The sequence below is a fragment of the Heteronotia binoei genome, chromosome 21 (genome assembly GCF_032191835.1).
Source record: "Heteronotia binoei isolate CCM8104 ecotype False Entrance Well chromosome 21, APGP_CSIRO_Hbin_v1, whole genome shotgun sequence".
Taxonomy (NCBI): Eukaryota; Metazoa; Chordata; class Lepidosauria; order Squamata; family Gekkonidae; genus Heteronotia; species Heteronotia binoei.
Window position 1 is genome coordinate 39,145,730 of NC_083243.1, and position 121,896 is coordinate 39,267,625.

General features: G+C 43.2%; 2 protein-coding genes across 3 annotated transcripts; both read left to right on the forward strand.

Annotated features, from left to right (window-relative positions):
* The first annotated feature begins 28,562 nt into the window (after positions 1–28,562).
* On the forward strand, positions 28,563–63,071 carry LOC132589567 (cation channel sperm-associated auxiliary subunit beta-like). Its single transcript, XM_060262332.1, has 11 exons — positions 28,563–28,702; positions 30,292–30,488; positions 33,893–34,219; positions 39,788–39,927; positions 40,372–40,560; positions 43,492–43,602; positions 50,962–51,072; positions 52,180–52,318; positions 53,264–53,364; positions 59,156–59,230; positions 62,856–63,071. Exons 1-11 carry the CDS (start codon positions 28,563–28,565, stop codon positions 63,069–63,071), a joined length of 1,746 nt encoding a protein of 581 aa, XP_060118315.1.
* Positions 63,072–78,343: 15,272 nt separating this feature from the next.
* PPP4R3A (protein phosphatase 4 regulatory subunit 3A) lies at positions 78,344–118,517 on the forward strand. Of its 2 annotated transcripts, XM_060261178.1 has the most exons (16): positions 78,344–79,666; positions 82,629–82,684; positions 90,239–90,337; positions 93,528–94,145; positions 99,339–99,416; positions 100,747–100,863; positions 101,259–101,375; positions 103,693–103,824; positions 103,946–104,048; positions 107,009–107,167; positions 109,333–109,502; positions 110,963–111,105; positions 111,740–111,930; positions 113,198–113,424; positions 117,137–117,202; positions 117,457–117,638. In XM_060261178.1, exons 1-15 carry the CDS (start codon positions 79,525–79,527, stop codon positions 117,155–117,157), a joined length of 2,373 nt encoding a protein of 790 aa, XP_060117161.1. In that variant the 5' UTR covers positions 78,344–79,524; the 3' UTR covers positions 117,158–117,202; positions 117,457–117,638. The 2 variants fall into 2 exon arrangements, with proteins under 2 accessions (XP_060117161.1, XP_060117160.1); XM_060261177.1 differs by lacking the exon at positions 117,137–117,202 and having other exon boundaries at positions 117,457–118,517.
* The last annotated feature ends 3,379 nt before the right edge of the window (positions 118,518–121,896 follow it).

A 121,896-nucleotide genomic window follows, 5' to 3' on the forward strand; every position in this document is an offset into this window, starting at 1 on the left:
TTTAAAGCCTTGTATGGCCGAGGACCGGCCTACCTGAGGGACTGTCTCTCCCCATATGAACCCCAGAGGGCACTGAGGTCAGCCGGGAAAAATAAAATGACTATCCCTGGGCCAAAAGAGATCAAGCTTCAGAATACCCGAGCACAGGCCTTTTCAAGCGCGGCCCCTGCCCTATGGAATCAGCTTCCTGAGGAGGTGCGGGCCCTGCGGGATCTTGATCAGTTCCGCAGGGCCTGCAAGGCTACCCTCTTTAAACGAGCATATATCGACTGCTGAATTGTTGTTAATCAACAATGGAACTATTCAAACTGGCAGAAATTAGCTTCAGAACGCCACCATTGCTGCCAGATCAAATCAAATTATATGAATTTAAGTACAGTAACTGGTTTTTAAATGATGTTAAATTTAAAGTTTATGGTTAAATTTTAAAATTTTATATTTATTATTGTATGTATGAAATGCTGTTAGCCGCCCTGAGCCTGCCTAGGCGGGGAGGGCGGGATACAAATAAAATTTTACTTACTTACTTACTTACTCTCTATCTAGATAGCCACCCAGTGTAGTGCCCATGCCTGAGACAATGGGACATTCTGAGTTGTGGGTTTGTGTATTTTGGGTAAAATATTAAAGGTATCTGGTCAAGGTTCCTGTGGTGTGTCTGAAAGGATTTGATCCTGAATGTTCAGGGGTAATTTCTTTATAATTTTATTTAGTTCTTCTTTTTATTATTATTTGTGTGTGAGATCTGAGTCCAGTTGTTTGTAAAAAGCATTATCTGAGAGTTTTCTTTAAGTCTCTTGGATATAGTCTGATCTATTCTTGATAACAGCTCCACCTTTGTTTACCTCTGTTTACCATGTGGATTGTTCCTGAACAATCCAGGGTGAGATTGTTCCTGAACAATCTGGATTGTTCCTGAACAATCCAGGGTGAGATTCTGTTGTACATGGTGGTGTTTGTTGATCACGTTGGTTTGGACTCTACAGTGAAAGCATTCAGTATGGAGGTCCACTGTGGCATTGCAGTTGGGGGAAGGTATTTGTGAATTTCCTGCATTGTGCAGGGGGTTGGACTAGATTATTCTGGAGGTCCCTTCCAACTCTTTGATTCTATGATTCTAACCATCAGGAGGAGTCCATGTGGAGTCTCTTTTTTGTAGCATTGTTTTGATGGTATATGGTGGTAAATATATTGCTGGGAATTATTAGGAAGGGAATTGAAAACAAATCAGCCAGTATCATAATGCCCCTGAATAAATCAATGGTGCAGCCTCATTTGGAGAACTGTGTACAATTCTGATCACCACACCTCAAAAAAGATATTATAGCATTGGGAAAAATCCAGAAAGGACAACCAGAATGATTAAAGGGTTGGAACACTTTCCCTATGAAGAAAGGTTAAAACACCTGGGGCTCTTTAGCTTGGAGAAATGCCAACTAAGGGGTGACATGATAGAGGTTTACAGGATTATGCATGGGATAGAGAATGTAGAGAAAAAAGGACTTTTCTCCCTTTCTCACAATATGAGAACTCATGCACACTCAATGGAATTGCTGAGCAGTCAGGTTAGAATGGATAGAAGGACTTCTTTACCCAAAAGGCGATTAACACATGGAATTCACTGCCACAGGAGGTGGTGGCAGCTACAAGCATAGACAGCTTCAAGAAGGGGTTGTTCTTTCTTGTTCTATTCTTGTGTGTGTTGAAAGTACTCCTTTCAGGAATAGATGGTGGAAAAAGACTTCCAGGTCCTGCAGAATCATCTGTGTGGATTTGGTGGGGCGGAATGAAAGTCCATGTGAAAGAACTGATTCCTGTGCAGGGCTGAGTCTGTGCTTTGAAAGGCTGGCTATATTGTTGGAGGAGTTCTCGTTGTTAAGATTAGCAGCCTGCAGGTTAGAAAACATTTTGCTTGCTTGCTTGCTTATTTTTTGTTGCTTCAGCAACTCCAATTAAGAGTGGTAAATGGCTTGCCTTTTCTTGTGGAAATTTTGCTAGATAGGTTGATTCCTTGTAAAAATGTCCAATTCAGAGAGTTTCCCTTTGATCAGCTTCTCTTTGTAGTACAGGATACTGATAAGATGTTTGAGCAGCTTCTTGGAAAGTGTGAAGCATAGTTTTATTTTTTTCTGCAGAGATGATAAGCTGATTCTTATAGAGGATTCTTAATTTTCAGTCCCTTAGGTAAAATGTCCAGGTGTTTGCATTTTGTAAGAAAAGAAATACCAGTTTGTATCTATGCAGATTTCTTTGTAAGGTTGATGGAAATCAGGTGGGTAGCCATGTTGGTCTGAAGCAATGGAACAAAGTTTGATTCCAGTGCCACCTTTAAGGCCAACAAAGATTCCTCATGTCTTACATATAGGTAGAAGAGGGGTAGTTGCCAGGAAGAGCTAGTTGTTCAAGTAATGATAAGTAAAGCTAAAACTGGATTAAAGCAATTGGTCAAATTGTGAATAGCAGCAAATCAGCATACAACTAAAGAGTTATAAGACAGATGTGAAACTAAGACCGGTTTTGCACTAGGCTTGTTCTGGATGGAGAGCCCTTTTTTTCCTGGCGCAGCAAGTGAGATCCTCTTACAAGCGGTTTCTGATTGCTGCGGAAAAACGGCATGTCAGCTCACAGCTCTGGGGCAGCTTGAGCGAAAACAGAGAGAAGCGCTGGGGGCAAAAGGGCTCTCCATGCAGAACAAGCCCTAGTGTGAAATCAGTCTAAGTTTCAGTGGCACCTGTATGCTAATTTGCTGCTCTCCACAATCTGACCAACTGCATTAATCCAATCTTAGCTAGTTTGGTGTAGTGGTTAAGTGTGTTTGGTGTAGTGGTTAAGTGTGCTTGGTGTAGTGGTTAAGTGTGCGGACTCTTATCTGGGAGAACCAGGTTTGATTCCCCACTCCTCCACTTGCACCTGCTAGCATGGCCTTGGGTCAGCCATAGCTCTGGCAGAGGTTGTCCTTGAAAGGGCAGCTGCTGTGAGAGCCCTCTCCAGCCCCACCCACCTCACAGGGTGTCTGTTGTGGGGGAGGAAGGTAAAGGAGATTGTGAGCCGCTCTGAGACTCTTTGGAGTGGAGGGCGGGATATAAATCCAATATCTTCTTCTTCATCTTCTTCTTCTATTGCTCAGTTATTTATGCATCTTACCTCTAAGGAGCCCTTCCTGGCAACTAACCCCCTACCTATATGTAATGCTTGAGGAAGTCTATTTTATTATATCAAAGTGTGCATCTACACATGCTAAATCACTCGGTTTTTGCTTATACCCAGAATTATGCTTTGTTGGTCTTAAAGACCTCCAAATGCAAACAGAACTAAGAAGTCCAACAAAACCAACATAAAACCAGAAAATTCCACCAGACCCACAGGCTAATATGACAAGCTTAAATCTCCTTGCTTCCTAAACATTAAGAAGAACTATGGCCAGCACGCGGGAGTAGGCCAAAGAGGCAGCTGCCTTAGGTGCCACCTGGTCTAAGGGGCACTGCCAGGCACCCTCTCTCCCCACACGTGGTGTGTGTGCTCCTTGGAACCTGCCTTCCCCGATGGAAAGGGTCTTAGAGAATGCAAAGGCCACCCTTCACCCAGTCTTCCTTGGCCCTGGGAAGGCTGAGCAGGGTTGGTGGGAAGCCTCAGGAGTGAGCATGCTTGGAGCTTGGCTCCCAGCATGCTCACTTTTGCTCTGACCCGGTGAAGCTTTCCCGAGACATGAGAAGGCTGAGCAGGATCAGGGTGGCAGCAAGTGTGCTCGAAGCCTGGGTCCTAATGTTTCACAGCTGCCTTGACCCTGTCCAGGCTTCTCAGGTCTCGAGAAGTTGGACAGGGTCAGGGGCAGTGTGGCATTGGGCATGCTCAGAGCAAGGCTCCAAGCACACCCACTGCAGCCATGGCCGTGTGCAACCTTCCTGGGACCCATGAAGGTTTAGCGAGGTCGGGGGAGCAGCAGTGGCAGCAAGCACACTTGGAGCCAAGCTCCAGGCAGCCCGTTCCTGCGCCTCCCCCCTTACTGGAAGTTGGGACGGGGGAGGGGGCTCTGTCTGTGGCAGTAGAACCCTCAGCACTGGCACTGGAAGGAACTTCCAGACAAAGTGGTTCCTCGGTGGAACAGGCTTCCTTGGGAAGTGTTGGGCTCTCTTTCTATGGAGGTTTTTAAACAGAAGCTAGATGGCCATCTGACAGCAATGCCGATTCTATTAACTTAAAATAACAAAAGGGGGGAGCACAATAAAAATATCTCAAATACAACAAACCCAAACACTGTGTTCAGTGACGCTAATATATATATATATATATATATATATATATATATATATATATATATTGTACAAAGAAAGATATTCAACAAATACTGACACAATCCTTTTTATACAAATTCTGTATGCAATAAAGTCCTTCCAACCAAGCAGTCTCTTAACTCAAGCAGTCTCTTAATGTTGTTCACTGTTGTCTTCAGATGAATATATATTCTTGGAAAGTAGCCTCAAAAAATAATTCCAGACAAGTAGCCTCAAATTACAATCCCCCACGACGCGATTTCCGGATTTTGAAGTGCATTTCAGTCCGTGGCCCTTTGAGACAAGTAGCCTCAAATTATAATCCCCCACTACACGATTTCCAGATTTTGAAGCGCATTTTAGTCAGTGGCCCTTCATCAGGTAAGGTATATTTCCTTCCATAAAAACTCTATTACATGTACTCATTCCAAACACTTTCAAATAATTTTTTCAGTATAGCTTCCTTTTGGGGTCCCAATTAACAATGTTAACAAAGCTTAACAGCTTCACATGATTCAGAATTTGGGTTTTATATGTAATAGAGTTTTTCTGGAAGGAAATATATCTTTCCTGATGAAGGGTCACTGACTGAAACACGCTTCAAAATCCGGAAATCGTGTAGTAAAGGATTATAATTTGAGGCTACTTGTCTGGAATTATATATTGAGGCTATTTTCCAAGCATATATATTTATCTGAAGACAACAGTGAACAACATTAAGAGACTGCTTGGTTGGAAGGACTTTATTGCATACAGAATTTGTATTAAAAGAATTGTGTCATTATTTGTTGAATATATTTCTTTGTACATTGTAGAGTCATTGAACACAGTGTTTGGGTTTGTTGTATTTGAGATCCATGAGACAGAGGGCAGGAAGGATTGCATCAGTGCTTAGTTCTCATGCCCCTTTCTTACAAGCCCATGGAAATGCTGATTGCCACTTTGGGGTCAGTCAGCCATTTTTCTCCATGTCAGTTTTGCCAGGAATTCTGGAGGGTTCTCTTTTTTTCTTTCTCCATTCTCTGGGTGTGGAGCAGGTATCAAGTGGGAGTGTGTAGGGAGGCATATTTGTAAATTTCCTGCATTGTGCAGGGGGTTGGACTAGATGGCCCTGGAAGTCCCTTCCAACTCTGTGATTCCTGGTGATGCAGAAGAGGTCCTGAATTGCTGTCTGGCCCCGGTGGTTAACTGACTGAAAGTGAACAAATTGAAACAAAACCCTGAGAAGACAAAGGTAATGCTAGTGGAGAAGGAGGAGATCTTAAAGAACACTTTGATGGAGTGTAGCTGGCCCTTGCTGACTCAGTTAAAAGACTTGGGCTCATGCTGGATCCAACTTTATTACGGAGAAGCAAGTCAATGCAGTTGCAAAAAAAGCTTTCTGCCTATTCAGGCTAGATTGTAAGATGGCCCCTTAGTTTTCCAGATAGCATTTTCTCTGGAAAGAATGTTTCCTTTTTAGGGGGGCACCACTCTGATGTGTGTGTATATTATAGGATTCACAAAAATGGGCAGAGACTGCTATTGTAGAATCTTAGCAGTTGGATAATGGGCTCCATTTCACTCTGCAACAAATTGGCACACAAACCTCTCCTGGTGATGGTTATAGCCCACACTCTGCAAGCTTTGCCCATCAGTGTGGTGCACAGAGACCATACACACCAAGCAGGTTACTTACCTGTAACTGGCATTGTTTGAGTAGTTCTCTGTGCCATCACACAATACACACCCTATAATATAGTGGGTTCTACACATGGCAGAGTCTCAGAGTAAGTGATGACAAGCTCTTTAATAGACATGATATAGGATAGGGCTACATTAGAAGACTGGGGATGGGGCCTACCGGCCCAACTTATATACATCTCTGGATTCCCGCTCCAGCACATCATTGGGTCATTCAAATCGGTGGGGGCTTGTGATTAGTCTAGGGCTGCAGGGATTGAATCCTGCAGCCCTTTGTTCCCAAGTCCCCAAGCTCAGTCTGCATGGCTCAATGAGCCAGGCGGGAACATCCAAAGTCTTCCCGTGAGTCCACATACATAACATTCCTCCCCCTCCCCCCCCCCCCGCGTCTTTAAGGTACGCAGGCTTGCGGTGCTTTCACGTTGACTGCTTGAGCACTGGAGTTGGCGGCGATATGGTTTCTGTGTCAGGCATTCCTGGCAGAGGTCCTGGTGTTGAGGGGAAATCTGCCGGCTGGACTGGGTCCTCCGAGGTCTCTGGCACTGATGGTGGTCCCGTCTGTTCCACTGGTGCTGGCACAGGTGTAGCTGTGGGCTCTTCTGCTTCCTCCAACTCAGGGGTTGTTTTGCCTAGAGCAGGTGCTGGGGTGGTTGCGTTCTCATCCTCATCTTCCCCCCCTGGGCACCTCTTGCGTGCGTAATTGGTCAATGTGCTGCTTTATTGTGAATCCCCCCCTCTGAGATGGCTTTGTACATGATGGCCCCTAGTACACGGGATACTCGTGCTGGTATCTATGCTGGCCCTCCCCCAAAGTTTTTGACAAACACCAAGTCCCCTGTGTCGAACCCCCGGGGGCCTGGACTGCCTCTGGTACCTCTTGCAGGTCGGGTGCGTGGTCCCGAGTGCATGTGATCCAGTAGGATTGTCAGCCGCTGGCCCATGAAAAGCTCTTCTGGGCTGTGGCCGGTGACTGTACTGGGGGTGGAATGTTGCGCCAGGAGATACTCAGCGAGACGCGCTTCTCACTCCCCATATATGATGCGGCAGAGCATTTCCTTCATAGCCCGCACCATTCTTTCTGCTTGGCTGTTTGTGACTGTGCGAAAGGGGGCCGACCTTAGGTGTTTTATTAAATTCTGGCCACAGAAATCCTGAAACTCAGCCGAGGTGAAGGCCATTCCATTATCGGATACCAACGTGTCTGGGAGGCCATGTGTGGCAAAAACCCTGCAGAGCGCCCCTAACGCCGTCCAAGAAGAGGTGGAGGCTACTGGCACTACCTCTAACCATTTGGAGTAGGAGTCCACAATGAGGAAGAATATATGCCCCTGGAAGGGCCCTGTGAAGTTGAGGTGCAGGCGGAACCAGGGGTTGCGAGTGGACTCCCACTGTTGGGCCGGGGCATTAGGAGGCACTGGACGTATCTCCTGGCATGGCTGACATCGGGCCACCCAGAATTCAATGGCGTCGTCAATTCCTGGCCACCATACATAGCTGCGGGCCAGCGCTTTCATGCATACATTCCCCGGATGGGTTTCATGCAGTGCTGTTAGGGCTCGCTGCTGCAGTACTGGGGGCACCACCACCCTACTTCCCCACAACAGGCACCCCCTTATGCACAGATAGTTCGCACCCCTTATGCACAAACAGTTCATCCCGGTGGAATGCAAACACCGAAAATTCTGAGCCCACTCCCTCCACACCCAGTACAGAACTCGGGAGAGGGTTTTGTCCTTGGAAAAGCAGCAGGCAATGTCCTTTGCATGCACCGGGCGGTCCAGGAGGGCTTCCAGTGACATGATCTGGAACACCGGAGCTGGGTCTGGGTCCATGGAGTGCAGCGGCAGGTGGCTCAGAGCATCAGTGTGACTCATCGCTTTCCCTGGGCGGTACTTAATGTCATACTGATAACCCACCAGGAAGATGGACCACCTCAACACATGTGGTGAAAGCATTTTGGGAGTTTGTCGGTGGGGGGTGAACAGGCCCAGCAAGGGCTTGTGGTCCATTAAGATAGTAAAGGGCCAGCTGTACAGGTAATCATGGAATTTTTTACCCGAGTCGTGATAGCCAGGCCCTCTTTTTCTATCTGAGCGTTGTTTCGCTCTGGTTTCTGTAATGTCCTGGAATAATATGCTACTGAAACCTCGCGACCATCTGGCTGCCTGTGGGCCAACATGGCACCGACCCCATAAGGTGAGGTGCCGCATGTGAGCACAATGGGTAGCCGCTCATCAAAGTGCGCCAGCAAGCTGTTTGAAGTTTGAACGGGGTGTAATGAATCCCCGTCACTTGGATGCCCAGGGCCTGAAACCATGACCAACCTAGAAGGCTGCACAGATCACCCTCCACCACAATGAGGGGGAGCTTGCCCTTGAACTTTCCATACCTAATGTGGACCAGGCCCACTCCCCAGGCTGCAACCTCCTGCTTTTGAAAGTCCCGGACAATGAATGAGGTTGGTTGTAACTGAGCTTCCCCCCCCCCCCCGGGCACATCTCCCTGAATGTGTGGGCCAAAATGACCGTCTGGCCCACCCCGGAATCTACCTCCATTTTGCAGGGTTTGCCTTCCATGAACACAATCACATAATATTTATCTGGGGAGGGAATGGGCAACTGGCATACCTGGGTCCCTGAAGTGGTGAGTGTCGGTGTATATGGAGTCCTCCTTTACACAGCCTGACAGGAGCAACGTGCCAGCAGGAGATCTATCTGACAGGTCAGGTCAGAGTGGCCTTGTCAGCAAGCCAGTTCTGGCTGGATAAGGACAAGGGGAAAGTACCTGCTGGAGTCAGCAAGTTTATGGACTGCCTTGATTGGCTGATGTACATATATAAGGACTGCATTGACTGGGTATAGTTCTCTCACTTGAGAGGTGGATGCTGGCGGAGCACTTTGTCACTGAGATCTATGTTTGTCACTGCACTAGTTACTTTGTATATAGCTTGCAAATACACTGTTTTAATACTAGTTGCAGGTGTGTGGCTCACTTCCTTACTATTGTACATGTTATGTAAATGTTTTTAAACTGAATTTATGCGAATTATAATGTTGTAAGCCGCCCTGAGCCACTTTGGTGGGAAGGGCGGGATATAAGTCAAAATATAAATAATAAATATATATATATATATATATATATATATATATATATATATATATATATATATATATATATATATATATATATATATATATATATATATATATATATATATCCATTTCTCACTCTGCACACACACGCACCGATAGGGTTATGGGCCCAGCGTGGTTCCGCTGCGCAGAGGAGTGTTAAGAGTGATGAGCTGTCCAAACGTTGTGGAGGGGCCAGAGGTGAGAAATGCCATGGAGGACAAAGACTAAGACGTCCAGCTATCTCTGTCTGAGAGCGAGGGGGAGGACAGCAGCCGGCTGTCTGGAGGAGTCGGTGAGATGGCTCAGCAACAGCTTGCCGTGGCCGTGGAGAAACTTACGTCTGCCAACTACGCAGTATGGAGCCTCAGAATGGAGCACTACCTGAAGCGTGAGGGTCAGTGGCTGTACGTGAGTAACCCCCCTGCTGCATTATCTCCAGCCTAGACTGTGTTGGCTGAAAAAGCACTTGCTAATATAGTGCTGGCTGTTGGAGATGACCAACTTATCTATATGCGTGGCAAGGACACTGCGAAGGCTGCGTGGGATGCACACAGTAGTGTGTACGTTAGAACCATTGCAGGATCCCTAATGGCCTTGACGCGCAAAATGTTCCGTACGCTGATGCTGGCTGGAGGGTGTGTGAGGCAGCACATCAAAAACTTAACAGACTGCTTTGTTGAACTTGAGACCCGGGGTAAGATTATTGCTGATGATGATAGAGTGTACATCCTGTTATCATCTCTGCCGCCGGAGTTCTCGCCGCTCATTACCTCCTTGGAGACGGTGGACGTGGCTACACTAACCATGGAGTATGTGTGTGCGCACCTTTATGACTTTCAAGAGCGAATTGCAGCTGTAACCCATCCGGGAGGATCGGCTGGTGAGCGTGTGTCTGTGGGAGCGTCTGGGAAAGTGTCCAGGCAGGAGCCGGTTTGTGCTGCTGGCAAGCAACCAAAGCCTGAGCTGAAGCCAAAGGCGTTGGCAGTGAGATGTTGTTTTAGATGTGGCTCTGTATCACACCTTTTGCGTGCCTGTCCCGAGGCAGGGAGGCGTCGTCGTCAGGGGCAGCGGAGACAGATGACCACAAGCAGCCATGAGGAGGAAGCCCAGCTGGTCACTTCATCAGCAGCGAGTGCCGGGTCGCAGTGGATTTTAGACTCCGGTGCTACAAGCCATCTCTGTTATGAGAAGAGCCTGCTGAGAGATATTAAAAGCTCCAACCTCTCCCACGTGCGATTAGCCGATGGGTCGTCTGCTGCTGTGGAATGTGTTGGGAGTGTAAATTTTCCTTTGTTAAAATGCACGTTCCAAAATGTACTATGTGCCCCAACTCTAAGATCAAACTTGCTGAGCGTCAGAACTTTAATTGATGATGGCTTTGAAGTGCTGTTTAAAAAGGATTGCTGTAAGATTCTTGGAGGTGGGGGGAATTTGCTGGCTACTGGCACCAGGGATGAAAATGTGTATGTAATTAGAAGTGAATGTGTCCATGCAGCACAGGTTTCCAACGTGCCAGTGCATGACAGATGTATCCACCTAATACATCGTAGGCTGGGGCATTGTGGGTTTCATGCCCTAAAGAAAACCCTGCAAATGATGCCTGATATGAATGTCAAGCTGTGTAAATGCTTTCTAGACTGTCAAGTCTGTAAAAAGACAAAAAGCAAGGCTTGTGCTGTGGCCAAGAAAAGCAATAGGGAGAGTAAACAGGCTCTAGAGCTGCTTCATCTAGATGTCTTGGGGCCTTTTCCCAAAAGCCATTCAGGGAAATGGTACTGTTTGGTGGCAACCAACGACCACTCAAGGTTTTCATGGGTGTTTGCAATGGAGCATAAGTCGGATGTGTATAAATGTTTCACACAGTGGGCTAAAACGGTGGAGAGGCAGCTAGACCTAAAAATAAAAGCCATTCAATCTGACTGTGGGGGGGGGGGGGGGAGTTTACCTCCAACAACTTCAAGCGTTGGCTAGAGAGCAAAGGGATTGCTCAGAGGCTGGCAAACCCAGCGACCCCCCAGGAGAATGGGCTAGCAGAGAGGCATGGGGCCATCCTCCAAGGATTCATGTATTCAATGTTGGAGGATGCCAGTTTACCTTTTGTGTATTGGGCAGAAGCCATGAGCTCTGCAGTGTATACTTACAACAGAGTTTGGACTAGGGCTATACGTGATATACCTTATAGAAGGTTGTATGGAGAGCTGCCTAATTTAAAGTACCTGAAAACATTTGGTACCCAGGCATGGGTTAATATTCCCTTAAAGAACAGGAGGAAGGGAGGTGACCGGGCAGTTTGCCTGACTTTTCTGGGCTATGAGCCAGGAACTAAATCTTATCGGTTCTGTGATAAGAGAGCCAAGATCACTTACAGCTGTTCAGCTAATTTCAATGAACAGCGCAGCTGGCCTAAACTGCATGGCTCTGAGAGTGCAACTGTTTTGCTGCCGTGTGCAGATAGCAGTTCTGGGGCAGAGCCAAGGGAGATAAAGCAAGAGCCGAGATCTCCCAGTCAGGAGGTGGAAGAGCCGGGACCTCCAGGTCAGGAGGTGGCAACAAGTGAGCCTGGAGAGAGTGAACCAAATGTAAGTGAGCCCAGTACAAGTGAAGGGCCACGGGTGTCTTCCAGAGCAACGAAAGGCATTCCTCCTGTAAGATATAGAGTTCCAGAAATAACGCTGGTTACTGTGCCTGAGCCTGAAGGGTTTAAAGAAATGTTTAAAAAGAAAGCTGTAGTATGGAAGGTTTGGTGTGCAGAGCATGAGGCACGACAAAAGGAGGCTGAGGCAAAGCGTCAGAGCTCAATGTCAGACCAGGACTATGATGATAATGAGTACTTGGGTTGAAAGGGAAAACTGACAAAGTGCAAAAGTATGATGTTAATACCGCTGACTGGTGAACAATGTAGGTGCATGTAAATGAACATTGCAATCATTGTAAAGTTGTGATATGCCTGAATACGCTGTGTACGTCGAACTAGGAGGTGTGTCGGTGTATATGGAGTCCTCCTTTACACAGCCTGACAGGAGCAAAGTGCCAGCAGGAGATCTATCTGACAGGTCAGGTCAGAGTGGCCTTGTCAGCAAGCCGGTTCTGGCTGGATAAGGACAAGGGGAAAGTACCTGCTGGAGTCAGCAAATTTATGGACTGCCTTGATTGGCTGATGTACATATATAAAGACTGCATTGACTGTGTATAGTTCTCTCACTTGAGAGGTGGATGCTGGCGGAGCACTTTGTCACTGAGATCTATGTTTGTCACTGCACTAGTTACTTTGTATATAGCTTGTAAATACACTGTTTTAATACTAGTTGCAGGTGTGTGGCTCACTTCCTTACCGGAGCTCACTATTGTACATATCTCCATTTCTCACTCTGCACACACACACACCGATAATGAGTGCCTGGATGTCATCCACTAGTGCGGCCATTCTGTTGGCGAGGAAGTTTTCCTTGGTGCAGCACCACTGACCGGCACACCCGAGCTATGTGTCCAGCCATCCCGCATATATGGCAGGTTGTGCTTTTGAACTTGCACGTGCGCTGCTCGTGTGTCTCCTCACAGCTGGTGCAAGTCTTGTGGGGGGGTCGATTCCGTCGCTCATGGCCTTGGCTTTTGTGGGCCTGCCTGTTGCAGCTTGAGGACATCGTTGTCCGATTCCACAGCCGGTCACAGCTGGTGAGTGCTGGTTCTTCTCCTTTTGCGCATCCTTGACTGCAATGGCTATTTGTAGGGCCTTCTCCAAGGTCGGCTTTGATTCCGTCGCGATTTTCCGTGCCTTCACATCCTTGAGGTCGTGAGTGAACTTCACGAGCAGGGCCTCTTCCAGTTGTGTACCGTACTCTGCTTTCCTGCCCAGGTCTCGCAGGTGGGCTAGGAAGGTCGCAACGGTCTCATTCGGCTCCTGGAAGCTGTCGAGAAACTAGCTTCCGGGTGAGGAGAGTAGGCTTTGGGATGAAATGGCCGGTCAGCACCTCAATGATCTTGTCGAAGGAAGACGCCTCAAGCGTCTCCGGCGCGACCAGGCCCTCTGCTAGCTGTAGTGTGGCGATACCGCAGTTCCTCAGCAGGATGGCCTTCTTGATTTCGGGTTCATCATCCTTGATTCGCTGCGCCATGGGGTGGTACTTGAGTCTTTTGACCCAGGCTTCTCAAGCCTCAGGCTGTGCCGTGTCAAACTCCGGAATGGAGTTTTGTGATCCGGACGCGGCGGCCATTATCGGGCTGGGCGGCGGTGCCTCTTGTGTGGCAGCGCTGGAGCTCGATGCACTTGGTGGTGCTGGGGTGCCCTGGACCTCGCTCATCCTGATCTCATTCTCGTTGCCATTATAATATAGTGGGTTCTATGCATGGCAGTCTCAGAGTAAGTGATGACAAGCTCTTTAATAGGCATGATATAGGATAGGGCTACATTCCAAGACTGGGGATGGGGCCTACCGGCCCAACTTATATACATCTCTGGATTCCTGCGCTAGCACATCATTGGGTAATTCAAACTGGTGGGGGCTTGTGATTAGTCTAGGGCTGCATGGATTTGAATCCTGCAGCCCTTTGTTCCCAAGTCCCCAAGCTCAGTCCACATGGCTCTAATGAGCCAGGCAGGAACATCCAAAGTCTTCCCTTGAGTCCACATACATAACACACCCCCTTCCTCTCAAAAATGGAAGGAGGGTGCATTGGTTTGGGGGGGAGCTAATTGGGTAGGTATTGTTCACCCCCTTGGGCTATGCACATTATAGCTTATAACTCTGGATGGGCGGGCAAACAGCAAATGTCTGTTTCAGCCCTCATAGTTCTGAAACAACTTCGTGCATCATATGGGTTTCCATTAATGTGACTGCACAGAGGGCCATTCAAAGAACACCAGTTACTGGTGAGCAACCTGTTCTGTCCTTACACAGACCCTAATATATTGATGTGGCTTTTAGAATTGCTTCTTGCTAATTTTGCTATAGTTTTTAAATCTATGAACACAAGGAAATGAGACATTTCTTTTTCTTTGGACTTTGTTCCAGGAGGATGATTTGGCTTTCAATGGTGCTTTATCTCCACAGTACATCACTGAAGAGCAGATCATGTTTTTTAGTCATTTTCCAGTGGTTCCAAGTGCGAATGCCACAGAGCCAAGATTCTATAATCTGTACATAGGAAAAGCATTAGAATATCAGTAAGTACCAATCATGCTAAATGTCCTAAGAATTATTTAATATCCCATTGTTCCATGTGTCCTACAGGTATAAAGAACATTCAGGGCAAGACAAACATGACCCCAAATCATATAGACCTATCATCACAATTTCAAAATCTTTTCCACAGTACTGGCAAGAAGGCTATTGGAAACCACATTCACACAGGTCAAGCAGGGTTTATAACTGGATGAACAATAACTGATAATATCAGAAGAACACTCAACCTGATTCATTTTGGGGGGGGGGGAATGCATACTGCATCCTTCATCCTTTCCCTAGATGCTGAAAAAGCATTTGATTTAGTGTAAACCAACTATCTCAAAGAAGTACTCAAATTTATGGGTTTGGGTCCTCACTTCTTCAACTCAATAGAAGCCATTTATAAAGTCCCAAAAATTCAACTGCACATTAATAACCTCAGATGATGACCTAACTTTATCAAGGGGCATGCGCCACTATCTTCAATTCTCTTTGCCCTTTCACTGGAACTTTAAGCACATGTGGTCTGCTCTGACCCAGAGACTGAAGGAATGGAGGTCAATGGCAAAGTACAAAAAGTATGCCTTTTTGCAGATTATACAGTTTTTTACTTAACTAACCCTTTACAATCTCTGCATAAATTAATGCACACAATACCCCTTTTTAGTAAATACTCTGGATTTACAATAAACATGACCAAGTTGGAAATTTATCCCAGAGGTCCTCCAACAAATCCAATACACATTCCCCTTTAAGTGGGTCATCAAATCATGGTGCCATTTGGGTGTCCACATACATCTGGATCTGAAAAAACTGTTCTTAAATAACTACACCCCAATGTTCAACTCAATCAAAGTCAATACAGCAGGTTGGTCTAAGTTAAATTTCAATCTGTTGGAAAAGATTGACCTTTAAAAAAAATTGTTTTGCCCAAGTTGCTTTTTTTGTTCCTTCCCATTCCTATTCGTCCAAGGGAAATAAAAATGTGGCAAAAACACCTAAATCCTTTTCTATGGCAAAACAAAAAGCCAAGGATTTGATTTCACTTACTTTCAAAACCCACATCAAAGGGTGGCCTGGGAGCTCCAATACTAGATAAGTACTACATTGCAGCACAGCTCCGAAACATTCTTTTATACACCATGCCTGAATGTAATAAACTGTGGGTACTATGGATACTAATAGAATCAGTGAGCATACTTCCCATCTTCTTATATGAATTCCTGTGGAACACTAAACTTGATAGGAAAAAAATTTATTTATTTGAACAACCCTTTTTTACATCTTACTTTAGAATTATGGGACAAACAAAGAGCATCCTTAGTGCAACCTTCAACCCCAGTAATGGCCTTTTTAGGCCAAACATGATTTCCTCCAGGATACCCAAGCTTAGATTTTAAGATCTGGAGAAAACAGAAAATTTCAGACTCACTGATGTCAGTGTAAATGATCACCTGTGCGCTCATGCACAAATAGAAGCAAAATTCAAAACCTGTATCCCCTGGTTTGAATATCATCAACTTAATAATGCACTATGTAAGGTGATTTCAGTAATACCAATAGATGGTCAGCTTAATAACTTTGAAAACCTTATAAAAATGAAAATTCAAGTATGAAAGGAACTGCTTCCAAAATATATTTATTATTAAACCAGAAAAGTTGGACTCAGACTATATCACAACAAAACTCATGGCACAAAGATTGTGCTTTACAATTATCAGAACAAAGGTTCAAAATATGGATGCCACCGTTATTTAAATCTAAATCAACAGCTTTTAAATTGCAACACTATAAATTGTTTTCGAGGTGGTACTTGACACCATCATCTCTAAATCGTGCTAAGATGCTTCCTAACTGTTGGAAAGGCTGTGAAGAAACAGAACATATCTATACTGCTGGTGGTCTTGCCAAAAAATCTAATCTTTCTGGACTGCTGTAATAGACAAAATAGATAAAATCAGGGCACTTTTTTGAGCAGGAATGCTCAGGAGCACAGTTCCGGCTGGCTTGGTGTCAGGGGGTGTGGCCTAATATGCAACTGAGCTCCTGCTGGGCTTTTTCTACAAAAAGCCCTGTGTAAAACAATGGTGCTGTCAAGAGGTGTGGCCTAATATGCAAATGAGTTCCTGCTGGGCGTTTTCTACCCAAAACCCCCCTGAATGACTTAATACCTCGCACTCCAGAATCCATTCTCCTAAACTACTGAAAACTAATTTCTCTTATCTCAAAAAAGAATTAATTTCCCTTTTGCTTCTAGCAGGGAAACTAGTACTAGCCAGGTTCTGGAAACTAGCCAAAATTCCATCTTTAACCCTCTGGTTTCAAAAGGTTTGGGACCAGGCCTGGTGCTAGGGGTTCCTGTTCCCCAGGCCTAACCCCACTCCTCCACCCCCACCAGTGGTATATTCACGTGCACCTCAATGACATCACCAATGACATTACTGTCACAACCCTTGACTTCGCTTAGGCCTCCTGAGCCTCGGGAGGCCTTGGTGAAGTCTGGAAGGCAGCAAGCACAGGGTGTGAGGAGAGGAGGCGCCTAATGCACACCTAGGCCAGGTGGTGACCTAGGCAGCCACCTACTTGGCCTACTCCCATGCGCCAGCCCTGTATGGGACATTGCTAGAGTTGCCAAGTCCAATTCAAGAAATATCTGGGGACTTTGGGGGTGGAGCCAGGAGACATTAGGGGTGGAGCCAAGATCAAGGCTGTGGCAAGCATAATTGAACACCAATAACAAACTAAGAGGAACGGATCCTCCATGACAATGCACAGACCAGCTTATGCAGGACCCTCAAACAATCAATTACCACCATGCTTGACATTGGGAGGTATGCCAAGTATGCCAAAGCGATCGCCATCACCTTCCGCTGCCTGAATACGGCCAGCTGTTTCTTGGGAGGGAGCCCCCTTCACTGCGCGAGGAGTCGCCAGGCCCACAGGCTCGAAGGTGCGGCCCCGCGCAAGGCGCCTCTTCCAAGCCCCTGCCGCCTCCCGGCCCAGCTGCCACCTGCTGCTCCTCCCCACCCCCCCAGGGCCCGGCGGAGCATCCCAGCAGTAGGCCCGGGCGGGCACCCCAGCGGCAGCAGGCCGCGCAAGGCCCTCCTCCTCCAGGCCGCCGGGCACCTTTGCGCGCCTGGTCGGGAATGCAGCAGCAGCAGCGACTGCATCGTCCCGTCACGCCCGCGGCCCTGCTCGGCCTCTCCCTGCCTGCCTGCAAGCGGTGAGTAGCGGGGCGGCACAGACAGAGCGGGTGACAAGGAGGGTGGAGGCAGGCCAGGAGCGTGGCGAGCCGAGAGTCTGGGTCCTAGAAGGACCCAGATTCGCGGCTCGCCACGCTCCTGGCCTGCCTGCAGCCTCCCCTTCTCTGATTTTAACATCAGAGGCGGAGCGGGCAACGCCGCTGCGCTGCCGCCTCTTCTCCGTAGCTGCTCCTCCGAGATGGGCTCAGGCTGAGCCCATCTCGGAGGAGCAGCTACGGAGAAGAGGCGGCAGCGCAGCGGCATCGCCCGCTCCGAGAAGGGGGGGCTTGCCACGCTCCTTGGCGCCGTTTCCCCCCCTCCCCCCGCTTCCATTTTTGGGGGGAGCGAGGGAAGAGGCTGGAAAACCTGGGGTCCCCCACCAGGGCGGGAGGGTTGGGACCCCTAGACATTGCAATCCAAGACAAAATAGCCTCTCAAATCTTACTTTTTGATAAACCTAATGCAGGTGAAAACTTCATAGAAAAATGGTTTACTTTTTTTGATTTTGTCAATAATAACTACTTAAAGAAGTGCAAAATGCCTAACAAATGCCTCAATTTTGTTTTGTACTGATATCTCTAAGCAAAAGTGGGTCTTTATACTATACAGCACTATTTATTAATTTAAGTTTAGTTATTTTTTAATATTTTGTTTGTACTTCCATTATGTTGTTTTGTAATAAAAAAAATTAAGTTTAAAAAAAGTTATAAAGGACATTTGTTTCAAAGTAGAAATGTGTATATTCCAGAATTTTAAAATTGTGCGTCCCTTGGCTTTACACTCTGTTATAAAGTACAGTAAAACAAATAAAAACGATAATTAAAATGAACATCAACAGCATTCTCCCTCTCACACCCACAAAATACCTAGTATGTAGGCCTGGGATATATCTGCATGTAGGTAAATCACTATATATTTGTCACCTGAGAGACCCAACAATAGGAAACAAATACTTTTCCTGATCATGAAGGTTAAATAGGTTGGTCTAAGTCGGTATAAACTTCTTTATTATATAAAGGTGTTGGTTCTGTTTTTTTCATTGTTTACTGGGAGCCATATTGCCTTTATGTCTGCTTCCTGAATTACTCCATATTACATTTTTAGCATACACCAGGGGTCTCCAACATGATACCCGTTGGTGCCATGGCACCTGCTGACACCTCTCCTAACACCCACCAAGTGTTTTTAAAAACTGGGGGGGAGGGGGCTGGGCATCGGGTTGTGGAATGGCAGATGCCTAAAGCTTCGGCTCCCAGCCCAATTCCTCCCTGCCTACCTAAAACAGTGACGAATCTCAAAAAGAATGTCCTAAAAATGCAAAGAAAAGACGGGGGAATCAAAACGCCACAGAACTCACCTAATAGACTTGATCCAAGGCAGCAGACAGTACAAGTAAGTCCTGTGGTAGGAGAGCCTAGCGGTGGCGTAAAATCCATGGCGCAAAAAAAAAAAAAATGGCAGCCAAAAATGCTGGGAAAAAGAAAGACTCATAGGACGAAGTCACTCCTAAGCTGCTCCAGAAAATACTGGAAGGCTTTCTACAGAGCATGGAGAGCTCTATCTTGCAGAAATTTGATTCCACCCTCAATGATAAATGCAACCGATAACAGACCAACTGAAAGACTTATCTATGAAAGCAAAAAAGACAGAGGCACAAGCTGAGAAAGCATTGACACTGGGAATGACTGTACAGACAGAAAACCAGTAGCTCCAAAAAAGAAACACATGATTTAAGAGAGAGTGTGATTATACTTGAAACACAAGCCCACTCTCACCAGTTGAATTTCAGAGATTTCCAAGAAAACCCAGAAGAAGAAGCAATTTTACTGTAGGATATGACTGTATGGCTGGCACAAATTCTTCAAATGGAAGAAGACACATATCCTATTTTGCTGCAGGTGCATCATATTGGTGCTCTTATACCACAGAGAAAGCTTCCCAAGGACATTTTGGTTGCTTTTGCAGATGTCAGACAAAGAATAGCAATCCTCTAAAAAGCAAGAGAGATGGGCTATCTATTATTTCAAAATATAAGAATACTGGTCTTCCTGAATCTACCTTGTAACAGCCTGCCCCACGTCTGTGACTGAGGTTGCGGACAGACAGTTAAAATGGTGGCCCAAACAATTACAAAAGCCAGGCCCTAAACAAGAGCCTGGGGTAGTACTGCCACCAGACTGAGTACTCCCGAGTCCTGAGGCCCCCAGTCAAGCCTTAGACTCACTGGGACTATACTAGGGAAGTCCAAGCCACTTCCAAGTAGCAAGGAGTTCCCTAGACAAAACAATATCTTTTTGGTACTCAGGCAATTTCCGAGGCCAATGGGTAAGATTTTGGCAAAAGGTGTTGTAACCCTCCAAACAAAAGGCAAAAGTCTCCTTTTTATTTTAAAACAAAAAATAATTAATTAAAGAATAAGCAAAATAATTAACATTAGGAGCTGTGAGCCAGAAAATAAAAACGTTGTGAAATATACTTATCTATAACAATTCAGCAGATTCCACATTACTCAGTCCAAGAAACAAAAGTCCAATAGAGATCCAAAAGTAAAGCCTTCAACAGGATACTGGTCCCAAAGATAGTTATCTGGTCCAAATGGCAAAAGGATAGTGGTTCCACACCAACACACCCGGCATGGTTCCCAACGCCCAGCAGCAAGACAAAGAAAGTTGAAATTTTTTTCCCTATAGGACCTCATGGGGTACTTCTAACAATCCAATGAAAAATCAATTAGGCCTTCTCTTTCCCTCTTGGACAGCCAATTAAAAGTCAGGTATAATACGTCAATTAGATCTAGATGATGTAGATCTAGATGATGACGATGTAGATCTAGATGATGACGATGGTGTCTACATCCGCTATCGCACTGATGGCACCCTGTTTAACCTGAGGCGACTAAAGGCTCACTCCAAGACAATGGAAAAACTTATCCGAGAGCTACTGTTTGCTGATGATGCTGCACTCGTCTCCCACTCGGTATCAGCTCTGCAGCATATGACGTCCTGCTTTGCAGAGGCTGCCAAGCTATTCGGCCTAGAAGTTAGTCTGAAGAAGACAGAAGTTCTCCACCAGCCTGCACCCCAGGAAGATTATCACCCTCCCTGCATCACTGTGGGTGAATCAGTTCTGAAGACAGTCCAGCAGTTCAGCTACCTGGGGTGCATCATCTCCTCAGATGCCAAGATCGACAAGGAGATTGACAACAGGCTGGCAAAGGCAAACCGTGCATTTGGCCGACTGCACAAAAGAGTGTGGAGCAACAAGCATCTGAAAAAAGGCACAAAGATCAATGTTTACAAAGCGGTTGTGATGACAACCCTCATCTACGGCTCCGAATCGTGGGTTTTATACCGTCATCACCTGCGACTCCTTGAGCGCTTTCATAAGCGCTGCCTTCGCACCATCCTCAACATCCACTGGAGTGACTTTGTGACCAACACTGAAGTCCTCAAGAGGGCGGAGGTTACAAGCATCGAGGCACTGCTGTTGAAGACGCAGCTGCGCTGGGCAGGGCATATTTCTAGGATGGAAAACCACCGCCTTCCCAAGATTGCTCTGTATGGTGAACTTTCCACCGGCCACCTTGGCTAAAAGGGAGTCCCGGGGGGGGGGGGCTCCTTTGAGGGGTCTCCAGAGACAAGTTGCATATTCATCATCTGCAGAAGTTTCCAGAGTCATTTATTTGACATAAGCTCGACAGGATCCTAACCTTCTTTGAGACTGCTAAACATCTAAAGCTATATAAGACCAGTGTTGGATCTGGATAACTGCAGAAAAAGGTACTGATGACTATCTTCATTCCGGGACTATTTAAAGTTAAACAAAATAAAATCAGAAGGTGGGAAATAGAGATTCAGAAAGCTTGGAAGAAGAAGTGGAGAGGGGTGAAATTTGAACTTTGTAAATTTAAAGGACAGTGCTAAAAAGTGGAAAGGAATTTACTGTTTTGTCTACTTGCAGTTTTGATGAAAAAGCCCCATCGTCACAGATTTGCAGCTCTCACAGTCAACACAGGAAATACATCAAACATCACGAGATCTTTTTACCAGTGAAAATGGGATTTGGTGGGAAGAAAAGCAGAAAGTGTCGGATGGAAGAGGGAAATCATTGAAGCAGCTAGCCTACTCTAGGACTATAATATCATAGAAAAACATCGGTGGCCATTGCTAGGTCAAAATTTAGACAAAGTTTTTAAAGTGTTCGGGACATTAAAAATTGGTGAAGCTGACAGAGTTGACATTTATAAGGTAAATACTATTGGACATTATCGCTGATAATTATTTTAGAAGCCTTTTGGAAGAAATAAAACTTTAAAAATTAATATCTGAGCCCAGGAGGCTCTGAGGATGGCAAAATTAGGCTTATTGAAAAGCACAAGCATATTCTATCAAACCTGAAAGTTTAAATTTAATTTGGAGAGGTCAAAATTTTCAGTATTTTTTTAAATGTCAGAGCATAAGTTAACCCGTGCAAGGACTGCCTCGATGGAGAAAATGCAAGAGCAATTAGAAGCAATGGAAGCCAGGATGATGAAAGGGGTGAGAGACATGATAACTGCTTCTAAAAAAAAAATTAGAAAAGACATTGAAGAGCTAAGGAAAGATATAGAAGATCTCAGAAATGAGACTGTGGTAACATCAAAGAAAGTGCAAGAGCTGGAAGAGAGAGTGAAAGTACATGATTCCACCTTGCTAAAAATGCAAGAAAAGGTGGCAGTTCATGACTGCAAATTGATGGAAACCCAGATACATCTGAGAGGAGTACCTGAGGATGAAGAGACTGATTTGAAAGGATATATAATAAGAATAATTGCAAAATTTTTGGAGGAAGATCCTGAAGGAACCAGAAGCATGTATGACTATATGTATAGATTGAACTCACTATATGCCAAGAAAAATAATCTACCAAGAGATGTGGTTATAAAATATATGACAAAAGAAATAGTGGGAAAAATCTTGAATAGAAATTTTATTTATTTATTACTTTGCATTTATATCCCGCCCTCTCCGCAAGACATTGATAGTGGGAGGCAGCAGAGTAAGAATCATGAAAGAATTGCCAAGACAAGTGATAAATGACAGGAAAGCATACAAATAATTGACAGAAAAACTACATGACAATAAAATGAGGTATAGATGGATAATACCTGAAGGTCTGAGCTTTGAGCTGCAAGGAAAAAGGATTACAATTACAAGCACACAGCAACTGCGTAAATTTTATGAAGAACATAAAGAATTTGCACCATGATGGATTACAAATTATTATCTTGGAATGTAATGGACTAAATTCACCACAAAAAAGAAAGGCATCGTTTCATTGGATTAAAAAGCAAAATTGTAATATAGTTTGTTTACAAGTGCATATCAAACAAAAGGATTACAATTTTTTTATGGAATAAACAACTGGGACTAGAATTTTATTCATTGGCTGAACAGAAGAAAAGGGGAGTGATTATCTATATTAAACAAGAATTGGAGCCGAAATTAGTGTTTAAAGATAAAGATGGAAGATTTGTAGCAGTAGAAATAATATTAAATGCAAAAAACCCGTTGTTATTGGGATTGCATGCACCAAATGGTGCAAAGGATGCTTTTTTAAAAGACATTATATAACAATTTGATGAACTGACTTATGACCAAGTTTTGATAATGGGGGACTTTAATGGAACAATTAAAAACACACTGGATAGGTCGGGGGGGGGGGGATAATAAGGAAGGAAAATTGCCAAAGTCTTTTTTTGAATTGGTCAAACAAGAAAATTTGGAGGATATATGGAGGAAATTTAATCCTGAAGTGCGGTACTATACCTTTTTTTCAGCAAGACATAAAACATTTTCCAGAATTGACATGTTGTGGGGCACTAAAGACTTAGGCCTTATAACAAAGAAAATAGAGATTTTACCTAAAATTTGGGCTGACCATAACCCAATAATGTGGATTACAAAATAGTCTAAGAAGTTGAGAAGATGGAGATTGAATGAAGATTTACTACAGAATAAAGAAATATTGACACCTCTAGAAAATGAAACTAAAGCTTTCTTCCAAATACACAATAAAGAGGATATAGAATTTTAGATGGTCTGGGATGCTTATAAAGCGGTAATGAGAGGAATATTGATTACATTGAATAACAAAGATAAGAGGGCAAAAGAAAAACAGAAGTTGGACATTTGAAATGAAATAAAGAAAAAAGAAGGGGAACTGAGAAAAAGGCCAGGGAAAAAGAAAATTATAAGGGAAATTACAATATTACAAATGCAAATAAGACATTTGTTAAATAAAGAACTGGAATGGAATCTGAAAAGATTGCAGCAGAAATCTTTTGAGGGAGCAGACAAACCCGGAAAATATTTGGCCTGGCAACTGAAGAAAACGAGAGAAAGTAAAATTATTAATATAATTGTGGTGGATGGAAAAGAGGTGGTAGATCAAGAAGGAATAAAAAGAGAATTCTTTAAGCATTATGCCAAGTTATTTAAAGGTGTTAAAATAAGTAAAGAAAGATGGATGAGTACTTACAAAAGATAAAAATAGCACCCTTAGCAGAAAATATGAGAAAAGTTTTGAACGACCCAATTGAAAAAATAGAAATTGAAGCAGCAATTAATGCAATGAAAAATGGGAAAGCACCTGGGCCAGATGGATATACAGCTAAATTTTTTAAAACCCTCAAAGAGGAGTTAATCCCGAAATTTCAGAAATTGATGACTATGATAAGAACAAAAGGGAAAATACCAAATACGTGGAAGGAAGCTGTTATTTTGTTGATTCCAAAGGAAGACAGAGATGTTACGAATGTAAACAATTATAGACCAATTTCATTATTAAGTAATGACTATAAAATATATACAAGAATCTTGATAGAACGGTTTAAACAATATTTGATAAACTTTATAAAGAAAGATCAAGCGGGGTTTCTTCCCAAAAGGCAAATAAGAGACAATATCAGAATTGTTGTAAATATTGTAGAATATTATGAAATACATCCAGAAAAGGAAGTAGCATTATTCTTTGTGGATGCAGAGAAAGCATTTGACAATTTAAATTGAGATTTTATGTTTGCAGTAATGGAGAAAATGGAGCTCGGAGAAAGCTTTATAAGAATGATAAAAGCAATATATATTGAACAACGTGCAAGGCTGTGTATAAATGCTGATCTTACAGAAGGCATGATAATTAGTAAAGGTACAAGACAAGGTTGTCCACTTTCCCACTGTTGTTCATAATGACTCTTGTAATATTACTGATGCAAATTCAAGAAGATAAAGAAATAGAAGGATTAAAAGTAAAAGGATTTACTTATAAATACAGAGCATTTGCAGATGATATAATGTTTATATATGAAAACCCCATACAAGTCACACCTTTGTTGTTAGCCAAAATACAAAAATATGGGGAGTTGGCGGGACCTTGTATTAATAAAGAAAAATCAAAACTTCTATGTAAAAATATGCAAATAAATAAGCAACAAGAATTGCAGAGACTAACGGGCTTTGAAGTTACCTCCGAGGTAAAATATTTGGGTGTGGAGATAACAATGAAGAATATTGATTTGTTCAAAAATAATTATGAGAAGCTATGGCGTAAAATGGATGAAGATATGTTAAAGTGGAATAAACTTAATTTGTCACTGTTGGGTAGAATAGCCGCAATTAAAATGAATATTCTACCAAGAATAATGTATTTGTTTCAAACTATTCCGATTGTGGAAAGACACTAAACAATTTAATAGATGGCAAAGAAAAATTTCAGAGTTTGTGTGGGTGGGGAATTAACCAAGAATTAAAATGAAAATTTTAACAGATGCAAAAGAGAGAGGTGGATTTCAGTTACCGGACTTAAAATTATATCATGAAGCAGTTTGCTTAGTATGGATAAAAGAATGAATAATGTTGTTAAACAAAAAACTCTTAGCGTTGGAAGGTCATGGAAATAAATTTGGCTGGCACGCTGATATGTATTATGGGGAAAAAAAGATAGACGACTTTTTCTCTCACCATTATATAAGAAACAGCTTGCTAAATACATGGATAAAATATAAGAAAAATGGATATCAGAGAAAACCGTTATGGATAGTGCCAGCCGAAGTGATAAAAATAACAGCTGAGACGGGTAAAGAAAAGTGGTTGTCATATAATCAACTATTAAAAATACAAAGTGGCAAAATAGAACTGAAAACTGCTGAAGAGCTGAATAATAAATATGATTGGTTTCAAATGCAACAAATAAAGAGCTTGGTGGAGAATGACATTAAAACTGAAGGAATAAGAAAAGAGCAAACAGAAATGGAAAAAGTTCTGCTTGGAGACAACGAAAAATTAATTTCAAAATTATATAAATTACTTTTAAAATGGTCTACGGAAGATGAAGTAGTGAAATCTCAAATGATTAAGTGGGCAATTAATGTAAATAAAGAAATACAGATGGAAACTTGGGAATATCTGTGGAAGAACTCTATGAAGCTTTCGACGTGTCATAGTATTAAAGAGAACTGTTTTAAAATGATGTATAGTTTATATATGACTCCTAAGAAATTGGCAAAGATGAATAATAAGATGCCAGACAGATGTTGGAAATGTAAAAAACATGAAGGTTCTTTCTACCATATGTGGTGGACTTGTGAAAGAGCAAAAAAGTATTGGCAGATGATTTAACAAGAAATTTCTAGGATCTTGGGATATGAATTTAAGAAAGTTGCAGAGACTTTTCTGTTGGGATTACAAATGGAAAAAATTCCAAAAGAAGATAGAACTATAATGTGGTACTTGCTTTCAGCTGCTAGGACATAATATGCGCAGTTGTGGAAGCAAGAAAAAATACCAGAGAAATGGGATTGGCTTGTAAAAGTTATGACATGGAATGAAATGGACAAATTAACAAGAATTTTAAGAGACTATGATTTAGAAGTTTTTAAGATGGAGTGGAAAAAGTTCAGAAGATATGTAGAAAAAGAGTGGAAAATAAAAGGACATTGGACAATTTTGGATAATGATTAAGTCTTAGAAAAAAGAAGAATATTAATTTTTGTTTTTATTAGTTAAGGGTACCTTTAAACATTAATACTTTAAGTAAATAACACCGGCGGGGGTCAAGTAACGGGGGGAGGGGTGGGTAGAAAGTAATATATGGGATAGATAAAAGAAGTTATTAATGATGCAAGAAATATAATTTGTTACTATATGTTACCAAATAAAATTGTTTTAACACCAATAAAAAGAAAAGAAAAGAAAGAACTGAATGAGAAAGAACCTTTGCATTATCAAAAACAATGGAACTCAGATCTCCCGAACTCTTTAACTGATTCAGACTGGGCAAACATATGGTCATCCCGCAGCTTCACATCAAAAATTGTGATAGTTAAAATGCAAGCTACAAAGTTAATAACTCGCTGGTATTTAACACCAGCCAGGCAATACCATTTTAGCTCATCCAGTTCCCCGTTATGCCCAAAACAGTGTGGACAACTTGCTACTTACCTACATGTCTGGTGGTCATGCCCAAGTACCAAACAATATTGGAAACAAATCATTAAAGAAATAAATTCTATACTGCAAGTGAAAATCCCGTTATATCACCATTTAGTTTTGTTAGACAAATGGAACTCAGGAGACATTCCTAAAAGCAAAAGAAATATGGTTTCAATACTCTTATCCATAGCAAAGTCAATGTTAGCTATGAGATGGAAGGACAAAAACTTACCTGTGTTACAATCCTGTAAGGAAAAAATCTGGGATTACTTTATTCTAACAAAATTAGCCTACGGTAACCTAAATTTATCACTGAAAACTTATGAGAATAAGGTAGTAGTACAATAGTACCCAGTGGTCTCTTATTTAACTGAAACAAATATTTTGTCAAAAAAATGCAGTATATGAAAGAAGAAGAAGATATTGGATTTATATCCCACCCTCCACTCCGAAGAGTCTCAGAGCGGCTCACAAACTCCTTTACCTTCCTCCCCCACAACAGACACCCTGTGAGGTGGGTGGGGCTGGAGAGGGCTCTCACAGCAGGTGTCCTTTCAAGGACAACCTCTGCCAGAGCTATGGCTGACCTAAGGCCATGCTAGCAGGTGCAAGTGGAGGAGTGGGGAATCAAACCCGGTTCTCCCAGATAAGAGTCCACACTCTTAACCACTACACCAAACTGGCTCTCCATAAAAGTATGATTTATTTCTAATGTTATGACTACTTAAATTTAAATCTGTAAGCGAAGTAATTACAGACAAAGGAGCAATATTTGATAAAAGAAAGATTATTTTATTTTATCTTAATTTTATTTTACTTTCAAAATAATTTTTATGAGTATATACATATATATGTTTATCTACATATTGTATGTTAGAATAACTGCAGATAATGGCATATGTATATGGTTGTTTTGTTTTCAAGTTTAATAAACAAAATAAAACAAAGAAATTGGGAGGGTCCAGATAGACTTCTGATTGGCCACTAGTGATTTGATTGGCTGTGCAGATTTTTTTTTACAATGTTGCTTGAACAGCAGCCACCACCATGACACAAGCATCTTCACTGTATGACTGAAGGTAAGCTAAAGCAGCCATTTTGTGACTGGCTTTGCCTCCTGTTATGTACTGAATGTATTGCTTCGCATGGTTTCACGTTTCCTCTGACCAACAGGAAATAGTGGGTCACCTGGATGGATTTGAACTCTGAACAGAAGCCAATGAGTGGTCTTGCCACGAAACTTGACCACTGTGATTTGGTAGGGGACTCTGGGGGGTGTTTCGTTTGCATGTTTATAAGTGGGGTCTTGACCCCACTATTTTGCTTTTTAGTATGTATCAATAAAGCATGACCTGTGTTGAATTCCACTGCATCAAACTCACTATTTAACATTGGTGATGAAGGTGGAATCCTGTTGGGTCAGCCTATCACTCAACTGCACCGCATGCACCACACATCAAGCTCCAGTGCTCTGCACTCATCTCACAACACATCGTGGCTGGGATCATGGCTGTTGCTCCGGGTCATCATCTGCCGGAGTTCAACCCCGCTTGCCTGGACCTGTGGGAAACATGGGTGGACCAGCTACATCCTCCTGCACTAGATGGAGGACGAGACCGATCAGAAGATGCTCCTACTCAGCTCATGTGGCATCGACACCCTGCAACTCAGCAGAAGGGCAATCCAAAGGGGGCCCACTTCCTCTGCTGCAGCCAAGGCCCCCAACTCCTCCGCCACAGCCGAGTGTGGCCGAATCTAACTCAGCTCCGGCAGCGACCACTCCCCCAGCCAAACCCTGGAGATCACAGAGGGAGTGTCGCTGACCGATGTACCTAGAGGACTATGTATGCTAGGACTATGGAACCTGGGGCGGGAGGGGTGTTATGTACTGAATTTATTGCTTCGCACGGCTTCACGCATTTCCTCTGACCTGCGGGAAACAGCAGGTCTTCTGGACGGATTTGAATTCTGAACAGAAGCCAATGAGCAGTCTTGGCGTGAAACTTGACCACTGTGATTTGGTAGGGGACTCTGGGGGGGGGTTCATTTGCATGTTTATAAGGGGGATCTCAGCCCCGCCATTTTGCTTTTTAGTATGTAGTATCATGGGGTCACAAAGAGTCGGACTCGACTGTGCGACTTAACAACAACAATCAATAAAGCATGACCGGTGTTGAACTCCACTGCATCGAACTTACTATTTAACAGCTCCTGTGGCAACCATTCTGATGTTGTGCCAACCACACTGTATCAGAATTCCAGTTGCCTGCAGCCTCAAGAAGGTTGGGAACCCATGTTTAAAACATAACTTCTAGGGTCTAAAATGCAAGTTTAAAATGCATGGTCTGATATGACTGATACTGTGTGCCACAGGAGATTTTCATTTGGAAATGGCTCTTTCAACATGCATCATTATATGAATCCAAGCCTGGAAAAAACTGGTGTTGGCAGTTGTGCTTTTTCTGGAGATAGGCAGGGCTTTTATTTTTTTTAAAGCAGGAATTCTTTGCATGTTAGGCCACTCACTCACCCCTGATGTAGCCAATCCTCCTGGAGCTTACAGTAGGCCCTGTACTAAGAGCCCTGTAAGCTCTTGGAAGATTGGCTACATCAGGGGTGTGTGGACTAATATGCAAAGGAGTTCCTACTACAAAAAAAGCAATGACTAAATCCATTCCAAAATAAGAGCAACAGAATCATTTATGCATAAATGTTATAGGCTTTTTTACAAAGAAGCACAGCAGTTTAAAATCCTGAGCCCTGAAAATAGGATTCTGTTTCTGTGGCAGAAGTAGCCTCCACTCTGTTTTATTTATCCTTAATGAAGGCTCTGAGGGGTTAATTTTGAGCAGAGTCCACTCCACAAGTGAAGTAAGGTATAATAGGCTCTTCTTTGGCTACCAAAGTTTCTATGGGAGCAGGCAATGTAACTGTATTCCAGGAAACAGGAAAGCATGTCCCAGAGAATTCTGTTCTTCAAGCTCTAATAAATGTCCTCCTGCAATAAAAGATGATAGACTTCCATGCTTAGGAAATGGCAATGATCAAGCACCATACTAGCTAGGTACATATAGGTGATACCCTTTCCTGATCTCACTTTCCTTGAACCATTAAAAGTCTACTTCAGAGGCCACTTGTCTGTTCACAGATCAATGAAATTTATGACTCTCTCTCTCTCTCTCTCTCTCTCTCTCTCTCTCTCTCTCTCTCTCTCTGATTTATGAGTACTAGATTGGAAAAAGCCAAAAGGGCAAGTTCTGAACATGCTGTAGTTAATTTTATTTAAAATGTAGGTTGACACTGTCATCCAGTTGTGCTTACTTTCCATTCAGGAAGGGAGGATCAGGCATAATCAACAATGTTTTCGAGGACAACAATTCTCCACAGTTTTTATCATCGGTTCTTGTTGATGTTCTGAATCGGTTCCCTGTCGAGACTAGCACTAGCAGCCCTTGTGTATTAAATACTTTAACCATTCTGAATCCTGATCCAGGCACTACAGAATTTAAGCTTCAGCTTAGTGCTTCAGGTGAGTTAAGAATGCATAGATCACACGGCAATGAGGGAATTTCAGAATTATTAAGCCAGGAGTCCCCAACATGGTCTCCATGGGCATCATGGCATCCACTACCACGTTGCCTAGTGTCTGCAAAGTATTAGGAAATGGGCAAGGCGAGGGGACTTTTGCCCAGTTGATTAACCATTGGGAATCCAGTTGACTGTGCAGATTGGCTATCCCTGGGTTCAGGGCTGGCCCTGCTGCTAGGCAAACTAGGCAATTGCCTAGGGTGCTGGCCTTTGGGAAGTGCCAAATTGGACATCCCCATGTGACTCGGTGATGTTATCAGTGCAAGGGGAGGGCATCTTGCGTAGGATGCCTGACAGTCTAGGGCTGGTCCTGCTTCGGTTAAGCAATCCTTGCCCAACCAGGCCTGCAGTCATATATATAAAAGGTGATCACTTTTATTTGTGGGGTCAGTTCAGATCAGTGGCGTAGGGAGGGGGGGCGTGGGGGGCGGGTCGCCCCAGGTCCGGGGGGTCCCCGCATTGCCAAGGGGGGTCCCGACAAGCGACAACGAAGCTCCCGAGGCGAAAAAAAATAGCACGAAAAATCCTCTCCGTGCTAGCGGGAGGCGTGAAGGAGCACGCTTGACTTAGGAGGCGGTGGCAGGAGAGAGAGGAGGGGCGCGTGCGCGTGTGAGAGAGAGAAGGGGGGATTAATTTGTGCGGTGATCTGCAGCCCTTAGCCCCGCCTACCTTTCCTCTCCTCCACGCGCACCCCTCTTCCCTCCCCCCCCCCCAGCCCGACTGTTGCACTTGGGCGGCTGCTGCGCTCGTCGAGCTGCAGTGCCAAAGGCGCCGGCGGCCCCTGTGAGCAACGAGCCCTTCAGCTGTTCGCACGCCCACTTTCCCTTGCTTCCCACCCTCGTTCCGAAATACAGCAACAACTGCTGTCGCCGAGGAGCCAGCTCCGGAGAGCCTCGTGGGGAGCTGAAGCATCGAATGGGTGCCCAGACAGGGGCATAAAGGAAAAGAAGCCATCTGAGGCAGGCAAAGCTGAGACGCCCAAGGGAGTCATTTGTGCAGGGGGGGGGGGAGGATGTCAACCCCCCGGGAGAACAAACTGGGATCCTGCCAAGTTTTTAACTTCCTTTCCTTTTCTTTTCTTTTCTTTTCTTTTCTTTTTGTTTAACTGTTGATGGCAAACATTGCACCAGAACCCACCTACTCCGATTCCACTAAAGGCGGCGGTCTTTTCACAGCCTAATGAACTGGGCTCACTCTAGATAAAACTGTCCCTTACACTTGTTGAATTGGGCTCAGCCTGAATCGTGTCATCTTCTTAGACCCAAGGGTGTGGGTAATAAATTACACCTTCTGGGGACAGTCACAGCACTGCAAATAGCTCAGAGTCCACATACGTTCACTTGAGTGTGCAACCCAGTTCACTACTTGTATTAGCTGTTATGCATAACCTGTAACCAAATAAGCAAAGTCACTCGCCCTCCTCCCCTTGTTTGCTCTCAGCGGGAATGCACCCTAGTGCTCAAGTATGAGGAGTGTTAGAGTCAGTTTCACACATGGCACTTAAATCAGCCTTTTTTAAAAATAATCTCTGGACACAAACGATGCATGTCATTTGGCATTTTCATACATTGCCTTTTCAGCTCCAAAAAAGGGTCCAGGCAAATAGGTGTGAAAAACCTCAGCTTGAGACCCTGGAGAGCCGCTGCCAGTCTGAGAAGACAATACTGACTTTGATGGACCCAGGGTCTGATTCAGTATAAGGCAGCTTCATATGTTCATATTAGGGGAGGGACGGTGGCTCAGTGGGAGAGCATCTGCTTGGGAAGCAGAAGGTCCCAGGTTCAATCCCCGGCATCTCCAACTAAAAAGGGTCCAGGCAAAAAGGTGTGAAAAACCTCAGCTTGAGACTCTGAAGAGCCGCTGCCAGTCTGAGTAGACAATACTGACTTTGATGGACCCAGGGTCTGATTCAGTATAAGGCAGCTTCATATGTTCATATTAGGGGAGGGACGGTGGCTTAGTGGTAGAGCATCTGACTTTGATGGACCCAGGGTCTGATTCAGTATAAGGCAGCTTCATATGTTCATATGTTCAAAGGAAAAGTATCACTCTAAGTCTGTAGGGCAAAACCCTTGCATTGTCTCCTATGCTTGTTCTATTTTTCTTCTACATTTTCTTCCTCGTCAAAAACATTCACAAGCACAACTGCCTTTCCCTGCTCCACTCCTCTTGAAACCACATCCCGAGGGAGGCAGCATCCCAAGTGACCTTGATGGTGTTCCCTATCCCCAGAGCATCCTTCACCAGCAGGTGAAGCATGTGGACCAGGCAGATGATGCGCTTGAGGCACATAGCCTTCACCATGGCCAGCATGTTGGTGCTGGTGTCCGTGACCATATAGCCATGGACGATGTTGCCACTGCCCACCCACTCCCTCAAGCTACTCTGTATCATGCCAATGATGTTTTGCTCCTTGTGGTCTGTATCCATCCCATGCACATGGAGCAGAACCAATTGTAGTCCAGTGGCAGGCTGTCCCCTCCTGGAGCCTTGGATGTGCCCTGATGGTCCTGCTGGCTTCTCCAAAGGTCTAACAAGAACTGCACCGTTCTGCCTTGCACTAGAGAGCTGAGCCCTGCCCATCACCACTGCAAGCTGGCAAAAGGCTACACCCTCCACCTCTGCAACAAGCAAGGCCTTAAATCTAGAGCAGGAGTGTCAAACATGCAGCCTGGGGGCCGAATCAGGCCCCCAAAGGGTTCTTTATCAGGCCCGGGAGCAACTGGCTCTTGTCTGCTTCCTCCTTGCCCTCTTGCTTCCTTCTGCATCTCAGCTTGCTTTGCAAGGCTTGCTCAATTGCACAGGAACTACAGATCAAAACCTCAATTATCTCCATTGGTTGAGGCTCCTCTCCCTCCTGGTCCCCTGAGGAGGGAGGGAAAGAGCCAGAGCTTCCTTTACCCAGTTCTCTGGATCCCATGGGAGAAATGCAATGAAAGCACCTTTAAGACCAACAATTGCTAATGTTTTAAGCATGATTTATTTAAAGGTTGTTTTTTTTTAAAAAAAATCTTTAGTCATGTTTGTGTCTTTTAAAAAGATGATATCTCTGCTATCTAATCTTAAGTAGGTACACACATGGCCCAGCCCAACATGGCATGACCCAGCAAGGTCTCATTTATGTCAGATCCGGCCCTCATAACAAATACAACAAACAACAAACAACAAATTTTATTTGTATCCCGCCCTCCCCGCCAGAGCAGGCTCAGGGCGGCATCTTAACATTTTGTCTTATCCGTTGCCCGAGAAGAATATGGCCACAGACAACTTATGCTTTGGAAACAGACATATTTGTATCAGTCTCAGTTTTTTATATGTTTAAATATGACTTTTGCTTTTTTATAGCTATTCACGTATTTCAAGCATCCGACGTTGAGAAAACGGTTGTGATTCCAGGATTCAGTAGTCTCTTCATTGTTGCTGTTCAGAATGACCTGACTGCTTTAGCTGATGCTACTATGCCTCAACGAGTACCTGTAAATACTGTGTTTCAAAGCAAACAGTGGTTCCTGTATGACTTTGGCACTACAAATGGAAGGAAATGGAGGGTTGTCGTTGACAGATGTAGATACACAATACAGCAGCTTGATGATCTACCGGTCCATGCCATTAAATATTTGGATCTTGGGTCACGACTGACTTTTTCATTCAGAGTATCACCAGTTAATGTAGGTAAGACATTTGAGATCTTGCATTTACTTAAAATGATTTTTAGCACTCAAACACCCTGAATAACATAAGGTATGAGAAAAGGCAGATAATGGTCATTTAAAAGAGAGTTTCCAGTACTTTATGATAAGAGTAGCCTCTTTTTAAATATAATTGAAAGATAAACAAAATCTACCCTTTGTTTGCTGTAATGATCAGTTATGTGCAGGGCATCCCATAGCCACAGGACACCCCATAGTAAGACTATATAGCAAAGAATAGTCTTCAGATTTTTTCCCTTATGCATACTTCCTTGGAATGAGTAGTGAAGTCAGGATTAGAGTATGTCCCATATACAGCCGCAGTTGGATACCTCTGAGAAGTTCATGACTGCCCAAATTAAGCACTAATTTGATACCCAAATACCATTCAAATCTGTTTTTTCACAAAGCTGAGACAGACTACATGCGGCTTCACTACAGTGGCTAATGGGCTGATCAAAAAGTTATCAGTTACTTCTGCCAAAAACTTGCTCTGACAAAAAAATTGCTAGAGGGCTGTAGTTCACTCAGTCTTGCAATATCGGGATAATAATGCTGAGGTTGTTTGCAGCAGATATTGTATGTCAAGAGCTTTGCTGGTTCAGACTAAGAATCCATTTAGTCCAACATCTCATTTAAGAAAGTGCACAAAGGCAATACATCTCCTCTGCAGCTCACCTCTCCCCCACAAATGGAGTTCAGAGGTAAATTGCCTCCAAGCATGGAAGTTCTGTTTTGCCAACATGATTCATTGTAGTTGATATAATTTAATGTACCATTAAAAACATACCTAGGACATAAATGTTGTTATTAATAGCGCACACACCCTGCTTTTGAAAGCTTTGCAGGGCTTTCTTTTGTAGCAGGAACTCCTTTGCATATTAGGCCACATACCACTGATGTAGTCAATCCTCCAAGAGCTTACAGTAGGCCCTGTACTAAGAGCCCTGTAAGCTCTTGGAGGATTGGCTACAGCAGGGGTGTGTGGCCTAATATGCAAAGAAGTTCCTGCTACAAAAAAAAGCCCTGTAAGGTATTCTACTTTTCAGTCTCTGGACAGAGAGCTTACTTTACTTTTAAGCAATAGCTTCTCTCCACCAGGAACTCCAGTTAATGGAGCTGTGCTTCTGTATTCCCTGTTCCACTATGTCCCTGATCACAGAGGGTGGGAGATGAGAGAGATCAGAAAATAAATAGGAATAAATTGACACAGATGGCTTCTGTGGTGAACCGTCCTGGTCCAGCCTGCAGGCCCTGTTCCACCCTACCCTCCAAGGTTTTTCCAACACCTGGAGAGGCTTTTCTCTCTCTTCAGTAACCAGGGCTTTTATTGTAGAAAAAGCCCAGCAGGAACTTATTTGCATATCAGGCCACACCCCCTGACAGCAAGCCAGCTGGAACAGCATTCCTGTGCGTTCCTGCTCAGAAAAAGCTCTGCCAGTAACCCATCACCAACCCCTGACCTCTGTAAGAATTGCCTGCTGGGAGGGTCAAGACTTCCAGCTTCCTTTCCAAGTTTTGGGGCCTTGCCTCTGTGTCTTTCACTGCCCAGGAACAGATTACTGCCTTGTATGCCCCTAGAAGAATAGCCATTTGTTAACTGATTGCCTTTCCCTGAAGCTCCTTTTAAAATAGTGCGTCCAAGATGGTGGAGGTTTATATGCTACAGAGAACCTTTCCCCCCCGCCCCAGGTTTAATTTTTTTTTCCCCAAGTTCGGTCGTTTTCGCACTCACCTCCAGCCGGCGTGACCCCCTCTTCACCGCGCAGGATCTGCACGGATTTCGCACTAAATGCCGCGGAGCAGCCTTTTGCGCCGGAAACTCCCGGCGCAAAAGCCGCTCAAACGTAAACCGCCAAAAAGCAGTTTCCGTTTGCGCGGCTTTTGCGACGGGAGTTTCCGGCACAAAAGGCTGCTCCGCGGCATTTAGTGCGAAATCCGCGCAGATCCTGCGTGGTGAAGAGGGGGGTCGCGCCGGCTGGAGGTGAGTGCGAAAACGACCTTCAAGTTTGGTGTAGTGGACTCTAATCTGGGAGAACCAAGTTTGATTCCTCACTCCTCCAGCTGCTGTCATGACCCTGGGTTAGCTATACATTATGCCAGAGTTGTTCTCTCAAGAGCAGTTTCTGTCAGAGCTCTCTCAGCCTCACCTACCTCACAGGGTGTCTGTTGTGGGGAAGAGAAGGAAAAAGAGATGTAAGCCACTCTGATACTCCGAGTGAAGGGTGGGGTATAAATCCAGTCTCTTCTCTTCTTCTTTTCTTCACTACTAGCATCAAAAGTTATAAAGTATTTATTAAAAAGAAAATGTTCATAAGCATACTCTTAGCACAGCACCAGATTGAGCAAGGAATTCAAAAGACAAGGGTAAAATGCAATTCCTCTATCCCTCCCTCTATACATGCCCTATCAGTTGTTAAACATAGGACAGGCTCCTTAGTTTAAAATGTTATAGATCTCTACAGAGATCTTCTTGCAGCTGTCACATGGCAATGACTGCCTTCTCCAGATCTCAGTTGGAAGTTCTGTCTGCTCTGATGGACACAGAAGAAAACATATCCTCCTCCTTGCACCCAGGAGTTTTATCATCTCTCCTTTCCCCACCCACTGACCAGATCAGGCTGGGTCTAGGAAGCTTTTCCAGAAGTCTTCCAGAAGTTCTTTTAGTACTTAATGACTCCAAATCTCTGTGGGGGGAGAGAACTGGACCATCCTATTGTCTCTAGCTGGACCTATTAGCATTTCCTGAGGTGAGGCTGGAAAGCCATTGAAGTGACACCTACCTCCCTGCCTGTTCTCTGCCTAAAGAGAAAAACTTTTAAAACCTCTGAGTAATGGTTTTACTCAGGTTGGACCTCTACCCAAAAAATGCATTTACTTGCCGTTTCCAATCACTGAAAGCAAACAGATCTTAAAACATAAGACACTTTTTCCATAGTAATGCTATCAAACATTGCTGGTTCAGTACCAAGGAGGCAACTCTGATGCTTGCACTTTAGAGGCTTCTTCATTCTGTTCTGCCATATTGGAATTCTTATCACATATTGGATCCCCTTATTCATCTCTATGAAATTAGGCACAGGTAATTCTTTGGGCAAGGAGAATAATGTTTATATAGCAGCAGACGTGGAGGCCTGGACCTATTAGAGGGTCTGCTAGGGGAGTTTTATTGGAGGTGCTGGTGTCTGAGTTTGGTAAGTTTCATTCAAATATAACTTGTCAACTGTTATAAGAGATGGTAGTTTGCTTGCCAGAGTGAGACACTTAGAATGTTTCTATGTTCAGTTTGATCCAGAGTTTTAGAGTCTTCAAATTGCCTGCCACTGTTCCACTTTAATTATTTTCCTTTTACATTTAAGCGTTTCAATTTGGGAGGGGAGTGTGTGTCTCTGATCAGAAGGCAGCCAGAATACCAGTGCTTAGTTAAATGTATACGATTGCTTGGAAATCGTTTCAACACTGCAAAAACAATACAAATTTAAATTACTAGGTGAGGCAAGCAATGATATGTAAAAATTTCAAGTGCTGTCAGTTCTCATGCAAATTACTGCACCTTGTGGTGGCTTTTGGAGGAGTCTTTTAAAACGCATAAAAACTTCTACAATACAAGTTTGAAACGCCTGTAGAGAAAAGACCAGATCAAAACTAGTGTGGAGCAAAACGTTGCAGAAGCAGCTCCAAAACTCATCTCACAGAAACAAATGTAGATGCTTCGGGCAGCAACGATGCAAAACAGTTGTGAGAACGTTAGGTAATGTAAAAGGTGAGTTTCCAATGTGGTGATAGAGAGTCACAAACTGTCAGTGTAAAAGCACCCTAAGTTGGGACAACTGAAAACTGCCACTGGTTGTCTAGGCTAGGTGAGAGTGAGCCTAGAGCAAAGACTGTGGAAAATTAAAAATGCTGATCCAGGGTGCAGCAGTAGTGAAAAAGACAAACTCCATGCTAGGAGTTATTAGGAAAGGGATTGAAAATATAATGACCAATATTGTAGCACCCTTGTCTAAAGCCTTCGGTTGAGGCAGCGGACATCCTTATTTCCATCTGCTTGGCCTCCCTTGCCTGCCATGGTGCTATATTATTTTATCTTAATTTATTATTTCATCTTTGGGCCTACTATTGTACTGATATATAGAATGCGCCCAACGGGAATCACCACCTTTGATATATGTGTTATCTGTTTTATTGTATTTTATGGTTTTAGCTTATAGTTTTTAATTGTTTTAACTCTTGTTGTGATCCACCCTGAGCCTGCTTGTGGGAAAGGGCAGAATACAAATTATCAAAAATAAATAAATTTAGCTTATAGTTTTTAATTGTTTTAACTCTTGTTGTGATCCACCCTGAGCCTGCTTGAGGGAAAGGGCGGAATACAAATTTAAAAAATAAATAAATAAATATGGTACAGTCATTACTGTATGCCATTCTGGTCACCGGCGCCACATTTTGGAAAGGGGCACTGCAGAACTGGAAGAAGTACAAAGAAGGGTAACTAAGATGAATAGAAGGTGGGAGCGCCTTCTCTATGAGGAAAGGCTGGAAGTCTGGGAGTTTTCAGTCTAGCAAAAAAACAGCTAGATATGATAAAGGTTTGTAAAATTATGTATGTTGCAGAGAAAATGAACAGAGGGAGCTTTTTCTCCCTCTTTTTCTCCCATAATACTAGAACTGTGAGGCACCCAATGAAGTTGTTGGGAAATAGATTCAGGACAGACAAAAGGAAAGACTTAAGGACATAACAAGAGCCCTGCTAGATCAGGCCAATGGTCCATCTAGTCCACCATCCTGTCTCACACAGTGGCCAACTAGTTCCTGTGGACAACCAACGCCAGGGCATAGAGGCCGAGACCTTCCCCTGATGTTGTATCCTGGCTCTGAGGTTCTTTACTCAATGGTAATTAAACTGTAGAATTTACTGCCATAGGAGGAAGAGATGGCCATGAGCACAGATAGCTTTTTTGGGGGGTGGTAGTGGTTACAAGACAGATTCAGAGGGGAGAAGTCCCTCAATTGCTGCTAGCCATGGTGACTAAAGGAAACTTCCCTATACAGAGGCAGCAAATCTCTGAATACCAATGCTGGGAGATAGCAATCAGGGATGGCCTCAGTATTTATACTTTGTTTGCCCTGCAAGGCAACTGGTTAGACACTGTGTGAAACAGGATGCTGGACTATACAGACCACTGGTCTCATCCAGCAGGCTGTTCATCTGACTAACCCTTTGGCAAGCATGCATGGGTGTGTTGCTTTGGTCTTTTTTTTTTTTTGTCTGATCATTTGTAACTGCTGAGGGGGGCAAGACCTCTAACTTGCATTATGACAAAAAGTTGGAAATTTTGCAATGGAAAAAGTGCATCCCAGATGAAGTGATGTAGAAGGGTGTCAGATACTTACAGTCTGTTTGTGCCAAAACATCCAGGAACTGTTGCTCTGACTGGAATCTCAGAGTTCTTGAAACATTTTCTTCTTTGTTGTCCTCATTTTCTTCTTCTTGGGTTTCCTACAGAAGGGGATTTTAAAGATTACATTTGGTGTTTTTCTCCCTCTACAGCGTATCCAGTATTTCAGGTGCCGCTAATGGAGGTAATAGTGGGAAAGCCCAATCTACTGGACATAGACACAGAAGACTACTGGGATGACACTGATAGTTATATAATGAAACTACATGTTAGGAGCATATTTTCTGAGCAGGTAACAGACTGAAAGCATTGCTTGGGATGTCTCATAAAGCACATATGGGCTTAATTCCATCCAAAATCGTATGAGGCTGTTCTCCCCAGTAAATCTATACTGTCTACAGTGTGCTACTTGAGGGTAACTCTCATTGAGTTGGCACTGTAGTGTCTCTTGAGTGCAACGTGGTGTTAGATTGGTCACAACCAGTGTTCCCTCTAAGCTGAGTTAGTGTGAGCTAGTTCACAGATTTTTAACCTTTAGCTCACATATTTTTGTCTTAGCTCAGGAAGGATCATCCCAGAGTACAGTAATTTATGCAGTAGCTCATAACTTTAATGCCAGTAGCTCACAACTTTAATACCAGTAGCTCACAAAGTAGAATTTTTCGTCACAAATTATGTTGTATTATGTTGATGAAGTATTATTTTTCTGTTTTTTTAAAAAAATAAATATCCCTAGGGTAAAACGTCCATTTCCGTGATCATCACAAAAGCATCTCTTGTTTGCGATGTCACAACCATTATATTAACACTGAAGAACTCCTGCTCGTATCTTAAAGTAATGCACTATATTCTGTCTGTTCAAATCCCTGCTTCAGACTGGCTATCACATCTGCCCAATGCCTCAAAACATTTGAAGGTTTTACCGGTAAGGATCCAAAACCCTACCTGTCTGCTTTTTCAGTTCTTTTATTCAAATCTCTTTCCTGGCCTTCTGTAAGACTTTGGGGTGGGACAGGGCGAGGCATGTCCTACAGTGTTGCAAGGCTACAGGACAGGTGGTTCCAAAGAGATGTTCACAAGGATGTTAGAGTGAGCCTAACTTTAATGTGGCCCAAGAGAAAGAATGGTGCTGGGGGCATCAGTGAACCTCTTGGCTTCTGTGTGGCATTTTTAATTAGCATAGTTATAAACTGCTCTGTTGCCTTTAAAGACATTCATAAGGGATACCAGTCCATTATATCACACAAATACAAGAACATGATCGCTAAACCCATTCCAAAATAAGAGCAATGGAATCATTCATGCATAAATGTTACAGCCCTTTTTTTTTTTACAAGGAAGTGCAGCAGTTTAAAATTCTGAGCCCCATTCCCCTCAAAAACTCTTTTGAAGAGAAACATTTAAACCCCTTTCCTAAAGCAGAGGGAGGAAGTTCCATTATTTAGGGTTAGAACAAAATAGGAGCCAATTGCACCTTTAAGACCAACTTATTTTATTCAGAACGTAAGCTTTCGTGTGCATGCACACTTCTTCAGACGAGGAATGAGTTACAGTAAAGTATTTAGGGTTATCACTGAAAAGACCCTGTTCTTCATGACTAGTAACCTCATTTGAGAATGAAGCTAAATATTTTGTTGATGCTACTCAGTCAGGTGCTTGGGTAGCAGTGGTGGGAGAAGGCCTACTGTAGAAGTAAATTCTAGGGGCAGCTGGGAGACAGGGGAGGGGTGTTCAGGCTCTGTCTATCTTCTCACCAATCTGCTCTGGGATTGGTTCTGAGCTGACATAGCAGGAAAGAGATGGAATTCCAGGGTGTTTCAAAAACAACTGCAGCTTTGCTGAAGACAGAATATGCCCTAACAATAATCATGCAGTCACACACTTGCACGCACATACTTGCCCACACTTCACACATAACACACAAAGCATGGTCAGACATTTTGATGCTGAATGATCAGGAGAGATTTTTAAGGGATACCTCTAAATAAAATGGCTTTGGTGCTGATTAGGGAGGATTGCTGTCCCACAGGTCCTTGTTCCACCTCAATTGTCTTAGCTCATATAGTCTATTCTTCTTCCTCCCTGCCTTTGCCAGTCCATGAAGGGACCTTGCTATGTATTCTAGGGCAACTAGAATGATTAAAGGGCTGGAACACTTTCCCTATGAAGAAAGGTTGAAACGCTTGGGGCTCTTTAGCTTGGAGAAACGTCGACTGCGGGGTGACATGATAGAGGTTTACAAGATAATGCATGGGATGGAGAAAGTAGAGAAAGAAGTATGTTTCTCCCTTTCTCACAATACAAGAACTCATGGGCATTTGATGAAATTGCTGAGCAGACAGGTTAAAACGGATAAAAGGAAGTACTTCTTCACCCAAAGGGTGATTAACATGTGGAATTCACTGCCACAGGAGGTAGTGGCGGCCACAAGCATAGCCACCTTCAAGAGGGGGTTAGATAAAAATATGGAGCAGAGGTCCATCAGTGGCTATTAGCCACAGTGTGTGTGTGTGTGTGTGTGTGTGTGTGTGTATATATATATTTTGGCCACTGTGTGACACAGAGTGTTGGACTGGATGGGCCATTGGCCTGATCTAACATGGCTTCTCTTATGTTCTTATGTATGGTCATTTTGACACCCACCAATTCAGGTCCTGTGATTCAGTGGAATGATCTTGACTCACAGGCATTCCAGAACTTTGCTGGCATGCACCTTTATTCATGGTCTTTTTCTCTGGTAGGGAGCTGACGATGGCTCTTTTCAGTCATCAGGGTAGAGGTCATCTGGCAGTCTCCTTGCTGGTGGTCTCTTTACTTCTATGGTCTTTGATCTTCTCCTGGCCTGCACTTATGCATTCATTCATTCAGTGGCTGTCCACACCTGGACAAGTCAGGTGCTTATAAATTGCACAGAGTTATTATATGGTTAAATGAGATTACATAGAAATTTCTCCTGGAGCCAGATTTCTTACACTGTTGGTATTGTGATTTACTGTTGTGAAGTTTTCTTCTCTGTTTCTTTGACAGGAAGTCAAAAGCAAACAGTCCGCTTTGTCCGTTATTTACACAGTACATGTATTTTCAGCTTTTATTTTTGTAGGCCCCGTAGCTTTTGGCCTGAAAGATGTTTAAAACTGAACACATACTTAGTTGAGGCCTGTTGGAACAATGGGGTCCTAATTTCATATCTCACACTACAGCTGTGAATGTTTCAGAAAAGCAGCACAGCTTTCTAAAGGACTCTGTAATTCATTTATCAGCAAGCAGAATTTGCTTTTCAGGAGTCTTTGGGTCTTAATTTAGCTCTGTCAATACAGGCTCCAGGGTGTTACAGCAAATTTATTCCATCGTGTGTGGAAGATTGCCTTTTTTACTAAATTAACATGTCATCAAAGAGCTCAAGTAAAAAAAAAAATCAATGTTCAGGTAAATTTATTGAGCATTGGACATTGTTAATAATATTTTGGAATAATAGAGTAAGAGAGAAAGTGTTTCCTTATGTGTTTTAGGAGTTGCTATAATGCCTCTTTGTTCTTCCTATAGTTGAGAGTATGAAATATTGTATTATATGATTTGCATTATATTTTGTTTTTGTATTATGCTATTGAAAATCTAATAAATTTAAAAGTCAGAATAGTAGAGTATCAGTTGAAATCTAAACTCTCCATTGCACCATTCCAATCATGTAATATGTAAAGTCTGTTCAATCACTAGAATATCATACACCATTTTTTAAATCTATGACACGTATTCAGATTTATTTCAAGTATCTCTGAAATCAGCAGGACTAGTGATGAGAAAAAGGGTAGGCCTGATGAGATGGTACTGAATTTCTATCTATTATCTTCCCAAACAGGTGAACTACAGGCCACCATCTAGACTGGGAATTGCTGTCCCACTTACAGAAAACTTTTACAATGCTGATCCTGGAAAGCCTAGAATGAGAGATTTTTTTCAGGGATCAAAAGTAAGTCTGGATAGTTGAAGCTTGCAGAATCTTTGATAACATGTATTCTAAAACTGCTTGTTGACCATTTTCTATCCCTTGTTGTCAATGTTTTGATTAATTTAAACAAAAATTCTATATAATCACAAAGGATGTTGAATAGTGAAAAAGTTTCTGTAGAACCCCCGGACCTGTGTACATTCTCCATCCATGGGATTTGCCTCAGGCATTATGCCCACACCTACTATAGATGCTATCTCCTACATGTAAATGAGTATGTTACCTGCCTGCCTTTCTGCATCCCATTATCTTATTGTTACTGCTTGGTTAATCATTGGTAATAATGCTGACTTCTGATACTAAATTTTAGATAGTAATGGGAAAGGTCATTTTTTTCAAACAGTTGATAATGTAGTAGATCAGGATCAGGTCATGTTTTCAAGTAACTACTCAACTACTTGAGGTGGAGCCAGGAGCAAGGGTGTGACAAGCAGGATTAAACTCTGAAGGGAGTTCTGGCCATCACAATTAAAGGGACCACATTTTAAATGCCTTCCCTCCATTCACATTTTAAACACCTTCCCTCCATTGGAAATAATGAAGGATAGGGGCACCTTCTTTTGGGGCTCATAGAATTGGACCCCGTGGTCCAATCTTTTTGAAACTTGGTGGTTATTTTGGGAAGAGGCACGGAATGATATGCTAAAATTTGGTGCCTCTACCTAAAAAAACAGCCCCCCCAGGGACCCACGGATCAATTCTCCATTATTTTCTATGGGAATAAATATCCATAGGGAATAATGGAGTGCCCAGCAGATATTTCCCTCCCCTCCCCCCATTTTCTGATGACCCTGAAGCGGGGGGAGGGCCTCCAAATCGGGGGATCCCCTGCCCCCACCTAGGGGTTGGCAACGCTAACTACTTCATCAGTATAGAGATAGGCATAACATTTTAAGAACTATGGGAACTGTTTGAAAATGCCCGTGTGTAGTTATTTAATTGTTTGGTTCAATTTCTATCCTGCCCTTCCTGTGAATGGGCACAGGGCGGGTTACAACATTGGATTAAAAGAATAGGTCAGACATAAAATTATAAAATTTTAACCCCTAACATGATGACATTGTGAGGAAAAGCTCCCTTATAGAACATCGTGATTACCAGCTTGGTTGCCAGAGCACCTGGAGAAGTGACTCGCACATGTCTGGCCAGAGAGTGTGGGTACACCTATCCAAGGGCAGCCTTATCACTACAAAGGCACTCTACACCGGTACAAGAATGCCCACAAGGAGAGTGGAAGGCTTCCCATCGTTCCGTATGACGTCCCTCCCAGCATTGGAGCGAAGGAAACTGCACCGCCAGGAGCTATCCAGGCGAATGGTTATGAAGTTCTGACCATGGTATCCACCGTGGAGGGCTAACACCACATGCAGCCATCTTCCTACCAGGCTTGAACTCCGTTCCAGTGAAGTGAACGGCTTACATACACACCAGAGGTCACCTTTGGCCTGCAAGCAACCTACCCACCCCAGGAGTGGTTAATCGTTCAACCGCCACTTTCTTTGTTTAACGGAACTCTAGACAAAGACTGGTGCCCAGAAGAAGAGGAAGACCATCTTCAGCCAGAGCCAAGTTCCTTTGTACAAACTGGGTATTACCTAGGCCATGATTTGACTCTCTATTGTCACCCTTTTGGATAAGTCCAATAGTCCTAAGCATCTCCCCACCCAAGTAATCTCTCTATTCTTCTCCCCAACTGTCACTTTGGAGCCTTCCCCTGGTCTGTTTCAACCTGAAAGTTCTCTCAGGTATCCAGGATCCAGGAAAATCCATTGGTCAAGAGCAAGCATCCAATTAGGTGCCACCAATGAACTTTCTATTGGTTATCGCAGTAGTCCAGCCCTTATGGTCACTGCAAAAGCTCCCCTTTTCGTGAGGTCACGCACCAGCTGACCACCTTCCTCCTCCCTTGTACCTCCCATTCCCTAAGGGCTCAAGAGAGTCCTTATAATCTGTGGACTAGCTACCCACAGGTGTGCTTCTATCAGTATCCCAACTTCCACTGCATAGATCCATCCCCGATTCCTGATCAGTTTCGGGTCCCTTCTCCCACTTCTTCGCTTGTCGCCATTGGAACTTTCCTCGAAGACTATGATAGGTAAATATCACCCTGTTTGTCTACCCATGTGTTCTCCTATCTCTCTATCTATGTTTCCTAGGACTGAATGTGGGTTTTGATGAGTATTTTATCTTGTATGGAAGCCTATATTTTTCTTAATAAATTTTAGTTGGTTTACTTAATATTAGAGTCCCTAATCTGTTAAGCATTACTTTTCTGGACATGTATACACAGGTAAAAAGATCCTGAGTGATCCAGGTGCCCACCTGACAATTCCCCAACCTCGTTTTGAGGGCATTTTGGCTTACAGCATTCAGACAACTGGTGTCTTGATAATATTAAAGTAAAAAGATGGTTAATGTCCTGTTCTCAGCCAGGCCAAGGTGAGTCTTCTCATCCAGAATTCTTGAAGTTGACCTTACAAATGAAAACAGATTATAGCAGGGGTGGCCAACGGTAGCTCTCCAGTTTTTTGCCTTCAACTTGCTGGCTGGGCTGATGGGAGTTGTAGGCAAAAAACATCTGGAGAGCCACCATTGGCCACCCCTGGATTATAGCAATTGATATCAGGAAAAGCCAGCATGGTATTTGACATCCATAGCCTCACCCAAAAGCCTGGCGGATTAGCTCCATCTTCCAGGCCCTGCAGAACTGTAAAAAGTCCCACAGAGCTCTGACCTCTAGAGGCAGTTCATTCCACCAGTTTGAGGCCAAGGCTGAGAATGCCCTGGCCCTGGTTAAGGCTAAATGGACATCTTTTGGGCCCAGGGATCACCAGTAAGTGATCAATGCGGTACATATGGGGAGAGGCAGTCCCACAGGTATGTTGATCCCTGGCCACTCAAGGCCTTAAAGGTTGATACCTTTACCTTGAAATGTTCTTGGAATTCTACTGGAAGCCAGTGCAGTTTACAGAGCACAAGTTGAATGTGCACCCGAAGGGCATCACCATCAGCACATACGTTGCCTCCTTCTGCACTAGTTGCAATTTCCAAGTCAGATACAAGGGTAGGCCACGTAGAGTGAGTTACAATAGTCCAATCTGGAAGTCCACTCAAGGCCTTAAAGGTTGATACCAATGCCTTGAAACGTCCTTGGAATTCTACTGGGAGCCAGTGCAGTTTACAGAGCACAGGATGAATGTGCGCCCGAAGGGCATCACCATCAGCACATACGTTGCCTCCTTCTGCACTAGTTGCAATTACAAAAGTAGGCTTGAAACTCAACATCAAAAAAACTAAGATCATGGCATCCTGCCCCATCACACCTTGGCAAATAGAAGGGGAAGATGTGGAAGTGGTGACAGACTTCACAGTTCTGGAATCCAAGATCACTGCAGATGGTGACTGTAGCCATGAAATTAAAAGACGTTTGCTCCTTGGGAGGACAACTATGGCGAACCTGTGCAGTAAAATAAAAAGTAGAGACATCACCCTGCCAACAAAAGTCCCTATAGTCCAAAGTGATGGTATTCCCAGTAGTAATGTATGGCTGTGAGAGTTGGACCATAAGGAAGGCTGAGCGCAGAAGAATACCTGGAAGACCCTGGAGAGTCGCTGACAGTCTGAGAAGACAATACTGACTTTGATGGACCAAGGGTCTGATTCAGTATAAGGCAGCTTCATATGTTCAATAGATGCTTTTGAGCTGTGGTGCTGGAGAAGAATCTTGAGAGTCCCTTGGACTGCAAGAAGATCAAATCAGTCAGTCCTAAGGGAAATCAACCCTGACTGGAGGGTCAGATGCTGACGCTGAACCTCAAATACCGTACTTTGGCCACCAAATGAGCACTCACTAGAAAAGATCCTGATGCTGGGAAAGACAGAAGGCAAAAGAAGAAGGGAATGACAAAAGATGAGATGGTTGGACAGCATTACTGATGTAACAAACACGAATTTGAGCAGACTTCGGAGGATGGTGGAAGACAGGAGGGCCGGGCATGACTTTGTCCATGGGGTTGGAAAGAGTCGGACTCGACTGTGCAACTGAACAACAACAACAACAACAAAAGCCTTATTGAGGGGTAAACTAGATTAAACCCAAAAGGTCTGTGATTAGGATTTTCTGCATTTTAAAAAAAAACAATTGTAATTAGCAATCCCTCTGAAGATGTGACTAGATCTGGATGGGAAGAAGTCAGTTCAAGCAGCTTCAGCTGCTCGATATAAAATTATCAAAGAGGCATAGGAGGAAATATTTCCATATCCTTTGTGATAACCCAAGAGAGGGGTCTGCCTTCAGGTAAGCTTTCAGAGAAGGTGCTGGCAACTCCCCAAACCAGGAAGGAAGTGTTGCTGTTGTTTTACTGCCACTAGCTACAAGTCTGCAAGAATACTGCTTAGATCAGCCAAGACCTTGGACAGCAGCCCATTTGAGCTATCACAAGAGAAGAATCCAAGAAGAAACATGAGATGGAAAATGGAAGGAATTTATCTGGATGTAAAAAGGCTGGTGGGGGCTTTGGGGCGAGGCTACAGATGTCAAATACCATCTGGCCCCTCCTGCTATCAATTACTATCATCTGTTTTCATTTGTAAGATCAACTTCAAGAATTCTGGACAACGAGCCTCACCTCAGCCTGGTTGAGAACAAGGCATTTGTCATTAACTGTGGAGTTAGAACTCAGAAAAACATACAAAGGCAAAAAGGACATTGAATAAACTTATCAGATAGCTGGATATGCCTAGCAATCTAGAGTACCTGTCATGGTCTCTGTCACATTGTGGGGCAAAAGTAGCCATTGTTTTGTGCCCCCCCCCCTTTACTATTGCTGCCACCACTTTGGGTGAAATCCTGCCCCCTCTCTCCAATATGGTTGCCTGAAGTCAGCCTTGCAGGGGCAATTGTGCAGTAACATGCCAAAAAGTCAGGCAGATGGATAAGGACTTGTGCAGAATCTCCCAACTTACACAAAACTTTATTTCTACAAGGCACAAATGCCAGGAATTACAAAGGACAGGAGCCAGGGACACTAAGAAAAATAAACAAAGAGACAGGCTAATACTAAAGCGTTATAATCTATGTTGCCTCTGATTTGGGTAGTTGCACAATGTCCCTACCTTGGTGCATCTGCAGCTCTCTTTAGCATCATTCCTTCTGCCGTCTTTCATGGCAAAACACGCACCCCAAAAAGTCACCTCAAGAGCTCAAACCAAGGAGGAGCCCCAAACAAAGGAACAATTCCTCTTTTCAGATCACATCCCACATGTGCTCTGTGTCTTCAGCCAATCAAGGTGCTGAGCTTTGGGACTCCAGCCTGCCAAACCTACACCTTTCAATCAAGAGGTGTTAACATATCAAAAGGCTGCCATATTATCCCTTCCAGTTGGAAAGGATGCTCTGTGTCCCCCAAAGAGCATTTTCCCTGTTCTTCCCAGCCACAAAGACTCCTGGACTACTTTTTACCACCAAAACTGTCAAGTTATCTCCTGCACTCCCCCCCACTGCCCCTCATCTCACCACAGTAACTTATGCTGATCGTGGTTATTGAGATCCAGGCTTCTTCCATTCTGTTACCCAAATCACTTGCATGTGTATACCCCTTGTCTCTAGGAGCCTCCCCCTTTTAGAGTACCAAGAGCCTACACATGCATATACTCAGGGCAATTATTATTGAGATCTTCTCCGAGGTGTATACCAGGATTTGGTCTAATTACTCATATGAGCATGCAGATTCTTAGAAAGGAAGAGGCATAGGTTCAGTTTAACAGTTTATTAATAAACTGTTAATTTATTAATAAATTTATTAACAAAACTAATAGAAAAGAAAATTAGCAAACAGAGTATAGGTGAAAGATGCACATGCACAAATACATATTCTAACAGTTCTATGAATCCTAACCTAAGCATGAGCTGGTTCACATGGACAAGGTTTCTTCAGATAGCTAATTCCACAGTGCGAAGGCGCCAGACTATAAATAGAAACTCAGGGAAAAAAAGAGAAAACTTCCTCCTATTTTGTGAATGCCATCTTGTCAGTTCCTTTTGCTCAGGGGTGTCAAACTCATTTGTAATGAGGGCCAGATCTGACATAAATGGGCTGGGCCATGTGTGTCATAAAATGTAATGCCAGATAGCAGAGATATAAACTTTATAAAAGACACAGACAAATACAATGATTTTTAAAAAGCTTAAAATAAAACATGCTTAAAACATTAACACACATTGGTCTTAAAGCTGCTTTCTTTCTATCTCTTCCGTGCGTTCCAGGGAACTGGGCAAAGGAAGCTCTGGCTCTTTCCTTCCTTCCCCAGGGGACCAGGAAGGGGAGGAGCCTCAGTTAATAGAAGGAAGAGAGGCTTGGCTCAGTAGCTCTGCTATGCCATTGAGAGAACCTGGCAAAGCAAGCTATTCCTCCCCCCTTCCTCTCCAAGGGAGGAGCCTCAGCCAATGAAGAAAATAGAGGCTTTGTTCTGTAGCTCCTGTGCGATTGAGCAAGTCTGGCAAAGCAAGCTGTGATACAGAAGGAAGTAAGAAAGAGAGAGAAGGAAGCAGAGGACAGCTAGTTGCTCAGGGGCCTGATAGGAGCCCTCCGGGGACCTGATTCAGACCCTGGGCCGCACGTTTGACACCCCTGTTTTCGCTTCTCATTCAACCTCACGCTTGTAGCACTTCTCTGCTCTATCCCAGAGCTCTCTGAGCAGTCGGGTTAGAACAGATAAAAGGAGGTACTTCTTCACCCAAAGGGTGATTAACATGTGGAATTCACTGCCACAGGAGGTGGTGGCGGCTACAAGCATAGCTAGCTTCAAGAGGGGGTTAGATAAAAATATGGAGCAGAGGTCCATCAGTGGCTATTAGCCACAGTGTGTGTGTATATATATGTGTGTGTGTGTGTGTGTGTATATATATATATGTGTGTGTGTGTGTGTGTGTAAAATTTTTGGCCACTGTGTGACATAGAGTGTTGGACTAGATGGGCCATTGGCCTGATCCAACATGGCTTCTCTTATGTTCTTAAGAGAGCACTTCTGTTACGCTTTCTCCTCAATGTAAAGTCAACGTGGTTCCATATTCTACCCTGTCCTCACCCCTTCAACTTCCATAGATCTATTATCTAAAACTGCTTTCTATCAAATTTGGATGCACAGGACTCTGCCACTTCACCCCACCCCTAAGATTCTCAGTGGTAAAATGGTAATGTCTGTTATCTGGACCACCCTTTTCAAAATTAAATTGATAGTTGCATTGTTTAGACATGTTAGTGTTCAAAATGTTGGAATGATAGAAACTGAGATTAATTTCATTTGCATGTTTTTCCACAGACTTCTGGAACTTATAAACAGTGTGCTAACAAGACAAGTCGAGCGAACTGTGATTGTACAGATGATAAGAAGCTGTCATTTTTTGTTGCCTTTTCAGACTGCAAGGAAAAGGTAAGAACCACTTACCACAGTATTAGAAGTTTTTTGTAATGGAATTAAGCCCAGTAGGATGTTCTCACCAGTGCTAAGAACTTTACAGTCTCACTTACATAGATAGCAGCTCATCATCTGCACTCCTCCAGTACATCCACTATGCTCTTTTCCCCTGTTCTCGGCCATCCTCTCTCTTCTCTGTCACAGTGTGCCTTTTGCCCCAGTGTAGACAGGTCCACATCAAGTACAGAAGTGGCTAAAGAGAGTATTCTGTAGTTATGATTCAGAGGGGAGCCATGTGGGTCTGCAGTAGAACAGTTAAATTCAAGTCCAGTATTACCTTATAGACCAACAAGATTCTGGGTGTATAAGCTTTTGAGAGTCAAAGCCCCCTTCATTGGATACCCTGCAGTAATCTGGCAACAGGATGATGTGTTACATTTTTTAGTTGGCCAGTATTACAGTCAGCTGATCTTTTATCTAAAGGGGCTAATAACAGATGGTCTCCTAATAGTTGGGGATATCTCAAATGCTTGGGCTGAGATACCTATCAGAGTGAGGGGAGGGTGCAGAAAAACAGTAAAAGTGGTTTGTGGTTTGAATTGAGAGACTCTCTTGGTAGAGCAGGGATGTCACCTTGTGGTGATTGTATAGATTGCTGTCTGGGGATCTATTTGCTATACTTCTACTGTGTTCTTTTTCATGTTTGTAAATGTGTTCTTGAACTCAAGGGGGAAAAAATTCGCAGCTATGACTGCCTGTTCTCAGTGCTTACAGAGGTGGCCCTAGAGAAGTGTGGAGGGCATAGAACATGCTGGTTTCTTCCAGCTGCTCAAATCCAGCCAGATGTGTGACTGAAGACAGTGGACAGAGACACAGAAGCCCACTTTGCATGGTGCTAAGACATGTTCACTGGACAGTTCACTGGATAGCACAGCCTTGGGACGAGTTATACCCTTGACAGATTTGCATCAGAGCAGATGAGAAACCTGTTCAGTGGAACCAACCTACATTATTCCATGACTGACACTGAAGAAGTCCCATTTAAATCCCTGCAATTTGAATAGTATGCCTGTGCTGTATTTTTTTTTCCATATCAGCCATTTGTATGTAACTTCTCTTCAGGCAATCCGGATGAAATATCCAATCTCAAAACTTCCGCTCAGTTTTACTATTGAGAGTGAGGATGGATCTGTAAATTTGTCATCTCCTTTCTTTGTCACAATAACAGAAGTCAACAACAGAACAAACTGGGAGATTTCAGGTAGGGGAGGCAGAAGACATGATTTGGATAAGAAAAACAAAATGAAATTCTGCAATTTCCTGTCAATTTAGTGCCCCTGCAGATCACCAGCATTTTGTGTGTTCATTTCTTAATTGGACATCTTGGTTCACTGGATGGCTATAATTGCAGGAATTATCACACAGGGTTACCTTCTCACAGCCTCATCCTAAGGCACACCCTCCCCACCCCCATCACCAGTTCAGTGCCACCAGCCACTACTCTGTACTTCATGCCTGCTCTGTAGAAGAGATGCAAGTGACCAGAAGACCTAACGTGGAACACAGCAATTGCACCAGACTTCCTAGTAACCCATCAGTCACAGCACAGCATGTCCCTGTGATAGGCAGACAGTGAGTCAGGCCAAGAGTTCATGCTGGCTGATGCAGCCACACACCCCTGACATCAAGCTACCACTGCCCACACACAAAACAGAAGAGAAGGAACAAAGGGAATACAGCAACCTCCACCCAAAAGTGGGCTGTGGCATGAGCACTAAGAGCTGTGGAAGGAACACATATCAGGAAGTTCCAAAGATGAGGATTCAAAGATGAGAGAGGCTAATGGAGGCATAATATAGCTGAAGGCTGGCGAAGGAAATGGAATGTAGAAAATCCTTCCACCACTAGTTTTAACCAGGATTAAGCTAGTATCTTGATCACCATTAACCACGGATTCCAGAGTAATGTTTGCATTTACTCTTTTTCGCTTTCATTGCACTTTATCAGCAAGGTCTCGAAAATTTCACCGTGTAGCTCTAGCTCATGATTCCATGTCTGTGATACTGCTCCAGTGTCACTGAATTATATCCTTTAAAGATATATTTGTGTGGTTAGTCCATTCCTACTTTATAAGAGTCAATCTTTATTGAATCACAAGCTTTGAAGAAACATGGAAGTGCCACTCAAACATTGTTCTATTTTCTAGCTACCAATCAAACATCAAGCTTGTTAAAAATGAGGGCATATTTGGCTCATCGACTCAGCACGACGCTGTACAATCCAGATGGTCTCACTCTAAGCATATATGTAAGTTTTAAATAAAAATATATATTTTGTACAAGGAAGCCAACCTTGAATACCTAAAGTCCTTCAAACTCTGTATCCACTGTTCTGAACATTGTTCCATGGTTAAAAGAATGTTATGTGGTTCCTTCTGTTTTGTTTGCAATGCTGCATATGTGTGTCACAATTTCTTACCGAGTCTAATATTTTATTAGCAATATTTGGCCACTATATCTCATAAAGAGTATCAAATGAGCAGAGTATCTCATACACATTTTGCCTGTCTCTGTGCAATTTCTGTGGCAAGGCAGCTCTGGACAAATAATCAACTCTGTGTGTGCATGTATGTATGTGCTATCTTTCCTTTTTTATACTGTACATCTGTAGAATACATTAAAGCCTAAGGAGCAAGTATATATAGATATTTTGAAGCTGACAATAATGGCTTCTTAAACATGATTTCCAGTGATTTGTGTTCTCTGTCAATATGGATACCTGATTACATATATGCTGCTCAAAATTTTCACAGCAAACGTTACTAAAACATTCTCTGCCAGTTTGGGCAAAGTACTGTGATAAAGACCTTGATGCAAGCGATAGGCAGCCTGTTTTATAAAAGTGGCACACCAAGTTTCACTGGCATTTAGTAGCATCTTCATTCATACTGTACTATTTGACAAATAGAGTTTTAGTCAAAAACAGCGCAGTCCTTTGCAGAGCTGCCCCTGTCCAAATCAGTTTGCTTCAGTGAGCTTAGAGTGGAGTAACTATTCACAAGGTTGCACAGGAAGTCTTTGATCTGGTTAGAAGGCTGCATTAAGGTGGGGAAAACCTCATCAAAACTTTTCCAATATCCACTGATAGTAGAAATTTGTTCAGGTAGCCAATAAATCTGCGCAAACGTTTGGCATTGGATTGTTTGGGTATTTGTTGCACTACTCTCAGAGTCCAGTTGAAAGTCTTGCAGTGTTGAGAGGTGAGTTTTATCAGGTAATGCTGTCAGTTCTATCTTCATTTTATTTTTGTTGAGTCTCAGATTGACTTTTCTGGCCCTTTCCAAGAGTCAAATGAGATTATAGTCATGTAGTAATACAGTATGCAATAGCTACTTCCATGGTATCCTTTAAACGAGACCATCCTGATTATTTTTTTTTATCCCAACAATTTTGTTCAAGATCCCTTACATATAAGATGGGTGATTTCCCCCCAATTTCTTCTTTAACAGAAAGTAATGGGAATAGAAATCTTGGCAACACTGTTCCCTGGGTACTAAATCTATTGCTGCTTTTGAGACTAGTGATTCTACTTCATGTTGAAGTTGTGGAGGTACATGCTGCAGAAGCCTCTTTGGTACAGAAGAAAATGCAGATTGCACCATGATTTTCATGATCAATCTAATGATATAATAGGGGTGGGGGTTGTATTTTGAGTGTGTGTGTGTGTTCACCTGGAAGTAATGACAACCTCTGGTGACTGATCTGCATTGGGGGCTTGGAGGATATTCTGGCCCAAAGGACGTCCAACTTGCCTCAATCAGGGCCAGGGCTTTTTCGGCCCTGGCCTCAACCTGGTGGAATCAGCTCCCTACGGAGATTCCTGCCCTTCCGGATCTGTTACCATGCTGGCGGGCCTGTAAAACATAGCTGTTCCGCCAGGCCTATGGTTGAGGCAATCAGGCATCCACATCGTATTATACCTTCTAACTGGCCTCCCAGCAATGATTGCCACCTTTAATGGGGCCAATATTGCTGACCTCTTTGGGCAATCTAAGTAATTATGCCTTATGTGCTCATACCATCCAGGCCATCTTAAATTAATTCTGATTTATTGTTTTAATTGTTTAACTGTACTGATTTTTTATTATGTTGGAATCCGCCCTGAGCCCATCACGGGAAATATTTATGGAAATTTACAGAAATAAATAAATATTCACAGAGGGGCTGAATAAAGTCTGCCCCCTGCCCTCCAGAGCCACCCCAACCCCGCCCCCCCCGCAACCCACCCCCAACAGAAAACCAACCAGATACCTACACCCAAAGCCAGAGGAAAACCCCAAGGTTTTCAAAAAGTTAAAAAGAAAAACCTGCTTCTAAAAATTCCCCAATCCCTACAATAAGCACAAAAAAGGAAGGCTCTCACCAGTCAGATGCAGTGAAGTTCAGGTCCAGGATTCAGGATTCAGCAACACTACCAACCAGGTCACAGATAGCAGAGCAGCAGAGCACTGCCAAAAGCAGAAGCTCACACTCACATTCTCTCTATGGCAACAGTAGCAGCAATGGACTCAAGGGGGCAAGAGATGGTTAATAAATACCCTCTCTCTGCCCATGGGCAGAACAGAACAGTTTGAAAATAAATTGTTCTGTTCTCTGATTGGATTGAGGGGGGAAATATGCAATTCCATTGGAGAATTGCAGTTTCTCCCTTCCCCCTACCTTGCACTACAAAAACAGCTTCAGGGTCCTGCAGAGCTATGCATTTTGCAATCTGCAAAATGCATGGCTCTGATTGGTCAGGGGCCGCCTTCCACCCTCACCCCAGCCAGAGGTGGGGAAAGCCAAGGGAAAAGCCTTTCCCCATTGCTTTCTATGGACAACAGGGCTTTACCGAATATTTCTGAACACCGCTGATACTATCCGAAATTCAACAATTCTGCCCTGAGCCTGCCTTGGTTGGGAGGGCGGGATATAAATCAAATAAAGTATAAGTATAACTATTCAGAATTCCAGAAATAGGCTCAGATGCCTATCTGGAATTCCCTAATTCCGAATTTTACCGAAAAGGCTGGTATTCGGTAAATATTAGATAAACCCTTTACTTAATTGATAGCCCTAATCATAGATCCAGGTCTTCATGCCACTTAGACTTTAAATATTCAGACTAACAGTTCGGAACAACTGTTAGGTGTGAGAGTTAGCTGTTAAGAATGGTTAAGACTAATATCTGAAAGACTCAGGTTCAAATCCCTACTAATGCCATGGAATCTTGCTAGGTGACCTTGGGCCAGTCATACCCACTCAGTCTAACTTGCATGACAGGGTTGTTGTGAGGATAAAATGGAGGCAAGAAGAATTATGTAAGCTGTTTTGAGTCCTTATTGGGCGGAGATACATTATTGGGAGATACATTAAATAAATATGGGAGATGTTACTGACTTCTTTTGTTTTACCTAATAAGGATATGAGACTTGATATGAAGCAGATGTCAAGAATGACCAAGTTCATGGACAGAGAAATGATTTGTTCAGTTCCCTGGCTTCCAATTTGGTGTTCTAAGTGTTCCACTAAGTCTGTGGGCCCAGATGCATACCATTTCATGCAAGGTTTTGCAGGCATAATGTAGGCAGACCAGTTTCCAAGGCCACTACTATCATGCAAGATGGGAAGGTTTTTCTTTCCTGTTCATCCGCCCAACAGCCAATTCTATAGTGGTTGAGGCACTATGAGGAAGAGGCTCTTATATGAATCCCCATCGCTCTGCCCTACTGAACAGGGAGAACAGAAAACTAAACTCTTCTGGCAGGAAGGTGGAATTCTCCTCAGACTTTACATTTAAAATATGTAAGTGATGAGAAGATACTAGCTCTTTCTGTTGGAGTGCATCTTCCCCAGCCTCCAAACACTCTTCAAGGATAGCCCTAAGTAGAGCACATTGCAGAAGTCCAATCTAGATGTAACTAAGGAATGGATCACTGTGCATGGGATGGAGAAAGTAGAGAAAGAAGTCCTTTTCACCCTTTCTCACAATACAAGAACTCATAGGCATTCGATGAAATTGCTGAGCAGTCAGGTTAAAATGGATAAAAGGAAGTACTTCTTCACCCAAAGGGTGATTAACATGTGGAATTCACTGCCACAGGAGGTGGTGGCGGCTACAAGCATAGACAGCTTCAAGAGGGGGTTAGATAAAAATATGGAGCAGAGGTCCATCAGTGGCTATTAACCACAGTGTGTATATGTGTGTGTGTGTATGTGTGTGTATATATTTGGCCACTGTGTGACACAGAGTGTTGGACTGGATGGGCCATTGGCCTGATCCAACATGGCTTCTCTTATTTTCTTATGACATCCAAGAATGGACACAGTTGACACACCAACCAAAGTTGAGCAAAAGCACTTCAAACCAACACAGCCACCTGGCTTTCGAAGCTGACTGCTATGTCAAGAGGATTCCCAAGCTGCAAACGTGGGTTTTCAAGGGGATTAAAGCCACATCCAAGGCAGGAAAGGTCAGCTCTGACCTGAATAGCCCAGGCAAGCCTGATCTCAGAAGCTAAGCAGAACTGACCCTGGCAAGTAGTTGGAAGGGAGGCCACCAAAAGAATACCAGGGCCGGGATGCAGAGGCAGGCATATCAAGGCACCTCTCTGAAAAAATGTTCAGGCCCCCTTAGGGGTCACCAGGGGTCACTATGACTTCCAAGCATGCAAGCACACACACACAAAAAAACCCCTAAAAAAAACAAAACAAGACAGGAAACATCTCAAGTCCCTGGCCTGCCATTCTGCTAACCCAGAGACCCTCTGTCTTTTGAGGATTAAGTTTCATCTAGTTCACCCTCATCCAGCCCATTGTTGACTCCAAGCACCAGTTCAGAACATCACCAGTTTTCTTGGAACTGGGCAGAAAAGAAAGGTAGAGCTGCTGTCATCTGCATATTGGTGACATTGCAGCCCTGTTCTCCTGATGGCCTCTCCCAGCAGCTTCATGTATACATTAAACAGCATGGGGTATTAGATCAAACTCTGCAGAACCCTACTAATCAATGGTCATAGGGCCATTGAACATGCACAGGTTTGTGATGCATAAAGAATTGCCATTCCATAGTGGTAACTATTAAACTGAAAAAATATATAGGAGCATGATGGGCCAGTTCTGGGGGATTTCAGCATCCATGAGAAGGTTTCCATATGCCAAAGCAGTTTAGGATTTCATGGCCACTAGATGACTATGAGACAGTACCAAAATATTTTGAGTCCAACACATAAAATGAAGCATACATTTAATCTGGTTTTCTATAGCAGGCAGACATCCAATAGTCTGGGGGAGAAAGAAACTCACTCACGGGAACCCAGAGCATCTCAGAGCTGATGCACCCAGATGATTTCCTGACAACCCACAGGGAGCTTCCTACAAACATGACTGCTGCTTCTGTCCAAGTTCCAGTGAATCTCCAAAGTGCACAGATGAATAGGTGGTTGACATAAACGCTCCATGCCCTTCTATACAGGAAAGATGGATAAGCCCTCTGAATTTCTGGAAGCTGGTCAATCGAAAGAGTGGCTCAACTATGGAGGAAAGCTCAGAATGAGCACATCCAAGCAGGGTTAGGAGGACATAGCTCTGAGCTTACTCTGCGACAGTGATAGTGACTGCCACCACTGCATCTGCACACAGCTGTCAAGTAGAGCTAATCCCAATGGTGTGAAATCTTCTTCATCTGAATTCCTGATTTGGTAATCCAGAACACTTGCAGACACACTATGATTTGGATCCAATCCCTTTTACAGATAAAAACTGCTTGCATCTGTTTTGATTTAGATGCCAGAAAATGTGGGGTACATGATGTAGCCATCTTGCTGAAGCTACATAAGGCTGGATATGGGAGGTATCTGAATAGGAGATGACCTGGGAATCCTGTGTACAGTGCTTTGAGTTTCACGAAGAAAAATAGGCAGGGCAGTTTAGTTACTGGCTGAATGAATTTTAGTAGTTGCAGCCTAAAGAATTTGACAAAGTGGTTAAAGGGATGCAGCTATATACCTGACACTTGCCTGTCTGCTTACATACTAACAGCTTTGTTTCCTTTTCTACAGGGATCTGAGCTTTTCCATTTTAGGGTAGCGACTATTTCTGGAGTCTCCTTTTGTAGCTTATTTGATGAATTTCAGGTATAGTGAACAGCCATTAACTTTATTTCACCATGCCAAGATAGAAACAATAAAATAGAATATGGGCTTATAAAAATATTCTTGGATGTTCAGCTATTTATTGCAACTGATATATTCGTTAACAGCTGTCATATTTCTGATAGTGAAGTTTGCACTGCCTAGGAACAAAAATCCAGGGAGAGGAATCTTTCAAAAAACTCTTGCTACTTCTGGGTCATTATATTAAAAATACTAAGAACAGAGATGACAGTGCTGACTTGGCATTTATGACTGAGATCTGGCTGGAAGATTCAGATGTGTCAAATATCAATGTGTCTCAATTAACCTCAGCTGGCTCTATGATTTTTAGACAGCCCTGAACTTGGGGTTGGGGGTATCTTCTTTCTGCCAGTTCCTGGTTCAGTCACGTGCCAATTTTGATTGTATGTACCTTATGTTGAGGGTTCCAAGGATATACTGAGGATACTGCTGATATACTGTCAGTCTAGACCTGAAAGAACTGCCAGTTGGACTTGGAGGTGGCATTTGAGACCCCAGTCTTCATGGTACTGTGAGACTTCAACATCAATGCTGAGGCCTTCTTGACTAGTCCACCTAAGGATCATAGCAAATATAAGACAGGTTGTAGTGGCCCATCATAAGAGTCGTATATAGGATCTTCTTTTCTGTGCCAAGAGTGATCTGGTAAAGGAGTTGATTTTAAAGCCTGTGCCATGATCAGATCGCCTCTTCTTTATGGCATGTTTACACAGCTAGGTTACTTCGTCGTGGTCTCTGTGCATCTCACACTCATGGCTTCTGTGCCTGTACAAGGCAATGATTAGGAAGCTTCTAGGGCTCCCCTCCAAAACACAAACTGTGCATACCTTGAGGAAAGAGTCACACCCTTGCCACTAACCATACCCAACTGTATATGGAAACCGCTCTAAGAGGTCTCTAGAGTTTATCCTCCATTATCTTCTACACTGAAAAAAAATGTTTCACTTAGTTGTTTTATTCTCCTGGGACAGCAACTGTAAATAGTTGGTTTCTTGCCTGCAGCAACCCCAACTACATTCAAGAACTGTAGGCCCTGCAGGGCAAGATACTGTCTGTAGACTTCTGCCTCTTCTGCTCAGGCAAATTTCATGAAAGTCCACTCTTGCCCAAACTCTTTACAATTTACTAAGCACCCAAGAAAGACCAGATCATCTTGTCTTGGCATTCTGCTATGGGAGAAAACTCTTTCAGTTTCAGCCAGCGTGGCTCAATCAGCAACTTCAGTTTTGGAAGTAAAATCTGCATTCTATTGCATCTATTTTGACTGAGGATCCCCCTCAGAAGAGCCAGACTTGTCATTCAGACAGTCACATTCTTCAGATCATCTGTCATTTTGTTCTCTTTTAAAAAAAAATAAAAATAAAATACTGAGCATTCCTGTATGCTGCTCCCATACCCATTTTCTGCACTCCCTCTTTTAAAAGAGGCAATATCACCTTGTTCCCAGATGGCCTATGTTTCTAATCTCAATATTTTCATAATTCCCAAGAAAAACAGATAGTCTTAGAGACATCCACTTCTACGTAAAGGTCAAGATGTTCTGGTTAATGAATTCCTTACTTCCATCCTGCCTTTCCTTCAACTGAGAACCTGGCTTGCATCTGCCGTAGAATCATAGAATTGGAAAGAACCTCCAGGGTCATTTAGTCCACCCCTCTGCACAATGCAGAAACTTCACAAATACCTCCTGTAAACACATACATCCCCAGTGACTACTGCTCCATGCCAAGAAGATGGCAAAAACCTCCAGGATTCCTCACAAAACTGGCCTGGAGAAAAACTGCTGACTGACCCCAAAGTGTCAATCAGCATTTCCCTGGGTGTGTAAGAAAGGGCCATAAGAACTAAGCATTGATGCAAACCTTCCCACCCTCCTTCTCATGATCTGCCTAATTCACAGAATCAATGAAAAAACAGGGACAGGGAGAAAGACACCAGATATCTCCCTTGTACAATGAAAACAATGTACTTAACATCACCAGCACATTAAAAATACACAGAACACTAGTAATACTTATGAGAAAAAAAATCAAAATGTTATAACACACACACACACTGTTGCCAATAAATACAATCGCCAGAATAACATAAACCAAACCACCAAGTTCCATTACAGTTCCAGGCTTCCAAGGAATATGTAAAGACTTGTTCAACACTCAAAAGTGATGTGAATATAAATTCTCCAAATATGCATGAAGTAGGTTCTCAACAGAATTGCGATTGTTATATTTCCTGTTTTGATAAATATATTTGTCAAGAGATGCACATATAAATAAGCCTTTACTCTGAGGCTCTCTAAACCACGTCAACTTCAAAAATATTTATTTTAATATTTATCTCTGGAGCCTTACAGCCTCTGTAATATTCATGACTCAGTGGTACATACTTCTTGCTTGGCTATCTTCAAGTACTTGAAGGGCTGTCATATGGTGTGGAATTGCTTTCTGTAGCTCCAGAAGGTAGGACCAGAACCAACGGGTTAAAATTAAATTGAAAGAGTTTCCAGCTCAACATTAGGAAGAACTTCCTGACAGTTAGAGTGGTTCCTTAGTGAAACAGGCTTCCTCAGGAGGTGGTGGGCTCTCCATCCTTGAAGATTTTAAACGGAGGCTACATGGCCATCTGACAGCAATGAGGATCCTGTGCATTTAGGGGGAGGTATTTGCGAGTTTCCTGCATTGTGCAGGGGGTTGGATTAGATGACCCTGGAGGTCCCTTCCAACTCTATGATTCTATAAGTGTATAATTCTACTTCCATCACATGCCAGTTTAGATGGGAGAGCACTCCTAGTGCTTAGAATCTTCTAGAAAGCTTTGGATTCTTCATCTCCTCAAGTGGCCTATGCCTACACAGTTCCTTGTGTGCCTGCAGAGAAGACTACTCAATGAACAGTTATGGTTAAGTGCATCCCTGTTTTCTAGGGGGGGGGGGTGTTATTGGCCCCTGCTTATTTGCTGTATGTGCATTCTGCTTCTCCCATAACCAACTAAGATTAGCATTTTAACATCCCAATTCCAAACAGCTTGTTAAATAAGACAGGCTGCTTTGCCCAAGACTACTCAGTGAACTTTAGGACTGAAGCGGGGAGTTGAATCATGGTCCGTTTTCCCACTGACCTTACTCTGGAGCGACGTCCCTCTTCACCACGCAGCGTCTGCGCGGATTTCCCACCAACTGCTGCGCATAACCAGGAAGTGCCGCGGCTTTTGCGTCGCAGATGTAAACCACTAAAAACCAGTTTACATCTGCGACGCAAAAGCCGCGGCTCTTCCTGGTTGTGCGCAGCAGTTGGTGGGAAATCCGCGCAGACGCTGCGTGGTGAAGAGGGACGTCGCTCAGGAGTAAGGTCAGTGGGAAACGGCCATGATGTATTATACCCAAACTGAGCAAATGGACAACAGTGCTGCTTTGGTGTTTCCAGAATAGACAAACTCGTATACCATACTACTATTACATTCCTTCAAGTCCCAAGTACTTCTGACACTGCTCCCACTATTCTGCCAGTAGTACTTGGCAATCATGAATTAGTTTTCAAGCTTTCAAAAAGAACAAGGTTTTTTGACATTGTTGTGTTTTCTATTGCAGATTTATGTTGACGATGCTCCATTGGCTTTCCCAGGACAGTATCTTATCAGTTCAATTACAGCTGTACTAATAGGTTTTATTAGCTTTTTGACATTTGTTCTGGAAGCATATGAAATTCCATTGTGGAGCACTTTGAAGAACAAAATACGAAAAGCAAGCAAAGTATCAATAGTTTCTCTCGTTACACCTTCAACAACTTCAACTGAAACTAATTAAAAGTGACTGCCAGCAGCAATAACTAAGTTCCTCATTCTACTATTTAGGACAGTAATTCTGTACACTAACTTAAGAGGAATTCTTCTGTCATTACTTAGCTACGAAACAGTCATAGCATATGTTAGGAAAAGAAGTTATTTTAAATTTTTATGGGTTATTATTTATTAAACTTTTTATCACTGTCACATTGAGCAGAATTTTATTGGGGAGGGCAATGTTAATAAATATTTAACCACTCACATCTTGGAGTGCCGTTCAGTTCTTGGCTACAGGTTCTGTAGCAAGTGCAGTAAAAGTTTCAGTCACTTATCACTAAAATGCAAAAGCCAGTGCTGTTGGAGAACGCAATAATGAAGCATCATAATTGGACTCACACCTAAACTTCCTATATCATCTTCTGCCTTTCTCCCTCACATTGAGATTTACACTTGAAAGCTTCATAGTGCAATTCATACTAAGCCTTGACTCTCCCCCCCTTATTCCCCCATAAGATTTCCCAGCACAGTCATATATATGATGAAGTACACTGTGATTCAAGCTCATATAATTGGAATAAATGTTGTTACTCTTTAAGGTACCTTCAAAGGTGAATGCAAATTACTTCTGTTCTCCCATGTCTGCAACCTTCATTGAGAGTTGGTTGAGTTTTTCACTTTCCATAGCCTGGGAAAACTTGATAGGACACAAGAAGGCATTGTTGTTTGTATAGGGCAGACCCCAACAGCAGTGGTGTACCCCCACCAGCATAGTATGAGCACTGCTATGTGGCATCCTATGGCCATTTTGCAGAGAGGAAAGAAATTACAAACACCCCCTCCACAAGGCCCAGACCACATAGTGAGCACATCAGAGTCCCTAGCAGGCTTAATTATGCCTACCAACAGAACAATGTGCTGTTGGTGCCTTTGTGAGAGGCAAACATGGCTGCAACCAACTTCTGCCCACTAATGCAGTCATGGCCTTCTTGTGTCGCACTACCTCTGCCCACAAATGGAGCACCAGAGAGAGGTCAGAAGAGAACAGCCAGCCTTGCGACACCAAAGGAGACTGGTGGCAAGCAAATAGAAGCCCAGAAGTTTAACATACTCCAGGGTTTGAGCCCCTGTCAGTAGCTGAATTTCCCTTTACCAGCCAGTGAGAATGGACAGTGAAACAAAACAAGGGAACTTTCAACTACATCTTCAGCAAAAGCTATCCTGTCTCTCATTCCCAGTCAACAGCTCACTAGAGAATAGCACCCATATGGCAACTGGAAGTCATGGGTTCCATTTCCAAGAAAACAGATGTTGGCCAGCAGAACTTTTTCCTAGTAACACACAGTGGCAGCAAAAACATGAGGAAGAGGCTGGACATGAACAGACCTCCCACACTCAGGAGTACCCAAATGGGCACACATGAATGATCTACAATCTACTGCACAAAGCATTATGCATTCCCTAGCAGCTGACTTCAAAATGAGCCATATGGTATTGGGAACAGAAGACTCCAAAGACAGGTTTGGCACAGCAGAAATGGAGGATTGTGTGGCCAAGGGAAAGTCAAGAGGCAGTCCAATGGACACAGCTGAAATTTTGCTACCTCAGCATCATGGGGGTGGTCTGCCCTTGCCGATTGCCCCACATGTCCATCATTTTGGCCAATGAACCCCTACAGATCATCTGTCTCCCATGTTCATGGGGCTCATTAGTGCCTGCTCCTATTTCCGTGTTGTGTCTTGCCCACCACGTGATGCTACTGGAGACTCTACCAGAGAGGCCCCTCCATGCCGCTGAGGTAGCTCAGGCCACGGGCAGAGACTGCATCCTCGCATGTGTTGTGGACTGGGTGGGGAGGGGATGGCCCACAGGCAAACTGGATGCTGATTTCAAACCATTTGCATCCCGCCGGGATGAACTGTTCATACACAAGGGGTGCATTCTCTGGGGTAGCAGGGTGGTGGTTCCCCGCCCCCCTTCGGAAACAAGTGCTCAAAGCCTTGCACAAGACGCATCCGGGGATAGTGCGTATGAAGGCGCTGGCACATAGTTATGTATGGTGGCCGGGGATGGACGAAGAGATAGAGGGGTGGGTTAGAAGGTGCCAACCCTGCCAAGAGTCCCGACCAGATCCACTCAGCACCCTTGTTTACCGCTGGGAGTCCAGTCGTGTGCCGTGGTCCTGGCACACCTAGACTTCACGGGCCATACCAGGACCAAATATTCTTTACCCTGGTGGACACCTACACTAAGTGGTTGGAGGTGATTTCTGTAGCTTCAACCTCCACTGCAGCTGCAGTCAGAGCTTTACAGAGGGTCTTTTGCACCCATGGGATCCTTGAGACCTTAGTCAAGGATAACGATACCGCTTTTATCCCGGGACTTCCAGGAGTTCCTGAATAGGTATCTAATCTGACACATACAGTCCGCTCCCTTTCATCCAGCCACCAATGGCCAAGCAGAGCACATTGTGCGCACCACTAAGGAGGCCCTGGGTCACGTAGTGCAGGAGGATTGGGACCACTGCCTGGCAGCCTTCCTTTTTGGGAACTGGATCACCCCCAACCCAGTCACCGGCCTAAGCCCTGCAGAGCTGTTCATGGGTAGAAGGTTAACCACTAGGCTAGATAGGTTGCATCCCGAGCAGGCCCCAGACCTCCACAGCTCCCCCAAGACAAGAAAAGTCACTAGGGGGTTCTTTCCAGGGTACCCGGTCTATGCGAAGAACTTTGCGAGTGGGCCAGAGTGGTTACCAGCCCGGGTGCTGCGGGTCATCGGTCCCCGCTCATACGAGGTCTCGTCAGAAGGGGGCCAGCTCCTCCGGAGACACATAGATCAGCTGCACCTTCGCACCCTGCCGGAAGAACCAGCAGAGCCTGGGGGAGTGGGGTGATAGCAGTAACACCACCTGAAGCCACCCAGCCTGTGCCGGCTTTGCTGGCCCTGCCGCGGAGGAGCCCCACAGCTGTTAGAGCAACCTCTTTCCAGTGGGGGTGCAAGGGGAGCCCCCAAAACAGCTGCAAGCACCGGACAGTGCTCTTCTGGCTTTGCCCCACAACGAGGAACCAGCAGCCCCTGCATCAACAGCAGCTGCTCCAGTTCCCCCAATCAAAGCTAGGAGGTCGAGCAGGGAACGAAGGCCACCAGCTTATTCGAAAGACTATGTTTCTTGAACTGGGGGGGAGGAGTGTTGTGTCTTGTAATTCGGTCCCTGAATTTACAACACAGCGTGAGTGCATGCGTGGAGGTGACCAGTGGGAAACCACAGGTCGCTGGACATAAGGACTAAATGCAATCCTTCTATGATGATCTCGGGTGGGAAGTTTAACAGGCCAGGATTGGACCTGGCCAGGGAAGGGGGTTGTTCTAGGAGATGTGTATAATCAGGGACCCAGCCCCACCATGTTGTCTTTGTGATGTGCTAGCCAATAAAGCATGTTGCCTTCTAAACGTCTCGGAACTCAGTACAATCTTTGCACTCTAAGCATCCCTACTCACCTACATCCCTTAGGCAAGCTGCATGGATAATTAGATGCCAGCTGTCAACCCATAAGACCTGCATGTTGAAGACTGCTGAAGTAAAGAATGAGCAGGGGGTTGGAACCAAGCCTCTTCTATCAAAACTCAGTTTCAACAGTGGCACAACTGTAGAGTAATCCAGACATTTATTGAACCACTTCAAGAAAACTGAACCAAATCAGATAAATAGGGGTGGCCAACTCAGTCATTTCAATAAGGCTCCCAGGCTATTGCAAGATATGGTGACAGGCTGTGGAGCAACAATTCCTGCACATCAATGAGAGGGGTGACTGTGCTGGCTGAACCACTGTCTGAAGAGCTCACTATGGTGTAGGAGCAGTGCTGGAAAGAGTAGATTAACAACTGAGGGATTCACAAGCCCATGCCATAGATTCCATAGACCAGAGGTGGCCAAACTGTGGCTCAGGAGCCAGATGCGGCTCTTTCACACATATCGTACAGCTCTTGAAGCCCCCATCATCCCATCAGCTAGCTTGGACAAAGCATTTCTCTTTTCTCTAAGCCAAGCCAGCTAGCAGCTTGGTGAATGCATTTAAAGTTGCTTTCTTTCCACCTCTCCCTCCCCATCTATTTGCCTCCCTCCCTCCCTGACTTGTGACTCTCAAACATCTGACATTTATTCTATGCAGCTCTTACATTAAACAAGTCTGGCCACTCCTGCCATAGATGATGCCACACCACAGGTGTGTTGGCATCCCAGCACCACATAAAAATAAGTAATGTTTTGGACTGCTGACAGAGAGCAAGTGGGTAGTAGAATTCTGCATTTGGACTTCAGCTAGGGCCTGTGGTTTCCCTGCTCCACTTTGTGGGTGATTCCCACATTGTGGGCTGCTCCTGTTGAAGGACATAGTATAACTACTGAGCTGACACTCATACCTCATGGGGCGTTGCAGTGGAACTGTATGTGCTGAGGCCCCTCCATTGAGAGTTGATCTTGCAAGGCAATAGGCATGCTGGATGTTCAGTCAGCAGTAATGCAGATCTCTGAGGGGCGTGTGGCTTCTAATCACCCTGACTGCAGCTGTGTTTCCTGTATCCCTCACCTGCAGTGTCCTTGGCATGATACTGGGGTGACAGCATGGTACTGGGATGCCAGCAGTTCTGCCAGTCCCCCCTTCAGCACTGCACATGCATACTCCCACAGTTGTTGCAGTCAGGATTATCAGGGTGCAAGAGAGAGTATGAGCATGGGGAGATGGTTACAGAAGTCCTGGTTTGAGGCCAAAATCCACCCCCACCTTTGCATACCTATGTGACCTCCCATTAAGGGAATGGAGTCTCTCCTTTGGTTTCTGTGTCATAGAATCACAGAGCTGGAAGGGGTCATTCAGGCCATCTCATCCAACTCCCTGCTCAATGCAGGATCAGCCTAGACTACAGCATACCTGACGAGTGCTTGCCCAGCCACTGCTTAAAGACTGCCGGTCAGGGGAGCTCACCACTTCCCTAGGTAGCTGATTCCACTATTGAACAACTCTCACTGTAAAAAGGGTTTTCCTAATATCCAGCTGGTATCTTCCCACACTTAATTTAAACCTATTATTGTGAGTCCTCTCCTCTGCTGCCAATAGGAACAGTTCCCTGCCCTCCTCTAAGTGAAAGGAAAAGGAAAGGTTCCCTGTGCAAGCACCAGTCGTTTCTGACTCTGGGGTGACATTGCTTTCACGTTTTCAAGGCACTTTTAATGGGGTGGTTTGCCATTGCCTTCCCCAGTCATCTACACTTTCCCCCCTGCAAGCTGGATCCTCATTTTACCAACCTCGGAAGGATGGAAGGCTGAGTCAACCTCGAGCCGGCTACCTGAAAACTCAGCTTCCACCGGGGATCGAACTCAGGTTGTGAGCAGAGTTTAGGACAGCAGTACTGCAGCTTTAACACTCTGTGCCACGGGGCTCCTCTAAGTGACAGCCCTTCAAATAGAGAGCAATCATGTCCTGGAATGGAGTGCCTGTAAGTGTTCTGAGCTGAGCAGTAATAGTAAAATGCAACTATAGTGCTTGTCCCTTAGCTCTTTGTAGTGAGTGCTCCAGCTATGGTCCTTTTTTAGCTGCCATTCTCACCCTCAAAGGGCAAGGCCCTGTATGTTCACAGCATGGGTTTATAGATTCCCATGCCACATGCCCTTTGGGATTTATGGGAGTAGAGATTGTGAATGTCCACTGTTGGAGTGATACAACTGGATATCAACTTAGCATTCTAAGCAGTGCTGGTGTTTTAGGGCTGACAAGGTGTGAAGATCACCTTTTAATCGTCCTCCTCACATGTGCCTATATGGGCTACACCAGAGTTTTCAGTGATATAGCATTATGCAGGCATGGGGGCATGCCTGGGACCAGAGCATCTCAGGTGTGCCAACTTAGTCCCGCTTTGCCCATGGCACACTTCTAAGGCCTCCTACTGCTGCACTGTCATAACACTTACACAAGTGCTGCAGTGGTGCTATGCAGGGGGGTTTTTTGTGCAGCAACACAAAGGAACGCAGTTCTGGCTGGCTTGGCATCAGGGGTGTGGCCTAATATGCAAATAGGTTCCTGCTGGGCTTCTTCTACAAAAAAACCTGTGTGAAACAATGGTGGCACCAGGTGGTGTGGCCTAATATGCAAATGAGTTCCTGCTGGGTTTTTCTGGTGCTGGTGCTATGCCAGCAGGTCTAGCAGGGGAAATATCTTTGAAGACACCGCCATAACTCAGAGATATGCCTTTTGGATTTAAAGGTATCTGTACAATAATTTTGTATTCCATATGCATATGAAGAAAGTGAGGCCTGACTCACAAAAACTTATGCTGGGATAATTTTTGTTCATCCTTAAGGGGCCTCTGGATTTCTGTTCTATTTTGACATCCTGAAGCCTCTTGATCCCACATAATCTCAAACTGGGCTTGTGGTAGCTTGTGAAGATCGCAGTGCTGAATGTTGCAGATGCTAGTCTTGGTGATTATTAGGGCTCTTCAAACATGACTTGTATACAAAGGTAAGAAAAAAATGGCAATATGTGCAGCCTTAACTTGGTATTCTGTTCTGGATTGGAATTTGGTAGTGCAGTATTTCCCTTGTAATGGACAAACCATCACACTTGCAGTGGTACATCACTTCTTGAAGGATGAGCAACCCTTGATAATAGTCCATCTCCCGGAAACTAATGGGAGGGGCCTCCTGAGGGCCTCCGGGGCATTTTCTGCTGACATGGTATCGGGAGATGACTTTGGTGACTGACACAACACTAAGGGCCAGAACAAAAGGTGGGAAGATAATGGATTGTTAGTCTATAAAATATAAATTGTGCACACATACACATGTATCAGGGTCACATGGAAAATAAAAATAATTTAACCCTTCAGCACCTGTTCAGTTTCTCTAGTCAAAGTCAGGCGTCCTGCACTGCTGCTTGCTTTTCAAAGGGAAAATGGGCAGTACTGTGAAATTCTTGCCCTCTCCTTAAAACTTCTAAATAACAGCACGAGGAGTCCAGTATGAAACAGCCAAAACTGAATGTGAAGTGGGTTTGAAGGGTTCCCCTCTATTTCCACATGCCGTCTTAATTTAACTCACACAGCCATGTATACAAGTTATACTAGTAGATGCTAGTCTTTGTGATTCTTTGGGCTCTTCATAGATGATTTGTATATAAAGCTAGGGGGGAAATGTGCAGCCTTAACATGGTATTCTGTTCTGGGTCTGAATCTGGTGGTGCATTATTTCCTGATCATAATGGATATCTGTTATGTCTGTCTTGGTTTGTAAATGTCCTCTTCCACAAGGCTTTTCACTGAGATTCTTTGTTAGTATGGTGGCAAGGACTATTGAGTAAGCGGAAAAGCAGGACCGGATCTACATGTTTTTTGAGGGGGGGCAAAATTAGCTGCCCTGAGCCTGCCTTGGCAGGGAGGGCGGGATATAAATAAAACTTATTATTATTATTAAAATTAAAAAATGGCACCCCCTTATGGGCCATTCTATCTTATGGTCCCATAGAATACAATGGACTCCATACCCAATTTGGCGCCCCCCTCCCCTCTGACGGCGCCCAGGGCAAGCACTCCCCACTACCCTCCCGCAGATTCGAACCTGCGGAAAAGCCACTTGCAAGTGTAAGGAGATACATGATAAAGCATGAGTAAACATAGGCAACAACATATCTGTGCAATGTGGTACTTGTGGCAAAACATGCTGACTTCTCCAGCAGCGATGTATCCAAATCTAGCTGAGATGTGAAGGAGAACAGGACAATGTATGCAGTGTTGAGCTCCTTAGAAAGGTGATATAAAAATTGTAATGTACTGAAGTCGGAGACGTTCATATGGCAACATGCCTCATTAGCGAGTACATCACAAAGACAACATGGTGGGGCCAGGTCCCCTGTTATATACCTTTCCTGGAACAACCTTCTTCCTAGTCAGGTCCAATCCTGGCCAGTTAAACTTCCCACTGCTGATCATCAAAGGCGGGCTGCATTTGTCCCTTCCAGGCACCGCCCACAGGTGCGCTGTGCTGTACTTTCTGGGACAAACACCAGACACAACACTCCTCCTCCCCCAGTTCAAGATACATAGTCTTTCAAATGAGTGAGCGGCCACCAAGGTTCGATCTGGGGAGCTGGGGCTGGTGCCTGGGGTTCTGTAACCACTGGTTCCTTGCTTTGGGTCGCGGTTGGCAGAGTATTGAACCTGCGGAGGTATCTCCCCAGCCCTGTACTGCTCCTCCGCCAGTGAACCTGGCGAGTTCGGAAGGGTTGCTTCTTGCGGCGGCCCCATGCTCTCCCCATTCCCCACTCCACTCCTCTGCAGCAGCAGAGTTGGTTTATGTGTCTGCGGAAGAGCTGCCTCACTTCCGACAAGACCTCATATGAGTGGGACCCGGTGAGCCGCAACACCCGAGCTGGTATCCACTCCGGCCCGCTCACAAAGTTCTTGGCATAGACTGGATCCTCCAGAAAGAACCCCCTAGTGGCTTCCCTGGTCTCAGGGGAGCTGCGGGGGTCTGGGGCCTGGTCGGGGTGTAACCTATCAAGCTGGGTGGTTAACCGCCTGCCCATGAGTAACTCGGCAGGGCTTACACCCGTAGCCAAGTTGGGGTTGATCCTGTTCCCAAACAGGAAGTCAGACAGTTGGTGGTCCCAATCCCCTTGGACTATGCGACCCAGGGCCTCCTTGGTTGTGCGAACCTTGCGCTCCGCTTGGCTGTTAGTGGCCGGGTGAAAGGGAGAGGACTGTATGTGGCGGATGAGGTACCTATTCAGGAATTCCTGGAACTCCCGGGAGGTAAACGCGGTGCTGTTGTTCGTCACTATGGTGTTCGGGATTCTGTGGGTGCAAAAAACCCTCCATAAGGCTTTGACTGTGGACGCATGGAGGTGGAAGCAACTGGGATGACCTCCAGCCACTTCGTGTAAGCATCCACCAAGATAAAGAATATTTGCCCCTGGTATGGTCCCGCAAAGCCTAAGTGTAGCTGGGACCACGGCACCCTGTTGGATTCCCAGCAGTGAATGGGGGTGCCGGGCGGATTTGGCCGGGACTCTTGGCAGGGCAGGCACCTCCTAACCCACCCCTCTATCTCTTCATCCATTCCCAGCCACCATACATAGCTCCGTGCCAGAGCTTTCATATGCACTATCCCCATCTTGTGAAAGGCTTCGAGCACTTGTTTCTGGAGTGGAGGAGGGACCACCAACCTGCTGCCCCAAACAATACACCCTTTGTGTAAGGAGAGTTCTTCCTGGCAGGAAACAAACAGTCTGAATTCAGCGTCCAATTTGCCCATGGGCGAACCCCTCCTCATCCTATCCGAAACGCGTGCAAGGATGCGGTCTTTGCCCGTGGACCTGGCTACCTCCGCTGCGTGGAGGGGCCACTCTGGTAGAGACTCCAGGAGCATCACATGGTGGACCGGAGCTGGATCTGGGTCCATCTCTGGTAGCGGAGGGTGTCTGCATGGCCCATTGCCTTGCCGGGGCAGTAGACGAGCTTGTAGGTGTATGAGTTGAAGAACTCGTTCCACCACAGGACCCACTGTGACAGGATCTGCGGTCTGGGGCAAGTAGGCCGAGCAATGGCTTGCGGTCTGTGGCAATCGTGAAGCACCTACCATACAGGTAGTCGTTGAATTTGTATACGCCCGCCACAATTGCCAATGCCTCCTTATCTATTTGGGCATAGTTGCGCTCAGCCTGGGTCAAAGTGCGAGAGTAATAAGCCACGGGGACCTCTCTCCCGTCTGGGAGTTGGTGGCCCAGGATGGTGCCAATTCCGTAAGGGGAAGCATCACATGCTAAAATCACAGGGAGGGATTCATCAAAATGGTGGAGTACCTCATTTGAAACCGCAGCCTGCTTTTTTCCCAACCCATGGGGCACCCTTATCTAGGAGTCTGTGTAGGGGTTCGGCTAGGGCTGCTTTGTGGGGCAAGAATGATTAAGGGACTTCCGGGCTACATCGTCTTGCTAGCAGGTGGATTCGTGAGCTCTCCTGCTTGCGACTCCCCCTGATGAGGGGGGATCTCTTAGGCATGGGGCTTTCACAGTGGAATGGGGGCACAATGGCAATTGCTCCTGTTCCTTCTGTGCGCTCTGAAGCTCTTCCCGTCGCAATCGCTAATACAGCAGCAAAAGATGAACGCTCGATTGCTTGCCTTTCTTTTCTTTAACAAGCTTTTGATCTATCACCCCTTTATCTCAAGCATGACAAATCTGCAATGCAAGTAAGTTCGCTTTCAATTGCCAAGGGCTAATGGGTCCTTTTTACATTCTAATGACTTAATAGTTCAAAGGAAGGGAAAGAGATTGATATCTCTAATTTCCCTGTGAATGAGGCCGTGGAAAGTCAAAGAACATCTCTAAGTACTGGAAACAATTTGAATTAATCAGAATATGGACATTTAAATCGACCCAGATCATAATTGGATATTTGTTAAAGAGACTATTATTTGGCTGCAATACGGTCTGAACAAAATGAGTTACATGTTAGAGGGATTTTTCCTTGTTGTCTGATCTGAAATTCATACATTAACATCTAAAACTTCAGTTGGAGGAGACTGAGGAGGATGGGCTATCTGGGACTCTGAGCTACTTTTAAATCAGGATTAACGGACTGAGTTTGCTGACAGAGAAAAATGGCTTTGCTAAGCGAAATTTCTTATAAAAAAGAAATTTTAAGCAGTTTAAAATCTCTGAGGCAAGATCTTGGTTTATTGGCTGACTTGGTTAAGAAGCAAATGGCAGCTTTTTTGCTGAAAGCTAGCAAAACCTCAAATCTACATGAGCAGAGTGCTAAAGAGAACCTGGTGATGTCTGTGGAATTGAAATGGGAGACTGAGCTGTTGGGAAATCAACAAAAGAAAATTAAAATGGAATCCTGTGGCGTACTTAAAAAAGAAGACCGGAAATGGAGATCGACTCAAGCTAGGTTGAGAGGAACAAAGGTCGTGGAATTTTTCTCATCTCCTTAGAGAAGGATGACTGCATTAAGAAGTAAGAAGATGAATTTTAACCAGAAAAACATGATATGGAAATCTTTCAGAAAGAAGAGCCTCCTGAACTAGATTTTTCTCAGTGGATAGCTGGACATGGATTTGCAAGAAATTCTGATATGTGAAATTAAAAGGCTAAGTGAGACTTCTTTTCTTTTGTTTTTGGGCTACAATAAGCTGTCTTGTTTAAAACAATATGGATTTAAAAGTTAAAGGGCTAAAAAGTTTTTGAAAAGAATTTTATGTAAAATAGTTATTTTAGATTAATTTTTAAGGAGGCAGATAACGTAATTTCCTGACAAATTGCTGAACTTGTTTTTAATAGATAATGATATTAGTTTCTATATTGGTTATAGGTATGGGTAATTCTACAAGTTAATCTATAACTCAGGAGATAGATTTCTTTTTAGTAAGAAGGGTTTCCTGAAATGTTTTTACCTTGGTGGATAGTTGGGTAGGTAACTCTCAATAAGAACAGGTATGAGACTTTTATTTTTGGGTCATAAAAAGTTGTTTTTCCTAGCCCAATAGGGGTACAAGAGGTGGATTAATTGTTTAAAAGGCAGACTACACAGATGTTACGTAAACTGCTAGATTTGTTTTTTTAATAATGTCCCCCAGGAGAAACTGTTTATATTGAGATAGACATAATACCAGGTTGTATTTCTTTTTAGTTTTTTTTAAGGATAAAGATATGAATTTTTCGTGTCTCTGTTAATGAGGATAGTTATAAACTAACAAATTAGTTCGTTTTTTAATAAGGTTAAGCCAAAGTAGTTAGTTTCGTACTGAGACTGCTCTGACTTGTTTAAATTTATATGTGTTGAAGAACTGTTTAGACTTGTATTGCAAATAATAGCTTAGTAAAAATGTTTTATAATGGAAGATAAAGATGATAAAATATATGGATAACTTTATACTTGCAGGTAGAACGAATTGGATATTTTATTTGGAGGTAGATTTAAAATTGACATATTTTTGTATTTTTCCTTTTCCCCTCCGCCTTTCCTATTCTGTATATGCCCTCCCCCCCCTTTTTTTGTATCTGTGCTTATGCTTTTTCTTTTGTAGTTAAAACCAATACAAATTATAAAAATTACAAAGAATGAGTGGTAAAAGTTCAGGAGCCCCCAAAAACTTTGTAGCTTTGTCTTGCACGTGAGGGCCAGGGCCTGTACTATCACCTTGGTCTTGTCAGCTGTTGGGTGAATTCCCACGGTATCCACCGCAAACCCCAGGAATTCCACCCTTGGCACCCCAAGCGAGCACTTCTCCTGCTTCACCTTGAGACCTGCATTCTAGAAACGGCGGAGCACCTCTTGAAGGTGGCGGCAGAACTCATCAGCATCGGGTGCTGCTATCAAAACGTCATCAAAAAAGGGTTGTATTCTAGGAATCCCTTTGAGAGAGTCCATTAAGCTTTGGAAAATTCTCGGAGCCACGCTGACCCCAAATTGTAGCCTCCGCACTTTGAAAGCACCCCGGTGTGTAATGATGGTCTGGGCCTCAGCCGTTTGCTCATCCACCTGAAGTTGTTCGTATGCTTGGGCCAAATCCAGCTTCCCGAAAATCTTTTAATCAGCCAGGGAGGCGAGGACATGGCTGACCACCGAGACGGGATATAGGTGGTCCTGTAGTGCTTTATAAATTGTGTATTTGTAGTCTGCCCATATGTGCACGTCCCCTTTCGGCTTGACTGGGGTGACTATGGGAGTTTCCGAAGTGGTGTGGGAGACGGGCTCTAGCACCCCCAGGCCACGAGGCGGTCCAGTTTGGCTTCAATTTTTGGCTTAAGTGCAAACACTTGCCGAGCCTTCAGCCTTAAGGGCCTAACTGTGGGTCGAGCTGCAATGCGATAGGTGGCCCTTTGTATGTTCCCAGAGCCCATCAAATACTTCCGGGAACTCCCAGCACACTTGGTCGAAATTGTGGGCCTGTATGTGGTCCGCCCCTACAATTTTGATGCCCAGGGGCTTAAACCAAGCCAATCCCAATAGGGTGGTGAGCCAGCGCTTTACCACAAATATGTCCAGGGCCCCTTTAAAATTTTTGAACTCCTCCCTAACTCTGGCCCACCCCATGATCTGCACTGGATTCTTTTGAAAGTCCCGCAATATGAACTCCGCGGGCCACAGGGCTGGCTGGTTGTGGGGGCAGAGTTTACTGAGAGTCTCCTCCAAAATAATGGAGATGGAGGATCCCATGTCCAATTCCATCAGGCAGGGACCCCCCTCGATCAAGACCTGCACTTTGACCTTGTTGGGGGTGTTCATTAACTGGATGCTGTTTGCAGCTGTCGTGTGTGCGTCTGTCACGTTGTGGTGTGTGGACTGAGGCCTCCTGTTGGTTCTGGCCCTGCAAGTTCGGGCAATGTGGCCCACTTTTCTGCAGCTTCTGCAGTCCGCGTTACGGTAGGGGCAGTCTCGGCACTCGTGTGGGTCCCCACAGCTGGCGCACTTGGTGCTTGGCTTCTCCGCTGCTCATGGTTGGTTTGGTGCTTTCAACCTGCTGCATGGCTGGCAGCGAAGCTGGTGTGCCCCTTCATCGTTGGAACTGTCTGACATCGAGGCAGTGGTGGCCTGGTGCGCGGAAGGGCTGGTGTGCGTCTGTTCAAAGGCGGTTGCCTGTTGGAGCGCTTTCGTGAGGTCAATGCCTTTGTCCTCGTATGCTAGCAACTTTCAGCGCATTTTCTCCTCCTGGACGCCAACTGTGAATCCGTCCAGCAGGATCTCTTCCAGGTCCCCCATGAAATCACATTTCAGGGCTAATCCACAGAGCTCTGCAAGATACTCGGCGGCGGACTCAGCTTGTCTCTGCTGTCTTGTGTAGAATACGTGCCTGACAGGATGGCTGTGGTGCCATGTGGTTCATCATTGCCTTGACCAGTTGGTTGTAGGTGGCCCTTGTGAGGATGGTCGGTGCGATGAGTCGCTTCATCAGCTGGATGGTCTCCACCCCGCATGAGCTCAGGAGAAACGCTTTCTTCTCGGCCGCTGCCTCCATTTTGTGCAGCTCCATATATTAGCTGATTTGGTCCACCCATGATTCCCATAAGTCAGGCCGGGTGACTTCGAATGCCAGTAGGGTTTGTCCGGGAGCAGTAGCCGTGTCCTCGGCCACAGAAGCACTAGAGCTCAGGGCGCTGGAGGCTATAGGCTGCTCTCTGCTCACCAGAATCTTATCCTCGTCACCAGTGTAATGTATAGAAGTCAGAGACGTTCAGATGGCAACATGCTTTATTAGTGAGTACATCACAAAGAAGAAGATGATTTTGGATTTATATCCCGCCCTATACTCTGAATCTCAGAGCAGTCACAATCTCCTCTACCTCCCCTCCCCCCACAACAAACACCCTGTGAGGTAGGTGGGGCTGAGAGTGCTTTTACAGCAGCTGCCCTTTCAAGGACAAGCTCTGCCAGAGCTATGGCTGACCCAAGACCATGCTAGCAGGTGCAAGTGGAGGAGTGGGGAATCGAACCTGGTTCTCCCAGATAAGAGTCCGTGCACTTAACCACTACACCAAACTGGCTCTCAAAGACAACATGGTGGGGCCGAGTCCTCTGTTATATATATTTCCCGGAACAACCTTCTTCCTGGTCAGGTCCAATCCTGGCCAGTTAAACTTCCTGCCGCTGATCGTCATAGGCGGGCTGCATTCATCCCTTCCAGGCATCGCCCACAAGTGTGCTGTGCTGAACTTTCCGGGACTAACGCCAGACACAACAAAAATGTACCAAGTAAACAGACTCACAGACATCAGTGAATATATTTAACACAAAGGCTTCTGGGAAGAACAGCTCCACGCCTCTTGTCACGTTAATCAGGAAAGTTAAGCCAGAGAGGGCGAAGGATAGGGATGAGTTTGTATTACTGCTGAAGTGTCTTTCGGGTCTCCCTTCAACCATCTTTTGCCTGTCTTGTTGGGGATTTAGTGTCAACCACCAACTTCCTACAGTAAGCAAAATATATGACCTTCACCCAGAAGACTGCCTAGACCCCGCCCCCCCTATATGCTCCCATCTGTCAAGTGACTTCAAGAAATGACATCCCCTTTTCATTTCACTCCATAATGTGCCGCTTCAGGCGCCACTTTTTGTTCCTAGTTCTACAAATGCATTTATGTTTTCTTTTTATACCAAGAAGGGGGGGGGGGACTCCTTCTGTATGGAGCGCGGCTCCCCACTCCCCTTTTCTTTTTGTCCGTTTGCGCGTTTCCAACTCGGCAACGATACTTGCTAAGGCTGCTGGCCCTTTAAATGTTCGCGGCCGGCCCGTGCCGCCTTTGGCTAGGAGACCCCGCGCCTCCAGTGAGAGGTGAAACCAAGATGGCGGCCGTGCAGTGAGTGAACCTGAGGCAGAAGGACACCAACGGCCAGCGCCTCGTCCACGCGACCCGTCCGCCGGAGGGGTCACGCTCCCTTGTCGGGTGCCCGGACTGGAGCGGGGGGCTAGAAGCGGGCCAAGAAGCTTGCCTTGAGCTCAGTGGCGAGAGAAGCGGGAGCAGGAAGAACATGGCGGCGGAGGAGTCGGGCTGGGAGTGCGGCCACCGCGGCTTGTGAGAGGAGCTCATGGGGAGGACAAGGCGCTGAGCCCGCCCGCCCGCGCGCTCGGCTCACAGGGCCTCCCTCCCTGCCCCCACCCGAGCAAGCCGGCCTCTTCTCCCGCTTCCCCCGGTTTAGGCCGCGGCCTTCGCTGAGAAGAGGGGCGGCTCCGTCTCGGTCCCCCAAGTCTGACTCAGGACAACTAGCGGAAGGGGCTTGGGGCCTGCCGACTCCTTGCACAATAGGGCCGGGCCGAGGGGGAACCGATCCCCTCCTTTACCTTCGCAACCCCGTCTCTTCCTGTCACCCTTCCCCAGTTTCGTCCCCGATTACATCGCGTGTTTCCATTCCTGTTCACTTGAGGGGGGGGGGGGATTCGCTGTGTTACTGGCTAATCGTTCCCGCTCCCGAATTTCCCACCCTCCAAACTCTCCTGGTTTGTGCTGTGATAGTTAATCACGAATCCGCATCTTCCACACGCGCACACAGTTGTGCCACTTCACTTGCAAATTCTGTCACCCGTGCTTTTTGCTTCTTGTCACCTGTGTAATCCTGGCCCGTCTGTAGCTGCCCTTTCCCATTTTTTACACTGACATTCTTCCCCCCCTCCCCCAATCTCGCGTGCTTCTTCCTCTATAGTATCGCTACTTCCTGTTGTCTCGCACTCTGAAGCTTTCACTACTTGGCAAACGAAGCCCTGTGCTCCCATATTCTCTAACAGACTCCTGTTTTGATTTTGTCCCTTTTTGAGGGTGATGCAGCTACTTTAGCAGTGACAATTTTAAAAAAAGAACGAAAGAAAAAGAACTCTTTAGAGTTTTCTGTGGAACTCTTAAAATCTTTCCTGCTCTCTTAACTGAGGGGGGCAAGCCCCCCCCATCTCAGTTTGAGCACATATTGTAGGCCCTTGTGGTGAGGCAAGTGGCAGGATGACTGATACCCGGAGGAGGGTGAAGGTGTATACTCTGAATGAAGATCGACAGTGGGATGATCGTGGCACTGGACATGTGTCCTCTGGCTATGTGGAAAGGCTGAAGGGCATGTCCCTGCTAGTCAGGGCAGAGAGTGATGGTAAGTGTGTATGTGTAGGTCAAAAGTATTAACCGTATTTTCATAATAGGGTGTGTGTTGGAAGTTGCAAGTGAAGATAGAATTTCTGTGTTGCATAATTTATATGAAATTCTCAAACCAACAAAGGATTATTGTCCATATGTTGCTGGCACCAGTGACAGAAGATTCCCACTGTCTGGTGATATTACACATTGCTATGCATGCATAACAACATTCATACAAATATGATCCTGTAATTTTGTTAATGTATAAGTACTCCATAAGTGTAATATCTTTTGTTTTGAACATGGGTTAAAGCAGTAATAACCAGACTGAAGAAAGTATAGTATTTGTTAATATATTTTACATTTATAAAATACTATAAAAGCCTTACTCGGTAATGTTGCTGATAAACTTGTAACTTGGTTATATGAATTTTATAGCACTGCATATCGAGCATGTATAGCGATCGTTAAAATACAGATAACAAGGACATAAACATATATGAGTTTTCCAGTACTCCTATGTGTCAGATTAGCAGTTTGCTACAGACTGTTTTTGAATAGTTTGGGATTCTGCTCACATCCTATTGAACACCATTGCAGAAGTTCCATTAATTTTTATGGCAGCAGACGCTATAAAAACTAATCTGTTTGTTTTCTCAGATGGGACATGTCAGGCTTCTGTGTAGTTTCTTCCAGTCCTTGTCAGTCACAGCATGCTGAAGGGAATGCACTGATATCTTTGAAACTCATGAACTGCATAGTCTCATTATAAGTTTGCAAAAAAATTTCTTTGCTGTATTGTAAAGCTCCTTTTCTCCTCTTATAGAGAGAGATTTTGTGGAATTTCCACATGAAATCAGCAAATTGTTGTGTTTGCTGCAAATTAAATTTGAAGCTCTGGTTTTGAGTTATTGTTCTAATAGAGGTAGTGATGTTATTTGTTATAGAGGTAGTGATGTTATTTGTTATAGAGGTAGTGATGTTATTTGTTAATCTGTATCTTCTGTTTATAATATTAATTTGTAGGGGCTGTATTATGTAGTAGCCTAAAAATTGTTGATCTTTTTCTACAGTTATACATTAACAAAAATTAATGGGTCTGGGTGACAAAATACCATGTTCCAATGTTATACCTAAGTTTCTCTGAGTTCAGTGGAACTTGTTCCCAGGCATGCATGCATACAATTTCAGATTTACAGCCTGATCTAACCATATTTACTCTGAACGGAACCCTATTTATTTTTTTATTTATTTTGAGTGAACATGCATAAGAGTTGTGCTGCAGTTCTAATTTGTGTGTTATGCTGTTAATTTTGGGGGGATATCTAGGTTCACCATATATTTAGTATATTGTGTTTAGTATATTTCATATACTTAGTAGAATAAGTAAACTGATAGTTATTAGAATCTCTGCTTCACTTTATCAGAGTTGTTAAGGCCACTTGTTGGACTTCCAAACTATAGTAAAGTTTATTTTTGTAGGCTTTTCCTAGAACATCTTGTTCAGATTTGCTTTGTACATTGTGGCATTGTTTTTATTGTTACAAATCACCTTGAGTGTATTTGAAAAGAAAGTTAAAAGTTTCATAACTATATTTAGCTGTGGCATCTGCTTTTCTGAGGAGTGATACCATAAAGGGATGGGTTTCTAGATGGATCTAGTAAGTCACATAAACACCAAGATATCAAAAAGAGAGATATGCTTATTCATAACTGCCTTGCTGTCTTTTGGTTATCTGTGTGACTTTTATACCATCAGTTTAATTGATTATGTTTGATATTTAACATCAAGGCACAAAACTGATTATGTTATGAAATGCATGGGCTTAATACGTTAAATTCTAAGTATTTAGCCCAAGAGGGACAAAGGCTGTAGGATAGTTGTGCCATTTAGGGTGTGACTCCTGTGGTTTCGAGAAACCACCCACACCACTCTTACCATTGTGGGACTACATAACTGTTGCTGCAGAGTGCATGTGACTGCTCCAACAATGAGGACATGGCTAATCAAATGACTCTCTTCAATCTAACTAGCACTTCTCTAGGATAGTGTCACTCAGGTGGGAAGAGCCTTTGTGCTTGACTGCATGGTTGGAGGAGACACATACACTCTTCAGTACCATGGGATCTCACCATCCTGTGTGTCTCTGTGTGTGTATAATCTATCCATCCATTCTCATACACAATTCTGTTGCCTTTTCTAATAGTAATAAGTTACCCATTTGTTTAGTCTACTCTTGTTCCACAATTAATTATATTTAGTAGCAGTTACTTTCTTGTGGGTTTCTGGTTTGAACTGAATGTTTATTTAATTGTTCATAGAAGATAATAAATGTACTTTTAACATCAGCCTTTTAAACCTCTAATGAAAATCTTTTCATGTTTCTAAATCAACCTCATTGAACTTTCTTTATCAACTGAGGCGACAGCTATAATTAAATACACTATATATGGAGAGGGTATTAATTGTTTAACCATTAACTTAGTGATATTTTGAATGCTACAGAATACTGTAATTGAGGTTTGAGTGAAGAAAGATCTCAGTGCCGCATCCATCAAGATCAGTGCTGAATTTCTGAATTATGTATTAAAAGGGTATATTTATTGTCTACCGAGAGCCAGTTTGGTGTAATGGTTAAGTGCGCGGGCTCTTATCTGGGAGAACCAGGTTTGATTCCCCACTCCTCCACTTCAAGCTGCTGGAATAGCCTTGGGTCAGCCATAGTTCTGGCAGGAGTTGTCCTTGAAAGGGCAGCTTCTGTGAGAGCTCTCTCAGCCCCACCCACCTCACAGGGTGTCTGTTGTGGGGGGAGAAGATATAGAAGATTGTAAGCTGCTCTGGGTCTCTGATTCAGAGAGAAGGACAGGGTATAAATCTGCAGTTCTTCTTCTACCTGGTGGATGCTTATTTAAAGTCATTTTTAGTATATAAAAAATATTTTCTATATGGGGAAAAACCTTTTTCTTCTTCTCTACAGGTTCTCTTCTTCTGGAGTCCAAAATCAATCCTAATACTGCTTACCAGAAGCAACAGGTAATGATCTTGTTTGTTATTTTCCTTATATAACAACAGTCTTTGAAAATGGAAGGTACGTGGTCCTGCTGACTCCAGGATGCTTTCTACCTAATGCTGTTGAGGATGTTACCGCCTGGTTTGTGAACTGCTATGATCCAGAAATGTCTCTCTTGATTGTTTTTATGGTAGCACTGTAACAAAAACATGGTAAACATCCATGCAGGCGGCTTAATGTACAACTATTTTGTGTGTATGAAACATTTTAAGTTTTTATCTCATTCATCCATATATCCTTGTGAGTTAAGTCTCTGGGGTGTAAATGAAGGATTTATGTAGAAGCTCTGATTTCACAAGCAACTTTTACCAGATGGATTTATTTCAGATTTTCTTTTTTTTAGCAAGTGTTAGTATCAGAGTAATTTAAAACAATCCTTTGCTGTTCAGGTTGTCAGTTTTTATTCTTTTATTATAGTCTTGCACTGAGTGTGAACAGATGACCATTTATTACGTGATAGCTATAAAAGCTTTCTTCTGATTTTCCTTGGGAAGTATTTGAACAAAGCAGGAGTCAAGAATTAAGCTTTTGTGTGCATATACACTTCTTCAGATGAATGAGGTACAGTAAGCAGAGCTACATATAGCTTGTGGGATTTAGAATACAAAGTAGTATTATGTTATTCAGGCCTTGAGAAGGTCTGCAACTGGAGAAACAAGTCCCTAAAAACTCTGGGGGAAAGCACTGAGCTTCCTGAAAGGAAACACCTTCCTAATAAACCAGTGGGAAATGAGAAAGGCCTGATATCCTTCATATTTTGGGGCTCGTGGGTGTGCGCATCTTTTAGGCAGTCTTCCTTAAGAGTATTGTGAAGAAACTGCTGAATGCTTCAGCTATTCTTTGGGTAAGGATCACTGCAAAGAATTGATTACAGCAGTAGTTTGTAGAGGGGTTCCTACCCTCTTCCATGTCACAAACTGAGATTCACTTAAAGAACAAGCCTTAGCGATGAGGTTAATGTCAACTTTTCGGCTGTTTTGCACCTGTTATATTGAATACCAAATGATATATTTGTACAGTATTTCTGAAAACTTCTAGTTTTATAAATATCCTAGGTTGTAAAATCAGTGTAAACCTATATTTCCTAGGTTGTAAAATCAGTTTATAAAACTGCTCCACTGTTAATAAGTGGAATAGTGGTTAATAAGAATGGTTGTATTTCTCATTCTTATGGTTACTACCCCATTTAAGTGTAAGCATGCCATTAAACTAAACAACTAGAGTTTTTTATTTTATTTTTCAGTAAATTTATATTCCACCCTTTCCCATGATGGGCTCAGGGCAGATTACAGACATAATAAATAACAATTAAAACCCAACAATAAAATAATCAACACAAGCACAACAGGATGAAATACAGCATAGGCAGTGCGGGCACATTTTACAGATTAAAACATAGATGTCTTAGATGTTGGCCTGAAATACAATAGTCAAGATGGTAAGTTAAGGGAGGACAAATAGATGGTATAAGCTGTGAAGTAAGGCACCTGTTTGCCTCAACCAAAAGCCTGGTGGCATAGCTCCATCTGCGGGCCCTAAGGAATGGTAGTAAATCTGATAGGGCCCGAATCTCCGTGGGGAGCTGATTCCACCAGATCAGGGGCAGGGTCGAAAAAGCCGAGGCCCTGGTCGAGTTTAGTTTTGTGTATTTTTTTATACTGCCTCGATGACCCTTTGTTACCTAAATACTTGTTAAGTCACTGGTCTTAGTGGTGTGTACTTCTTTCATTGTAATTCTTTAAACTAGCTGTACTAAAATGTTGTTGACTACTGCATCTGGCAGGATTGATCGTGGGTTAGATGCTTCTATAAATGTCAAGCTGTTAATCTCACTGTAGAGGTGATGAAGACAATACATAATATGCAGTATTACTGGAAGGAGAAAAGAGTAAAATCTTAACTAATAATGCAGCTGTATGAACAAGTTAAATATAAAACTGCCCATGCTGATTTATAGATGCATGATGCTGCCAGCCAGTGATACAAGGTGGAAAACTGTATTTCTCTATAGAAGTTTTCCATATGCAAATATATTCAGTTTATCTATAGTGGTCAGGGCTGTACTGCTGCAAATCAGTAATCTTAGTTGAGCTGAATGTGGGATATGAAACACTGACAAATTGTAGTAACATTACTTGAATTTTACTGTTATTGAAATATTTAAATTATTTAAAGTTGAAATGGGAATTTTTATGATTTCAAATTTTTTCTGGAAAGCCCATGTTACCACTAGCAGTACTGCTCTGGTAATGTTTGCATCCAGGAATAATGTGGGAGATGTTGATGTCATGGCTCACCTCTCAGCCACTGACCTGTTGAAGGTAAGAGTGGCATTGCTACCCAGCGGTTGCTAGAATAGGATGGAAAGAAGTTGCAACTGCTGCTGCTGAGATACAAATTGCCCTTAAGCAAAACCCTTAGAACCAAAGAAACATAGGTGTTAATCCAGCCACACCAGTGAGACCTGTCCAGCTTTATCTACCAAATTTACCAATTTTGCAATCTGTGAAAATATGGATGTTAAAGAAAAAATAAATGAGTTCTTTGTATCAGTGTTGTCTCAAGGGTATTACAGAGAAACCAGAGCACTTCTGCCATTTTTTCCCCATGTAATATATTGGGGAGAAAACTACATGAAATAAAGTCACACAAGACCTGGTTCATAAGGTAAATAGTAATAAGTTACTAGGTCCAGATTCAACTCATGTAAAATCACAGTGCTATTAACAGAAATGCAATGTCACATGTAGTTTAATAAATTACCAAGCTTCTGCAAGTCACCTATCTAAACAACCTGTTACATTTACCAGACTAGGATAGGGGTGCTCCTGTAAATGCAGTACACCTGGTAACAAATTCTTCTTGCCAGAAGTATATAAGGAAATTGGTAGTCACTGGAAAAGGTCAAAAAGGTGGTATGAATAAATAAATGTGCAGTTAATGAGAAAACACTAATCTCCATGTAGAAATTTTTAAGTGTACAGTGGCAGGAAAGTGACTGAAAATAAATCACTGTGTAGTTAGTGTAGGAGCAGGTATTGTAATGCTATTATATAAGTCTGTGAAGTCCATATTTAGAATATCATCAGTGCAGTCCTAAGGAGAAGTACACACTTCTAAGTCAGTTGAAGGCAGTAGGACACCAAGTGTGTAACTTTGTTTAGGGTTGTACAGTGTATGTAGCACTGTTTAGGATTACACTGTTGGATTATTATGTTTCATACATAGAATTTAAAGCGTAGAATTTAAGAAAGCAGTTTAGAATTATTGCAGGGCTAGATTATTTTATAAAGATATCCTGAAGTAATATAGCAACTGAAGAAGCTGAAGGTCATGAGAGAAGCAGAAGAGTGAACAAGCAGTCCTGTCTTCATAAGAATGTGGTCTCTTACTGAAATGTAGCAGATAGGACAACCATAATGTAATGTAATGTAAAATTTTATTTGTATCCCGCCCTCCCCCGCCGGGGCAGGCTCAGGGCGGCTAACAACATTTAAAAGTGAAACAGTACAATAATAAAACATTAAGTTCACATTAAAACCAGTCAATCAATAATCAAAACATTCCTAAAACTAACATTGGCGGTAAACATTATTAATTTAGCAGTAAACATTAGCTCAGTCATTGGTGAACGCCTGTTTGAAGAGGGCGGTCTTGCAGGCCCTGCGGAACTGGTCTAAGCTCCGCAGGGCCCGCACCTCCTCTGGGAGCTGGTTCCAGAGTTGTGGGGCAACAGCTGAAAAGGCCCGAGTGCGGGTGCTTTGAAGTTTAACTTCTTTTGGCCCAGGGATATTCAGTCTGTTTTTGCCTACTGACCTCAGTGCTCTCTGGGGCTCATATGGGGAGAGACGGTCCCTCAGGTAGGTCGGTCCTTGGCCATATAGGGCTTTAAAGGTTATGACCAGCACTTTGTACTGGATCCGGTATACAATCGGCAGCCAGTGCAGTCCGCGTAGCCCCGGCCATATATGCTCCCATCTTGGGAGACCAAGTAGCAGCCTGGCCGCCGCATTCTGCACTAGCTGCAGTTCCCGGGTCCGGTACAGAGGCAGCCCCATGTAGAGAGCGTTACAGTAGTCCAGTCTTGAGGTGACCGTCGCATGGATCACCATTGCTAGGTCCTGCCGCTCCAGGAAAGGGGCCAACTGCCTCGCCCGCCTCAGATGAAAAAATGCTGACGTGGCAGTGGCTGTTATCTGGGCCTCCATTGATAATGAAGGCTCCAGTAAGACACCCAGGCTCTTTACCCGTTGCGCCGTCTTCAGTGGCGCCCCGTCAAAGGCCGGGAGAGATATTTCCTTTCCCAGAGTGCCACGACCCACATGGAGAACCTCTGTCTTCGCTGGGTTCAACTTCAGCTCGCTCAGTCTAAGCCACGTTGCAACAGCCTGCAAAGCCCGGTCCAGGTTCCCCGGGGCGGAGGCGGGCCGGCCGTCCATTAGTAAATAAGAGCTGGGTGTCATCTGCATATTGATGGCAACCCAGCCCAAATCTCCGGGCAATCTGGGCGAGGGGGCGCATATAGATGTTGAATAACATCGGGGAGAGAACTGCTCCCTGGGGCACCCCACAGTCTAGTGTGCGCCTCTGGGATCGCTCACCCCCAATCGTCACCCTCTGTCCCTGACCCATGAGGACGGAGGAAAGCCATTGTAAGGCCAGCCCCTCTACCCCTATGTCGGCGAGGTGGCGGATCAGTAACTGATGGTCGACTGTATCAAATGCAGCTGACAAATCTAATAACATCAGCACTGCCACACCGCCTCGATCCAGTTGCCGCTGGAGGTCATCCACCAAGGCGACCAGGACCGTCTCCGTCCCGTGACCCAGTCGGAAGCCAGACTGGCACGGGTCCAGGACGGAAGCGTCATCTAGAAATCTCTGTAGCTGCAGCGCCACTGCCCTCTCGATAATTTTACCTAAAAATGGTAAATTGGACACCGGTCGGTAGTTTGCCAATTCAGCCGGGTCTGCTGTAGATTTTTTCAAGAGGGGGCGGACCAAGGCCTCTTTCAGGGGCGTTGGAAAGTGCCCCTCTAGGAGGGATCTATTTATGATGTCCCGTAGAGGACATCTAAGCTCCCTCTGGCAGGATTTAATCAGCCAAGAGGGGCAAGGGTCCAAATCACACGTTGTTGGGCGAGCAGCAGAGAGAATTCCATCGACTTCCACCAGGCTGAGCGGGTCGAAGTGGTCCAGTATTAAATCTGAAGACAGGCGCGGAGCCTCAATTTCACTTACTGTATCTAATGTGATAGGCAGGTCTTGGCGGAGCGACGAGATTTTATCTGCAAAATATTTCGCAAATGCCTCACAGCCTATCTCTGATTCTCTAATATTTGGTTTGCCTTGTGGCAGTGTTATAAGATCTCCAATTACTCTAAACAATTGTGCTGGGCGCGATTTTGCAGATGCAATCTTGGCTGCAAAGTATTCTTTCTTTGCAGCCTTGACTGCCATCTCATAAGACCTCATAAGCGTTCTGTAGGATGTTCTCGTCGCTTCGTTCCGAGTATGCCTCCACCATCTCTCAAGTCGTCTGAGCCCTTGTTTCAGCTGGCGTAGTTCCAAGGTATACCATGGGGCCAGCCTCTTACGAGGGCGCAGAGGGCGCCGAGGTGCAATTTCATCGATAGCCCTGGAAAGCTGGTCCTGCCAGACTTCCACCAGGTCATCGAGGGAATTGCCAGTGGGCCAGGGATCCCTCAGGGCTGTTTGGAACCGTTCCGGGTCCATCAAGCCCCGGGGGCGAGCCAAAATAGGCTCTCCGCCCATACAGGGTTGGGGCGACGTCTCCACACGGGCCTTAAGGGCTAGGTGATCTGACCATGGAACCGCTTCAGCTGCGATATCGTTCACCAAAATCCCGGATGCAAAGATCAGGTCTAATGTGTGCCCGGCCTGATGCGTGAGAGTTGTGACAAATTGAGAGAGCCCCAGTGTCGCCATGGTAGACACTAGATCCATCGCCTGAGTGGAGGCCGTGTTGTCGGCATGGACATTGAAGTCACCCAGGACCATAAGCCCCGGGAACTCCAATGCCCAGCCCTCCACTGCCTCCAATAGTGATGGTAAGGCACTGGCTGGTGCGTTGGGTGTACGGTACACCAGCCAGATCGCCAACCCCTCTCCAACATCCCACGTCAGGCCAGCACATTCAATGCCATCGATCTTTGGAGCCGGGAGAGCCCGAAAGGTGTAACCCTCCCGTATGAACAACGCTACCCCTCCCCCCCGCCCGTTACTCTGTGACTGGTGAAAGACCGAGTAGCCTGGGGGGGTCATCTGGGAGAGAGCTACTGTCTCTCCGTCCCGCACCCAGGTCTCGGTCACGCAAGCCAGGTCCACATCCTGTTGGAGTAGGAACTCCTTGAGGGTCGAGGTCTTGTTGTTGATGGACCTGGCGTTGCATAACACCAGTGACGGAGACGAGCATTTCCTCTTGGTCCCACTACCTACCACCGTTGGGATGGGAAGTAGACTGGAAGGTGGCCGAGCACTATTTTGTCTCCTTCTCCTTCCCTTATATGTCTGTCTATTCCCACCGTCATATCTTCCCCTCCCCAGGAGCACTGGAATCCCTTGGGCAGACATCCGCACTTGCCTGGATAGCTCTCAGTATAACCTCTCACAATTGATCTCCCACTTTGTCCCTACCTGTCGTTTAATTTACCCCCCCCCCCTTACCAGCCCTAATATAATATAGTTTCACACAAAGCATTAGTTTGGATCCAAATGTGCACTGTGGAACTGGAACACCTCCACGCAGGCAAGAAGGAGAAGCAATTTCGGCCTATTCACTACTGCTCCCCGTATCTCTCTTCAGAATGCAGAGGCTGCAATATGAAAGAAAGGAAAGGTCCCCTGTGCAAGCACCAGTCATTTCCGACTCTGGGGTGACATTGCTTTCACAATGTTTTCACGGCAGTCTTTTTACGGGGTGGTTTGCCATTGCCTTCCCCAGTCATCTGCACTTTATCCCCAGCAAGCTGGGTACTTATTGTACCAACCTCAGAAGGATGGAAGGCTGAGCCAACCTTGAGCTGGCTATCTGAAAACCGAGCTTCCACCAGGGATCAAACTCAGGTCGTGAGCAGAGCTTAGTACTGCAGCTTTAACACTCTGCGCCAGTTGCAATATGAAGGGGGGGATAAAAACATCATGTTCCGAAGACAGAGTACCAGCAGCAGTTCTTTGGATCTAACACACAGGAATTCCTCAAATCACCTCAGAATTTTGGCATTGGTACAAATGCCTTTTTTAAAAGGGCTCATATATGGCCCACAGATTGGTGAGCAGTGTATGCCATATTGTTAACACTAGTAGGCTTTCGTTACTGCCATTGTGCCATGGGTGTGTGGTGCTTAAGCAGGTTGTGTTCTAATTTTGATGTCTCTAATGTTATTAGAAATTTTGCTGTCTTATTATTTGTGGACTAAATAATTCATCAGAAAATGCTGTGTTAAATATTATGCTAAATATAGCTCAGCTAAACTTAAACGTTTTTACTTTTCAAGGACACTTTGATTGTGTGGTCTGAGGCAGAGAACTATGACCTTGCACTTAGCTTTCAAGAAAAAGCTGGATGTGATGAAATATGGGAAAAAATATGTCAGGTAAGTTTTCTTTCTTGTATCTTTTCCTGACAGAACTTCCTGACATAGTGGCTCCTCAGTGGAACAGTCTTCTTGGACTTAAAAACTTTCCAGCATAAAAACAATAGTAACCCATACAGTAATATTGTTAAAAATCTAAAATTACATTCATTATAAATAACATTAAGATGGCAGACTAATTCTTGGGCCTGATCAGGTATTTCATATATAATTCTGCTCCATGGTGGATTCGAGCCAACAATCTAAACTGGGCAGTTTGAGCAGTTGAAACCAGTATAAGCAGTTTGGACGGGAGGGGCCAATCCCATATGGACGTCCATTGCCTCAACTGAAAGCCTGGTGGAATAGCTCCATTTTACAGGCCCATTTAGGAGACATAAGGCTATGAACCACTGCTGTAGTGGGTCTGTGAATCTTTTGTAAATATAGGAGATGGGCCCCTCTTACAACTGTCTGACAGATGTAAATGTGGAGCCCTCTTGCTTTTCTAGGTATTGGGGGAGGGATTTTATTTCTGTAGAAAGGGATAAAATTGACTTCCTCCTCTTTCAAGCAGTGGGAGATTATCAAGCTGCCACCACCCACAGTCATCTAGCTTCCAGAACATTTTGGAGCATTAATTAGAAAATGTGCTGACTGGTTGCTGGGATACTATAGCTCAGCCCTAGGAGCTCCTGACTGACTGAGTGGTAGTACCAAGGAGATACAGTCCTGTTGCAGGAGTCTAGTAGCCCCTTAAAGACTAACAAGAATTAGATAGTTATTTCAGGTATAAAATTTGTTTTCCAATGCAAAGGGTTTCAGCTGAAAGATAAAGAGAAGACAGTCTGTGTCTATAGACCAGTGCAGGGTTGCCACTTTCTGGAAAGTCTTGGAAATAGAAATTGGTCAGGGAAAGTCAGGGATTTTGGTCTGAAGTCAGGGAAATTGTGATTAAAATATATTCAAGTTGTGGATTTTTGACCTGCTGCTGCAAGAGCATGATCTGTTCTTGTGGCAACTGGAATAGAGAAGTAGCAGAATACAAGTAAAACTTAATGGTGCCCTTTCCCAGCTCCACCCCCATCAAGCTGCCTAATGTGTTTGTTGAGCTCTGTCCCTGCGTGATTTCCAAGGTCTGCCTGTAGTATTTGCAAAGCAAGGCTAGTTCAAACATTTAACAGTATACAAACTTGAAACATCTAACTGTTTTCATTCCTACCTGCTAGTTTAACTAGCATTTAACTTGCATATAAAGATAAGCATATTTGGGGTCATGCTTGTGTATGGAATGGACTTTTTGTCTCCTGCTAAACCCAGCATGGAGTTGCAAATGAGTTGCTGCTGTTGGATTTCACAAACTAGCACTTTCTACTCTGCACCATGCAAAGTAAATTTTGCGAATGTGATTGCTTGTTCCTGCTGGAGTTACAGAGTACCAGTTTTCTCACCCTCTTTCCTGACTTCTTCCATGCATGAAGGTTGCAAATGAGGGTTATCTGCTTCTATAGTTGCAGAAACTCCACCTCCTTTCTTGCTGCTGATCTGCTCATTACACTTTCTGGAACCAGAAAGTGAAACTTTCCCAGCTTTGGAAAGTTCCTACTTGTTAGCATTCAGAGTTTACTTGAATTAAAGTTTGTATCTTGGTGTAATTTTTGGTGCAGTTACAAAATGGATGTTGCTGCAGTTAATGTTGAAAGAAGCTGATATTAAATCTCTTACTTTGACAAATATTTTTGCAGTTGAGATTTGTGTAGTTTTAGAGTGGAGCATTTCATTAAGCATTGCATTAATGCAACACAACCTATTCATTTTTTTACATGGTTATATTTGAATGGTGGTCAGGGAAATTGACAAATGTTGGTCAGGGAAATGAAAAATAAAATTTTAGTGGCAACCCTGCAATGGTAATCTTCAGATTAATTCTGGAAATTTGGCTTTTGTATGATGCTAGTGTTTTTTTCCCCTGTGAGCCACTTGGGACGGGGGAAGATCTTTCCTCCGGTGGGTCTGTGGCCAGAGGCTGTTAATAAAACAAGAAGTTTTCTTACTATCCCTGGAACAAAGTCTTTTCCTATCAATGGATGAGACTAACTGGAACTCAGGTTGAGAACCACTGGTATAGCTTAATTAAATGTCTGAAGAAAATCTTGATGTATTATCACGTTAAACTGCCAATCCTCTTTTCTTGCCACCTGCTCCTACTCCTGTGAGTACAAGGCTTGTTTAGATCCAGGCTTCTGCAGAGTTCACAAAAGTGGATCTTTCTTGCATGCCTGTAAAACCTCTGTTAAGGATTAGGACACTCTTAGAAACAATATGGGTAAAGGGCACTTGGATCTAATATGTGGGATGGGGGACTGCAGCAAGAAGGCATGTGTAGCAGGTAAATAACGAAGCCCCACACATTGCTTGGTTTGAAACGAGGGATTTTACTTTGACATCAAAGTAGAACTTGTCGGCATAAGTCCAAAATGACTAAGTTAAAATCATCGACCTTCTGACCATTTTATACACAAATCAAAACAAGCAGACAAGCCCACCAGCCTTATCTATTCAAATGCCCCACCTCCTGCTTTCCTTCCAGTAATTTCTTGTAGTTTTCCACAGTCCCTCTGCCTTCATGCGTTTATCAGTTTTAACAAGGAGCTTCCTCAGAGGAGCCTCTTATCTGCTCCACAACCTTTGAATTCACACCCATTTTGGGCTGTGTGGCCTCTTAACAGTTACAGCTGCTTCAAATATTGCATCAGACATTCTCTTCTGAAGGCACAAAAACCATATTTTCATTTATTATTATTATAGGGGTATTCGTTTATTATTCAGGGGTCCCCCTTCACATGATCAAACAAAATCCTCCCCCTTCCTGCTTGTTGAGTGGAGCAAAAGCTCATCTGTGAATATTGCTAGTGGGGAAGTTATTTTATCCAGCTTCTTCTATCTTGTTGCAACCCCATCCTCCCCCAATGTCACGCTGTTCTCAAGGGTGGATTTACTTGGCCTAATCTGGGAAGATGTTAGGAAAAAATCTTCTGTGAACTTCTTTAATTCACAGGAACTTAGATCCAACCTTTAATCTTTGGTCCTGCCTGTTTGCTAAGATTTCTGTTTTTTTATTATGGCTTTTCTGCGGCTTTGTGGTTTTTTTCATTGGCAAAATCCTACATAGTGGAAATTGAAACCTTCTGGTTTTCTTACACTTTAATAGGTTCAAGGAAAAGACCCTTCAGTGGACATTACACAGGACTTGGTGGATGAATCTGAAGAGGAACGCTTTGATGATATGTCATCACCAGGTCTAGAATTGCCATCTTGTGAATTAAGTCGATTAGAGGAAATTGCAGAACTTGTAGCATCTTCACTGCCTTCCCCATTACGTCGTGAAAAACTTGCTCTAGCACTGGAAAATGAGGGCTACATTAAGAAGCTCTTAGAAATTTTTCACGTGTGTGAGGACTTGGAAAACATTGAAGGACTACACCATTTGTATGAAATTATCAAGGGAATCTTCCTTTTGAATAGAACTGCACTTTTTGAAGTTATGTTTTCTGAGGAATGTATAATGGATGTAATTGGATGTCTGGAATATGATCCGTCTTTATCACTGTCACGGAAACACAGGGAGTTTCTAACAAAAACTGCAAAATTTAAAGAAGTTATTCCAATATCAGATCCAGAGCTAAAACAAAAAATACATCAAACATACAGAGTACAGTATATTCAAGATATGGTTCTACCGACACCTTCGGTATTTGAGGAAAACATGTTATCAACTCTTCATTCGTTCATCTTTTTTAATAAAGTAGAAATAGTTGGTATGTTACAGGTAAGTCTGCTACTTTTTTTTGTAAACCCAGTTTGCTCTACATTTGGATATCTTTCTAGTCTTATGGTCCTGCTTTGGCATCATAATGTTACATAGTGGGCCATTTCACATGCCTAGAAGGTGCAGATTTTTGGAGTTAGAATTGTCAGCGCTTAGTTATCGTACCCTAATGATTTGCAGACACTTATGCCAAGCCTTCCTTTGCAAGCTGAGATTTGCAAGCCTATTTTCTAATTCTGTCTCCTGCTATTCTGCACCCAGTTTTTTGCATACAGCCTGTGAATTTACCACACAGCGGTGTCTCTTTACAGCAGATACCAAGCTTTACCACAAAAAAGATGGGCAAGATTTTGGATTTTTCTCCAATCTGCTCCATATATACATGTGCTGAAATGAAACTGTGTCATGTTCTCTTGCATGCCTTTCCATAGAATCAGTCATGTGTTCATACAAACTGAGCTTTATGGTTTTTATCCTGCAAAACTAGTCTTAGTACCACATTGATAATTGGGTTCCTTGCTACTATCTGAAGTTCTGTGCTTGTTGATGCTGCCTAAAAAATTAGGGGCCAACATATGCAGGAAGGGGATGTTATGTGAGTGTTGTTGATGGGTGTTTCATTGCCATCAATGGATGCTGAGTTCTCCGAGGACCAAGAAGCTCAAGGTGGAAGCAACATTTTGTTTCATAGAGAGTGAATGGTGAGTCTTTAGGGCATAGATATTTGGTGAGTCTTTTCCTTTATAAAAAGTGTGAAAGCCATTGGCATAGTGAGAGGAAAACCCAAAGTATGTGACAAAATTACAGTACATCATTTAATGCTGTCAGGTTTATGGGTCTGCATACATGCTTTTTTATAATTTACTGTTTAAATTTCTGTAGAAACAGCATCTTTCTTTTTGAGGTTTTATGATAGGCAGGATGGAGTCAAAAAGGTATGGTTAATGGGAAGAAAGTGACTAGATGCTGTAAAATAGTCACATGGGACATACAAGATGTGCCCCATTTCCCCTGGTGCCTTTTGCAGAACAAACTGCATGTTTTCAAACACACTTATATAACTGTGTGTTCTAGAACCTTGTGTGTGTGTGTTAAATGAAAGCTATGATACTCAAAAATTCACAACAGATTCTCTTTTTTTTAAGTATGAACAAACTTGCAGTGTACTGCCAGTTTTGTTTATAGCTGAGTTTGTGAAATCAGGAAAGTTAAGACTGAGAATATCACCTAGTTGCTCACTTACTTAGTCATTCAGAAATACTTACCATTAACAGCATTCTGGGTAACTTGATCATATTCTATTTCAGACAGCATAGGAAACTAAAATAGATTGAGCAAAGCAATTAAAACACACAGTGGAGTGTTTTTGTTTAGCATGTTTATCCATTGGCATGATTCAGTCGATTCTTACCTATTGATACGGGTTTTTTGCAGAAATTAGGAAGATTTCACAGTACTTTGTTTGTGAAAAATTTTCCATTTCTAAAGATTTTGTATTTTCTAAAACTGATATTGAATACCATTTACAATCCAGTATTCAGCAACTTGACAGTTTCAAATACAGATGGGCACAACCTGGGAAAATGAAGGTTCATCCCAGTCCCTGGTTCATAGGGTCTCACAAACCTTATTTACCAAATCAGTTCACTTAGTGAGGTTTGTGATGCAGTAGAATGCCCTCCCTGTGGGCTCTGCCAAAACCAAGATAAGTGGCAGGAGCAGCAAGGGGGATGTGCCCACAGGCATGGAAGTCAGTGATCCAAAGTGTGAGGGGAAGAGATTGATAGTTCAGAAATCCCTCTGAGACAGGAGTGTGAGGTTTCAGCCAAGGAACCCATTGGCTGAGCCACTCTTCTCGGCTTGAGCAGGACAGGTGCCTCAGAGCCCTGAGTAAGCACCAGACACTTCCAACTCCACTGTTTTCATGCTGAGGAATGACTTCCAGTTCCCTTTCCTCTCTGTCTACCTAACTGCTTGCTGCAAAGTAAAAACAGCTGTGTGTGAGCTGGGGGGTATATATCCATTCTGCTCCCATACAGCAGAATGGGAGCTCTCTTGTTGGCAGCCAGTACTGTCTGTCAAACTTTGGAAGCCACTGTTGGTGTTTCCAGGACTGCAGAAATCCATTTTCTCTCCCCCCACCCTTACTTTGACAACTGATTGGCGCTAGCATGTATGCCACACAAACTGCTAATATGTACTGCACGAACCTGCAGGAGTTGTGTGTGAAAGAGCACATGTATTGTTTATTGTTTTGAACTCTGGTGCTAGGGGGTAAAATCACCAATTCAGTTTTTAAAAATCAGCTGTATGGATTGATGATTACAGTATTCCTTCTGTCATGTGAAAAGAGATATATAAATAGGAATGTTACCTTTGGTTTGACCTAACAGATCAAACTAACAGGTAGTGCAACCTTTATGAACAAAAGTTCAATGCCATTAAAACAGTTAAGTGGACAAGCATGTCTGTGGCATATCATGCACAGTTATTTGGGTGTGCTAACATTTGTATATCGACAAATTTCAGTGTCTTCATTCTTAAATTCAAATAGTGTAAAGTACATGCATGTCATATTGTCTACATTTTTAAAAACTTTATTCAAGTAAAAATAATTCCTACATGAAACATTGAATTTGACTATAACATTTGCATCAGATGATTTTTCTTTCCCTAATAAAATACTTCAGTTCAAGGATTTGTTGCTGTTGGAATATGAAATTACTAAATGCATGTCAAAATAAATGTTAGGACATGCTCTATTTAGGACATTTGGAGATTTCCCACATCTAATTTTCCCTGAAGCCCCCCACCCATCACGTGGTTCAATTTTTTTTCTTAAGCTCAACTGCCCTTACTGTATGGGCAGTTACTTGCACATACGGAAGCTTCGCATTCTGTCCTCTTCTTGCATAAGGGAAAGGGCTCAGTGCCGGGTATTTGCAGAAGGTCTCAAGTTCAGTCATTGGCATCTCCCATTTGAATCATCTCAGCAAATGTTGAGAACCTGAAGTCTCAGTGGCAGTCAGATTAGATTTGGACAGTCTGTAATAGTCTAAAGCAGCTTAGCCTGTTCATATACCTAGTTTCTTTGGGGGGTTTTCGGGATGAAAGATAAGTGGAACATTTTATGTTGTTATTCTGGCAACTTTCTTGAACAGTCAGGCTTAGGCATTAGTCTGTCTACGGAAGATCTAAAAATGATCCTCGAGACTATCAAAATAACTAACAGTTGATTAACTGAACATTTTTTTTAAAAAAACTGCATGGCTGTCAAATAAATTGAAAACTTTGGGGGTAGAAGTGGATTTAATATTGTTCCAAAACAATTGTTTTGCCTCACAAAGGGAATTTAAGGATTGGCTTTTATCTCAGGTCACAAAAATGACACAGTGAAAAAACTGCTGTCCCCCCTCCTCCACCTGCACCAGGATTCCAGGCTGAACCAAAAATGTAATTAATGATTTTTATAAGCTGATAATCTTGTAGAACAATACTTGGGTCTGACTCATCTTCATTGTAATAAGATATACAATTCAATGAGATGGCTAAACATTCAAAACTGCTTAAGTCTGGAAAACTGATCCATAATTAATCTTAGCAAGACCAAATGAGAAATGTATATATTTAGTAGAACAACGTAATACATTTGTATAGTAGATAGCAAACTTAATTGGGCTTGGGGGAGTTAATGTTAGAGGTGTGCGTGAACTGACTCGGTAAAGAAAGTTCATCATGAATTTTGGTCAGTTTGCTGTTTCATGAAGCAGTGTTTGTGAACTGAAGAGCTCCCATGAACTTTCACAAATTTTAAGGCTTTCTGTTGTTCAGAAAAAACTGCTGACAGCAGGGAACAGAAAATAGGGGCCATTTAAAACCCTGCTTTCTGCTCTTTGCGGCTTTGAGCCACTCAACTCCGTTTTATTCTCCCCACTAAAAGCAGTGGGAAGCAGAAAGCAGGGATCATGGACTGATACAAGCCAGTTCAGTTCACGAACAAATGTATCAGTTTATTGTTCAATTTGTGGTTTAGCCATTAACTGCACAACAAAAATAAGGTTTGTGCCCTTTGCTATCAAATGCTCCCAGTCTTTTGATATACATACTTTAGCTGCATCATTTGTTACTGTGGCAATAAAGCCAGTGCCATTTGGACTGCATTAATTGGAATATTGTGCCCATGGCTTGTAATGCGAAAGTAGAATATTAGCAGTGTAAGACTACATTTAGTATAACAGCATGCTGTATTTCTAGGAAATTCAATTTATTTATTTTATTTATTTTATTCGATTTAGACTTACAAAGGTAAGTCTAGGGCTCTATTCAGACAGTTCAAATTGTGGTTTGATCAAGCCCCAGTTAGTTGAAATGTCTGAACTCCAAAATCAGAATTTGTTGGTTCACAGCAAAGCAGTGTTTTAAACTAGGAATTGTGACAAAGTGACTAACCAGTTTTTAGGGACCATGGTTTGATGCTTGTGCAGAGAGACATCCGTAAAGAAATTGATTTTTTCTTTGGAAGTTTGAAATGAGCAAAACCTTCACTCTGAGTTTTAAAAGTTTTTTTCTCTCCAGGCAGAGAACAGGTAGGAAAGGGGGAAGTCAGTTCAATTGCTTTCCAGACTTCCATCAGCCCACCTTCATACAGATGCTAATAGGTCTAGCTAGAGACAGTTGGATGGGCCAGCCACCCTGCTCTCAGGGGACAGAGACTTGGGGGAATTAAGACTAGAATCACTTCAGGAAGAAATTTCTGGAGGCATCGGGGAAAACTTGCTTGAGGTGGCCTGATCAGGTCATTGGGAGGGGAAAGGGAGAAGATAAAACCCCTGTCTTTTTATGTTGAGTCCATCAGAAAAGACAGAACTCTTAACTGAGGTCTGGAAGAGATAGCCATTGACCATGTACTGTCCTGAATTTGAACTAGAAGGACCTTCTTGACTCAGGCTGTTCTTTTTGAAGTGTGTAAGTAGGAAAATGAAACAGCTTATTGTCATGGGTTATCTCTAGTATTTGAAGTTGGTGGCAGTTGCATATTAAGAAAGAATATAGCTGCTTTATATCATTAAATATAAAGTGTAACAAATATATGCACATTTGCCTTTTAAAACTATCAATTTGTAACTGGAGTGTATTTTGGGTGTATTTTGAAATTTTTATTGGTATGGTAAATGTAACACTGCTTTTTTGTAGGAAGATGAAAAATTTTTGACTGAGCTGTTTGCACAACTTACAGATGAAGCCACAGATGAGGAGAAAAGGCAAGAATTGGTAAGTGTGTTTAAAGTGAGTGTAATAAGGTAGTTGCTGCATTATGTTATTTTTACAGAAATCTTCTTGTGGATTAAATACTGGTTAATACGAAACAAGAGTGAGTATAAATGGGCAGTTTTCACAGTGGAGGGTGGTAAGCAGTGGGATTCTGCAGGGCTCAGTATTGGGTCTGGTGTTTTTTTTCTTGTTTACATGTTTTGGAGTTGGTAGTTGAAGCAGATTACTCGCTATAAATGTTGATCCAGTGTGTGACACCAATTAAAAGGGCAAATGCTATGCTGGTGATTGTTAGGAAGGGAATTGAAAACAAATCAGCCAGTATAATAATGGAGAGCCAGTTTGGTGTAGTGGTTAAGTGTGCGGACTCTTATCTGGGAGAACCTGGTTCGATTCCCCACTCCTCCACTTGCACCTGCTGGAATGGCCTTGGGTCAGCCATAGCTCTGGCAGAGGTTGTCCTTGAAAGGGCAGCTGCTGTGAGAGCCCTCTCTAGCCCCACCCACCTCACAGGGTGTCTGTTGTGGGGGAGGAAGGTAAAGGAGATTGTAAGCCGCTCTGAGACTCTTCGGAGTGGAGGGCGGGATATAAATCCAATATCTTCTTCTTCTTCTTCCTGTATAAATCAATGGTGTGGCCTCATTTGGAATACAGTGTACAGTTCTGATCACTGCACTGCAAAAAAGATATTATAGCATTGGAAAAAGTGCAGAAAAGGGCAACTAAAATGATTTAGGGGGTGGAGCACTTTCCCTATGAAGAAAGGTTTAAAGAGGTTAGGGCTCTTTTGCATGGAGAAACAACAAGTGAGGGGTGACATGGTAGAGGCTTAGAAAATTATGCATGGGACAAAGAAGGTAGAGAAAGAAGTAATTTTCCCCCCTTCTCACAATACAAGAACTTGTGGGCAGTCAATGAAATTAATAAGCAGTAGGTTTTAATAAAGGGAAGTACTGCTTCACCCAAAGATAATTAAATAATGATAATTAACATGTGGAATTCACTGCCACAGTGGTGGTGGCTGCAAGCATAGACAGCTTCAAGAGGGAATTGGATAAAAATATGGAGCAGATGTCCATCAGCGGCTATTAGCCACCAAGTACAGATGGAACACTCTGTGTTGAGCCATAATGCTCTGTATTTTTGGTGCCTGGGGGGTGAGAGTGAGAGTGCATCTGGAGTCTGCCCCTGCTGGTAGACCTCCTGGTGGTGCCTGGGTTTTGGCAATTGTGTGATGTGCTGAGTGTTAGACTGGATTGGCCATTGGCCTTGTACAACATGGCTTCTCAAGTTTCTCACTAAATTAGGCTTCTTTCTTTTTTGTTTTTAGGTAAACTTTCTCAAAGAGTTTTGTGCATTTTCTCAAACATTACAACCTCAAAACAGAGATGCTTTTTTCAAAACATTGTCTAACATGGGCATTCTTCCAGCACTAGAAGTCATCTTAGTGAGTTTTCAAAGTTCACTTTTAAACATTTATCTTGCTTTTCAGACCTCTAGTGTTTGTATGTACATGTGGTAGCTGAATAGTTTCAATTCTGTATTATCATGTTGGGGGGGTATTTTTAGTAGCAAAAAAAAAATTATATCTATGCGCTATTTATATCCATGCCCCATAGTAAAACAGTATGAGATAAAAGGCTAACTGCACCCTCACCTCCTGCATTGTGGTCCCTTTTGACTGCTATTCCGAAACATCTTGAGATATCTGACCACAGAACTCCTAGAGTGCTCCGCAGTTTGGTGCTTAACCAAGGAAAATAATGAAATAATGGTTTTAGTCTTAAAACCTTTTGGACTTCCTCAGTTTAGTTCCGCATCCTTGTTTTTGTTTGACTTCAGGGAATGGATGATGCACAAGTGCGAAGCGCAGCTACTGATATATTTTCATATTTGGTTGAATACAACCCATCAATGGTACGAGAATTTGTCATGCAAGAGGCTCAGCAGAATGATGATGTAAGTGGGTCCTAACAACATTCTGTTTCCGTTAAGAGATGTTTCCATTCACAATTCATAACTTTTGAAATAACTATTTTGACAAAAACTGCGCTTAATGATTGATGTTCAGAAAGATATCTGTATTGTCTTTTACTGAGGGGTGTGCTGTCGTATCTTCTGGAAGCTACCAATATTTTCGTGTAATATAGTTTTCTCTTAATCATCTGGTGCAGATGTAATGCCGGCTGCCTGCAAATCACAGTTACAGATTAGGAATGCATGCTCCTTTCTTTTATCAGCTTTCACCATGAGTTTTAAATCCTGGTGTTGGGGACCCTAGCTGTCATGAACCACAGCTAACGTTGGTTTAGATCTAATACTACATCATGGTTAAGAGCTATCAGTGGGTGGCAGAGACGGAGTCACACAAGATAATTGGTAGGGAGAAAAATCTGCATGGAACAATGTCTGAGAATTGTTTCACATAATTATTTTCTGCCGTTTTCTTCATGCTAATCTTTAGAAGCTCCTCTGTTGTGGAAATCACTGCCAAATTCACCCCTTTCTGTGTTGAGAAAAAACGGCCATGACAGTATAAAGCAGCTTGGGTCTGCTGGTGAAATTATTGCTGTTAACATGGGAATGACCTTTCAACTCAGAACTATATACTAATGCCTTGCATCACTAGTTTTGAACAATGGCATTTCTTTAGATGATGTGTTGCTTTGTTTTTCCATTGTATTAGTCTTAGAATATTTTTAATACAAGTCTTTGTGATAAATTTTTCTACTTTACAAAAAATAAATAAATCCTACCCAACAGCAAAACATCTGAGGTGATATCAGCTGAATGGAGAGGTTATGATACATAGTAGACCCTGAAACAAATTTTGAAACTGCACTGGCACAGGGTGAGTTATTTAGCAAGTAGGATGCACATTTCCCATGAGACGCAGTTCATAGTGAGTAAATGTGCCATGCCCTCCAGGGGCTCAACATAGGCTTTGTGGCAGTCTCTTCTCATGATGTCACATTGAAATATCACATTACACAGGTGGGGCGCTGTGTAGTAACAGTTGCATCAAAACATGCCCTTATACATAAACTTGTTTCTAGTAACAAGCCACCTTCTGTCGATTTTAAGATTTATGATTTATAAGCAGCATAAAGGGGTGGGGGGAGAGGACTGAATGTAGACTTTGGCAACATGTAACTTCACCTTTGGCAGCCCCCTGAAAGCCATCCTTGCTAGCTGATTGATCATTAGGAGCAACCTGTTATGCAGTACAGGGGTTGCAGTTGGAAGGAGGATGTGGCAGATATCGTCCCTGTCCTCCTTAGTGGACTACTGACTCAAAGGCTTTTTAGTAGGCTGCAGAAAGGCGAAGGTGGCAGAGATTCATTCTGTGTGCAAAGCTCTGCTCACAGTATTGTGAATCTAACTTGAGCCTCTAGTTGCTGCATTTTAATCAGATATAAAGTGTTTCTTTTAAGGTTTCAGTTCCCCTTGCTTTAAAAAAAAACTTATGTGCACAGCTTTGGTTCTGCAGTAAATTCTGGAACTGTGGATAGTCTGTAGTGGTACTGAGTGGTTTGATCTTCCCCATATGCGTGTCCCTCTTGCCTCCCTCACAGAGCAAATAATGGAGAGAAACTATTGCAGCTGTTGCTGGGAACCTTGTCCTCTCTATTCTCTGAATGGGAGAAGGTGAGGAAACTTCCTGCCAGGCCAAGGGTGTTCCTACGTTTTTTGGAGGGGGAATATCCTGCTATATTATGCTCAGCCACAGAATGGTGTAGACTGTTTCTGCCTTTTCTGGGTTGAATTCTTGGAGAAAAAGCAGAGCTAACACAGCCTCTCCTGTTTTGGCCAAAGTAGGCGGCACTGTGGTGAACTCTACCCTTTACAGGGAAGGAGTGCTTCTATTGGAATGATGAAAAGTCAAATGTGTAGCAATATAAAATCTCAGAATCATTTTTGTGCAGAGCTGCTTCAGGCATGCTCAAGAATATGCCTATGTGTCCTCTGGGATTTCTGATTTTAAACCCACCCACCCCTTTGTACAGCAAACCATCCCATGCCTTTTAAAACGTCTCCCAGTTTTTAACGGTGATTTGCTATTCAGCATTGAGAGGCTGTTTTTAAACACAAGTCTACAGCACTAAATGGAGCTCCATTTAGTTCACTAAATGGAGCTTCATTTAGTGCACTGAAGTAATCACACAGTTCTTTGAAATCTTTCCTTTATCTGAATTTCTCTGTTGGTGTCTTTCTCAATTTGTATGTTTCTTGTGACTAACCTGTTTGGTTTTTAACTTTTATTTTCTTAAACCAGGATATCTTACTCATTAACCTCATCATAGAACACATGATTTGTGATACAGATCCTGAACTGGGAGGAGCAGTCCAGTTGATGGGTTTACTACGTACCTTAGTGGATCCAGAAAATATGCTAGCTACTGCCAATGTAAGCAGATACCTGAATATTAATGTCTGTAGTGATGATAATGGAGGGAGGGGGGGAATGGTTCTTAAAACACTTTGATTAATATGTGTAATGTATGAATTAATGTCTTTTTATTCTACAGAAAACAGAAAAAACGGAATTCTTGGGTTTCTTTTACAAGCATTGTATGCATGTTCTCACAGCACCTTTATTGGCCAATACCACAGAGGAAAAACCTAGCAAAGGTGAGACTCAAGAGGTGTTGAATTTTGCCATATTGTCTTATAGCTAGAAAAAGATGACAGGTGGGAGAAGAGGGAGCTGAGACGGCTAGAGTGAGTGGCAGTGGGCTTCTGATGAAGCGGCAAGAACATTATAGAAATCCTATGAGGTAGCATTTATGGAATCATATGAGGTAGCATTGAAAACTGCTTAGAAGGAATTCTACATGGCTTCCATTGCATCTGCTAGCTCTTGCCCAGCTCAGTTATTCAGAATAATCAGGTCATTAACTTCCTTTCCTCAGAGAACACAAAAAGATCAATGTGGCCAAGTGCAAAGTAATGCACATTGGGGCCAAGAATCCCAGCTACAAATACAAGTTGATGGGGTGTGAACTGGCAGAGACTGACCAAGAGAGAGATCTTGGGGTTGTGGTAGATAATTCACTGAAAATGTCAAGGCAGTGTGCGTTTGCAATAAAAAAGGCCAACGCCATGCTGGGAATTATTAGGAAGGGAATTGAAAACAAATCAGCCAGTATCATAATGCCCCTGTATAAATCGATGGTGCGGTCTCATTTGGAGTACTGTGTGCAGTTCTGGTCGCCGCACCTCAAAAAGGATATTATAGCATTGGAGAAAGTTCAGAAAAGGGCAACTAGAATGATTAAAGGGCTGGAACACCTTCCCTATGAAGAAAGGTTGAAACGCTTAGGGCTATTTAGCTTGGAGAAACGTCGACTGAGGGGTGACATGATAGAGGTTTACAAGATAATGCATGGGATGGAGAAAGTAGAGAAAGAAGTACTTTTCTCCCTTTCTCACAATACGAGAACTCGTGGGCATTCGATGAAATTGCTGAGGAGACAGGTTAAAACGGATAAAAGGAAGTACTTCTTCACCCAAAGGGTGATTAACATGTGGAATTCACTGCCACAGGAGGTGGTGGCGGCCACAAGCATGGCCACCTTCAAGAGGGGGTTAGATAAAAATATAATTCAGCAGTCAGCTCTGAGACTTTTGTGATCCACTTTGAAAATAAAATCTTGTTGCTCTGCCAAGAACTACCAGCCACTATTGATACAGAACAAGACCTTGGCTGTCTTTAGGTTCAGCAATGGCCTTAAGTTCAACCAATTCTCTCAGAACAAGGGTGACAGGATTCTGGCTGCTGTGAAACCTACCGCTTGCCTCCTGGACTCATGCCCATCATGGCTTATATACATCCGGTGCTTTGCCAGCTGCACTGGCTTTCAATTGAATACTGAGTCAAAGGTTTTGGTTTTCACCTTTAAAGCCCTATGCGGCCCAGGACTGTGTCTCCCAGTGTGTTCCCCAAAGAGCATTGCACTCAAATGATCAAGATCTGCTGGTGGTTCCTGGCCCCAAAGATGTCCCTCTAGCCAGAACCAGAGACTTGTCATCTCTGGCATCAGCCTGGCAGAACAATCTCCCTACAGAGATCTGAGTCCTGCGGGACTTAATGCAGTTTTGCAGGACCTGTAAAATGGAGATGTTCGCCAGGCCTATGGTTGAGGTGGCAGAGACCTATTTACATTGCCCTCCCCTGCATCGCTCAGCATTGTTTCTTATGTTCAATCTGTATTATCTTATGTCTGCCCATCCCTTCTGCATCAGTTGCCATCCACCTGCACATATGTGGGAAGTGATTAAACAGTGCCATCGATTGTTATTGCTGTTACTTATTGATGTCATTTTATTGTGTTTTAATCACTGTAAAGTTTTTAGATACTGGATTATGTACTTATTGCTGTTGTAACCTGCCCTGCATCTGCTTGCAGGGGAGGGTGGACTAGAAGTCAAATAAATAAATAAAAATATATATATGGCAAACAATTTGCTGGGTACACACCACCGTAGGGTTCCTGCTAGTAAAACTGAGAATGCCCATTGCCAGGAGTGGACTGCAGGTTTCACTTTCACTACAGCACTGCTCCCAAGCACAGTGCATAGAATATGGGGGAAATAAAAGTGTGTACTCTGGAACATCCACTTGGAATTATCTTTGTGTACATGGTTCTCTCTTGTGTAGCTGGATCCTCCATGTGCCCTTAGTGGATGTTGTTTGAACACAAGGACAAGTAGAGGGATCCTGAGTTCCTGGATGAAGGGTACTTGGGCTGCTTGTGTCTTGCTGTGCTATGGTGTAGTTGTTAAGCATGTCAGACTAGGATCAGGAGACCGAGGTTTGAATTCCCACCTTGGGTCATTCATACTCTTGTAGCCTAACCTACCTCACAGAGTTGTGAGGATAAAATGGAGATAAGGAGAATGATGTAAGCTGCTTTGGGTCTCCATTGGGGAGAATGGTGCGTATAAATGAATAAAAAATGTAGCTGTGAAATTTAGGAAGTGTTACACAGATGCATTGCTACCTCAGTGTGGGCATGACTGTTGGCTGCCAGTACATGGTTGACAGCAGCCCCCTCTAGTATGCTTGTGTGCATGTGAAAAATGTATGCACTTTTGTCACCACATAAGAGCAATAGATTCAGCACTGTGCAGAAATTAAATGCCATAGGAGTGAATACAGATCTACTATAAACTATGAAGTTTCTTTTCTGTTTTTTTTTATATTGGAGCAATTCTTTGTCACTGTTCTCTTCAAGGGGACCCAAAGCTTACAGAAAATTCCAAACTACAAAACTCTTTAAACTAATAAGATACATAAAGAAAACACAAAACGTATGTGGGCTAATCCTGGCCCACCAGGCTGCCCCCCAGAGGCTGCAAGGAAATGTCTAAGACCCCTTCCACTCTTGCTCTACACCTCATGTCCAGGATCTCTTGCTTTGACCCTGCTCAGCATACACACTTGCAAAGAGAGAACAGACTTAGTCTACGTGGTGCTACCTTGCTGCCATTGAACCAGTAAGATCTTCCTTACTTCTTGTCCTGCCAGAAGAGGAGGTATGTCTTTCTGTCTTGGTCAACATTTAATTGTAGTGTTCTTTGTTTTTTAGATGACTTTCAGACAGCCCAGCTGTTGGCCTTGATATTAGAATTATTAACTTTCTGTGTGGAACATCACACATATCATATAAAGAACTACATTATTAACAAGGATATCCTTCGAAGAGTGCTAGTTTTAATGACTTCAAAGCATGCTTTCTTGGCACTATGTAAGTATGACAAAGTATCAAAAAGTTTAGTTGGTGTTCTGCAAACCAAGTAATTTTTAATAATGAAAAGGCCTCTCTCATAGGTTAACTGTGTATAAAGTGCTGTCTTCTTATGTTGCTCTGTATTCTTGTGCTTGTGGGGGGGCAGTGGAAGGGCTTCTAGCCCCACTGGTGGACCTCTTGATGGCACTTGGTGGGGTTTTTTTGGCCACTGTGTGACACAGAGTGTTGGACTGGATGGTCCATTGGCCTGATCCAACATGGCTTCTCTTATGTTCTTACAATTTACATCAAAACAGCATATGATGTTCAGGGATTGACCATCTTTTCAGGGTTGCTTTACATCTAAAGTTAAAATCTTACTACTTTTTAAAATCTTTTGCTGTTAGTCTCAGCCGACCCCATAGGGGTTTTAAGACAAGAAACTAACAGAGATGGTTTGCCATTGCCTGCCTCTGTGTAGTGACCGTAGTATTCCTTAGTAGTCTCCCATCCAAATACTAACCAAGGTCAGCCCTCCTTAGCTTCCAAGACCTCACAAAATCCTACTAGCCAGGGCCATCCAAGTCAGGGAAAAATCTTACTGAAGAGGCCATTACAGTTAGGAACATGGTGGTTTGTTTTGACATAGTAAAGACCAGGGGAGAAAAGCTTTGAATCCTTAAATTGATTTGTGTGATTTTTTTCCGTGTCACAATAGTGCCATCCTGTTGCCTTAGGCAGCCCTCCAGGCCATCCTTCAGAGTATTCCATTTTATTCCAAGCGCACACAAGAATGTCATTCATATAAAGACAGGCCAGAGAAGTTCCCTAATGTACACAAATGGCACTTCTGTATAATTTGGACTGCAAGCAAACATTTCCAAACATTTGTGTAAGGCTGAGCAATCTGTGCCATGCCCACGCTGCAGGGGTGCCAGGGGTGTGGAGAGACTCAGGTCCTGATGCACCCCTCATCTATGTCCCCCAAATAAATAGGCCTGCCCCTCCTCAAGTAAGCCCTGATACATGTATCTACCTGCTGTGTGGGATCTGGGGGCCCAAAAATTGTCCCCTTAGCTGTCAGGTTTGGGATGGGGAGATGCCATGTCCACTGCAGCTTGTTGCCGCCATTGTTGGCCATGGGGAGGTATGGGGGTTGGGGGATGTGGCTGTCCCATGAGATCCCAGTGAAGGGCCTGGTGTACTTGTGCAGGTTGAAAGCTGGAAAAGGTTAGCCACAGAGTGTGAACTTTGTTCTCCGTGTGGTGTATTCCACCCAAGAGCTTGCCCAGCAGACCTAGGAGCCCTATCTGTGTTTTGCCTGCCTCCAAGGCATGCGTGTGTGCTCACTCTAAGTCCACACAGCAGGGAGTTGCCAGAGCATTCCTTGTCACAAGCTCTACCTTTGGAATTATGTAGCAACCTTCTGGAACCATTTGTAGGGTGCGGGGCTGTGATTGTATCCGAGGAGGGGTGGGGCTGGAGCAGGAGTGAGTGCTGATTTGGTAAGCATTTGGTCGGTGTCCTGAGCTACTTCAGTTCCCATGAATGTACCCGAAGATGTGTGGGGGTGAATTTGGAATCATTATGGAAGCCAGTGGTGGTGTAATTTTGCACCTCTTCTGCAGAGCCTTTCCACACTTACAACGCTTAAGAATATGCCTAATTGATGACACCCCACAGAATGCCCACATTAATGCTAGCACAGGGGTTTCTGCCATCACTCCATCAGTGTGCAGCTGTGGTTTAGCTGTGCCAGTGGAACTGCACGGAGCAGCGCTGCTCATGTCTTGCACCAGTGTTAATGCCCCTTAAACCAGCATAACTCCAAGTTATACCAGTGTGAGGGGTCAGTCAGCTCCCTGTGCCAATTGCACTCCTCCTCCTTTGAATAGCACTGTAAATCAATTCCTTGTGGATTTTTTTGTTCTGCATTTTGCGACAGAGAGACTTCTCTTTATGTAACTGTATTTGACCATTGCCTTTTCCTGTAGTTATGCTTCACAGTATTGAATTCTGTGTTCTGATAGACTCTGAATGTGTTGTTCACAGTGAGATATTTCTTTTCCATCTAGTGTGACAGTTTTCACATTGTTGCGAATTAATTGTGAAAACCTTCCAAAATTATGACTTCTTCTGGACAAATGTGAAAATAGCTTTTCAATAATCTTTGTTTTTGTTAGGTGCTCTGCGTTTTAAAAGAAAGATAATCGGGTTGAAGGATGAATTCTACAATCGCTATATAATGAAAAGTTTTTTATTTGAACCAGTGGTCAAAGCATTTCTCAGCAATGGATCCCGCTATAATCTGATGAACTCTGCTATTATAGAAATGTTTGAATTCATTAGAGTGGTGAGTACTTCTTTCTAGAAAGAGGGCAGGCAGTGACTAATGTGTAGGGAAAAAGCATGCAGATAAAATGTCAAATCTGAGAGGGAGTTTTTATTTGATACTTAAAAAAATATTAGCTTGGATAAAACTGGAGACTGAGCAGCTTGGGCTAGGACAGAAAATTAGAATAACCACTGTCGTGTGCACGTTGATGTTGGTTCATTGAAGCAGAAACATAGAAGAGATGCTGTGTGGAGAAAGATATTGCCCTTGCATTGATAGTGGTGGAAGCATGAGATATGACACTGTTTCTAAAGAAAACAGCATTCATAGCCGAACTTTTCAGGGTGTGGATTTAAGCATTGTAGTAATGACTATTACTTGGGCAGTATGCCAACTATTGATCCATCAATTTTTAAGCTGTAGAATTACAGGTAGATACAAGGGAGAGAAGATCAGGCTGTCTTGCCCTCTGCCACAAAACAGGAACCTCCAGACACTGGAGGTAATAACCAGGTTTATAAAATATCCTGAGAAAAGGACAGGAATGAGTAAAATGCATTGCATTTAGTAGACTGTAATAAGACTGAGCACAAAGGTCAGCCCATCCCTGATGCCCAGAGAAAGATTGTGCTGCTGGCCCCAGTGGACAAGACTGAAGGACTAGAATGATTATCATCATTGAGGACGGAGACTTGTCCTGGATCTTGGTGCAAACTATTGATCCTAAGCACATTGTAATGTTTTAAAAATGTGTTGTTAAAAATAACACTAGGTTTTCATTTCTGGCTGAGGGAATGTTGCTCAGAGTAGCAGAGTTATGATCAATTTGTTGTGAGAATCTATTCTAATAATACACCAACAGCTGAATATCATGCACACACAAAATCCCCACTCACCAGAGTTGTCTGTATGTGGGTATGTTAATACTGAAGCTACAAATTTAAGATAAACAGGCTTCTTTTTCCAGGAACTGTCAAATCACAGTTTTCCAGTTCATAGAAGAAGTGTTGCCCAAATCATATTTATGAGTTACCCACATGAACCTCATGTGTATGGATCTTTAGTTCTGATTTGCTGCAGGTATATTGTTCAAATTGGCCTTCAGCTGTAAGTCCAGCTTGGAAACTCTTTCAAAAAATAACATAACATATGTGACAGAGATTACTTTTTATTCTGTAACTACTCCTAGCACTTTTAGTACAAGTGGTATGTCAGGGACTGATAGAAAAATGCTTTTTTCTAATGAACGCTTGCTGTGAAGTTGTTTTTAAAATTTTTGTTACACACTTTAGTACATTTCTTCTGTAGTTCAAATGTGAGTTCTTCATAGCTATTTAACTGTTGTACATATGGAAAACTGACAGTTGAACCAACTAGACCAACTCCCTTACAGCATTTTGAGAGTAAATTGTCATCGCTTTTCTATGCTTCTACTTTTTTACACTTTTAATTGGAGAAACAATAACTTTATTTTCTAGGAAGACATAAAATCCTTAACAGCCCATGTAATTGAGAATTACTGGAAAGCACTAGAAGATGTAGATTATGTGCAGACATTCAAAGGTTTGAAATTGCGTTATGAACAACAAAGGGAAAGACAAGATAATCCCAAACTTGACAGGTTAGTGTACACTGACGTCTTTATTATAGGTTTCATTCTAGGTTTTCTTGTTGAGGAGAAACAAGAAAAACTTTTTTGAACAAAAGTGGGTTCAGAGTGAGGTTGCTCCTATGTCTGCTTTTTTATAGTCCTTTTTAAATTAAGGATGGAACAGTTTTTGTACTACATTAACAGGATGTTTTAAACAAATTATTAGGACAATACAAAAAAATACACATCTCTATACAACTGACCCAAAGAACATCTGTAAATGATATCTAGAAGGGAAGCTTAAATTCCCAAGACAGTAGATAGCCTTATTTCCCTGGAACCTATTTTATGATTCAGTCAGTGGTATCAGTGAGAGAGAAAGACTAAAAATGACATTGAAATAGTGCTAGGAACAGAAGTGCATAAGTGATAAATTTATATTGATGCATTTGTGATTTTTAGATTGCTAAACAAAACTGTCTGTAAAGGGATTGTTGTAGTTTCTTGTATGCTTAAAAATTTAAAGGATTAAGTTATGTAGTCTAAAATGGGTTTCACATGTTAGTCACTTTATTGAATTCTTATATTTAGCACTGTATATCTGAATTTAAAACATCATAATAGTGAGGAGAAACAATGTTGAAAGGTATATTCTCTTCCATAGCATGCGTTCCATCTTGAGGAACCACAGATATCGGAGAGATGCTAGGACCTTGGAGGATGAAGAAGAGATGTGGTTTAACACTGATGAAGATGATCTGGAAGATGGAGAGGCTGTGGTGCTGCCCTCTGACAAAAGTAAAAATGATGAAGATATTATGGATCCCATAAGTAAATTTATGGAAAGGAAAAAATGTAAGTTAGTGGAAGAACTGCATGTTTTTGGTTTAAGTTGATTCAGTGAGATCATTTAGGAGGTCAATGTATATAGATTTTTTTTACATCATAGTCTAGTTGCAAACCCCTCTTTGTTGTAAAACCCTTTATGTCCTTCTCCTGATAGCCTTTACTTTGGTTAAAACTGGCATTGGCACTAAACTGACCACCAGCCAGAGGTTACTGTCTGCAATGGTTTTGCAACCAATACTCCCTCTAAGCTATGGAGTCTTGTGAGCAAAAATTTACTTCATGAGCTACTGTCATTAAAGCTGCGAGCTTCTGAATAAATTAGTTTGCTCTGGGGCCATTTTTTTCTGAGCTAAGACAAAAATGTGTGAGCCAAAGTCCAAAAAAACTGTGAGCTAACTCACACTAATTCAGATTAGAGGGAACACTGTTGGCAACCTGGTTTAAATCTGGATTATATAGTCCTAGACAGCAGACTGTGGTTAGCAGTCTCTGGTTAGATCAGCATCAGTGGAAACCTTAACTGGTAAAGACCAGAAGGAAAGAATGAGGAGGAGTTCGCAATGGAAAAGGCCTGCAATCTGTTTCTAATCCATGGGTACTCCAGTTCACAGGCTCACATTTCACTGAGATGTGTAGCTTCAGCTGTACAGCTTGCTGCAATCAAAAAAGCAGCAGGCTTTTAAAATATTTATCCTAAAGTAGTTGTTTTAAGCACTATAACTGAAAAAAATCTGACAATAGGTATGAATTTCATAACGTAAATATTTATCAAAAGGATTTTCATGCACTGTTTTTGACAAGTGGATGTTCATTGCCCACCCACTTGGGTTCATGAAAAGAGGAAGAGGAGGAGATTGGATTTATAACCCGCCCTTCACTGCTCAAAGGAGTCTCAGAGTAGTTTACAATCTCCTGTTCCTTCCCCTCCCCACAACAGACACCCTGTGAGGTAGGTGGGGCTGAGAGTTCTGACAGATTTATGACTGACCCAAGGTCATTCCAGCAGGTGTGTGTGGAGTGGGAAATCAAAACCAGTTCTCCCAGAAAAGGATCTGCACATGTTGTAACCACTACATCAAACTGCCTCTCAAATGTTAGCATTTGCAGATGCTGTTAGATATAGGGAATATGCATGAACAGGATTTCACCAGTTGGTGTGCAAGCAAAATGCATCTATGTATATTAACATGTGATATAGTTGCTATTTTGTGTCTTAAGCCAGTTGCAGTTCTCAGTAGAACTTCATTACAATAGTATTTGTTTTAAATTCCAGTTAAAGAAAATGAAGAAAAGGAGGTCCTTCTGAAAACGAACCTTTCAGGTCGTCAGAGCCCAAGTTTTAAACTTTCCTTCTCTAGCGGTACAAAGGCTAACCTCACCAGCCAGTCATCTGCAACTAATTTGCCTGGGTCTCCTGGGTCACCGGGATCTCCTGGGTCACCGGGATCTCCTGGATCAGTTTCCAAAAGTGCATCTCAGATGGCAGCTATAACTACCAAGGTATTGTATTCACTCAAGTCAAATGGTGCTTGTCATGTCCGAGCCAGACCACTAGGTCTGAAGTTTGCCATTCATGTATGCCACCATTCATTTGTTTAAAAGGGGAGGGGGTTGTCCCAAACTAAGCATGCAACAGAGAAGCGATTTTTGTGTCCCAGTTGTCCTTTTTCAAATATTTAATCAAAATTTACTGTTGTAAATGTATGATCCAGTTATTGGATGATAGTGTTATATGAATAGAAGTTCAGGTGCCCAGTTTTATACATGCAGGCTATTGGACATGCAGTAAGGTCTCACTGGATCCAAAGCATAGCATGCATGTGCCCTTACACTGGCAAGTTTAGTTTTGAGAATGAAAAGTATCTAAAGTTTTTGTTTAAAATATCATGTTTAGATTAATAAAGTAGATAGATAGATAAATTTATTGTCATTGTTCTCAAAAAAGAAAATGAGAGCAACGAAATGAGGTGCTCTTCTACAAACATACCAACGCATCAACACCCCCCCAAAAAAGGACATATACATAGACCATTTAAATGCATCTAAAAACAAATAACCATTCATAACCCTGCATTTAGCCTAACCACGGCACTTGGATAGAAGCTGCCCTTGAATCTATTTGTCTTAGCCTTCAACACTCTATATCGCCTGCCTGACGGTAAGATCTCAAATAGCAAGTGGCCCGGATGTGAAGGGTCCCTTAAGATCATTTGTATCTTCCTTTTACATCCCATATTATACAGATCCACCAATGAGGGGAGAGACAGCCCATGTTGCTGTTGCTTTCATTTTGCTCTGTAAAAGGGCACAGAGCATTTATGATGAGTTTCAGTTTGTGAAAAGTCTCCAAATCAAAAAAATAGAGTACACCATGTGAGTACATTAATTATATAATCCAGCAAACAGAGAAAGAGTATAGCAAATCAATTTCTTGCACCCTTAATTAAATGCTGGCTGGGAAACGTGGCTCATTTCATTGAGCTAAGTACATTGTATCTCTGATTTCAAAAAATTCCAAAGCATTGAAAAAGCTCTTCCACTATAGAAACCACTGATTACTTTGTGTGGTCTTTCATTGCTGGATTTCAAAGAACAGGAAGAAGGTGCACCCATAAGTACTCAGGATATATATAAAATTCTGAAGCATGTTGAAGGCATCTTGGAATCAGATCTGTAACCATGGAGCACCTGCAGTATATGTTCCTTCTCCCCATCACTTGCAGTTAATATGGCTGCAGTGTTCTGGACCAGTTGATGTTTCATAGCTGTGTTTAAAGGGCACACTTCATAAAGTACAGTGCAGTAGTATAGTAAATTGTTGCCTCCCCTCCCCACCACACTCAGAGGGGTGTAAAGTGCACTCTGCATCACAGCCACTACCTCTATGTATATTGAGGAGGCCCACACCAGAAGCACTTTCAGCATGTAAACTGCTCTTTTAGGGTGAGCAAATAATTCAGTTTTATCTGGTTTAAGCTTTAATTTCAGTCTGTCACTGGTTATTTACAGATAAAAATTGCCATACCTGATCAGATGGACATGAAAGTCTGGTGCCATCATCATACTGCTGAGAGCCCACTCTTGATAGAACTGTCTAGTAGTTTTTTGTACATGTATTATAAAGCATAGTGGTCCATGTCTGTTTAGATTTGTTATAAATTTTCTTCCACCTGTACTGAAGTCATCTCTGCTGCATCCCATAGCTCCCTTCAAACCATTGGGAAGGCCTAGGATCTGGAGAACAGGGAGAGAATGCCTAGGAATAGCTATTATGTTCACTGCCAGGGTTAGCTCCCTTATTGAAGAAATCAGCTAACAAGATCTGCTAAAAATCCTCAGTGGCAGTCCAGAAACCAGTTGGATCCGTATTGTTTCTTACTGAATCCACCCCATCTGCAAAGAACACTAGCTGCTGTAATCACAGTGCTACCAGCTGGTGATTCAGCCATTTCAGTAGAAACACCACAAAAGCCCCCACCCACATAAAATCCCTAACTTGCATAGAATAAAGCATCAGCATGACCCCCAATATTACTTGGTCTAAGCACATGACCAGGAATGAGAAAAGAATGCGGTGTCCTTAGCTGAGTGGGGTGACTGCATACAGACTTCTGACTTCATATGTGGTTATGCGCATGCACACACAACTGTGACTTGATAGCAGAAAGTGTGTGTGCATGCACACAACCACATATAATAATAATAATTTTATTTGTATCCCGCCCTCCCCGCCGAAGCAGGCTCAGGGCGGCTCACAGACATGGTAAATACCATGATTACAACAATACATTATACAGTAAAATACATTAAAAACCATTAAATAAGTAAATAAATTAGTTAATTAAAACCATTACACTTACAATTAAGGTGCTATGGTACAAACCTATCGGATGTATGTCAGATGGCTGGATGTCATTTCAAGATTCAGTCTTGAAAGGCCATTTGAAAAGGGTGGTTTTACAGGCCCTGTGGAACTGATTGTAGTCCCGCAGGGCTCGAACCTCTGCTGGTAATTGGTTCCACCAGTGAGGAGCCGTTACTGAGAAGGCCTGCTCTCAAGTTGTTTTCAATTTGGCCTCCCTTGGGATGAAATCAAAAGTCTGTATGCAATCACCCCACTCAGCTAAGGACACCGCATTCTATCTGCACAAAATGTATTCCATTGGCATAGGGCATATCGTATCAACAGAGGAGATGCTTGTTCCTTATGCTGCTAGAGTGCCCCACCTTAGCCAGGTGAACAGGATGATGGATCTAGTCCATTGCTTTCTCACTCATTGCCATCCTTGTTAGCTCAGAATGATAGTTTAGCAGAGTTCTGGGGGCAACTGGAGGATCAGGAACCATAAGATAGCAACTGTCCATGTGAATCTTGTATCCAGCCTACATACGTTGAATACAGGGGACTGCTGCCTTTTCTTAAGGGCTTGGATATCTGGCTGCTGTTCCTGACAGTATAGTTGAACTACTCATGCAAATCAGGAAATATTTTCTAGTGTAAAATAGGTGATGATGATGTGAAAAAAACTGAGCATCTTCTGAGCCTACTTGTGGAAGGAAAGCAGGCACTGCAGTGGTGCTGGCTTTTCACCATTTTGCATCATGACCTTAGTTTCAAAGGGAGTATTGCTAGGCCCCAACAAAGGTGTGCATGCAGTCTCAGATTTCAAGCTCATGTGGACTTTTTAATGTCCCTAAATTGTATAATACAGTGATTATGACCACTCTCGAAGATTTCAGCCTTAGCCAGCTGCTTTTAAGTTCTCTGTGTTTTTCCTGTATTTGTGTAAGGCCATGTATAAAGATCAGTCAAAAAATCCTCAGGATTGGGGGGTTCAGGGCAGCCGATTGTATGCACTATGGCCAAGACTTGCTTGTACGTGATCCTTCAGATGTAATGAGCAAGCACATCTCCTGGTTTTGGCTGTTGATACTGATTCAGATTGAATGAAACATGGAGTAGTTGTAGGTGCTCATCGCCCTTCATTCTGGATTCCTTAATTACAGATACAAGCAACACAATCCTCTTGGATAGCACAGGGGTTCATCTGTAGCCATCTAGTAACAATTTGTCTTTATTTTTTCCTTGAATCTTATAACTTGCAAATAATGCGTTCATGTGGCTGTTTTGCATGTACATCAATATACTATAGTTATATAAATGGAAGAGACCACATCATTAAATTATCCTAATTGATAATTCAATTTGAAGGATGTTCCATATTGTCTCTGAAGTACGTCAGATCGCTCATTCCTGCAGTCCAGCCAGCTTTTCTAGGTAAAAGAAATTTCCATCTTTGTACAGATAGAAAAATGTTGTCACCTTTTCATTTGAACCCAGTCTACCTCCCCCGAAGTAGGTAGAATTGTTTTATCTGTTTTAGATGTATTCTCCAAATATTTTTACATCTTGTGAAGACTGAAGTTCTTATAAAACTTCCAACAGTCTGTATATTAGAACATAGTAAAGCAGGAATATAGCTGATTTTGTTTGTGACTCTTAATGTTCCTTTTTTTCTTTAATTTTTTTAGGGAGGTCTGGTGGGGCTTGTAGATTATCCTGACGATGATGATGAGGATGATGAAGAAAGTCTACCTTTGTCACAGAAAGCAAAGGTTGAGTCCTCATAATGACAGTTTTGAAGATCAGCATCAGTTGGGAGGTGAACCTGGTTTCCAGAACAGGAAAAGTCCATAATTAAAAACTACAACCTTTAGTGAATTACTGTGTGAGACACAGATCAGTTTGAAAATGTGGATTCCTGCTAATCAAGTGCCAATTTGAAGGAGCAGAAGAAGAGGATATACTACACTTAATGGGAATGACATGCCTTTGACCTCTCCAGCTTGGACCACACATTGCCCTTTTCTCAGGGAAGGAAATGGAAAATATATATATAAAAAGCCAGCAGGGCAGGAGTTTAATAGTGGAACTCTGGATTGGCTGGTCAGTTGCTACAATCAGAATATGCTTTCTTGGACCATGTACGAGACTTGAAGAAAAGGCTTTTCTGCCATAGTTCTTCACTAGCTAAGAATGCCAGCAGTTTCTTTGTATAAAAGAGACCTGCCTTTGAAACCATACATTCTGAACATTTTAGTCGAGCTACAACAGGTTAAAAAAACTCTTTGGGGGAGGGCTGACCATAAGTTTTCTTTTTTAAAATGTGTTCCCCTTTGCCCTTTAAACTGCAGAATTTTCTTTGGAGGTGGGGGATTTGTCTATCCCTTGATTAAAAGATTGAATGGAATTCTAGATGTGGTCACTTTTTGTGTCATAATTTTATTTTTATTTTGCCCCCTGAGTGTATGCTTAGTTGTTGAGTATATATTTGGGACCATTAAAATTTTTTGATGTAATATAATCTCATTGTTGTGCTGGTACCTGTTTCACCTGTGAAATTCTGTTCTACATCACAGTTCTAAATATGTTTAGGATTTTATGGAAGATGGTATAGTTTTATTGAAAAAGAGAAAATTAATCTTGCCACAATGTGCAAAAAAAGCAATACTATTTTGTGACTAAATATTTTATATTAAACTTTCCATCATTAACTGTCTTGAAACAATTCAGGGAAATAGGCTGCATTTTTTTTTTTAAAAAATGAAGAAATCTATAAATATGAAATTAGTATTCCAAAGAGATTTTTGAAATTTCTTAACTGGGAATAATGCTGGTACATTTAAATCAAATTTAAGATGATTTATTTAAGAGTACAAATATACTGACGCATTTCAGTTCTGAAAATAAAAAATAATAATTCCAAGTGAAAGAACTACTGCATTAGTGGTATTTTTTTTAAAGTCTGACTCCCTTTGGAATACCAGTTTTACTGTCACAATTTATTATGGGATTATGAAATATTTATCTAGTTTATTAATCTGTTCTGGTTCTTAGTGGGGGAACAAATCAATCTTTTTATAGTACAGTAGCTATCCTCTTGTTGTAATCTGATTTCAGGCTTGACTAAGTACCATAACTGCCAGCAGCCATTAGCAGCAATAATTATTAGTAGAAGTTTTCTGGGAAGTTAACCTGATCTCCCATTTTGAGATTTCTGTGCAGAAATCAACCTGGTACAAATCCTGAGTGTATGTTTCCCAGTGTGGTTTGCCTCAGAGAATTCATGGCTCTATCAGATGAAAACATGCAACCTTTTCTTAGTGAAAGTTCAGATGGGTCTAACACCTTGCCAGAATATAAATGTGTGAGCCCTGTTTTCTCATTGCTTCCTCTACACAGCGGAAGGGGGATGTTCAAATACCTGAAATTGCAACATGTTGAAATATCACCTGGAGAGTAACAAATTGATAGTTTATATAATTTAATACATCCATCTTCAAGCAATCAAATATCAAAGCTACCCTGAGCAACAGAGTTGGTTGCATCCCTTGATAATTTTGTTAAGTAGCTATTGATTACTCCAGTTTCACCTGTTTGTGTAACATAATTCCTTTCTGTGTTCGAAGGGCAGTTTTAATTGTGTAAAACTGTACCACTGTGTGAATTCTTAAAATGTACAACTGCTCATGCCACTGGATGTGGTGTGTTCCCTTGTCCTATACAGAGTTCCCTGATTCCTTCTGTGTCATGCCACATTCCACAACTGAATTATATATAACAAAAATGAATAGCAGAGGGAAAAATAGCATTTATTCACCTTTAAGTCACTGAACAAAAAACACTGAGATGTAACAGTGTACAGCATCCACCTGCTAAAAAGCATTCTTAGAACTAGCAGCACATCCATAAAAGTATGCTTCTTGATTCAAAGAAGGCCAATGCCATACAGTGAACTGATAAGATTTCATTTCTGACTGTGCTTTTTCAAGTTTCAGGTCTGGTGGTCTGTCTGGATTGCATTTGGTTTACAGCATACCATGTCTCCTCAAATGAGAACTAATGGAAGTTTCAACACCATACATTTGAGTGATAAGGGAAGTGTGAACATTAGGAGAGGGAGGGGGACATAGTAGGGGTGGAGTGATCTGCATTAAAGTTAAAATTAAATGATTTAACGGGTTTCCTAGCTGGAATATCCAGTCATATGAGATACATTTTCAGTCATATATCTACTGTGGAGGATTTAGGTAGTTTTTCAGTTGCTTCTGAGGTGCACAATACATTTGTATGAATGGACTCCTATCAGGCCTTGAATTCAGCAGGAGCTCACAGGAGCACAGCTCCTGAACCTTTCTGAGGGTTCCCCCTCTTGCTCCCCACCTACCTTGTCCATTGAATAGTAGGTGCAGCTGCATAACAATCCCTGGATTAGGAGAGTGGGCAGTCAACTAGCCACCAGGGGCTTTGCCACACCCCCAGCAGCCCTCATTAACCCCTTTAGAAGCCCATGCCACCCTTAAGAACATAAGAGAAGCCATGTTGGAACAGGCCAATGGCCCATCCAGTCCAACACTCTGTGTCACATAGTGGCCAAAAATTTATAAATAAATATATATATATACACACACACTGTGGCTAATAGCCACTGATGGACCTCTGCTCCATATTTTTATCTAACCCCCTCTTGAAGCTGGCTATACTTGTAGCTGCCGCCACCTCCTGTGGCAGTGAATTCCATGTTAATCACCCTTTGGGTGAAAAAGTACCTCCTTTTATTCGTTCTAACCCGACTGCTCAGCAATTTCATTGAATGTCAACGAGTTCTTGTATTGTGAGAAAGGGAGAAAAGTACTTCTTTCTCTACTTTCTCCATCCCATGCATAATCTTGTAAACCTCTATCATGTCACCCCACAGTCGACGTTTCTCCAAGCTAAAGAGCCCCAAGCGTTTTAACCTTTCTTCATAGGGAAAGTGTTCCAACCCTTTAATCATTCTAGTTGCCCTTCTCTGGACTTTCTCCAATGCTATAATATCCTTTTTGAGGTGCAATGACCAGAATTGCACACAGTATTCCAAATGAGACCGCACCATCGATTTATACAGGGGCATTATGATACTGGCTGATTTGTTTTCAATTCCCTTCCTAATAATTCCCAGCATGGCGCTGGCCCTTTTTATTGCAAGCGCACACTGTCTTGACATTTTCAGTGAGTTATCTACCACAACCCCAAGATCTCTCTCTTGGTCAGTCTCTGCCAGTTCACACCCCATCAACTTGTATTTGTAGCTGGGATTCTTGGCCCCAATGTGCATTACTTTGGACTTGGCCACATTGAACCTCATCTGCCACGTTGACGCCCACTAACCCAGCCTCAACAGATCCCTTTGGAGTTCCTCACAATCCTCTCTGGTTCTCACCACCCTGAACAATTTAGTGTCATCTGCAAACTTGGCCACTTCACTGCTTACTCTCAACTCCAAATCATTTATGAACAAGTTAAAGAGCATGGGACCCAGTACTGAGCCCTGCGGCACTCCACTGCTTACCGTCCTCCACTGTGAAGACTGCCCATTTATACTCACTCTCTGCTTCTTATTACTCAGCCAGTTTTTGATCCACAAGAGGACCTGTCCTTTTACTCCATGACTCTCAAGCTTACTAAGGAGCCTTTGATGAGGAACTTTATCGAAAGCTTTCTGGAAGTCAAGAAGTCTCCACTTCTTATGTGACTTTGGGCAACGGGTGGCTTGTTGGCCTTTTGACTTGTGGGGGGGGGCAGCCAAGGAGAGCCCCAGGTGAGTGAGGCCTGTGTTGGGCTGGCTGGAACTCTAGGCAGCCCAAGCAGGCCTCGCCTGGGACTCTCTTCTTGCGTCGGGTTGCTTTTGGCTGGAGAGGGGGCATATGCTAAAGAGCTCCACCATCTATTTTTGTACAAAACAACCCCTGAACTCTGTCATATTTAAAGAACTGGCCATTAGCATATGGAAGCTGATACAGGCTCCTCAATAGAGGATGCCACATGGAAAATTCTAGCTGCGACTTAGGTTGCTGTTATTGAGAAGAATGTGAAACCCACCTCCAGTTTTTAGTCTACTCACCAGCAAGAGAACAGACAGGAAGCTCAGA

Excerpts from the sequence above, each read along its gene's own strand:
- LOC132589567 (XM_060262332.1), top strand. The coding sequence starts at position 28,563 with ATGGAGGACGAGACCGATCAGAAGATGCTCCTACTCAGCTCATGTGGC. Across the intron at positions 43,603-50,961 it reads ATTTTTTTCAGGGATCAAAA|ACTTCTGGAACTTATAAACA; the intron begins GTAAGTCTGGAT and ends GTTTTTCCACAG. Across the intron at positions 52,319-53,263 it reads AACAAACTGGGAGATTTCAG|CTACCAATCAAACATCAAGC; the intron begins GTAGGGGAGGCA and ends TCTATTTTCTAG.
- PPP4R3A (XM_060261177.1), top strand. The coding sequence starts at position 79,525 with ATGACTGATACCCGGAGGAGGGTGAAGGTGTATACTCTGAATGAAGAT. Across the intron at positions 99,417-100,746 it reads AGGAGAAAAGGCAAGAATTG|GTAAACTTTCTCAAAGAGTT; the intron begins GTAAGTGTGTTT and ends TTTTGTTTTTAG. Across the intron at positions 111,106-111,739 it reads GATAATCCCAAACTTGACAG|CATGCGTTCCATCTTGAGGA; the intron begins GTTAGTGTACAC and ends TCTCTTCCATAG.